This window comes from Diadema antillarum, unplaced genomic scaffold, assembly GCF_040938485.1.
Source record: "Diadema antillarum isolate AM-2024a unplaced genomic scaffold, OU_Dant_1.0 seq00001987_RagTag, whole genome shotgun sequence".
NCBI lineage: Eukaryota > Metazoa > Echinodermata > Echinoidea > Diadematoida > Diadematidae > Diadema > Diadema antillarum.
Window position 1 is genome coordinate 38,801 of NW_027272644.1, and position 144,179 is coordinate 182,979.

General features: G+C 39.4%; 3 protein-coding genes across 3 annotated transcripts; 1 reads left to right on the forward strand and 2 right to left on the reverse strand.

Annotated features, from left to right (window-relative positions):
- Positions 1-15,853: 15,853 nt before the first annotated feature.
- Positions 15,854-47,147, forward strand: LOC139713496 (uncharacterized). The gene is made up of 7 exons (XM_071625222.1): positions 15,854-15,972; positions 25,417-26,255; positions 32,817-32,940; positions 42,384-42,499; positions 45,612-45,732; positions 46,369-46,513; positions 47,049-47,147. Exons 1-6 carry the CDS (start codon positions 15,884-15,886, stop codon positions 46,454-46,456), a joined length of 1,377 nt encoding a protein of 458 aa, XP_071481323.1. The 5' UTR covers positions 15,854-15,883; the 3' UTR covers positions 46,457-46,513; positions 47,049-47,147.
- A 9,742-nt stretch (positions 47,148-56,889) lies between these two features.
- Positions 56,890-88,840, reverse strand: LOC139713494 (uncharacterized). The gene is made up of 7 exons (XM_071625221.1): positions 88,743-88,840; positions 86,608-86,764; positions 81,534-81,712; positions 67,270-67,355; positions 60,673-60,802; positions 58,037-58,142; positions 56,890-57,158 (listed from the first exon to the last, which is right to left on the reverse strand). The coding sequence occupies exons 1-7, from the start codon at positions 88,801-88,803 to the stop codon at positions 56,945-56,947; spliced, it is 933 nt and encodes a 310-aa protein (XP_071481322.1). The 5' UTR covers positions 88,804-88,840; the 3' UTR covers positions 56,890-56,944.
- A 29,351-nt stretch (positions 88,841-118,191) lies between these two features.
- On the reverse strand, positions 118,192-142,682 carry LOC139713497 (general transcription factor IIF subunit 1-like). Its single transcript, XM_071625223.1, has 4 exons — positions 142,591-142,682; positions 135,709-135,785; positions 126,070-126,142; positions 118,192-118,407 (listed from the first exon to the last, which is right to left on the reverse strand). The coding sequence occupies exons 1-4, from the start codon at positions 142,600-142,602 to the stop codon at positions 118,192-118,194; spliced, it is 378 nt and encodes a 125-aa protein (XP_071481324.1). The 5' UTR covers positions 142,603-142,682.
- Between the last annotated feature and the right edge of the window lie 1,497 nt (positions 142,683-144,179).

A 144,179-nucleotide genomic window follows, 5' to 3' on the forward strand; every position in this document is an offset into this window, starting at 1 on the left:
TCCCCTATGATACCCAAATAGATATGCTCATCTATTCCCCAGATGGGTTTGCCCAGTTCATTCCAGTATGGTACCCACATCATCTCCTACCCAAATGGGTTTGCCCAGTTTATTCCAATATTTTACCCACATAAATATGTTGATCTCCTACCCAAATGGGTTTGCCCAGTTCATTCCCATAAGGTACCCAAATAGATATGACCATCTCTAACCCAGATGGGTTTACCAAGTTCATTCCCGTATGGCACCCACATAGATATGTTCATCTCTTACCCAGATTGGTTGCCCAGTTCATTCAAATAATATGATACCCACATAGATATGTTCATCTATTACCCAGATGGGTTTGCCCAATTCTTTCCCAAATGGTAGCCAAAAAGATATGTTCAGCTCTTACTCAAGAGTTTGCCCAGTTCATTCCAACATGGTACCACATAGATATGTTTATCTCCTACCCAGATTTGTGCTCAGTTCATTCCCATATGGTATACCCAAATAGATATGTTTATCTCCTACCCAGATGGGTTTGCCAAATTTATGCTCATATGGTACCCACATAATTTTGATCATCTCTTGCCCAGATGGGTTGACCAGTTCGCTCTAATACGGTATAGATATGTTCATCTAGTACTCAGATGGGTTTGCCTAGTTTTTTTTTGTTCATAAGGTTCCCAAAAAGATATGGTCAGCTCTTACCCAGATGGGTTTGCTCACTTTATTCCCATATGGTACCCACATAGATAGGTTCATCTGTCACCCAGATGGGTTTGCCCAGTTCTTTCCCATATGTTACCAAAAAAGATATGTTCAGCTCTTACCCAGATGGGTTTACCCACTTCATATCCACATGAAACCCATATGTAAATTGACAGATCTCACACAGATCGGTTTGCCCAGTTGTATCCCATATGGTATGCATATGGGCATTTGTATATCTCATCCATATGGGTTTGCTCATTCCATGCCCATATGGAGCCCATATGGGCATATAGGCTACATGTATTACACAGGTGGGTTAACCCATTTACTTCCCATATGGAGTCCATAAAAAATGGGCATTTACATGTACTGCCCAGACGGTTTTCCCCATTCATTTCCCATGTGAAACCCGTATGGTCATTTACTTATTTTACCCAGATGGGTTTGCCCAGCTCATTCCCATATGAAACCCATATAAATATTTACATATCTCACCCAGATGGGTTTGCCCATTTATTTCACATGTGTAACCCATATAGATATTTACTTGTTTTACCCAGATGGGTTTCCCCAGCCTATTCCCATATGAAACCCATATAGATATTTACATATCTCGCCCAGATGGGTTTACCCATTTTATTCCCACACGAAACCAACATGGGCATTCAATTATTTTACCCAGATGGGTATGCCCTGCTCATTCCCATATGAAGCCCATATGAATATTTTCATTTATTACCCAGATTGGTTCACCCAGTAGATTCCCATATGGTATGCATATGGGCTTTGCATATTTTACCCAGATAGCTTTGCCCAATTTATACCCATATGAAACCCATATGGGCATTTACATACATCTCACCCAGATGGGTTTACCCATTTTGTTCACATGTGTAACCCATATGGACATTTACTTATTTTACCCAGATGGGTTTGCCCAGCTTATTCCCATATGAAACCCATGTAGATATTTACATATCTCACCCAGATAGGTTTGCCCATTTATTTCCCACACGAAACCCACATGGGCATTCACTTATTTTACCCAGATGGGTATGCCCAGCTCATTCCCATATGAAGCCCATATGGATATTTACATTTATTACCCAGATGGGTTCACCCAGTAGATTCCCATATGGTATGCATATGGGCATTGCATATTTTACCCAGGTAGCTTTGCCCATTTTATACCCATATGAGACCCATATGGGTATTTACATATCTCACCCAGATGGGTCTACCCATTTTTTTCACATGTGTAACCCACATGGGCATTTAACAATCTTGCCCAGATGGGTTTGCGCAGTTCATTTCCATTATGATACCCACATGGGCAGTCCCATTAAAAACCCATATGGGTTATCCCATATGGGTCTGATGCTAAATACATATGGGACTCACCCTAACCCAGATGGCCCACGTGGCCCGGAGTATGCCCATATGGGTCCCATATGGGCATGTTACCTGGGACGGGTGAAGGCTGAGCCGGGTTTTTGATGAGTACCACTTTAGATAATCAGTAGATAATGTTAGTTTAATAAATACTAGGATAATTTATAAATAAAATTTGTGTAATTTACAGTAGCTTTTCTCTGAGGCACCTGTGCCCCTAAATACCTTTGACATTGTCTGTCTATACTATTTTTCTTTTTTCTTTTTTTTTCTCTCTCTCCCTACTCTTTACTTCAGTTTTCCGTGATACACACGGTTCTGTTTCATTAATACTCATCGGTTTCTGAGTGATATATCTCATCGTGTTTCCTCTCCCGATACCTTTCCATTCCTTGTATCACACTTACCGGCCCTCCGCTTAGCAATTTGCTACGCTTACATACAATCATACTGTATACTTTTCAGGCCCGTAGCCAGGATTTTTCAAGGGGGGGTGCGGTCACTAAAAAAACGGACCTTCGGTACCAATACCAATGATGACACACACACACACACACACACACACACACAATTATATATATATATATATATATATATATATATTCTTTGGACGACCGAACTACAGAAGTTATATAAGAATTTGCGCGCGAAGCGCGCCGCAAATTGTGAATTTGACTGTTTTAATGACGTTTTAAAGTTTCGAGGAAATTTGTATTTTTGTCTGTTGCATGCAATCGCGTTACGGTATTTCATCTAGGAAATAGTAAAAACTCATTTTGCCAGGAAGTTGCAAAGTTTAATTGTGTTCGAGACTCTGCGCGCGTAGCGCGCCGCAAAATTGAGAATAGTGATTTTCCTGGTGTTGTTTTAACTTTTATTTTTTCTATTGTATACCCGCGTTAGCAGGCCTGAAGCCAGGATTTTTAAAGGAAGGGGGGATTGCGTTAATTAACAAAACGGTCCTTTGACACTGTCCCGGGAGGGGTAGCGACAATTAAAAGGTGGACACCATGCTCATACATGGACTTTCAAAATGGCCCCTAAACGAGTAATGATCATATGATTTTTTCGGGCCTTAAAAACAAGTATTCCTTAAATGTTTCCTGCACCCTAAAGAAGTACTTCATCATGATTGAACAATATACCATTTTCCCAAATTTCGGCCTTTTTGATACCCTTTGATTATATACGCTCGTACATCACACTTCCCATCTAATCCGTGAGAAAAAACGACCCCTATTACGCGTTTTCTTTAGCGAGTATATATGGTCACGGTGTCCACCTTTCAGTTGGAATTTTCCATCCCATTGGATGCTGTTTGGAAGATGAAACATTCACTTTACTATACAGTATATCAGCCGTTGGTATGCGAGTTTGTCAAAAACGAAAATAAATAAGAAAATTTTTAAAACAAAATGAATTGTAAATGTGAACCATTTATATTTTGCCTCCTTGTGGTAGGATATTTCCAGCATTTCCGAACTTTCAAATAATCATTTTAGATTTAATAATATTATTAAAGGTACTATATCTTTGTGAGACGTAGATATAAAATGTCTCAGGTTTTCGATTATGGTAATTTCGAGGAAATTTCTTTAATTTTTATCATATATGTAAACTTGAGGCTATTAGATTTTCATCCACTTACCTCTGTTCCTGTGAAAAATGCAAGTGTCAACCTCAATGTCATCCACGAATCGCACGTACTCGGGCGGCCAGTGGAAAAAAAAAACACCGGTCACACGCGCCAAGGGCCATGGCATGCAGTGCCAATATAATAATAGCTCGCACAAATTGATACATAACATTTGTGTTTGTGTGCATGGGGACGATCCGATGGTTCATACAACAAAAGGGTTTCGTACAATTATTTTTAACATTGTTAAACGTACTCTTCCACATTTACGTAGCATATAATGTGTCTTTATATTCATTTGGATTGTTATCTTGAGAATTGCTAAAAACCGTTATTATGAAAAAGTGGACCTTTCAGAATTTGGGGGGGGGGGGGTGCGTACGCACCCGACGCACCCCCCCTGGCTACGGGCCTGCTTTTTAAGTATACTTTGATTTTTGTTGTTTGTAATAGTACTTCTGCCTGCAGACGATTTATTCCTTATATCTTATGTTTGTATTGATTATCTGGATACTTATACACGATATATTCCTCATATCTTTATTTGTATCGATTATCTGCAAACCCGTACACCATCTATTCCTCATATCTTTGTTTGTATCGATTATCTGCATACTCATCACTGTATTATACAACAGTCTTTTAATTTCATTAATATCTTTTTCGCAGGCTGAGGTGGAGAACTTTCCATCACACCCCGCATTGCTGTTTTTTTTCTCTCTCTCTTCTCTTCTAGTTTTCCAGTTGAGCGCGGTATAACTACAACGCTCCCTATCTTTCCCACTGGTTTCCACAGTTTTCACTACAACAGTTAGGTGCACTAAGATCTGTACAGTTTCTCTATACTCCATATTTCATACACTGTCTTTCTTTCAACGAACAGTGGACATCCTAAGCACGGAGATTAGCCCAGATACTCACTGCAAGCTCATCTGAAACTTTCCGGGAATTTCTTTTCTTCCCTCAGCAATAACAATCCGTTTTCAGCACCTCTCACAAGCCGACGACCTCTATTTAGCCTCCACATTTTCTTCCTCGCACTTTCCCTAATCCTTTCATCAGTGAATTAGGACCAATCTGTGCCTGTGGTATAGGTCCTCTCCAGTGCACCTGTTCAGTCCCCTTCTTCTCACTCTCTTGTTTTGTTGTGTTTTCAGCACTCCCATACAATCACTAGAAGACATAGGTTCAGTTCAATCAAATCCATCAAATAGATGGAGGACACTGAAACGGAACCTGACCCTGACCCCAATGACACTATGTTCACTCCTGTCAAAAGAAAAAAAAAAAAAACCGATCCCGAAAAGACACTATATCACTCGAAGACAACGAAGATGAATTCCACACCCCCTCACGACCATCAATCTCACTTCTTGTTACAATAACCGGAGTTGACAAAAACATAACTCAATCCAACCCTTTTCAAGTAGCAAGAGAAATCAACCGCATAGCAGGACACGTCGTACAAGTACAACGCCACCCTAAATCGTTCGTCATTAAATGCGCCAACTCAAAACAAGTCCATTCTTTTTTAGCGACAACCAACTTCTGCAACACTTCAGTCTCTGTGACCAACACCAATACCCCCCTCAACTTAACAAAGGGAGTAATAAAGCGCGTTCTAGTTGATTTATCAGACGACTCAATTCATCAAGAATTACGGGATCAGGGAGTCACCGATGTACCCCGCATTTACAAAAAGGTCAATAACACTCGCTCTGCCACATCCGTTGTCATTGTCACTTTTAAACTCAAATCTCTTCCTTCAGCTGTATCATTAGGGTACGAACGTTTTGAGGTATCGACGTACATTCCCAACCCATCACGCGCTGCTTCAGATGCCAAAGATTTGGGCACGGCATCGACACCTGCCGGTTCAAGCTGCGATGTGTCAGGTGTGGCGAGCCCCACCAACTTGACCAGTGTCCCATAAAAGGTACTCCTCGATGCTTGAGATGTGGAGGTCCCCACAGTGCCGCTTATGCCGGATGCCCAGAATACAAACAAGCAAGGAAAATACAATCGGTTAAAGTACTAAACAAATTATCTTATGCAGATCGATGCGGTCCAGCACGTACGGAACTCAGCACAATCTGCCCATAACTCTTCTCCCGAAAACACAGCTTCTCAAGTCATCTCAGACCCCGTCACTCTCCCCACGCCGATTAACCAACCCTCTTCTTCCCATACGAACCCACCCCTTACTGCTACATCGTCTGCCACCCCTCATCCTCAACACTTTCCCGCTACAGCCAAACACTCATCTCGAGTCCTCCCAACCCCAAACCCTCCCCCCAAAAGACCTTCGACTTCAGACGCCTCAACACAGGTAGACAAGGTCAACCAGTCTTCGCAATGCTCTCCAGGTTTTCCACTTACAGTCGAAAACCTGGTCACCTTCCTCGTTTTTGTTATCAATAACCTAGAGACTGCCAAATCGAAGAGCAACAGAATAAAGCTAACAGTACAGGCCGCCAACACCTGCTTTGGCACAATAATACCACCTGAAAAAATCCATGAGCTGTTAACATCCATCTCTCAATTATGGATATACTGCTACTCTGTCTTATACTGTGTTCCCCTCCCCTGTTCACTATGCAGTTTAAACCCTCTGGCAGTGGAACGCCCGTGGAATGTCGTCCAACGGGCATGAACTAGTTCACCACATTAACACCTCTACCAATCCCCCACACATCTGACTCTCTAACTATAGTCAACGTTTTTAGCAGCCTCCTTCTGTGAGAAGTCCGCCTCTTCACCCTTCTCAACACGTGAACTACCCACTCTGGCTACACCGAATATTATTTATGATAACAACTCCCCATTAAACTCCCCCTTTACACTCAGGGAACTGAAAAGAGCCATCCGCATAGCCAAAAATTCCTCACCTGGTGCTGACGGGATCAACAAAGCTCTCATATTCCACCTGACTGTGATAGCATGATTCATTCGCTGTTACGAATGATAAATCACATATGGGACACTTCCACCCTACCACCCCAATGGAAGCACTCTATTGTCGTTTACAATATACCCATTCTGAAACCCGGCAAGGATAAGCACGACATACGTTCTTATCGTCCTATCTCTCTGACTCCTTTTCTGTGCAAGACCATGGAACGAATGATATCCAACAGATTAACTTAATATGTTATAAACAAACACCATCTGGTGTCTCACACTCAATCCGCTTTCTTACCTCATCGCAGAATAGCCAACAACCTTCATCTTCTTGAATCAGATGTCCGTAAATCCCTAATCACTAAACCGCAGCTATTTTTCTAGATTTCAGCCAAGCATTCGACACCGTCGACCACAACGCCCTCATTGCCAAACTCAAATCCATCGGACTACAAGGTAGATTCCTTGACTGGATTCGCAACTTTTTAGATTCGCGGACTCCACAAGTACGCGTTGATTCAGACACATAATTTTATCACCAAAATATCGGTCTTCCTCAAGGAAGCGTTATTAGTCCAATTCTCTTCACTCTTTTCATCAACGACATCTCTTACTGCAGCAGATCCAATAAATCTCTTTACGCAGATGATGTAGCGATTTGGCGCACTTCCACCAACCTACGATACATCAACTTCAAATTACAGATGGACGTCGACAACATCGCCTCTTGGCTGAAACAATGGGGCCTCACCTTATCAAGCAATAAATCCAAAGTAATGATTTTTTATCCACGATCAGTCGCCGCCAGTAATTTCAATATACATGTATCTGATACTCCTTTAGAAATTGTGCAAAATTACAAATACCTCGGTGTCATTTTTGACTCCTCGTTAACGTGGTCATCTCATGTAAATTACATACTGAATAAATGTGATAGACGTCTTAATCTTCTTCGGTCTATATCCGGCACGTCATGGGGTGCTGATACTAAAACTTTGCTATTGTTATATCGTTCATTAATTCGTCCCCACCTTGATTACTCATGTGAAATCTACAATTCCATTTCCCCAACGCTCGCCAAGAAGCTGGACTCAATCCAAGGCCACGCCCTCCGTATTGCCACTGGTGCTCTCCCCTCCACCCCACTACACTCTCTCCAAGTGGAATGCCATGAAGCTCCTTTAGACATACGCCGTGAGAGGGCCGCTTTCAACTACTGTGCATGTTTACTCTCTCCACCACTCACCAAGCCCGGGCCGCCATCTCGGACTGCTGGCAGTTTGCTTCAGTCAAAAATGGCCGGAACACAAAAAACCGTTTGCCCTCCGTACCTCATATTTATTTCCCACTTTCAGCAAACTCATCCCGCAATCTGACTGCCCGTGTCCGCCATGGTCAATATTATATCCAACAATTATTGATCTCTCTATTCATGACCACTGCTCAAAGACTTCCCACCCTGAAATGCAAAAACAAACTGCTCTCCAGATAATCAACACTACTTATGCTAAACATCTTCATCTCTACACGGACGGCTCCTATGACCCCACCAGCAACAGGGTTGGTATTGGGATTTATATATATTTGAAATCAAAATTCATGAAAGAATCTCCCGGATATCCATATGCCGTGCTGAACTCACTGCAATTTTAGAAGCGCTTACCTGGCTAGAAACTTCTTCTCCGCAGAAAGCTGCAGCGATATTTTCAGACTCCCTCAGCGCTCTGTCTTTATTAGAAAATTACTCTTCTAATAAACTCGACCTAATTTGCGATATTCTATTGAAATGTTCAAATTTATTATCAAATGGATTTTCTCTCTCCCTATAAGTATGGATCCCCTCACATTGTGGTCTAAAAGGTAATGACTGTGCAGACTTTCTTGCAAAGCAAAGCTTAAAAAAAGATTACATAACCATTATGATTCCTCCTACCGTTTCTGAAATTAGACAATTGATCTCGACAAAATGCTTGGACGCCTGGAACGAGGCCTGGCGCACATCCACCCATGGTCGTCATCTATACTTCATTCATAGTAATGTCAAACAGCTTTTCTCCATCGATTGCACTTGCCGCCGAGATGAAATTATCATTCATCGACTCAGGATGGGTCGTGCTCGACTCCCTGCTTTCCTACATTAATTCACAAACACCCCCACTGGCCTTTGTTATACCTGCAACTCTCCAGAAACTGTAGGGCACTACCTGCTATACTGCACACGATTCCTAAAACAACGTACAGCTTTAGCACAAAGACTACATAAATAAATCCACCCTACAGCTGTCTGATCTTTTCTCGAACCAGCAGTCCATGGACTACCTGCTTCAGTATGTAAAGGACACAAACCAGTATTTTAATATTTGATGTTTCTTTCCCTCTTTCTCTATTCCACTACCTATAGGCCTGATGCTGGTAGAGGTCTCTAATCGTCTGAATTCATTTAAATACCCACTCACTGGGAGAACTCCATACACATGTATACCATCGATATACTCAACGTCGATATACTCAACGTCGTCTCGTGACCGATGATGACAACGCTTCTTATTTGTGATTCATTTTCACATCCCATGCTTGCAACCTTGGTAACGGGTAACGGGTAATGTCAGAGAGAGGAGCTCAGCACCCTCCACCCCCTAGCTGTCTGTTTTCTCTGTTCTGTCCTCACCCTTTCCGCTATTCTTCTATCATCCCTTCTCTTCCACGATGTCTCTGCCTACTAGGCTAATAATAACATAACACCTAGGCCGATGAGATGTACATTGTAAGTTCAAACGACTTACAATGCTGACCTAGACCATGCGATGGTCCGAGTGTACATTTTTTGCCACTTTTTTTCCCTCTTATTTCTCATTAGTCAATACTGCGTTGATGGTGTTGACCCTTTTTTCTTGTTGCACATGCACTGGTCTTTTTTGCTAGTTATTGTTATTGTTCATGTTGATTATTGATGTACAATATTGTTGTACACTGTTATGACAAGTGTTCTGTTAATTCTATTAGAGCAGATGAGATGGCTACTTCTCCTTTCCATTGAATTAGAAGAAAATACCTGCGTAACTGTCAGTAGGAACGGGCTGAATGATACAACAGATTTATCAGTAAATGTATCTCGCACTACATGTTGTAATGTTCTCACTTTTGACTTACGTCAACTGGTATCTTATCCAGTTGCTACATTGTACCTGACCTCACGTGCAAATTTCTTATATCCATGCAGCATGTTCATCCCCTACAATTTTGAAGTATCCAAGTCATGGCCTCTGTAAACCTGTTTCCTTTCCATACATTAGATAATGATGAGCTCTTTTTAAATGTGCAAAGTGTTGGTGAAAGTAGAAGAAAAGACAACTCTATGAGTTCATCTTCAAATCCATTATACAGTATCTCTGATGAAACCATTCTGAGTGACCTAAATGCAGGTATGCCAAGTTTTGAAATCAGTTGCGATGACAACGATAGAAGTGTCTCTTGTACTGAGTCTATGTACTGTACAGCTCAACAGTTTGGTGATGCACTTTCAGATCTGAAGCAAAATGATTTTTCTGTATTACATCTCAATATTAGGAGCCTAAATAAACATTTTGATCCCTTAGAGCAATTGCTCAATACTCTTTCAGGTTCCCCTTCAGTAATTGCTCTGACTGAGACTTGGACTCGCAATTCTACACCATCCTCATTTTGGAGGAATATGATTTTATAGCCAATAGTCGACCCAACAGAACTGGTGGTGGAGTGGGCTTTTATGTTCTATCTAAGCTAAAATATGTCAGGAAGGACGATTTAACACATATGACTGATTTTATTGAAACACTCTTCATCGAAATCAAATCTTCTGACTGCAAAAATATTTTAGTTGGAGTGGTTTACAGGCCTCCCCAAGCTAAACAAGATGAATTTATGACGGCTCTGAATGATATATTGTCTTCCAGTGAGGTAAACAACAAACATTGTATTCTGGTTGGAGATTTTAATATTGACTTATCACTGTGCTCTCAGGTAAATCCTTACTGTCAATTATTCATCGACACCATCTTATCCTATTCCTTCTTCCCGTTAATTACCAAGCCAACTCGTATTGCTGATCAGTCACATACTCTTATCGATAATATAATTACAAACATAAATCCAACCCCCAAAACAGGGATAATTGTGTCTGATATGACAGACCATTTTCCGGTGTTTGCTATACTGCCTCAAATGGCAAGTGTAAAAAATCCCTCTTCTGTAGAAATGCATCAGTGGAAGTTAAGTAGTACCAATTTGAATCTGGTGAAGGAGGCACTGAGTATGACTGGTCACACATATTAGATATAAATGATGTAAATATTGCATACGATTACTTCCTTGAAATAATGGATTGTGTTGTTACGGGTATTTGTTCTACCCCTACTAGCAGTAAGAGTAATTCGAGTTATAAAAAGAAATCCAGATCTCCTTGGTTATCGCAGTCACTCTTGAAGTCAGTAAACCGGAAGAATAGACTTTATTACAGACAGTGGCGTATCTAGGGAAAACGGCGCCCGGGGCAAGCGCGAAAATTGCGCCCCTAATTTCTGAAAAAGTGTTCAACCCTATACCCATCCCGGTAGGGACTTTATTTGTTTGTTTGTTTGTTTGTTTTTATTTCCGTCTTCATATAAAAATACACACATTACAAGTTACATATACATCGCATATACGTACAGAAGAAACGGGGGATTGCCTGTTCAGTCATAAATTATTTTCAAAATATGTCTGTTCTTCCACATGGTCCCGATATAATACGCTTTAAACAAAGTCCATATGATATGCTTTTTCAAGCACTTAAAAGGGGTCTTTTGAGGGTGATTCAAATGTAATGAATTTTGATAAATTGTGGCGAGCGAGCGCAGCGAGCGAGCCAAAAATTTTTGCATTTCAGCTTACAAAACATGGAATTCTTGTCATTTTTTGCTAATCATATCTTACAATATTTCCGCGTCATCATCACGTTTTGTTATTATCTCTTTTTTTTTGTGGTAAATTTTGGCGAGCGCAGCGAGCGAGCCGGAAAATTTTGTGTTTCAGCTTACAAAACTTGGAATTCTTGTCATTTTTTGCTTATCAAATCTTACAATTCGATAGACATTGTCATTTTGTCCGCGTCATCGTCACGTTTTGTTCTTATCTTTCTCTTCCTTTTTTTTTTTTTTGGATACATTTTGGCGAGCGAGCGTAGCGAGCGAGCTGAAAATTTTTGTATTTCAGCTTACAAAACATGGAACTCTTGTCATTTTTTTGCGTATTAAATCTTACAATTCTAATCAAGATATAGTGACGACCTTATAGATGACAATTTATACCAACAAACTGAAGACTTGAAAAAATACTCTAAATTAGTACGAGCGAGTGAGCCGAAGTTTGTATATTTCCACGTCATCATTAAGTTTTGTTATTATCTTGTTTGATTTGTTGTTGTTTTTTGCCCCCCCCCCCCCCGTATGTTCGAAACTGTTGGCGCCTTCTTTTGATCCAATTGGCTATCGCTTCAGAACGAAAGAAATTGCAGCCGCTGCTCCGTGAAACATTTTGCCTGCTAAATATAAAATGACATGAATGAACACAATAGACATTGTCATTTTGTCCACATTATCATCACGTTTTGTTCTTACCTTCTTTTTTTATATAAATTTTGGCGAGCGAACGCAGCGAGCGAGCCGAAAATGTTTGTATTTCAGCTTACAGAACATGGAATTCTTGTGTAAACACAATAACACAATAAACATTGTCATTTTGTCCGCGTCATCATCATGTTTTGTTTTTATCTTGTTTGATTTGGTTTTCTGCTCCCCCCCCCCCCCCCCCCCCCCACCATTCTCCCTCCCTTTCCGGGCGATTTTTTTTTCTTCTTCTTCTTTTCTTTTCTTTTTTCTTTTTTTTCTTCTTCTCCATTTTTTTCTTTTTTTTTTTCTTCTTCTTCTTCGTTTTTTTTTTCGTTTTTTGCGCCCCCAAGGAGTGGCGCCCGGGGCACGTGCCCCCCTTGCCCCCCCCCCCCTAGATACGCCACTGATTACAGATACAAATCCAATCCTACTCCTAAGTTAAAGAAAAAATATACAGTTTATAAAAACATTTTGGTCACTCTCTTACGCTGTGCAAAGAAAGAGTATTACTCGCAATTGATTGAATCATGTAAGAACAACATTAAAAAGACATGGAAAGTTATTAATGATGTTTTGCGTAAAAAGAAAAATACAACCCAAATAGACACATTGAATGTAAATGGGAAAAAGATTGAAGATTCTTCTCAAATTGCCAACGGTTTGAATATTTTTTTTTTTGTGTGAATGTAGGCCCTATAATCTTGCACGTAATACTCAATCATTCAACACACATTTTAATGATTATTTAGATCATCACAACCCAAACACACTGGTTTTCTCCCCAGTTGTCATAATCGAAATAATTGAGATTGTCAATACATTGGATAGTAAGAAAAGCCCTGGTTATGATGGAGTTACTAATTTTCTTTTAAAGCATGTCATTTCTAAAATAGCTGAGCCTCTTGTGCATATATTCAATCTGTCACTCAGCTCTGGTATTGTTCCTGACAAGATGAAAATTGCAAAAGTTATACCAATATTAAAAAAGGGCTCCCCTGAAGAATTAACAAATTACAGACCAATCTCTCGTCTCCCTACCTTAAAACATTACTGGAAAAGGTGGTTTATTCTCGTGTTGATGATTTCTTGGAAAAAAACAATATCATATGTGAATCCCAGTTTGACTTTCGTAAGAAACATACAACTTCTCATGCCATTTTAAAATCACTGAACACGATAGCTCAATCCATAGAAAAATTTTCTCATACAGTCGGTGCTTTTTTAGATTTTTCAAAAGCCTTTGATACTGTTAGCCATGATATTCTATTATATAAGTTGTCTAGATATGGAATAAGAGGCAGGTCATTAGATTGGTTCAGTATTTATCTGCATAACAGGAAACATATTTGTTGTTGTTAATGGCCACAAATCTCACATAGAGTCTGTCACGTGTGGTGTACCTCAGGGGTCACTCCTTGGTCCACTGTTGTTCCTGCTGTTTGTTAATGATTTTCCAAAATCGAGTAATTTACTTTCCTTCACTCTTTTTGCTGATGACACAAGTGTATTTTATTCTCACCAGAACTGTGCTACCCTCTTGAATACTGTGAATTCCGAAATGATTAATGTTCTGAAATGGGTAAAAGCAAATAGAATGTCACTAAATGTTTCTAAGTGTAATTATATGTTTTTCAGTAAATGCAGCATCAATCTACCTTCTCCTGTATGTATCGATGGGACTGAACTAGTCATGGTTGATTCTACCAAATTTCTTGGAATAATCATTGGTAGGAATTTATCCTGGAAGACACACACAGATGCCATGGCAAAGTTATCATCAAGGAATGCTGGTATTATCCATAAACTAAAGTCTTTCATCCCATCCAATATCTTATTTATGCTGTATAATACATTGATAATGTCACATTTAAATTATGGGCTGCTTGCTTGGGGGTCAGCTCCAAGATTGTATATTGATAGGATCTTAAGAATACAAAAGAGGGCCCTACGAACTGTTTTTAATTTGGACTTCCGCTCACACACTTCAAATATATTTTTTGAGAAAAAATCACTGAAAATATATGATTTGTATCTTTTCCATCTTGGATGTTTGATGTATCAAACCTATGTGAATGAATGTCCTACTGCCCTTTCTGTTTTATATAAGAAGAACAGTCATGTTCACAATTACTCAACTCGTCAGCAAAACTTTTTCCATATACCTCGTACACGCTCCACCTTTGCACAAAACACTGTTATTTTTTCTGGCCCTAAGCTTTGGAACAATTTGCCAATTGATGTTAAATCTGCCCCCAGTTTATCTGTACCAGGTATTCAAGCAAAGATTTAAAAAACATCTCCTTGCATCTTACGTTGATTGATGATAATATGACTTTTAATTAATGACCAATGTGTGTATTTACACCTATTTGAACTGTATGTCACTACTCTCCGTCTTTTGTTTCTTTTCCTCTCTTCCTCCCTCCTCTTGTTTTTTGTTTCCCACCTCAGCCCTTCATTCATTTTGCAACACACTGTATATCACTTCCACTCATCTGCATGTAATATTTCTTTTTTGAGGGGACCTTGTTTAAAGGGATAGTACAGTATTGGTGGAGATGAAAATTGGGCTTTTAACTTTTTGCGAGATACCAAGAAAACACTTATGAAATAGTACATAACATACCATCTTAAGAGGAATTCAAAGTTTATTTGATGAAAATCGGGTTTGGAATGACAGAAACATCCAAAAAACAAAGTAAAACAAAGAGATTGTAATGAAGTGTGGGTCCCACACTTATTAGAATCACTCTGTTTTGGATATCTCAGTCATTTCAAAAACAATTTTCGTCAAATAAACTTTGAATTCCTCATGGAATTACATGCTTTTTCATATTTCATAAGAGGTTTCTCATTATCTCACCAAAAAATGTTAGAAACCTGAAATTAGGTCTCAACCAAAACTATACGATCCCTTTAACAAGCTGTGCTTTCTCAAGGTTCCCCACGCAACATTCCATGTAAATATCAACCTTGTTCATTTTTTTTTTTTTTGTAATTATACTAAGCAATGTACTTGTCCCCACAAGGGGTTTGTGACACATGAGAATGGTGTGTGAAATAAATTGAATTGAATTGAATTGAATTGAATTGAATTGAACTAGAGGCGCCTGCCCCCGGGAAAGGCCAAGCACATCACCGGCGTCGGCGGGCGGGTCCTCTACCTGCTTTGCCGACGGGAACGGCGTATCCCTGCATTTCGATGCAGGAGTGGGCAGGTGACATCATTTCCGAAACCCTGTCCCCTTTAAATTCCTTCCTATGTAAATATATCACTTGTAAGTATCAAAATAAATGTGATTAGTTTTTTCGTAAATAATTAGAAGTAGTGTAGGTTTTAATAATTGAATGTGAGGGTATATTTGAATAATTATTTTTTTTGGAGCAAATTGCCCTCCCGGCAGCAATTTTTTTTTTAGACGGCACAGATATAATGGGGCAAGCACGTATTAAACCTATGGGAAACACGCTTGGGTTAGGGTTAGGGTTTAGGGTTAGGATTTAGGGTTAGGGTTAGGGTTAGGGTTAGGCTCCCCAATCTGTGCCGTCTAAAAAAAAACACGCAGAGAGCTCCACAAATCTAAAAGAACAACAACAACGTGTATATCACTGGTCTGAACATCTGTATGCCATGAAGAGTTTATGGAGGAAATTGGCCATGAAGTGGCATAATTACAGATACAGATTTGTGCCATGGATCATTCTGAATATGGAAAATAGGTATGTCTTACTCTTATAGTCATACAATGAGGTTTAACAGCAAAATCGCATTAGAATATAGATCTAGTATGTGTCGGTAGTTATTATAGACACTACCGACTACAGTGACGTCTACATACAGTATACGTTACTCGTTAGCCAATTTACAGCCAATACAGGCCCCATGTATCGCATACACCAGGGTAGCCCCGGAGACCACGTTGGGGCTGCTGGTCGCAGTTAACACCAGGGGAGCATTTCATGAAGCAACTTGTCAGTGATTTTCACCGACAAATTTGCTATCAGCCAATATCAGACGCAAGGATTTCAGTAGCTTTTAACAGTTGTCAGTGTAAATCACTGACAAAAAGTTTCATGAAACGGTCCCCAGGGCCGGGAGGGGGCTGGGTAACTGCGCATTCCAGGGACCACCCCAACCCGTGCCGAGTCGGGCTGTATATATATACACTGGTTACAGCGCGGCGCGGGTTACTTAGGGCCAGGCTAGGGGTTCAGGGTGTAAGATTGATTAAAAGTTATAGTATGCCACTTGTTTCCCTGTTCAATTTCACTAGCTTAATTATCACGCACTTCAAATCTCGGCATAATCGTGATATAGTCCCCACCGCAGTGCGCGTGCACCCGTGCGTTAGGGTTTCGTTAGGGTCCTATAGGGCGTCAGTTAGGGTTTTATTTAGTACGGACACGCAGCGGTGGGGACTATAAAATCTCCATTTTCATTAGATAGTTGAGCAACATTGAAGACACACACAGCATAGCACTGCATACCATGATTTATTAGTCAATCTTAGAATTTAAGTTCGACTTAAATTCTTCGTGAACCCCCCCCCCCCCCCCCGAAATTTAGCCGTTTGGGTTGGGTACTACTACACCGGGCCGCCGCCGGTCCAGGTGTCGTGTCGCGTTGGTGGGTGATGTTAGGGTGTCGGGGATGGAGCCGAGGTCGGGGATCCTCGGTGTCTCGTGTATAGACACTATGTCTGTCAAAGTGTCGATCATCTTAGGACTTAGGTGCAAGAAGTAGATTCTACAGTATCGCTCTAGAGAGGGTGTTTCACGAAGTCAAACTTAATTTAAGATTGGCTTGGCATGCCACTACTGGTTCCCTGTTCAATTTCATTAGCCTTACAATTAGAATCACCACTCACTTCAAATTATCAATTAGATCTAAGAACCTATCTTTAACGTTTTATGTATGACAAAGCAGATAAGAATAAGCTGAAGGAAGAGGTGAAGAACATTAGTAGGGACATACAGAATGAAGCAGATGCCCAGAAAATATCAGGTAAATGTTTAGTTGAAGATTTGTGGAACAATCTCTTGAAGCAGATGAGATTACACAAGGGCAAGCTAAAGCAACTGTCCCATCCAGGATGATAAGAAAGAAAGTAGATCTACCAGTACTCCATGGATAAACCGGTCAATAAGAAGGTTACACAAACGAAAACAAAGGGCATACAACAAGGCAAGAATGTCAGGTAAAACAGAGGATTGGATGAATTATAGGCAGTTACGAAAACAGACCAAAAAAGCGACAAAGAAAGCACGAAGGAAATATGTACAAAGTAGATGCCTATAATGTTTAGCATCAGTTAAACAATTCTGGTCATTTGTTAAATCGATCAGGAAGGATTCGATGGGAATACCATCACTAAAAAAAAGACAAACTCACAGGTGAACTGGTTACAGACAGCAAACAAAAAGCTGAATTATTGAGCAGACAATAATTACCAAGAACTATTCACCCAGGAGAGACTGGAAAGCCTATGCTACAGTCCAGGACAACGATGTACCTCCCATGCTAACTGCAACCAGCCCCAACGCATACAGTATAACTGTGTACAAGGAGCGCCCCAGGTTACTCCCATGCCAGAAATTGAAATAAACACTGCTGGTGTTACTAACTTCTCAAAAATTTAGATGGCCACAAAGCAGGAGGGCCAGATGACATCTCACCTTGGGTCCTACAAAAAAACAGCAGAGGAGATAACTACAGCATTACCAGTAATACCACGGTAACTATTTTTCAATTATGTCTTGAAATGGGAAATCCCAGAGGACTAGTGACAAGCAAACGTAACACCTATCTTCAAGAAAAGGGACAAAGCCGACCCAGTTAACTATCGTTTAGTTAGTCTCACTTCTGTTTGCAGCAAAATAATGGAACACATCATCTATACTAACATTATGATGCGTCATTTGGACATGCACCAGTTACTGGACGAAAATCATCATGGGTTCAGGAAAAAACACTCGTGCGAAACCCAACTGATTTCTGCTATAAGGACATAGCTGAAGAAGTAGACCACAGAAAGCAAGTCGACTTGATCGTGTTAGATTTTCAAAAGGCATTTGACAACGTTCCACACCACAGACTAGTAACAAAACTGCATTCATATGGTACTGGTATAAAAGGGAAAACTCACAGGTGGATCAAGGAATTTCTAACCCAAAGGAAACAGTAGGGTAGTTGTGGAAAGAGAAAAATCAGAATGGGTCGCCGTAGACTCGGGAGTCCCGCAAGGTACGGTTACCGATCCACTTTACTTTCTGTTGTACATTAACGACTTGCCAAATGATCTAGAAACTCCACCTGTCGACTATTTGCCGACGACTGCATCATTTACAACCAGGTCTTGAGAGTAGAAGATGCACAAAACCTACAAAGAGCTTGATACTCTGACTGAGTGGCAAGGTAAGTGGCAGATGGATTTCAATGCTCAGAAAAGTCATGTCTTGCACATCACACATGCAAAAAACCCTGTCAAATACCAGTATTCAGTGAACAACAGCACAGGGGGTGGATATATCATCAGATTTGTCTTTGAATGCACATGTTGACAGAACATGTGCTAAAGCCAACAGAACCATAGGATTTCAAAGGCGAAACCTTCATGATTGTGTCAACAGAATAAAAAACATGACGTATAAGACCCTTGTTTAGTTGTAAGACCATTATTGGATTACTGTTCAGCAGTTTGGGACCACCCACTCTGAGACTTTGATAGGCTGGAAGCCGTGCAATGATAGAGCAGCGCGATTTGTTAGAGGTGACTACTCTAGATCAGTAGTGTAACAAATATGAAGCGTGAGCAGGGCTGGGAACTGCTGAAACATTGACGCAGAGTAGGACGCACTACCACAGAGACTCCAACCCTAAGCACCTTCTGATCTGGAGATTCTCCCGCCCGAAACCCCTAGCAAATGGGAGACTCCAAGTTGATGTGTGCGAGGCGCGAAATTCCTAGGGTTCTAGATGTTCTCTGGCGCTATCTAAGGCTTATTTTTTCAACATACGATAGCAATAATTAAGAAATCCCTTCCACCGGGAGACACAGAGCCAGGGCGGGAGAAATCAAATCTCAAACGGGAGAACGGGAGATTTTGCAAAAATGGGCTTTCGGCGGGAGATCTCCCGTCGAAAACGGGAGAGTTGGAGTCTCTGCTACCACATTCTGTGAAGCGCTTGCTGGTCGCCTATCCATCCCAGTTCGAAAATCCCTGCATCTGGTCCGAAGGGTTCTTCCGGAAATCATCATCTACAAGTTACATCCCAATCGCCACAAACAAAAACTGCTAAAAATACTCGTTCATCCCAAGAACTACCACTAGCGGGAACACACTCCCATCGACAGTCACCGGCATCACAAACAAAATCTCCTTCAAAGCAGCAATCCTTCATTACATCCAAGAGCAAAGCAACTAGATTCCAAACTTTTCTCTCCGCGTAATAAACACCAATGCATCCCCTGTCCGGTTGGCCCCTACTAAGGGGTGTTAAATAGTAACCAAGAAGAAGAAGAATTCCATTATGAGGTAGAGAACTAGAACTCTATTATTTATTTTATCTTGTATTCCCGGGCCGTACGTGCCGTATGTGCTGTTTATCAGTGCCCAATGGTTACATGAAAAAAATCTCTAAAGTCTTCATTTTCATTACAAAGTTGAGCAACATTGGAGACACACAGCATACCATATTTTTTAGTCAATCTTAAATTTTAAGTTCGACTTAATTTCTTCGTGAAACAACCCAGGGCTAACCCTGTTGTGGGGCGCTGTAACTAGTTTGCTGTTGCAGTTACCTCCAGGCAAGGTTTGATCCAACCCCGGGGTGCTCCTTCACACAGTTCACACAGTTCAAGCTGGTCGCAGTTAGGTTTGACCTTGATCTCGCATATTACACCCTAAAGTTTAAACAGTTGGCCGGTGTAGCAGTGGAAAGTGCCCCCCCCCCCCCCCCCCCCCCCCCCCCCCCCCAGTGTTGCACGTCCTGCCCTTACCCGTGCTGGATGCCTCCTCTTGGAGTTACTTGCCTCCCATTGGAACACTAATGAGAAGGTACACAAAATTTGAATATTCAACAGAAGGCACATTCATAGTTGTGTACAGATCAGCAGATTCTTGAGAGGGGAAGAGAGTACTCGGGTAACTGATAATTATAAAGATAATGTAGATTGCGAACGAAGTTGGTAGTACACTACACTACACTTTCTGTAGCAATTGTTATTGCTTCTGGAGTGTTCGCACATTGAGGCGATACGAAAAAGGGCAAATAAACACAGACACGAATGAGGCTGGTAAAAGATGTGAGTCACTCGCATGCATGCTGCTGCTCTGTTGTTACGTAGAGATCAGTCTTAGCGCATGAGGTGCATGAAAAACTGGTACGATGCGAAAAAGAACATCGTGGTCGCCTCACGTAGGAGTAATATAGCCTGATGCGAAATGAGCTCACTCGTATGTAAGCATGTACCGGTACCGGTTCATTTTATACGGCGAATACTAGTAGTTACCTAGGTATACATCACAGACACGGCGCAAGGTACCATACACACATAACCTTGAGACCACATACAAACACTGAACACAAAGTGAGCAGTACCCCTAAAGACGACCATTAAATTTTGATAAACATAGATGGAGGATATTGGCTGAGCGACCACTGATCTCATTTTTAAAATAAATCGCGCTTCACACTTTGGGGGAGCTGCTCAGCACGAAAAGAGGCACTCATTCCTGGCTGGCCCTAGCCTTTTGTCAAGGCCCTCTCGCTGTAATTGGCGAGCGAATCGAGCCTAGCTGAGTGCGACAGCGCGAGGACCTTTTGAGATCTGCTTCACACATTATTTTTCATGACATGTAAACCCTACTGAATATTCATATTAACAGGTTCTGGTCGCCCAATGGAATGGCGCATTCCCCACATCCTTAGCCTTGATGTTGTCATGCCTGTTTGCATGCATCACTGACCACCCGTGGAGGTCTCTGGCGTGCATTCGCTGTATTCAAATCTCGTTCGAGCGGACAGACATGCTGATTGGTTGACTTTTGCTTCCGAAATCGGGGGGCGCTCTCCACTGCTACACAGGTCGTGCGGGCGCAGCGAGCGCGGCAACGTGGCTCGCTGTTGTGTAGCTTCTGGACTCTCTTTACTCGTAGCAGTGATTCGGTGTATGTGACAAGCTGTAAGAGGGCGTGACATCCGAGGATTGCAATACGCTGAGAACTGCGATACGCGAAAAATGTTGGGCGTGCAATCTCACGATTAGATCGCAATCAGAAAATTTGCGCCCTCTCTTGGTCTGTCACAATTGGCAAAATATTGCACCAAGGAAAAAAGGACGGAGTCCAGACTAGGCTTGCTGGGGCGAAATTAGCCCCCTAAAGTGTCATATGGTGTCTTCAAGAAGACACATCGAACACAGTGTCCATTTGATATCCATTATTATATCCCTCACAAATTGCTTCTCGTCCTCTGATTGGTCGAGAGCACTGTAAACAACAAAACATAATTCTACCATACAAATGACTATACTCCCTAGGGAAATGGTAAAAACTATACTACGCTGGTGATTTTCGCGCCTTTTTTGCTTCGCGTCGCGACGCGAAATATTTCACGTGTAAATGAATGGGTATCGCAGCACCTTCGCTTCGCGAGAGATTTCATGTACAAATGAATGGGTATCGCGGCGCCTTCACTTCGCGAGAACCACAAGGCACGCATACACTCAATATGTGTAACGTTTAGAGAGACTCAGAGAGACTCTTATAAAGCCCTCATTGTACCTAAAAAGATGATCATGGCATTGTATTACGTTACAACAGAGTAGGCGATATCGTAGATCTATAATTAGACAACAACGATAAGCAAGGTAGGGCTCTTCGACGTACCGTAGGCCTAGATCTATTCAACGTTGGTTAGGCCTCATTTGGCCCTGGTTTTGAAGATGCTTATCGTGACTCGTAGAGATTATACAATAGAAGATCGTTCAAATGATTTGGTGCAATGTATGAGAAAGTATGATCCCCTAACTACGGTATGCTAGATTTGGGGTAGTGTCTATGCCTATATCCCAGTGTATACTGTAGGACTGTCTAATTTTGGGGAGTGACCCACCCAAAAGATGTTGACAAACTGCAGTAGATAGTAGGCCTAGGCCTGCTTTATGCCATTATTTCTAACGTTAGCGCAAGTTAGATCTAGTTAAGCCTAGCGTTATGGTCGTTAGTTCTACCTGTTTAACAGTAGACCCTAGTTACCGTAATCTCATCCTAATAATTATTTTATAGAGTGTCTATAAACGAGTTAGAGTCTAATGTTAGCTGTTTACCGTACGTTAGAACACGAATCACACGAATTTACAGTGGCACTCGATGCTTTTAACTGCTAGAATTTTTCCAGTGCCTAATCTAACCTTAGACTCGCTGGGGAATGCTATCCAAATTTACAATATGTATACTTGCATTTTTAACAGGAAATGGTACGGTAGTCCATATTCATGTACAGACAGCTAGAAAGACGACAGAAAACACAATCAACTGCAGCTCACAGTCACGGTCACATCGTTGATCAGCTCGAGCACGCACATCACCGGCACCAACGTACGTACTTGTTGACAGATCGGATACTAGTGGGCGTATTGCATGTATGAAGCGCGTAGTGAGTTTGCAGTTTGCGCATGTTTACCAGTACTAGTACGTTGTACAGCAATGCACCGAGTACACTTTAGCGGCTGAGCGCGCAGTTGTCTCTTCATACTAGGTGTTTCAAAAAACATTTCCCACTTTTGATCATAAATATTTCAAAAACTATTCATTCGATAAAATTGTCATTGATATGAGTAATAGCTGGATAGTGTACAATTTGGTTGAAGGTGATTTGCACGTGAAAACATAAATCTAAGATTGATTTTGAAGCAAGGTTTCACATTTTGGTCAAATTTTAACCCTCTGTACAAAAATTGAACTTCGCACAGGAACCAATGATGTGTATGTGAGTGTGTGCTGACAATGGTCCTGAACAATGAACATGCCTGAACCACCTGTTGACTAGGCGTCAGTCTGGCACTCCCTGGCACATGAATGCTTAATCAATAATTCATGTGGATTACCCTGGGCACTGCTAGTCTGAATTCATGCACGGTAAAGTGCTTGCAAACACCACATTTCATTCCAGCTGGCAATCATTTTCAAATTTTGCTTCTGACATATCACTAAATTTGGGATATAAATAAGCATAAATGATCTAAAATTCCTCATTTTAATACAACTGTCTAATAATTAAATAGTCTGACAAATTTGTCGCTTTTTCAATAAAAAGAGATCATTTTTGGTAAAGAGTTCAGCAGCATTTATCATTGGGGCGATTTGTTTCAGAGTAGATTTATTCAAAGCTCCATATACACAAGTGTATACTCTAATTTTCTTTACTTCCTGTCACCACGTTTACAATAGAACAGAAGGTATTCATTGTAATTTTGTTTTTCAGAAGTAGGGAGAGCACTGACGCGACTCAACGACAGTATCGACAGGCGTTTGACTTTACACAGATACTGCCAGAGGCTGAATAAAGACTAGCTGTGATAGTGGAATTTCTCATGAATGAATAATGAAGCATTCAAACCTTGGCCATTGTTCAGGACCATTGTCAGGGTGTTAACCACACACTCCCATACACACCCATTGACCCCTGTGCAAAGTGAAATTTTGTACAGAGGGTTGAAAATAGAGCAAAGTCTGGAACCTAACTGTGAAATTAATCATGGATTTCATGAAACTTATTTATGCTTTCATATTTAAACTACCTTCAACCAAATTGTACACTATTCAGCTATCATTCATATCAATTACAGTGTTATCTGATATATAGTTTTTGAATTATTAAGAATCAAAAGTGGGAAATGTTTTTTGAAACACCTAGTAGTACGCGTACACGCTGCCCTCCTGCTGAACTGCTTTCTTCCCGAGCGTGAATGACTTGTCAATCTTCTTGAAAAGAGTAAAGAAAGATGCCCTAAAAAGGGGGTAAATTACAGAATACCAGCAGTCGAATACTCTTAAATTCATTGGGAGGGATATAAAACAAATATACCAGGCCAATTTTTCGAGGCACCGGTTGAAACTATGTGCCTTCGGTGACTTCAGTAGCACTATTTTCTTCGGGGCTGCGCCCCTCAGAAAATAGTGCTACTGAAGTCACCTCATGCGCATAGTTTCAACCAGAGCCTCTCAGGCCTGATATATTTGTATACTGGCCGGCCAGCAATGATTTGGCGCCATGTAATATTCCTTGGGCAATTAACTTTAATCAGGAAAAAAGAAACGGAAATTTGAAAGGAATGGTGCAAAAGTAAACTCTCAAAAAATGAGTATGGTACTGAATTCACAAATGATAAATCTATTGGCATTTAGATAAAGATTGAGATCGCAAATATAATGGGGATCTTTGTTTAAACAATGCAGTAAAGATATGTGTTGTGTCACACATTAATATCCATTTCCCATTGGAGTTCATGAATGACTCATGATCTGTTATGGAGATATATAACCCTTAGGTTGACATGTCAAAATTATAATTCAAAGTGGATGAAGGGACTATTCTGATTATACACAGTTCCATCTAGAAGCGTTGATAACAATTACGAGAAGATTCCTTATACTTTACTCATTTGTGACCTTTATTTTCTGATATTCTGAACTTTTTATTTTACTTTTTTTGTGCTTTTCTAACATGTATGCTTGTACACTCGATATAGTGCCTCTGTTAATTGATCCCTTAGCATAGGTTTTGTGGCTACTCCAATATTTCTTTTGAAATTGAACTTTAGCATTAGTTTAACATTTTATGCATGCTCTCACTACGTGGAGCTACTAAACAGTAGCGCCATGATATTAAGCTGCCAAAAAGCACAACCTTTATATTGTCAGCTGAAAAACAGAAGGGCGCTCTCATGTTCTAAGATTTGAATGAAAATAAAAACAAAACAATATTCTCGAAATAGAAAGTTTATTCAACCAAAAGTACGGTAGCAACCTTGTGGTTTTGCTTTTTCACATTTTATTGAAATTAAAATGATTTAAAATGGAACCATAATGTAGAGGAGATCAATCTCAGTCAATCTCTATCAATTGTCAATCATCTCTATTTTCTTTATCTAAATTCAGGAATGTAAGATCAGTGCAGGATACCAGACATGACAAGATGGTGTCAGATGATTTTGTTGAGCAAACCTATTTGAGACTATTTACAGCCTTGGAAAAGCATCAGAAGCAAGTGTGGTGGAGCAACAAAGAGCAAGATGTAATGATGGTCAAAAATGTTGAAACTGGCTTTGAATCTGACCCTTGCTGTGCAGAGGGCAAACAACATCTAGCCACTGGTATACATACAGGAACATTAAAATCGTGTGAAAATAAAACTGTGCATAACTTTTGTCCTGAGTCTTGTGCAGTTTGCAGGAAATGGAAGCACTCTGAAACTTTGCTGACAAGAAAACAAGAAAATACCAGAGATTTCCAGAACATGTCTGTAAGTGCTCAATGTGACAGAAAGAGGGCAACATCCCGTGATAGAAATCACTTGTGTGAAACTATCATGGTGAAGAAGCCACTATCACATGGAACCTTGTCCAAAGATTCTTTACATAAGACTGAATTCAATGAAAGAGTGGAAGCTGTAGTTTCTGAAATAGTCGCTCTACCGGATGAGCCAATGAGTCCCCACAGGCCCGATGTAACTCTTGCACATGGTGATGACCCTCATACAGGACGGCCATCACAGTATGTTGACATAGGTAACAACAAAATTCTCCCAAATCAAAACATGGACTGTCATAAAGTACCAGACTTTGGAAGGCACAGTGCAGGAGACCCATCTTGTATCATGTATGATGTCCTTGGTTTCTCCATTAAACGCCGACCTAGTCAAATAAGAGATGGAGGACTTGGAGTGTACGTCACCAAAGGAGTGGTGCCCAAGGGTACAGTGGTAGCAATATATCCAGGTAATACAACACTGCTGTATGTGATCTTTATGGTCATACTGAGAACTTGTGTTTTAGTTGTTGTATTTTGACATTGTCTTTTTCACCGCGACATCATTTGTCTGTTTCTGTGGTCTGTTTCTGTCTTACCAATCTAATTGAAATCAATAGACCTTTGACTGAGAGGGACTTTGCCCCAAATTAACAGGGTATCTACACATGATTGGTGAACAATGAGCAAAGGATCAGGGAAATCCACCAGTACCCTAACAAAAAAGTCCTGTGGTACTCCCTGTGGTACTTGTCGGTACCACACAATGTACCACACACTTGTAATGTTACCACAGGAACTGTGTGGTACTGTACCACAGGCTTGTCGGGTACTCTCTGTAGTACTTGTCAGTACCACACAATGTACCACATAAATAAATGTTACCACAGGAACTGTGTGGTACTGTTTTACAGGCTCATGTGGTACTCCCTGTGGTACTGGTTGGTACCACACAATGTACCACACAAATATATGTTAACACAGGAAATGTGTGGTACTGTGTCACAGGATCGTGTGGTACTCTGGGATGTACCACAGGGCAGTACCACAGGACATTACCACAGGAAAGTACCACAGGACAGTACCACAAGACAGTATACACACAAATTGTCCTGTGGTATTTTGGGACGTATACCACACGACAGTACCACAGGACAGTACCACATGAATTGTCCTGTGGTATTTTGGGACGTACCACAGGAGAGTACAACAGGAAAGTACCACAGGACAGTACCACAAGACAGTATACACACAAATTGTCCTGTGGTATTTTGGGACGTATACCACACGACAGTACCACAGGACAGTACCACATGAATTGTCCTGTGGTATTTTGGGACGTACCACAGGAGAGTACAACAGGAAAGTACCACAGGATAGTACCACAGGACAGTACCACACGACTTGTTCTGTGGTATTTTAGGACGTACCACAGGGCAGTACCACAGGGCAGTTCCACAGGACAGTACCACAGGAAAGTATCACAGGACAGTACCACACGACTTGTCCTGTGGTATTTTGGGACGTACCACAGGACAGTACCACAGGAAAGTACCACAGGATAGTACCACAGGACAGTACCACACGACTTGTCCTGTGGTATTTTGGGACATACCACAGGACAGTACCACAGGAATTGTCCTGTGGTATTTTGGGACGTACCACAGGACAGTACCACAGGAATTGTCCTGTGGTATTTTGGGACGTACCACAGGACAGTACCACAGGACAGTACCACAGGATAGTACCACAGGACAGTACCTCACGACTTGTCCTGTGGTATTTTGGGACGTACCACAGGACAGTACCACAGGATAGTACCACAGGACAGTACCTCACGACTTGTCCTGTGGTATTTTGGGACGTACCACAGGACAGTACCACAGGGAGTACCACAGGACAGTACCACAGAGCAGTACCACAGGACAGTACCACAGGAAATTACCACAGGATAGTACCACAGGACAGTACCACACGACTTGTCCTGTGGTATTTTGGGACGTACCACAGGACAGTACCACAGGGCAGTACCACAGGAAAGTACCACAGGATAGTACCACAGGACAGTACCACACGACTTGTCCTGTGGTATTTTGGGACATACCACGGGACAGTACCACAGGAATTGTCCTGTGGTATTTTGGGACGTACCACAGGGCAGTACCACAGGATATTACCACAGGACATGCAGTACCTCACGACTTGTCCTGTGGTATTTTGGGACGTACCGCAGGTCAGTACCACAGGGCAGACCACAGGACAGTACCACAGGACAGTACCACAGGAAAGTACCACAGGATAGTACCACAGGACAGTACCACACGACTTGTCCTGTGGTATTTTGGGACGTACCACAGGACAGTACCACAGGGCAGTACCACAGGACAGTACCACAGGATAGTACCACAGGACAGTACCACACGACTTGTCCTGTGGTATTTTGGGACGTACCACAGGACAGTACCACAGAAAAGTACCACAGGATAGTACCACAGGACAGTACCACATGACTTGTCCTGTGGTAATTTTCGATGTATACCACAGGAGAGTACCACAGGAACTGTCCAAAATTCCACAGGAAAATCATAATATGGTGCTATTCCACACAGAAGTACCACACAGCAAATTAAATTCGTAAGTACCACAGGAAAATGCTACAGGATATTATTTTTTTTTTCTTAACATTTTATACCAGAGGACTATCACATCAGGAGAATATCAAACAGCAGTACCACACAGGAGTACTACACAGGAAAATTGTAAGGCAGAATCAACTGAAATTTATAACAAAAATACAAACAAAAAAGCATCATGTTAATATTCCTCAATTAATTGATAGATGAGTTATGCTGTGAATTATAGCAATTGATTTGCCATTACTTATCATGTCCTATACTCCTACAGTATTACCTATTTAGTGAAAGTGCTGATGTAAAGCATGAGAAATTTCATAAGGACTTCTGTGGTACTCCTGTGGTACTCCTGTGGTACTCCTGTGGTACAAATTTTTACATAGCTCATGAATATTCATAAAAAGCACTCTAGATTTTAGAAAATACATATATGACTTAAAAAGTCAAAGTATTAATGATGGAACTTACTTTGAACTTTATGAAAGATTGTCTAATTATGTTATGTTATTCCCAATATCATAGATATTGTTATGAAAGTGTTATTTCATATCTTGATAATAAAGCATAATCGAGTTAGTAACCATGCCTTAATGCTTTACGGATAGACGGCCATATATATATATGTACTGATACGGCCGATGGCTACCTAGGAATAGAATGTGACTATATAGATCTATTATAGTACTAGATTGGCACTTGGCCATTAGATTCTCGTTTGAGGTTATATGTTAGGAGTAGGACAGGTTATTAAGTAGGGCCATGTTTGTCCTGAAATCCATCACTCACCTATCAGGAATATTCCTTGATATGTGGCTAAAATTCTCCCAGATTTTTTTTTTCCGATCTATCCTGTGTGGTACTCTCCTGTGGTACCATGGAAATGCTGTGTGGTACTGCCCTGTGGTAATGCTGTGTGGTAATGATCGACCTGTGGTATACTGTCCTGTGGTACTATCCCAAAATACCACAGGACAGTTCCTGTGGTACTGTTCTGTGGTACTAGTCCTGTGGTACTGCCCTGTGGTACGTCTAAAAATACCACAGGAATTCCTGTGGTACTGCCCTGTGGTACGTCCCAAAATACCACAGGAATTCCTGTGGTACTGTCCTGTGGTACTGTTCTGTGGTACCGGTCCTGTGGTACTTTCCTGTGGTACTGCCCTGTGGTACGTCCCAAAATACCACAGGAATTCCTGTGGTACTGTCCTGTGGTATGTCCCAAAATACCACAGGACAATTCCTGTGGTACTGTCCTGTGGTACTTTCCTGTGGTACTGTCCTGTGGTACTGTCCTGTGGTACCGTCCTGTGGTAATTACCACAGGAGTACCACAGGACTTTTTCGTAAGGGTAATTTCCTTCAGTCCATGATGGTGGTCTAGGATGAAGGAGCAAATGGACTGACCAGGCCCCATTTCATAAAAGGTTGATATGATGGCAACTCTTGCTAGAATGGCAATCGGCATGGTGATGACAAGAATCCAGCTTCCTGGTTGGCTGTTGCTATATACTGTAAAGCGAGGAATTTTCGCGTGCATTTTAATTTCGCGAATTTCGCGAGCGCCAAGATTCGCGAAATTAAAATGCACGCGAAAGTTCTTTTCTACACTATATGCATTGAATGCCAGTGGCAGTTCGCGAAAATTTCATGCCGCAAAAAAGGCCGTCGGCTCCAATTCGTGAAAAATTCATGCCGCGAATATATCATGTTTTACAGTAGGTAGTTGCCATTCCAGCAAGAGTTGCTGTCCTTACATCTTTTATGAAATGGGGCCCTCAGATGGGACAACCAACAAACCATGCCTTCAGCACCATCTTTCAATAGGCTGGAGGCATAAAACAAGGTCATGGGTATGTACAAATGTACGCCTAACTGTTGTCCAGTTTCTAATGTGATGAGCACTGTATTTTAATTGTACTGTAGAGAGTGAATGTTATTCTTTTCTCTCTCCTTTTTGTCGAGCCCACGGGAGGTGTGGGGAGACTAAGGGATCGCCTGCGGCGTCTGTCCGTCCGTCGTCCGTCCGTCGTCTGTCCGTAACGCTACAAAAACTTCAATAACTCTATACTCTGGGCTTCAATTGCAATCAAACTTCGAGGGAAGAGGGGTCATACAAAGTTTCACATTTTATTATATATGAAGGTCACCACAAGGTCAAAGGTCACAAGCAGGGGTCAATGAACTTTTAGAGCCCAATGTTAAGTTTTTATGGCGCGTTTCTATTATGGGTCATAACTTTTGGTCCATAACTCCATTTGTGACTAAACTTGGGATGGTAGATGTCCCTTGAGGAGTGGATGATCACTACAAGGTCAAAGGTCACAAGCAGGGGTCAACGAAGTTTTAGAGCCCAATGTTAAGTTTTTATGGCGCGTTTGTATTATGGGTCATAACTTTTGATCCATAACTCCATTTGTGACTAAACTTGGATGGCAGATGTCCCTTGGGGAGTGGATGGTCACTACAAGGTCAATGGTCACAAGCATGGGTCAACAAACTTTTAGAGCCCAATGTTAAGTTTTTATGGCACGTTTCTGTTATGGGTCATAACTTTTGATCCATAGGTCCGTTTGTGATCAAACTTGGATGGTAGATGTCCCTTGGGGAGTGGATGGTCACCACAAGGTCAAAGGTCACAGGCAGGGGTCAACAAACTTTAAGGGCCCAATGTTAAATTTTTATGGCACGGTTCTTTTTTGCCATAAATTTATACCCTTTTATATCTCTTTTTATCTGTTATATCTCTTTTTTTTAATCTGTTATATCCCATGCATGTACAAGAAATTGTACGCGAATGGGCGAGACACATTATGGCACTTGCCTTGGTTTTTTTTTCATGCCTCTGCCACAAAGTGTCGCCAGAGGCATTACAGATACATGTTTTCAGGTTGTCCGTCTGTCTGTCCATCCATCTGTCCTTCCATCTGTCAACTTTGTGGACAGCATATCGACCGTTAAACTAAAAAATCATTTGGGGTGTCCTATTAAAACTTGGCATGTAAAGGCCTAATGAGTGGACAAAGTTGTACCTATCAACGTTTGGGTGCACATGCTCAAGGTCAAAGAAGGTCAAATGCTCAAAATTTCACTATTTCCCCCCCCCCCCCCCCCCCCCCCCCCCCGTATTGGGTTGTTGTTGTTTTTTGGAAACTTAGTGTATCACATACATCTACGTATTACCTGATAAAGATTCTCTATAGAAAGTTTTGGGCTATGAGGTGAAAGGTCAAAGTCAAAGATCTAGTGAATATATGCTAAAATTTCACTTTTCTCCATGTCTCGGAAATGGTTCAAGGTATCTTTGAGGATCAACTTTGTGCATATGCGTGTAAATATGACAGTGATTCTCTTGGGAATTTTGGGATCATGGGTCAAAGGTCAAGGGTCAAAGGTGAAAGTCAATTTCCTCAAAATTTCACTATTTCCTTGTGGATGCAAATACCTGAAGGCATTTTCTTGAAAGTTAGTGTATATACACACATGTATTACCGGGACCCAATTGAGATTCTCTTAAAAAAAAAAAAAAAAAAAAAAAATTGGCCCGAGGGTGTAAGGTCAAAAGGTCAAAGGTCGAGTGAAAATGCTAAATTTTATTTCTTCCTCCATTTCTCAGAAGTGGCTCACGGTGTCATGAAACTTAGTACATATTTAGGCGTATGCATGTACTGCCTGACACTGATTCTCCTGGGAATTTTAGGGTCATGGGGTCAAAGATCAAGGCCAGATTCAAATGCTAGAATTTTACTTTTTAATGCTGAAATTTTCCCCACATTTCCTCATACCTTGGCAATTACTCAATACATAAACTTATAAAAGGGTCAAAGGTCAAGTAAAAATCCTCAAATCCCCAAATTCCTGCTCTCGGAAACAATGTAGCCATTCACCCCTCTTCAACCTATTTCAAGGAAAGTGAACACTCGACACATTTATGATAGTAATAATAATAATAATAATAATAATAATGATAATAGTGGCTACTTGTATAGTGCACAGGTCCACCTTTTGGTGCTTATGGCACTTCAAAACATGAATGTACCGGGTATATATTTATAAAACATGTTCAAACTTGACGACAGAGAAGAAAATGGCAAATAACAACAATTAATACATATACCAGCCAGATAAAGAATATAATTGTTCTGAATATTACAGATTGCAGTCATAATCCTCAGTGTGAGAGGAACAGATACGTTTAAGTTTGGATTTGAATATTTGTGTAGAAACATTCATTGTGTTTCATTTAAATCACACACATCATTTTAATTTTTTGCCATTTATGTGAAACTGTCGTCACACATTGTGAAGACGTACTAGAGACCTGTTGGGAGAACCACACATTATGGCGGAGGCTTATCAGTTGCCATAGTTAAATCTAGTTAAATCTTTTACTCCGTACAGGTACCATATACATGCACTCGGAACCAATGCTGCTTCAGTCCCTTGGAAACCCATTTATATTCAGGTGCTTGGATGGCATTCACATTGATGGACATGACAAGTATCTTTCCCGAATGATTTTCAGGCAAGGATATAATACTTCTTCTTTTTCTTATTTTATTTTCTCTATCTTGTTTTTTCTTTCGTTTATTATGAAGAAAAATGCATTGGACTATTTGATTTCATCATGAAAGCAGGAGATCATTGAGATTTAATAGAAAAAAGTTTAAAACACTTTGAGTGCTACTTAAGATCTATAAAGATCACCATGTGGCATGATAAATTAACCATTGTGTGTGTCACATGTATATGTGATTGATATACAGAAATACGCATGAAATCACTTATTCAACTGACTTAGGCCTATGTACAGTGAATGGGTTTGGAGGTCTGAGGTAAAAGTACAACATTGGTCGATTTCAAGTTTGGTGCCTGTGCTGGTGCTGATGTTATTGAGCTCTGCCACCAATGGTCAAATTAGTGCAAGCAATACAGGTCATGATTATCAATCCCCAAACTCTAGTGGTATCTTCACACCACTGCATAGACTTGCAGGAATTGCACAAATGATAAAAGTGATGGTGCTTGGTTCATGTAAAATGTTAAAAGTGTAGTCATGACTGCTGAGTTTCAGACACATGATTGGGAAAACAGATCAAAATGCTTCAACGATTATCCTCTTTCCGAAATACAATCTTAATTTTGCTCCCAGGCAAAGATTTATGAGTATAGGGGCTATTTAAGGACGTTCCTCAGTTAAAGTGAAATCCATGTCATTTTCTTGAAACTTTCCATACCGTAACTTTGACCCATCCGAAGCCCAAATATGTAAATAAAACCATAGGTTCATGTGCTTGTTTTTCTTCTACGGGACTTTGAAGAATATGACTTATCTGCCGTCCTGTACCAAAATGATAGCGTTACAGGATCAAGACCACGATTGGCAACAAAATCTGCAATGACAAACTTAAATCCCCATAATTCTTTCAAAATCCACGTTATTTTCTCCAAATTTGCAAGAATTGCAGGAAAGGGTACCCAAAACGAGGAAAAGGTTTTAAAGTTGGGGTTTACACTCGCATTCTCGAGCAAGCAGCGCCCTCACGCGGCAGAAAACACCGAAATCTCTCAAATCCCTCTCATCGACGTTTTCTGTTAGGGGTGAGCAAAAGGACAAGGTTCATAAAACTTATGCTGTACATTCAAAACCCATGTCATTTTCACGAAACTTAGCCAAATTATAGAAGAAGGCTTACTTATTCCAGAAAAATAATTAAAAGTGGGGGTTCATGTGCTCGTTTTTGTGCTAGTAGCGCCCTCATGCGACATATATCATCGTAAGTCCCCAAAATCTGGTCAGGAACCTATGCAGGGATGCCCTGACAAGATGGGTTCATTAGGCTTATGCTGTTCATTCAAAACCCATGTCAATTTTACCAAACTTGACCAAACTGTAGACGAAGGCTTACTAATTCCAGAAAAATAATTGAAAGTTGGGGTTCATGTGCTCGTTTTTTGTGCTAGCAGCGCCCCCATGCGACATATATCATCGTAAGTCCCCCAAATCTGGTCAAGAACCTATGCAGGGATACCCTGACAAGGTGGGTTCATAAAACTTATGCTAGCTGTTCATTCCAAACCCATGTCATTTTCACGAAACTTTGCCAAATTATAGAAGAAGGCTTACTAATTCCAGAAAAACAATAAAAGGTGGGGGTTCATGTCCTAATTTTTGTGCTGGCAGCATCCCCAGATGATAGAAATCACCTCACCAGACCCCAAAATCTCATTATAAACCTCTCGTGGGTGTCCTGATTGTAGGTGGGGTTCGTGAATGTCATGCTGTACATTCAAAACCCATGTCATTTTTACGAAACTTTATCAAATTGTAGAAGAAGGGTTACTTAATGCAGAACAATTGTAAAAATGGGGGGTTCATGTGCTCGTTTTAGTGCTAGCGGAGCCTCCTTGCGACAGAAATCATCGTATACAGACCCCCAAATCTGGTCAGGAACCAATACAGGGATATACTAGTACCCTGCTAAGGTGCATGAATCTCATGCGGTTCACTCGAAAACCCATTTTCTTTAAAAAAAACCACACCAGTAAACAAACAAACACACAAACAAACAAAAAATGTGTCACAATTGCAGTGATATGGTGAAAAATATTCAGAAAGAAAGGTCCATGTGCGTTTTTGTTATATTTCCCTTACACAGCCATAATGACATTATGTGGATGCAAGCGTGGAAAACTCCATATTATTGACATGCACGCTTGTTTGTTTTACCCACTTGCTATAACCATGTACAGAAAGTGATAATGGAGGAAGAAGAATAAATATAAGGAAATGGGAGGTTTGGCATTAGTCTGACGGTCCTCCAAAGGAAAAACAAATCTTAATACAATGACGTTGATTGTAGATTGCATGTGTTGGTTGTTGCAGTGGTTGGTAAAGTGCGTGTTGTAAGCTATGGAGATGTACCTTGCCCCCCCCCCCCCAAAAGGAAAAAAAAAATAATTCTTTGATTCTCCTTTTGTTACACCAGATTTGGTAATAAAAAAAAATAACATATGAATGGTGAAAGTGATGAATAGTCTTGTTTGATAACACTTTCGTGACCTTGCATTTTGTAACCAAAAATAAAAAACCAATATTTTGTATTACTATATAGTAATGACAAGTTTAGATCTAATTTAGATTAATTTTTAACAGAGATACTCAGATTGTTTCAGCTGCTAGACCTAAAGATGAAATGTTTGTCATATGCTTGTTTTGTTGTTTTTTTTTTTAAAACACCTAATCAAATAGAGTAGTGAGCTTTAGACCCCGACTAGGGCCTATAGGCCCTTGGTACCTGAATAGCACTCGACTTTACCATGTTGATGACCGCATAATGAACTTCATGTCATAAAACAGATCTATGGATTGAAAATGGAAACAGCTCTGTGAACCCCGTCAGTCAGTGTTGTGCTACAATGACCATGTACAGGCCCGTAGCCAGGATTTTTCAAGGGGGGGTGCGGTCACTAAAAAAACGGACCTTCGGTACCAATACCAATGATGACACACACACACACACACACAATTATATATATATATTTATATATATATATATATATATATATATATATTCTTTGGACGACCGAACTACAAAAGTTGTATAAGAATTTGCCCGCGAAGCGCGCCGCAAATTGTGAATTTTAACTGTTTTAATGACGTTTTAAAGTCTCGAGGAAATTTGTATTTTTGTCTGTTGCATGCAATCGCGTTACGGTATTTCATCTAGGAAATAGTAAAAACTCATTTTGCCAGGAAGTTGCAAAGTTTAATTGTGTTCGAGACTCTGCGCGCGTAGCGCGCCGCAAAATTGAGAATAGTGATTTTCCTGGTGTTGTTTTAACTTTTATTTTTTCTATTGTATACCTGCGTTAGCAGGCCTGAAGCCAGGATTTTTAAAGGAAGGGGGGATTGCGTTAATTAACAAAACGGTCCTTTGATACTGTCCCGGGAGGGGTAGCGACAATTAAAAGGTGGACACCATGCTCATACATGGACTTTCAAAATGGCCCCTAAACGAGTAATGATCATATGATTTTTTCGGGCCTTAAAAACAAGTATTCCTTAAATGTTTCCTGCACCCTAAAGAAGTACTTCATCATGATTGAACAATATACCATTTTCCCAAATTTCGGCCTTTTTGATACCCTTTGATTATATGCGCTCGTACATCACACTTTCCATCTAATCCGTGAGAAAAAAACGACCCCTATTACGCGTTTTCTTTAGCGAGTATGGTCACGGTGTCCACCTTTCAGTTGGAGTTTTCCATCCCATTGGATGCTGTTTGGAAGATGAAACATTCACTTCATTATACAGTATATCAGCCGTTGGTATGCGAGTTTGTCAAAAACGAAAATAAATAAGAAAATTTTTAAAACAAAATGAATTGTAAATGTGACCCATTTATATTTTGCCTCCTTGTGGTAGGATATTTCCAGCATTTCCGAACTTTCAAATAATCATTTTAGATTTAATAATATTAAAGGTAGTAGATCCGATTCGCAAACATCTCCAATATCAGTCAAATGTCATATTAAACCATCATGCTAAGAAGGTTTTCTTCGTGAAATTTGGAGGTCAGTGAAATTCAAAAATTAAACATCCGTTAGCCATTGGAAGAAGTTGAGTGCAAATTCAGACCTCAGGCTTAGTGCTCAGATGTTTTCCTATTTGATTTGATCTGTCTTACTGTGCACACTAAGATACATACTGGAATGGTTATTTCTTATTTATTAAATTATAGTAGCATATTTGGTTACTAGCTGTCTCTAGGCATTTTCGAATTTGGGCTGCAAAGAGATCCACTACCTTTAAGTTAGAAGAGACATAAGTAAATAATGATAAAATAAACAAACAAAAAAGAATGAGTTTCTTTTGTAATACTATCTGACAAACTTTTTACTTTACCATTTTACTTCATAGCTCAGCACTTTCCATTCTCTCTCATACCCTCTTACCCATTACATTTAAATGAAATACAACTAAAATGAGTTTGCGTGCCTGCATAATACTCTTTGGAAATTATAAGTGAGAATGTTCTTAGGTTTTGGCTCACTTTAAAATGAGAACCAATAGAACTGTCACAACATGAGAAAATGTATAAGTAATAATCAACAGTACATTTCCGAATTTGGCCTGCAAAGAAATCCGCTACCTGTAAGTTAGAAAAGAGATTAGTAAATAATGATAAAATAAACAACAAAAAAGAATGAGTTTCTACCGCCGTATCCAGAACAGAGCCTGAAACGGTGCAGGCTCAAGAAATCGTTTGTACTATAATACGTCTTGAAGTACTGTGTGATACTGTTGACTCAGACTTCTACAAAGCTGTAAGTGAGAATTGTAATCCAATCCGACTCATTACCTGAGATATTTATGAAAATATATCAATAAAGAATATAAATTGAATAACGATGCGTCACAATGCAGCCTAACGCTCTCACAATGCTATCATACATAGGGTTTTTCACTGACTGTTTTTACTCCGGAGCTCTTGCAATATTCAGGCTTTTGTAATACTATCTGACAAACTTTTTACTTTACCATTTTACTTCATAGCTCAGCATTCTCTCTCATACCCTCTTACCCATTACATTTAAATGAAATACGACTGAATTGAGTTTGCGTGCCTGCATAATACTCTTTGGAAATTATAAGTGAGAATGTTCTTAGGTTTTGGCTCACTTCAAAATGAGAACCAATCGAACTGTCACAACATGAGAAAATGTATAACTAATAATCAACAATATATTGAGACAGGCAAGTAATCATCCAAAATAGAAAATGATGATTACATAACAGGAGTTAGAGGGGAGCCTTTGCCGGTCCTTTGAATGTGCACTTGTGCAGTGTGATCTTCGCTTAGTCTTTTTCTAGTCTTTAAGCATTGTTTGGAGTTCCAGTCTTCTGGGATGCTTTCTGGCGAACAATTTCACCACCCTCTCGTTATCAACGTCAAAGTTGTAATGGATATGCATGAGTGCCAAAGCAGACAGCCTGTCTTGTGTCATGCTGGCCCTCTTAATACCTGTGTACAACACGTGTATATAAGCGCCCGATTGCAGACAGCAGGTGGCAAGGTGACCGTTGCAATTACTTACATTATTACCACCTCCGAAGGAAATGCACCAGTCCGACTACAGCCATCATCGAAAAATGAGATGGAATGTGGAATGTATTTGGTCGTTTTTGCTCCCAAACTTAACAGTTATGTTGTCAATAAGGCTGCTACGTATCTAGATAATGTCTCACATACAACTGTATCTGGATATTGCGTTGAAAATGATATTTGGCGAGAAACAAAAGCTTGAAATCACAGGAATTCACACTGCTGACAACGGCAGACAGTGAAGGTCAACGGCTCAAATTTTCGTTGGTAGTCTCGTCACGTGATAGTTCTGTAAGGATTGTACACGTTCCCTATGACAGCAATTGTGAATGGGTAGTCTAGCTTTACTGCAAATTTGCGTTAGGGCTGCTCAACCAATGGACAAGATTCTTATGTCACAAAAATGGGCAGAACCTCTACTTTCTGAAACCGTGCGCCCCAAGTTTGTGCGATCTTCCGTTCTCGAGATATCTCGTCTGGAAGAATTGCAAGACGGCAAAATATGCTCAAATTCGTCAAATTTGGACTGTTCGCCATAGACAATTCTACTCATAAGGTACTTTTCTGATCTAATTTGCGTCACTGCTACAAATGTTACAATAAAGATATATACACATAAATAATCCCTAAAGTGTCCACTTTCAGAATACGGGCGCCCCAAGTTTGCTTCTTAAACAGTTTAAAAGTTATGGCAGATTTTGTGGAAAAATGCGTCGATTTTTGACCCGTTTTACGTGTTGTAGCGTTCGCGCGGAAGCGCGGCTTCGCAGATGACCGAAAGTTTTCAATATGTAATAGCTCGCACAAATTGATACATAACATTTGTGTTTGTGTGCATGGGGACGATCCGATGGTTCATACAACAAAAGGGTTTCGTACAATTATTTTTAACATTGTTAAACGTACTCTTCCACATTTACGTAGCATATAATGTGTCTTTATATTTATTTGGATTGTTATCTTGAGAATTGCTAAAAACCGTTATTATGAAAAAGTGGGCCTTTCAGAATTTTTTTTTTTTTTTTTGGGGGGGGGGGGTGCGTACGCACCCGACGCACCCCCCCCCCCCCCCCCCCCGGCTACGGGCCTGATGTATATGCGGCTCGGACCGCTGAACTTTGCGTAGTATGTACAGATTATAACGCGTACAGTCGGCACGCGAGCCGAGCGAGGTCGCCCAGCGCGGCTGCCCGGAGCGGCCGCGGTGGGGAGCTGTCGGGTATCCGTACGTGCACGAACCACACTCTAGCTCGATCTACTAGCAGCTGCTTAGCTCAGCTAGCTCAGCTCATCACTCGTGCGTGCGCTTCTACGCTCTTTGTTACGTCACTGACACCTGCGCAGCTATGATGCGCACAAACTCAACTGAGGAACGTCCTTAAAGTGTTTTACACGTTCCACAGGTGACCATTTCATTAGCATCTAGACTGCACATATGTGTCTGAATATAGGAAGAGTGTGCATCCACAGGCATGAATATGTGTCTCAGTGGCGGATCCAGAGGGGCGCGTCAGGCGTGTGCTCCCTTATTTTTGGTTTGAAAAACACAAGAAAGAAAAAGAAAGAAAATGTGTGTGTGTGTGTGTGTGGGGGGGGGGGGGAAGTATGTGCACCCCCTTTAATTTTGCAAAGGCGTCTCCCCTTTATGGAATTCCTGGACCCGCCTCTGGGTCTCACACATACAACTGTAGCAATGCGAGCATTGACACTTGAAATGACAAATTTGATAATCCCTGGGGGCTGTTATTGCTGGATAAAGCACATACAATTTACATTGCTGATAAGAAGTATAGTGGAGCTTGGTTCAGCAGACAACATTCAACACCAAGCCCAACACATAATGTACCAGAACTACATCATACTTATACTATGAGGTAAACCTGCTATTTAAACACCAACTGATTTTCAAGTTCAGGATTATTGCCAGTGCTAATGTTGAGATAACAGTAACACCATCGCTAGCACCGACTTAATATCTACCATTGTATTTCAATTACATGAGATCTGTGCTAACATGGGATTAAAGTCATTTCTAAGCAGTGATGTGATGCAAAAGTTGAGTGACAGGACAGCTCTTTCAAACACATTGAGAGAGTTACACCATTTTGTTCTTTGGTCTGGCACGAAATCATCAGTGGCAAATTGTTTCATTTAGAGTTAAGTCTGAATACTCTATGTCACCAGCCTCTTTTGAATAAAGTGTCCTGTTGGTCATGTTCTGTGCCATGTGGTATTATAAAAAAAAAAATTGTGTTTGTTTCATTTTTCCATCTGAGAAGATGGCTGGATAGCCCATATACCCCTGGTTGCACTAGCTGGTCTTTCATGGACTGCTTCATCAGGTTATGCACTCTGCTCTTTTTAATGACTGAATGAAGCGGGATCGTTTTACAAGTGTTTGTGCATTAGTTATGACTCTCAACAAACTGGACCGCCAGTTTATGTTGTATCTGAGGGACAGAGTGTTTTGCCCCTTACTAGAGGGGATGGTATGATTACACACAACACTGCTCAGCTTGACCTGGGAATTGAACCCAGGTCCTGTGGATCTGGAGGCAGAAGCACTACTGACTGAGCAAATCACCGTCCCAATCTGAAGAAAAATACTAAGTATTACTACATTATAGTAGAAAAATCATAGTGTCAATAATGGTAAGACACACAAGATATTTTGATGATATATTGTACAATGTTGAACTCACCCATTTGAGATGCCATTAAAAATAGAAAAACAAAACAAAACAAAACAAAACAAAACAAATCAAAAAAAAAACCAGACAACCCTCCTTGGCCCGAATTCACGAAGGTGGTACAAATGAAACCATGGTTTAAACCATGGGCAAAAACCATGGAGTGCCAAGTGTCGCATGGAATACAATGTATTTCGTTACGAAATCAGTCATTTCGTCGATGAAATGATTGTTTTGTAACGAAATGACAACATTTTGTAACTAAATGAACATTTCGTCCACGAAATGATAATTTCATTAACGAAACGGTCATTTTGTTGACGAAATGACCAATTTCGTAATGAAATATTCAGTTTCGTAACGAAATATTCCGTGCGACACTTGGCGCTCCATGGTTTTTGTCCATGGTTTAAACCATGGTTTCATTTGTACCACCTTCGTGAATTTGGGCCCTCGAGTCTAACTTACATGTAGCTATGATAAAATCTTTCACTGATGAAGTGCAATATATTGTGAGATTAAAGGACCTATGCAGTGCAAATACTTGACTTGTGTTTATGAATGATATCTTCAACGTTGCTAATGTGGCAAAATGAATATCTAAAGTATGTTCCATATATTTTATAATGATTTTTCTATGTTTCTTCAGATTACTTGTATACATTGACACACACACACACACACACAAAAGGAAAAACCTTTCATACAGAGAAATTCTGCTTGTGCCCTCATCTTTCAGTCATTGCTAAAGTACTAATATGATTAATATAAACGGCATTGGAATGCACCTTCTTCAAGACATAAGTGACACATGAGTGATGTTGGGGTATCATGAATCAACAACAGTCAACATGCATACTATGTGCGTTACATAGTTCCTTTAATATTTATCCTGTAATGTTTTTAGGGTCTGTTTGAATAGATATGTACTTACTATCATAAATCACAGATCTGTCACGCAAATTGACAATGTTTTTTGATGTCATAGTCACGTGTAAGAAAATCAGCACTAGATTGTCATACAAGTAAGATACCGAAACCCAGTTTATAGAAAATTTACTTGGTACCCTCAAAGTGAGGTCAATCGGATTGTAAGCATTCAAACAATGATTTGTGCCATGGCCAGGTTTCATGATGCAGAAGTACTTTGTATGGACATCACACAGATCATGTGCTCAGAGAGACAGACTTGGCCCGCATGTGTTCTGTGACATTTCCTGGTTGACCCCCTGTCTTCTGAACCCCATGGCTGTTGGACAATATGTCAACAATCAATACAAAGGTATTGTTAGTTTCTGACAGATCTTAATAATAACCTGGAGTCTGTTTCATGAAAGTTTTATGAAAGACTTTTCGCTTAATTATAAGACACACTCATAAGAGACTTCATGAAAGGGATTTTACTTGTCTTTGAAAGTTTCTCATAGCTACATATAATGAGCCACTTTGGCCATTCTGAGATTAATGTAAAGACTTTTATGTGATGACTTCATGAAACGGACCCCAGGTCTGTATACTTGTTGAGTACTATTAGATATAATTTGGAATATAGGTAAAGCTAAATGTTTGTATACTTGTTGAGTACTATTAGATATAATTTGGAGTATTAGGCAAAGATAAAGGTGACAATGGTTTGACATGAACTTGACATGGCACATGAAATGATTACAGGAAACTTAAGAATAATATGTTATCAAAAATTAGAAGGTCTTGTCAAATAAACATGTTACTTTTCTAATGAGAAAGTGCTATATATAATTATATGATTATAAGAGTATCACTTATTTGGTTACTCTACCTCTTGTTAGCTACTGATTCGGAAGTAAAATCATTCATCTGGTATAATGAAATAGGTGACACATTGCTTTAATAGCCATGTTGCACAAAGACCAACCTAGTCATGTATGTTTTGTATTAATTTTATCCTACATGTTAAAAATGTGAAAAGCATTACCCATCGAATTGTCATCTGAGTTGATAATATCAGTGTTGACTATTTGAATGTATACTTGTAGCAATACAAATATTTCAGGCGCGATGATGTTTTATACACATGCTGCCCTGTTTCTGGACCTTCTTAACAGTAAATCTGCTAAAGACTTCCGGAAGATGAAGGGATGGAGAGTTGTTGATTTATTTAAGTATATCATGAAAAAGGCTACCTGGCTAATGCATTTGGTGACAGCACCTTCATTTAATTTGTAATTAATTATATTTTGAGATATTCAAGGTTTGTGTTTGTCATTTTGGCATTCACCTTGCATAAATCAAAACCAGACAAGGATGAAGAGTTGCATCAACCAGATTCGGACTCTGCATCCTTGAAATTGGGTAAAACCATTCATTCATTTTCATTTTTTTAAAACCATTTATGAGGAAATACTTAAATTTGAATGTAAAATTTTGGCTGCCATTTGTATCTCATAAACCCTCAGGAATGCAAGATTTGCCTCATCCAGATTCAGTACCCTGGAAAGAGGTTTAAACCATCAAATCTTTTCAAGTTTTGACTTTTCATAATACCCCCATCTCACCAGATTGCGAATCCACTACGATCCTGAAATATTGACAAAGCACGGCATAGTTTTTTTTTTTTACCATTTATGAGGAAATACTTAAATTTGAATGTAAATTTTTGGCTGCCATTTGTATCCAAAAACCCTCAAAAATGCAAGATTTGCCTCATCCTGATTCAGATTCAGTACCCTTGAAAGAGGTTAAAACCATCTAATCTTTTCAAGTTTTGAACTTTCATAATACCCCCATCTCACTAGATGGCGATTTCGCTACGATCCTCAAAAATTGACAAAGCACGGCATATCGTCGCTTGATTGCTTCAAATCTTCTGTATTGTATCTTGAGCGTTTTGGAAGGGCAGAGGGTCGCCACCATCGCCATGGTCAGCACCAAGTTTTGAACTTGTCCAAAGTTTTCGTAGCGACAGTGTGGTGGTTTTAGAGTGCATTACAATTGGCTCATGAGCATATTAAACATGAAATATTTGTAGGTCTAACATGGTAGCAACGTGTAAAGCATACACGTACACTAAGCCCATTGGAAGTGGCCCCTGTCACCCATGAACATTTCTACTTTTACGGTATTACGTAACAGGAACCTATCATAAACGAAAGAAATTGATGCACCACATCATGCATCAGGGAGGTGGAAACGGAGAAAAGCGTACTAATCAATTTCTTTCTCCACATACAGCTGTACATGCATTATGAATCTTCTGTCTATTAACTTGTTTGTTTTTCATTTATTATTGCTACTCAATGCAATTACTTTAAGTTGCAATCATTGCAGATATACCGTACCTTCATAAAATTGGCTCATTGTCAGATATGATTTGTAGTTTGCTCTTAGTCTGGTTCTTTAGCAGGTCCTATACATACATTTCACCCTTGGACTTTCAATCGAATAGATGACTAACTATTCACAGCAGTTTCACACTAGGTTCAACTGGTGTTCTTGAATACAAGATATAGGGTTGAACCATAATTATGCACATCCTTTTTGGTTTGACACCGACATCTGATGAAGAAATTCAATCATTGTAACCCAATTCATATCCTGATCGCTTAAGATTGTAGCATGAGCCTGGCATTAACGTATCACAGTCGCTCTAATCGTAGCACTGTTGTAGCGAGGTCTTGATAAGTGTACAAATATCTGTTTGATCGCAGAAGCAGCACGTCTCGTCGGCCTGGGAAAGTGGCAACAACGTGGCAGAATTATACTAAAAGCGTGGAGAAACTTGCAGGCCAAAAATAGAGATGGGGGGGGGGGGGGGAGCAATTTATTGTGCCATGATTTGTGAATTCTTCACAGATTGCTATGGTCGCCATAATTGTCTTTCTAGTGAGACGGGGGTGTAAGGAAATGCACAAGAATTTCCGTCTCTGGTGGCCATTTTGAATAGCTCAAAAATCCTCAAGGATGCAAAAGTTGCATCATCCAGATTAGGATTCCTCAAAATAAGGTAGAACCTTTATTTTTTGTTTCCAATCTTTTTACCATTTGTAACATTTGAATCAAATATATAGGAATTTTAGATTTTAGTGACCATTTTGGTTGCCATCTTGAGTAAGTATCTCAAAACCCTCAAGAATGCAAGAGTTGCATCATTCAGGTTCGGATCACTATCAGAAAACATTAGGCAGATGGTAAATGAAGATTTTGCCTCTAGCACTAGGACTGTAAGGAACACGTAATGAATTAAGATGTGGCATATTCACCACCATTAGCTTTCTTTCACACAAAACAAACCTTTACCGATTATCAAAGGAATGGATGTAGTAATGCAATAGGTTGTCTTTTTTTTTAATGTAGTAAGTCTTACAGATCATCATGTCAATTTTCTATTGATGTCTCATAATTTGTTGTTAATAAAGGAGCTCCTGCAAATGTCTGCTACCAAGAATTTGATGTGCCTGTCAACTTTCCAGTTAATCTACGAAGATTCATCCCAAATAACTTTTATGGAACATTGCAAGATACAGGCAATATTGGAAGGTTTGTAACATACTAGTTTCTGTGTTGATACATGCAATTGTAGTTTTTAGATATCCATGCATTGATGCTTATGATGTCTGAATGTCTGAAAATTTCATTTTTTGTTGGGTTTCAACTCTAAAACTATTGTAAAGAATAAAATGAAGTAAATTGTACAAAGAAATCACCATAGTATATATCTGCATATGTATGCAAACTTATTTGCTTTTTTTTTCAAAGAATAACATGTGGTATTGTATGCTATTACACAAGGCAAGTGTTGAAATTCAAAAAAGCCACCGACCTGTCTACAGCGGCCACTTTTGTTGTTTCCCAAGGGTGGGTGCTATAGACAGGTTGACTACTATACATGCTGAAATTTTCGCGTACAGATATTTTCGCGAATTGCTACTTGGAGGACATTTTTGCGTGTTGTTAATTTCGCGGTTGCGAGGGTCTAACTGAACTTAGTTATTCGCGCGTTGTTATTTTCGCGGTTCAAAGGCGATTCGCGAAATTCACGAAAATAAAACCACTGCGAAAATTTCAGCTTATACAGTATACATTGTGCCTTCTGATAGAAAGTAGCATTGAAACTTGAATGGTCGCATAATTGCTGTAAGAAAGGTAGAGAGACTTCTTTCTCTTTCATTTCAGAGTATTGCGAACTGTGGCATTAGTTTCTCTGAGGGAGATCAAGTGTGGAGAGGAGCTGCTGTCATCCTATTTTACACTTGTCTACTAGGGACTAATTTTCCAAATTGCACCAGTGAAAAGCCAGGAAGGCATCAACTGTCACAAGGTACTTTCTGTTTAATCTAGCAATAAGAACATTGAATTTACTGTGTCCTGACGTGGTTATGACAATCAAAATTACTTGAAGTAATAGCAACTTCAGTGAAGATTGATATACAGTTACCACAACTAAATCTGGATGACTCCGAAGTGAGACCTCTGTTCAAGTAAATGACTGTACCAGTTGAAAGAGGTCAGATATTGGGAAACTGTAAGTCACCTGTAGGACCTACACTTCACAAAGCTCGATACCTTGGCCTGCACATGACGCTTTAACTTGCACACATTTGAACATTACTGTAATACTTATGCACCTGCTTGTAGTTAGTGATAAGGCAGCAAAGTTTGTTTTGATTAATGTGTAGAGGGGGTTGTATGCACAAAAACAAACAAACAAAAACACACAAACATAATTTATTATGTTAATATCATACACAGAAGAATAGTTGCTCCAGCCAAGACGCATCTTTGTTGTTTCTCCTTTCTGTTAGTAACAAGTAAATGTACACACTTCACATATTTTGAATGTATCATTCTGTCAGTTCTGCAATACAGCCAATGTTCTGGCTTTGGAGTGCAAGCCCTGTTGTTGTAGGCCAATGTTGAAGGTCATGGCAGGCTCATCATGCTGACAAGTAAAGGCACTATTAAAGGAGGTACGGTACCTGTAGTATACCATGTGTATATTTTAAAATATTATTCAATGTTTCATAAACACGAGACATAAACCTCAATTGTTGGACTACAAAAGCATATGTTTATGAGTAAAACACGTAGACATCTGAATATACCATAGTTTCCAGTGGGCAAAAAAAAAAAAAAAAAAAAAATGAAAAACTTACTTTGAACAAAAGTTCCAGACAGTAAAGTGATGGAGAAGTATAACCAAATAATCTTACTTGTTGTGTTCATGTGACAATCAATTGTGCTCAAATTATCCAGATAATGCATAAATTATGCAAATTCACATACATAAAAGAAAACAAATTACAAGAATTTGAAATTGTTGTATAGTGAGAAGCAATGTGTTCAAATGGGGTTTAAGTAATGATGATTTGTGTCCAAATTGCAATGTAAGAGAGGACATCGTTCATGCCTTCATTGAATGCAAACTTAACGATTTTTTTTTTTTTTTTTGGTGGTATACATAAAGGGTTTGTTTCTATGTATACCATGCATCAGTAACAAATATCAATGTCTTACTCTGGTTGAAAATACAGTGCAAGAGTCAGTATAGTTTGTTTTTGACAATAGCATTTTGGAGTATTTATAAGCTTATTTTGAAACGGAATGAAACCAGTAATGATAGAAGAAGCTGTTCTGTGAAGCATGTGTTTATGAGAGAAATTAGAACGAGAATAGAAATACAATGTTACAGTGTATATGAAACATAGAAGAACATAAAGGAAAAATGAACAATTATTACCAAATGAATGCACGATTATGTTTGTATCATTTTCATGTGACATCGTTATGATTACATTATTTTGATTGTGTATTTTGAATGGAATCCTGAATAAATCTTCTGATCGATTATAACATCACCTATATTGTTCACATGATAGTTTTTACATATTGCCTTATCACAATGTTATAATGTGCATAAACTCACATGGGTTTCCATGCCATAGCAGCTCAGACTGAGGACACTTTTTTTTTTTCAGAGACAGACTTTGTTTCTAACTGAAACTTCTAAGTTCTTAATGTGTGCAGATACTCTTGCATCCAGTTTTGCACATGTTTTGAACATGATGTAACAAGCCTCTAATTCGCTGGGTTGCCCTACAAAATATATTCACATTCACATATCAAAATCAGGGAAATTCAAGAGCTGTCATGGAGACACTTGTGTGTTGTATGGGCAAAAGCAATTCCCAAATCAGACAGATTTTTGTATATTCTTTTGCCAGGATAAAAAAGAAAAAAAAAATACAGGTTTCAGGGAGGCTTGTGCAGAATTAGAGAGACCTAGCAGCGTTGATTGTACATCTCAATAGAGAATTAAATGAACTCATTGATATTTGTACAACAGGTGCAACAAATGCAATTAAGCTTTAGCATCAGTACATTTATATGTATCTTATATGGCATCGGCATTTTAACAATGTACAGACGAACACCATTATGAAATAGTGGGGACCACAATAATTTCCTTTTATAAAAAACTAAATTTTGTTAAAACAGACACCCATACCTTGCCACATAAACACACAATGCGTCTAAAGTCATGACATGTTTAGTAACACTCGCAGGTTAGAAAGTTGGTCTATTTGGCATGTTTGCATGAAATACAAAGTTGTACAGTTAAACTCGCATAAGTCGATCTTCTCGGGACTGAGCAAAACACATCGACTTAGGCGAGTTTCGACTTGTGCGTAAGTCGAAAAAAAAATCGACTTAACAACAGTCACACCACACGTACATTATGTATAAATGTACATGTATGTTGTCTACTCTGGAGCTGAGAGCTGGAGAGGTGTGCCGCAGCACGGGTCACCCGGCAGGGCCGCGGGTAACTTTGCATGGACAGTGCATTAGCACAGGTCCGATTACTTTACACCCTTGTTAAACCTTGGGGAAGTGAATATGAACGATATTTGAGCAGTGATTGATTCCAGTTTACCATACCGTGGCTTGAAATTCATGTAGAGGTGTACTTTTGATTTACCCGTGCCCGTAACTTTCCCCCTCTTACTCTCCGCTTTGAAAACTCAGCAGCTTCATCCATCCACTGCACAGCGCAGACTGCAAACATACACAGACTATACACAGTCCAGTCGCTGTACGCACAACTATACACAGCCCAGTCGCTGTACGTACGTAGCGCTAGCGCAACAGGGCTGTACCAGAGGACCTCCAAACACGAAGAGAGTTCAACAATCGCATGCGATCGCTTTGAATTTTGATACTTTAGATCATTTTTTTGTCACCTGTCTGGTCGGGCTAGTTCTTATGTAAACAAAAACTGGCGTCTCGTGATTTTGACAGTGATTTATTGCACAATAAAATCTTATTCGACTTAGGCACAGTGAATTTAATGGTTTTTCCGTGAAAGTGTTCTTGGAATTTCATCGACTTAGGCGAGTATTCGACTTACAAAATTCGACTTGTGAGTGAATTATTACACGTAAGTCAATGGGGAAAAATCAGGACTTTTTAAAATCATCGACTTGCGCGATTATTCGACATATGCGATGTCGACTTAGGCGAGTTTAACTGTACATGTATTTTTAACAGAACATTTGTTAATACACGTACATGCATATAAATTAGTAAGCGAACAGTGAAACCATCCTTCTGTTTAGTATGAATATATGAAAACACTGTATTCAATTTGTGGGTCTACGAGTGCAAACATCATGAAGAGAGAGCGAGAGAGAGAGAGAGAGAGAGAGTGATGTGGGCGGGGGGAACATCCAACATGTTTCAAGTGACGATCTTTCTAAGGATGCCTCCCATCCATGCAGGAGAGGAAGTATCAACTGAAGAATCAGTCAAACTATTTGCTACAAATGATTTTTCTGCGTAGTACCCATTTTCTCTCCGTTTCAGTGTGAGGAGGTACGATGCATGCCACGTTTGTGTACGTATGTGTAAAATGATATGTACAAGATGTATGCCTGGTTAGGACGTTGTGAGTCATCTAAACATGTATTGAGCTGCACGTTTTTCTTGGATATTACTTGTGGCTTATTGTAGCATAACATAGGGATTATGATATTGACACCTCTCTCAATCACATCTTACTAGTTTAAAAACAAGCAAACCAAACCCAACAAATCCAGAGCAAGCAAATAAACAACAGTGGAACAAGCTGTCAGACTTTGTTCAAAGTTACATGTATTTTATTTGTATTTGCATTTAAATTGTACCTCACTGTTTCAGAGCTTTGACTTTAACATTAAAGTCTAGGTTTGACCTGACATACACAGTACATCCACACACACAACTCAATACAAGCAATGAATTTTGGTGAATGAATGGATGTTTATCAAAATGCTCACCGGAGTATCACAAGTTCACTATCCATGCATTCTTGCAGATTATAATCTAAGAAGAACACAGCAAAATTAGTGAGCTTGGGGGACCTCCAGGAGGGCATGGTGTCCATTCTTCTAGTCTATCACAATGGCAATAAAATCTGCTGAGTTTTTAGATAATTTGATCATGGCCTCCAATTTAGTCCCTGCCCCAGGGGGTGACCCCTGGATCTCATTAACGTACATTGTAAGCACTTGGAACATTTCTGGTTTAATAATAGAAGATGACTTAATAAAGATTCTCTTATTTGGAAGTGCTGGGCCTCCTGAGGTCCCAAAGTAGGGATGGTGCCCATTTGTAGAATGTGTATTCTATATTTCCCCAAGGGATTGACCCCTGAATCTCACTAAATGTACATTGTAAACACTTGGAACATTTCTGGTTTTATTGACTAGATTCTCTAATTTGGAGATTCTGGGATCCCTGGGGGCCTGAAGTGGGGATGGTGCCCATTCGTACAATACGCATTCTATCGTCCCTGTGAAAATTCCTCCTAAATCCAGTGAAACTTAGACCATACATTTTCAAGGAAATGAAAATGTAACCTGTTTAATGAAAGGACACCCCCTGAACAAAATTCAAACTAGTCATCAATGTACTAACTCATAGCACTAACTACACCTTGTACGCTCCATCCCTTCTGGTTCAAGAGAAGATTTTTAAAGATTGTTTGATTTGGGGGCCCCTAAGGGCCCTGTGGGGCATAGTGCTCATTTGAAGAAAATTAAGATCCTATCACCCAATGGGTGCTACCTGCCAAGTTTGGTGAAAATCCCAAGAAAAATCATGTGGAACCAATGATCTCTTTATAACAGGATTCTCCTGTACAAGGCTGTTTGGCAATAACCTGACTTGGGTGATCTATATATGTGTAAGGCCTATCATAAACAACTGGATTTTGATTTTTTTTTGTTTTGATGTAATGATTTCTTTTTTAAACCCAACTATACAGCGGGCAAAATCTTGCGCTGTTTCAAAACCAGAAACTACTGAGGAATAAACCATTCTCTGTGTATTTGTCTGAATCATCGTTGTGTGCAGGCAGTGACTGCCAATGCCAAACAGAACGCATACAAGAAGCATCACAAGTTCATGAAGTCTAGCTCTTTCCAAGAGGCCACGACAGAACAGCATCGGAACATCTAAATGCTACTGCCTTCGCTAAGGAATATGTTATCACAAACTCTACAATTTATAGTGTTGTGTTTTTTTTAACTTTAATAAACAAGGAAAACAAAAACAAACTAGAAATGTTGCTAAGGCGACTGGTATGCCTCCGCCATAATGCATGATTCTCCTAATAGGTCTATAGTACATGTGGACAATGTGTGATTACATTTTCACAGAATTGGCAAAATATGAAAATGACAAGTTTGTCACAAATGTGTTGAATGTTCACCTTCCTTGACCCAGGTTTAATTGGATGAATAGGAGAGCATGTATTTGGGGATTTAAGGACTTTAACTTGACTTTGACCCATTCATAAGTTTATGCATTGAGTAATTTTCAAGGTATGGAGAAAATGTGCAATTTCTGTATTGAGAAGTACATTGTTACCATTTTCATCTGGCCTTTGACCCTAAAATTCATAGGATAATCATTGTCAGGCAGAACATGCATAAATATGTAGAAAGTTTCAAGATAACTTGAGCCACTTCCGAGATATGGAGGAAAAAGTTAGTTCAGCACTTGCCCTTGATCTTTGACCTTTTCTTGACCTTTAAGGCAAAAAAGAAAAAAAGAAAAAAAAAAGTTTCCAGAGAATCTCTACTAGGTTATACATGCATACACCAAGAGTAAATAAAAAATAATCCTGCTGGCATTGCATAAATATGAGGGAAATAGTAAAATTTTGAAGTGTTGCCCTTGACCTTTGACCCCATGAACCCTAAATTCTCTAGATAATCACTGCCAGTCAGTACATGTATATATACTATGTTCCATGAAGATACCTTGGAACAATTTCCAAGTTACGGAGAAAAAAGTGAAGTTTTAATATTTTTACTTGACCTTTTGACCTTTGACCCCAAACTTTCACTAGAGAATCTTAATTGGGTAAAGTGTACATGTATACACTAAGTTTCAAGAAAATATCTTCTGGCATTGCATAGATATGGTGGAAATAGTGAAATTTTACCTATTTGACCTTGACCTTTGACCTTCAGCATGTGCACCGAAAAGTTGATAGGCACAACTTCACCCCCTAATACACATACATGCCAAGTTTCATTAGGATACCTCAAAAGGTTTTTTAGTTACGCTGTCCACAAAATTCATCACGGACGGACGGACGGACAACCTGAAAACATAATGCCTCCGGCACCACTTCGTGGCGGAGGCATAAAAAACAAAATGTATAAATGTATCCAAAAGTGTAAGAGAGTACCTCGCTGAAGGGTGAATGTTTGCGAACGTAGCAAATTGCTGGTTTCGTTGGAAATTTTGAACATGTTAAAAATTTCCTTGCAACAACAAAAACAAACAAACAAACAAGAGACCAGGGGTCTCGCACTCATCTGAATAGCGTAAGTTCACATTCCACACATTCTTGCAGACTACTGGAACATTGCACACTTGGGGGGGGGGGGGGGAAGCAGCTTTGAAGGGTTATGGGGGCTGGTGTCTATATGTATATTCCATTTTATTTATGCAGCTAAAAAAAACAGAACAAAAACCTTGATCTAGTGTAAATAACCTTGAAAGTGCTTTCAATAATGTATTTTCTCAGAGTATTTGCAGGTTTAAACAAGTTTGTTTTCAAATTCACGACATCCTTCCGTCGAGGTGATTTCATTGCAACTGATTGACAAATTGCCCTACATCGACGTAAATTAGCACTGAATTGATCAGTGTTTTAGTAGTAGCCATGATAAAAAATCATGGGCGTACATACTCGAGCGCGATTCAAACCTGCAACCTCCTGATCACCGGACATGCGTCATCTCCACAAGACTACCAAGCTTTCGCCCGACAGCAAGTGTTGGTTCTAATCCTTATAGCATGCAGCGGGTACTGCGTAATTATTCAAATTCATGAAATTCTTCTGTCACGGTTTTTTCATTGCAACTGATTGACAAATTGCCCTACATCGACGTAAATAAGCACTGAATTGATCAGTGTTTTAATAGGAGTAGCCATGATAAAAAAATCATGGGCGTACATACTCGAGCAGGATTCGAACCTGCAACCTCCTGATCATGGGACAGGCGTCATCTCCATAAGACCACCAAGCTTTCGCCCGACAGCAAGTGTTGGTTCTAATCCTAATAGCATGCAGCAGGTACTGCGTAATTATTAGAATTCATGAAATTCTTCCGTCGAGGTGTTTTTATTGCAACTGATTGACAAATTGCCCGACATCGATGTAAATGTCGATTCAAAGCATTGATTCAAATTGATTCATATTCAAAGCATTGAATTGATTAGTGTTTTAGTAGTAGCAATGATAAAAAATCATGGATCTAAAACACTGATCAATTCAGTGCTTTTTGACTGTATTTTCAAGAAAAAGAAAATATGTTGGCCCCCACTTGAACCCCCCCCTCATGATTACAATGTCAGTGTTAAAACGTTAAGTATATGTCACGTTTTGAATGCAAAAATCATTTTTTTTTTTTTAAAAATCGGTGATCTTCACTCGATTTTCACAAAAGTTACTGTTTAACAACATACATTGTACATATGTCGTTTGTAAGTAACTACAGTGCACTCACATTGTAACAAACAGTTATAATGAAATTCTCATTCCAACAAAATCAATCAGGCCCCAAAATTATCATCTATAAACATTTATACACTATGACTGTTTGGTTATAACAAAATTTCGATATAATGAAAGAAAATCGCTGGTCCAGAGGACTATGTTATAACGGGAGTATACTGTAGCACATAAAGCTTGTGGCAATCAGAATAAATACTATGTAGGTTTAACGTACCAAACATTTTCTATGTCATAACATTTGTATCATATGGGATATATATATATATATATATATATATATATATATATATATACATGTAAATGAAGAAACAAACCGGTTATACATTTTTGGCCAATAAAGCACGAGTTTATTCCACTCAAATTTTCGGCATCCTATGCCTTCTTCACGAGTCTTGACAATGATGGTGTCAAAACAAAGCAAAACAAAAATTGTACATCGTGCACTCATAGAGAGACTTAGTTTCTATGAGACACGGCTGGGTTACAAGTTATCGTGAAGAGTAAGAGTTTTAAAGGGGAAGGGCTAACCAGGGATTTATCCATTCTAAACGGTTACTCATTCTTCCGTTCGAGGAATTAGTCATGGCGCGATTCTAAGATATTTTTCAAAATATCTTTTTAACTGATAATAGTTTCACTTACACTGATGTTATGAGAAATTATTGGCTTATATTAAAGTGAAAATTATAATCTAAGGTCTCAAGTTTTTTAATCAATTTTCTCAGGTTATGTTATATTTTATATAGATGGCTTCATACTGCCATCCTATTAAAGATTGGTACTATACAATCAATTTCATACTTGCATGTTCAAATCTGATTAGATTACAGTGAGACACTGAATTGTGGCTTTTTTAATTGATAATTTTATCTATTTCTCAACAGGAATTCTTAATCCGACTTCGTCCTATTGATGATTATTATATACTACAGTCTCCATCAGTGAAAATCATGAAACAACTCAATTGTTGGAGCGCTCTTTAACCTGTTCCTGAATTTGTCCATTATTCTCTAACTTATGGTATGTTGATAAGTACATTTATTTGGTATCTCATCATAGCATGTGATAATACAAAGTGATATGATGCTTAAACTGAACGCCATTGTTACGTAATAAACCTGTCAATGCTCTCCTCCTTATGGGTGCCATGACTACATTGCTTCTACATGGCAACATCACTGTAAAGGGTGCGCACCCCCCAGCCATGTCTCATAGCAACTAAGTCTGTCTATGAGTGCACGCTGCTCTACGTGTTCAATTTTTGTTTTGCTTTGATACCGTCATTGTCAAGACTCCTGAAGAAGGCGCAGGACGCCGAAAATTTGAGTCGAATAAACTCATGCTTTATTGGCCAAAAATGCATTACCAGTGTTTCTTAATTTCTTCGTGGAGTCAAAATGTGAAATTTCAACACACACACACGCACATATATATATATATATATATATATATATATATACATATATATATATATACCAAAAAACTAAGTTCCCCCCTAGCATTTTTGGATATATCTCAAAAAGTATTTTACCGATTTTCACAATTCAAACGGGAATGGATAGGGAATTTTATTACTCATAACATGAATGGCATATCATTGCCACCAGATATTATTATTGGTGTGAAAAAATGCATTTTACATCAAAATGCATGGGAAAAAAATTTGCACTGAAGGTTATATGAAGCATATTGTGTACATTTCCTATGCAAGTTAGCAAATGACCTTTTTAAATTGTTATGCAATTCTCAGGAATTTCTTCAGGTGCAATGTGCTTCCCTATTAAACAGATGTTATGCATACTTCTTAAACAATATGCTTTTTCAATATGAAAATGTTGGTCGAAGCCATGTGCTTTTTAATTCCAATTTGGGTTGATCACATTAATGTGCTTATGGCCATTTTGCATCATGCCGCATCTGCAAATTTTTGAAAGAGGGAGAGCTACAGCTTTCCTTGAAGCTGGGGTTCCGGTTAAGGAGGTGGCCAGGAGACTAGGGGTTTCGCCCAATGCCATAAGGAAACTTAGAGCAAAGTTTCAGCAAGAAGGTGAAAGATGACACTTCACTGCAAGAATTTCAGCACATCTTGCACAGAGCATGGGACAACATTGAGCAGAGCCAAATACAAACTTTAGTTAACAGTATTAGGAAGAGATGCCAGCTGGTCATTGAAGCGGATGGTGGACATATCAATTATTAAATACTTCACTGTATGCTCATGAAAAGAAAAAGATAGAGAAATATGCAATAAACCATGCTTAAAAGTTCAGAATCATGAGTGATTGTTTGATAATTTGTGTGAAAGTCAATGCAAATCACTAAAGTGCATCTTTTTTTTCCATGCATTTTGACATAAAATGCATTGTTTTTTTTCACACCAATAATGATATGTGGTGGCAATGATATGCCATTCATGTCATCAGTAATAAAATTCCCTATCCATTCCCGTTTTGAATTATGAAAATCGGTAAAATACTTTTTGAGATATATTCAAAAATGCCAGGGGGAACTTACTTTTTTGGTTGAGTGTATATATACATGTATATATTATGATCTTTTTTTTCCCCAAAAAATTTTACAATACTTTTTTTTTTCCAAAGCTATGCAAATGTGTTCTTTGTCCATTGGTTTCCTTTGCACTATGGAAGATGGAAAGCCATTAGCTGTTGTTTCCATCTACATACGATGTTCTCTGATAAACCAATAGATCTTGCTGTCCTTTTTCCTTTTCTCTGGGTTGAGTTTGTCAAGAATTTCTGCCAGCCTTGTCTCAATGGTCTCTTTGGGTAAGCCTGTCCTCCGAGGATTGAGCTTCACAAGAAGATCCTTGGTGGTCATTGGTCTCCTCATAAGATATCGCTTGACCTCCTCCTCAGTAAGAGGCACGTGTCTGCCACAAAGTATGATACAAGAAATGACAGACACATGATACTTCCACTCATAAATTTACTAATTTGTTAGTTAGATATCTTACACTTAACCTTAATGCAAAGATCAACAGATTTGCAGACATACAAAATGTACATGGACAAAAAATGTATGTATGAACGTTCTAAAACAGAACCACTAATATAGGGGCCTACATGTAAATTTCAGTTGTTTTTGAGTAGATACAATGATAAAATCTCTATCAAGAAACAGTGAATCATGAAACAAACAGCAAAAAATCAACAACACAAAAACCCAACAACACCACCAAAATTACACTCAAAACAAAACCACTATGATTTTGTGCAAGTACTATCAAGACTAGGTCAAGTTCTGCTGAACAACAAAAAAATAATACACTGTAATAATCTCCACAGATACCTCCTAGACAACACACTATTATTACTGCTAGCATTACTTTTATCGTGGTTATCATTATCATCATAGATTTTATCATCATATGAATGTCTGATCACACTCTTTGTAAACTTACGGCACCTTGGCTTTACTTTACGGTACTTGTTTCATAGGACAAGCTATACACATATTGTCGCTGAGGTGACAAGACCTTGTATCTGCAATTTTGGTGAAAATTACTTTTTTGGATTAATGGTCAAATAATGGGTTAAGTGATATCCTGTCCAAATCCCAAACTGTCTTACCCGGTACTCCAGAAATGAAGCCACCATGGCATGTCAAAGGAAAGGCTATCCCATTCGCCACAGCGCTTTGGCCGCCATGTTTTTTGGCTCTCCTGAACATTTTACATTTTGTAGATACGAGGTCTTGTCGCCCCAGCAACGATATGTATCTGATCTCCCAGTATCTTTGACATCTTACCCTGAGGATGTCCTATTTGATGAACCTCCTTGGACAGGGCTCTCTGTGCGTATCCTCTTGTTAGCAGGTGAATCTGCTGGTATGGGGCGCTTCTTCATAGAAGAGCCTTGACACAAACACAAAGGAGAAACAAAAGCACATAAAGAGCGTAATTTGAAAATTCAGTCATTTAATAATAAATGTGTATGTTCACTACTTAAAATACAGTAAACCTCACACACGTTGACATGAACAGGACTAGAGAAAAGGCTAACTTGCAAACAAGTTGACTTACATCTGTTACCATGAAATGACAGTGAGTATGCTGATATTGTTAATTTTCTGAGTTTGATAACCTTTGAACTTCTTTCCCTAAAAGGACGAATGACACCCAAATATCACATAAATTGGGGGAATGTAATAATGTTAGCAGAAGTTCTGTTCGAAAGTTATAAATTTTAAAGTTTAGGTGCTGCCATTGCCGGATGAGTAGACTACAACACTTTGTGACATCATGTATAGAAAAGGATATAGAAAGAAAGTAAAGAGAAAATTCAACATATACTGTACATAATATTTTGCTGTGATATTTAAATAGTAGAAGACATCAGAAAAGGTGTGAGGAAAGTGGGGCAATCTATTCCACAGTTTCGAATCTTTAAAAGTTTATGTGCTACCATCACTGGATGAGAAGACTACAACACTTTGCGACGTCATGTATGAAAAAGGACATAGAAAATTCAACTTTTAACTTTTCTAGCTGAATGAAAGAGCACTTGATTTTACCTCTTACAGAAGACAGGGAATATTACCCTTCTTTCCCTAGTAAGTCGTGGGAAGGTGTACTTTTTATTAGGAAAATACAATTTTGTAGAATTATCTCTGTATTACATTATTTTCCATATGTGTCTTCACATGCTGCAGCACTTGCCTCCATTAGCGATGACTGCACCAAAACTTCATAAATTCATGTTTTCAATGGATTGTCTGATTTTCCTCAAACTTTCACTGATATGTCCTACTAATATTGCTGCATTCACTCAATTCACATGTGTATTACTGGTGCTTGATTCCTCTTTAAAGGGGAATGAAACCCAGTACACATGATGATTAAGTGAATGCAGCAATATTAGTTGAACAAAAGTTGAAGGAAAGTTCAAAGTAATCAAATAATCTGTTCAAAGCCATTGCTGGATGAGAAGTCTACTACAGTTTTTGTAATGTCATGTATGAAGACTGATATAAAGAAAACATAAAGAAATTCCACATATTTTAACTTTTCTAGCATCATGAAAAGGCCCTTGATTTACCTCTCCTAGAAAACACAGGGAATAATATTACCTTTAACATACACATACAGTTAACAACAAAATTATTCATACCCCTGGGGAATTTTTAGTTTTTAGCAGATTTTTTACAAGTAAATGATAGAGTGATGGTGATTCGGTGTTATATCTCAACATTTCTATTGTTATGCAAATGAGGTGAAACTGGAATTAGTGTCAATTTATAAATAAGAGTAAAAAGTTAACACTGAATCACCATCACTCCATCCTTCACTTGTAAGAAATCTGCTCAAAACTAATAATTTCTTAGGGGTATGAATGATTTTGTTGTTAACTGTATGTTTAGTAACAAATTGAGGGGAATGTGTACTTTCTATGAAAAATGAAATTTTGTTTATATTTTCTGTATATCGTTCTCCATTTGTGATGTTACAAATCTCTATTGCAAATATCTCATGGCTAAGGCTTTTCATCTGGAAGGTGTGGAAATGGGAATGTCTTCTAATTCACATATGTGATATTACATAGGCATTTTCACTGTTTACAATCATATTCGGTGGTGTAAATTAGTCATTGAACATTTGGGGGAAAAATTTCTTTGGTAACCCAAGATAATATGTAAATGTCTATCATTACACAAAAAATGATGCCATTCCTAGGTGGCGCAAAGGTGACACTGACCTTAAACTTTACATATTTTTCTCTTTTTTTGCCAACTTTGAGGGAGCTCTCTGTAAAAAATGGCTTGAATTTGACCTGAATTTAGATGAATATATCTTATTTGTCCCATACGTAAGGTTTGTTTTTGATACAAATTAAGGCAGTATTCTTGCATAAATTCGCAAAATTCAATATTTTCTTTGTTGGAATCATATAATTCAACTCTTTAGCTACAGCATATCAATAATTTTTCAATTAGATCAAGATGAGTTTGAGCATCTGAGGGGACATCATCTCGGACTTGCCCAGTCATAAACACATCTTTAATAATACAACTCCTCTTGCAAACATTTGTATTCTGGGGTGAGGATGTTCTGTCTACAAAGTGATGTCTTGTATAACTATATTTGACAAAGATCCATGGTGTTGAAATAGAAGTTTGTGAAGCAGCATTGTGCATTTTTGCAACATAACTGATAGTGTCATGATCTTCTTGGCAATTAACATTATATCTTGTTTGTTTGTGTGTTGTACTCCTGCCCTATAAAGGTATCACGTTCTGTTGGGATATTTCTTGAAAGATTTAGCATTAACACACACAGACAGATGAACAGTAAAACATAAGCATCTAGTGCTACTTGCTCTGCAGATGCATAATGTCAGCAATGACCTAAAATTTCTGGATGTACTAGTGGAGAATAACATTCTTACTTTCTAGCTTCTGTCCTGCATCTGGTAAAGTAGCATCTCTGCCAGCAGATGAAGCTTCTGGAATACTTGGTATCTCAGACTTACTCTGACCTCCACTGCAAGGCACAGAAGCCTTCTTGGTGTTCTTCTTCTGTAAAAAACAACAACAACAAAACAACAACTAAACAAACAAAATGGTAAAGGCATTGCGATAAAAAAAAGAAGCAGGGTGTGTAACTTTTGAAAAAAAATAAAACCCAAAGGTCTCTGCCAGATTGTGTTTCAAATTGTCAATTCAGAGAGTATTGTAAAAGTGGAAATTTTCATGCATTTCGCGCAAACCAGAAACTAGCACGAAAATAAAAGCACATGATTATATTTACTTGCCACATGTTCCAGTCGTTGATGTCTTGATTCCGCGGAATTAAAAAAACGCAAAACTCATCTTACCTGGCCGAGCGCAAAAAATTAGTCACACAAAAAATATCCACTTTTACATAAAATTTCTATTGAACAGATGAATAGACCAAAGGGTGTTATTTGTAAATGTGAAAGACTATCAGTGATTAATTATATCGTTGATAAAAAGAAGCGTAGCCTGTCATGCAAGTTTAGAGAACGAAATCACTACAATGATATGAGGGGTTGGAGAGTTTGAGGTAGTGTCATCATTTGATTAGCAACAGCAGGTATGAAGACTGACCTCACATGACCTTTTACATAGAGATGTGTCCCCTCCTGCATAATAACATGTCAGTTCACCCAATGATCCCACAAAAATACAGTAGCTTGTCTGTATTTGGTAATTATATTGAAGAGCCATGGACCAAGCAATAAGTAGATGTAAAAGTGGATACTGAACGTCTGACGAGCATTTGCACAGAGACACAGACCATTGAGATGACAAATACATTAAAGTGAATATTCAAGACAATTACCATTTGGCACAAATCAATATGCTGTGTTTATGCCAGAATCTTGGAAAGGACAAAATGTAAGACTTGCTCCTATCACAATGGGGAATGCAACAAGAGCAAAGAGAAAATTCATATGATATCTGCTGTAATGCAAGCACTTCGGATGAATTCGGGAAAAATTCAGAGAAGGTATTACAGATGTCAAAAAATGGACCAATCTAACAGCAGCAGACAGCAACACAAATCATAAGTACATTCATTGCTTCTGAAGAAGAGGTTAAATTCCGTCGAATTACACTAATCGAAAGAAAAGGTGGCACAGAGAACACTACTTTACTAGTGCCCAACTTAGAAACCATCAATGGAAAGGCATATTCTAAGGCCCTGTCACGCCTTTCCAGGCAAGCCTTGCATGTGATTCCTGGAGAGCATTTTTTGCTACCTGGACACATGACAGTACCTAGTAGCACGTATCTCACCGGTAGTTGCCTGGAGGTGCATACACAAATCCAGTCCATCCGCAGCCATGTTTAGGCTCTGTCACACCTTTCCGGGAAACCTATGCTGGCTTTTTGCGTGTGGGGATTTTCCAGCATACAGGACAATTTCTGAGAGTGGACAAGAATTTGGGTGCGTTTTGCATGCGTCTTACCTACTGGATGCATGCTACTAAAAGTTCTACTTGTGGGTTTTCTGTGTGACCTGCATGTCAGGTGCATGGGGGCTGACAATCAGTGAATGAATTCCTCTGAAGGCTATCTATTTGGCAGAGGTCCCACAGAATGTCATTTTCCTGGCCGCAGCCGACTCTCAACTAACTAGGCAGAAAGGCAGTAACTGACCCTCGCCATGCACAAAATTTGCTTGTACATCTCGCTCCACGCCTGCAAAACTGACCAGGTACACGGATGTTGGCAGTATCAACACCGTTCTTTGCCAGTAATACACTCTGCTTGTAGAATTCAGAAAAATTTACATTTTTCTGAATTCCTAAACCAAGATATCTCAGAGTTAACATTTGTTCTTTTTCATTTTGGGCATTTTTAAGACAAGTTTTATATTTAGAAAGCTGAAATATGAGATTTTTTTCATTTCTGTATACGAAATAAATAAGAAATTGTGAATGCATGACATCGTCAACTTGCTTATCTGAATATTCGTAACAACTGGTCCAGAAGTGTTTTCTGAAAAAATAGATTTACGCAGCAGGGCATTGTATAATTTGATACCTTCTTAACATTTGTTAACCAATACATGTTCTTTATGTTGGGAGAACAAGCTTAATTTTCAAGCTGATTGGGCCAGTGTATTCAGATATAATCTACAATGCATAAAAGAAAACAAATTATGATAATTCAATTTGAAAATGTTGTATAATTGTCTGTAAGAACTTATTTATTCAAAAGGGGATTAAGTTATGATGATTCTACTTTGTGCCCGAATTGCAATGTTAGAGAGAACATCACTCATGCTTTTATTGAATGCAAACTTAATGAAAATTTTCTTACATATGTAAAGGCCCTGTCACACCTTTCCGGGCAAGCCTTGCGTGCGACTTGCAAAGAACAATTTTTGCTACCCGGAGGTCCCCGTGGATGAGCCACACATGAAGGTACCTAGCACGTATCTCACCCATAGTCACCCGGAGGTGCACACGTAAATCTTTTTACCCGCAACCATGTTAAGTCGCTGTCACACCTTTCCGGGCAAGCTACGCGGGCTTGTTGCGTGAAGGGATTTTCCAGCATACCGCACAATTTCTGAGGGCGGACAAGGATTTGGGCGAGTCAGTGCATGTGTCTTACTTGCTGGACGTGTTCTACTTAAATTCTACTTGCGGGTATACTGTGTGACCTGTGTACCAGTCGCGTGGGGGCTGACAACTCAGTGAAGGAATTCCTCTGAAGGAATGGCAAAGTCCCACGGAATGTCATTATCTTGGCTGCATACGGGACTGCGAAGTACACCTGTGTGGGGGTTGCCTGCAAAGTGCTGCCGCTATTAAAGGACCTCCTACTGGCGTTCTGCGTCGACCTCTCCGGGCATCCCAGCGACTCACCCGGAAAAAGTTTTGGTCATGCTCAAAACTTGGCTGTGGTTAAATCGGACTTGCGTGCACACCTCCGTTCAACTACAGGTGAGATACGCGCTAGGTACTGTCAGGTGCGGACCAACTGCGGAGAGCTCAGGGTAGCAAATTTGTTTCTGCTTGCGGGTATACTGTGTGACCTCTGTACCAGTCGCGTGGGGGCTGACAACTCAGTGAAGGAATTCGTCTGAAGGAATGGCAAAGTCCCACGGAAAACTTCCCCAGATACAGTATGACCAGGCCTTGAGCATGCTCAAAACTTGTTTCCCTCGCAGAGGTACACGCAGAACACCAGTAGGAGACCCTTACCAGCAGCACCTCGCAGGCAACTTCTCAGTACTTCTCAGTACCCATAAGTCGCTCATAACAGAAAACGGATCGGTTTCAAAGCTCTCACGCAGGTCACACGGAATGCACGCAAGTAGAAGCTAAGTAGCACGAGTCTTGTAGGTAAGAAACAAGTGCGAAATTTGCAAACATTCTTATCCTCCCGCGGAAAATCTCCTGCGTGCTGGAAAATACCTCCTCGCCGCAAGCCCGCGTAGCTTGCCCGGAAAGGTGTGACACGGCCTTAAGGAGTTTCTTACAAGAAACTGGCACTAACAACAAATACTATTTTTAAAGCACTTTATATTTGTTGAAAATAGAGTGCAGAAGCCACCAAAGTCTGCTTTTGACAAGAGCATTTTGGAGTATTTATAAGATAATTTCAAAAAGAAGCACAACCAGTCATGATAAAAGAAGCTGCTCTTTAAAATGTGTATTTACATTTGTATGAAGAAATTAGAACAATAGAAATAAAATATCACGAAAAATATAGAACGCTAGGAACAAACATGAACAAACATTATCAACAGAACTGTTGAACCTATAGTGCTTCATTGTGTTTGTATCGCTCTCATATTATGTTACGTATATCAGTGCGAGTATATGGCTTTCATTGTGCATTTTGAATGGAATCCTGAATAAATCCTCAGATGAGACAAAAAACAAAACAAAACCAGAAAATAAAAAATAAAAAAATAAAAAAAATCAGGGCTTGGCCAAAATATCATCAACACATCTATATTTCCTAACAATCCTGTGCCAAGTCCTCTGGATTTTCTTTTTCCTTGTATCGTTATAAATAAAAAAAAGTGGATTGGACTGTGGGATAAAGGAACAAAGGATAATTCAACATGAGACCAGGAGGTCTCATGCTCACCTGACTTTCCCCAAGTTCACCTTCCATCCTTTTAGACTACATATTAACCAAGAAATCGCAGCAAACTTGGGGAGCTTTGGGGATCTCCAGGAGGGCATGATGTCCATTTACTCTATCACACTGGGATTAATATCTGCCAAGTTTGGTGACAATCTTGACATATTTTTTTGTTTTTGTTTAATTAAACAGATGTGAAAATGGCCCTCAGCTTGGTCCTGGCCTCAAGGAGGCCACCCCTGGATTTGTCAAAATAATCCTGGAAAAAAAATCCTAAAAGAAAACCCAAAACACTTTGGTATTGTGTATTGTATTAACTCGGAGTATTTCTGGTTTTAAAGAAGATAAAATTCTCTAATTTGGGGGTTAAAGTCTGAATGGGGGCACAAAAGTGGGGAATGGTGCCCATTTGTACAAATACATGTATTCTACCATCCTAGCAAGGTACCTGCCAAGCTTGGTAAAAATTTGACCATGCATTTTCAAGGAAATGAAAAATGTGAAAATTGCCCCCCCCCCCCCATCCATCCTGAACAAACTTAAAAACGCAGTCACCACTGAACAGTACTTCATCATAGCACTTATTAAGCTCTATCACTCCCAGTTCTGCTGAAGATTTTTAAAAGATTCCTTCATCCGAGGACATTTGGGCACCCAAATTAAGGACTTTTTCCAGGGGGGCATTTCATGAAGCATTTTGTCTGACAAAGTTATTGGACAAATTTGCTCTCAGCCGATCAGACGCAAGGATTTCAGTAGCTTGTAACAGTTTGTCAGAGAAATATCCGACCAAACTGCTTCTTGAAATGTCCCCCAGGAGTCAATATACAACCCAAAGGGGGAAGGGGGCATATACAGTGTAGCCCATTTGTATGAATGAATATCCTGACACCCTATGAATGCTACCTGCCAAGTTTGTGGTTATCAAAAAGAAACTGAAAATGTAAAAAAAAGTTTACGCACAACAGATGACGCAAGGTGCATGATGAACACTGAACCTTTGGGCTCAGATGAATTAAATGCATCAGGTATCCTTTGGGTAGAGGCATAGGATTTCAGGATCAGACAAAGAGACACAATATTATGAAGTGATGCTTATCAATGTTGTGATCACTTGTCAGTGCTCAACAGAATTGAGGGTATAGAAATATTGTGTGAAACGCACTATGGACTTTGCTTGGATATCATTATAACCTTCACAATTCCACATAATTACTGGTTTGCTGATAATTGTTGGTACCAAGCAATCCAGTCATCTTTTATACTACTGCTCTGTATAATGGGATAAACTCACAATAAATGAAATTTCATTCATTTCATCATACTGGTCAAGCTTTTAGGTTAAAAAAAAAGAAATGGGAATATCTCCCTTGAGACAGCTATATAGCAGTTTAACCCTATAAAGCCCAAGGGGGGGGGGGGGCACATTGTGCCCCCCCTACCAGATTTTCCTTTGCCACTCCTTCGTCCTTAATCCAATTTCAACCAAATTTGGTGACTTTTCCTAATATCTTATTGCGAACATTTTGATATATAATTTAGCTATATTTGATGTTGCTGGTTGCCATGGCAACCATAAACTGACAACCATGTCAGTCAGATTTTGCATCTTTTTTCTGTTCCCATTTCATTTAACAGCATTACAGTGTATGAAATGGGTGTTTCTTGGCTGAAATTTGTTGAAGAAGCAAAATTTGAAGTAATTATGGTCCTGGAAAGTTTTTCTTATTATTTCCTTTGTTTTTATGTGACAAAGGCATAAAACAATAGATATATTAGAGATAATTGAAAACAATAATATTTTCTACAGATTGCCCTTATATCTTGAGTTATTTTGATTCCTTCACCCAAGTTATGCCCCTAATATCATTAGTTTATCATATTATCAATTTGCAATCTCAAAATTCCACTATTATGCAAATATGAAATTTCATAACTATACATGTACCCATCCCAAACATTTCATCTCAGGTCTCATAATGTATCACTATGTTGATATGAATAGCGCCCCCATGTGGTGACCTTGAGAAATTTCAAACATAACAAATAATAAAATTCCACTTGCTTATCATTTGTGGCAAATATGAATATGATTGGTCTATGAGAAGACATATATAATGGGGATAAGGAAATTATACCGAAAAATCATGTTTTTAGCAGATTTCCTATGTATTTCTTTATATTTTTGTAAATAGCGCCCTCCATGGGTGACCTTGTGAAAATTCAAATGTACGGTCATGTAGAGTATGAGTTACTCTACCCACGTGCCAAATATGACGATGATACATCAAATGATAAAAAAGTTATATAGGGGGGGGGGGCACAATGTGCCCCCCCTTGGGCCTGCGAGGGGTCAAAATAGCTTGGGCTTAATAGGGTTAATACTGGTCCAGAGTTGTGTAAACACTTACTGATCGCACCTGGAGAAGCATTGCAGACTGGATGTTCTTCTCATCAATGTCACTTTCAGAGCCAGAGCTGTCTGAGTTGCTGTCTGCTGGAATAAACAGTAGCAAAAAAAAAAAAAAAAAAAAATCTCATTTGTTAATCACATGCAGGTTTGGGAGGAGCATCAACAAAAGGCATCAATACCCAGGTACTGAAAAGCAAAAGATTACTTTATATATAGATAGAAACATGAAGTCACCTGATATATGGAGTGTTGTAGTTCTACAAAATGGACCCAGAGTGCAGTGAAACGAATAAACTAGAAATGTCGCTATGGTGACTGGTATGCCTCCGCCTTAACATGGTTCTCGTAACTATTTTAAGTCTATACTACAATGTCTTGACAATGTGTCATGAGTTTCACATAATTGGCAAAATATCAAAATGACAGGTTTGTCACAAATGTGTTGAATGTTCACTTTCCTTGAACTAGATTTAATTGGATGTATGGCTATACTGCCTAAGAAGAGCCAAGGTATTTGGGGATTGGAGAATTTTTACTTAAAGGACAAATTCACCTTCATAGACATGTGGGTTGAGTGAATGCAGCAATATTAGTAGAACACATCAGTGAGAGTTTGAGCAAAATCGGACAATCCGTTAAAAAGTTATGAATTTTTGAAGTTTCTGCTCAGTCACGGCTGGATGAAAAGACTACTATAGCTTGTGATGTCACGTGAGTACATGTGTCAATTGTGACATTATTATTGCTATTTCTAGTACTGCCAATACGTGGAGCAAACAATATATATTATATATATATATATATATATATATATATACATATATATATATATATATATATATATATTCTTTTTGACTGCAACTTTAACAGATAATATTTAGTTCTGCACGAGTTAAATTTCAATTTATGGTATCGGGATCTTTACGTAAGTCAACACGAACTATGACGCTACAACCTGAAAGCAGTTCAGTTTGAAAGCACACTCATGATATGAATTCAGTAGGATAGAAATCAACCTTGACTTTAAAGGACAAGTTCACCTTCATAGACATGTGGGTTGAGTGAATGCAGCAACATTAGTAGAACACATCAGTGAGAGTTTGAGCAGAATCGGACAATCCGTTAAAAAGTTATGAATTTGTGAAGTTTCTGCTCAGTCACGGCTGGATGAAAAGACTACTATAGCTTGTGATGTCACATGAGTACAACGATATAAAGAAAGAATAAAGAAAATTCAACATATTTCCATTTTTCTCGCATAACAAAAGAACACTTGACTTCTCTCTTTCAGAAGGCAGGGGGAATAATATTACCCTTAATCATAGTCAGTAGCAAGTCGAAGAAATGTGCACTTCATTCAAAAAGTAAAGTTTTGTCAAATTCTCTTTTTATTTTCCTTATATAGTTGTACGCATGTGACATCATACACTGTAGTAGTCTTCTCTTCCAGCAGTGACTGTGCAGATACTTAAAATATTCGTAACTTTTGAACGGATTGTCCAATTTTCCTCAAACTTTCACTGATGTGTTCTACTAATATTGCTGCATTCTCTCAATCCTTATGTATATGAAGGTGGACTTGTCCTTTAAAGTATGGTGAACGAGACATTAAAATCAAGAAAATCATATAAAAGAAGGTATCAAAGCAGAGGGAAATGTCTCCTAAAACAGATTTTTGATGTGACTTATTAAAAGATAATAGCGCCACTGAGAAATCGCGAGTTAAAACTGACTGATTTACTTCACCGATTTTCGCTCCGGAACAGCCGTCTTTTTCAAGCCCTAAAATATGACGTCACGAAATGAACAAAACCCTTTACGAGTGCAGCGGGACATCAAGGCCGCCATTCATAAAGCACGTATTTCTTGGTGAGCGGATGCAATATCTGGCCTGTCTTTAGTCGCCTCTGCTTTCTCGGCTGAGACATTAAAACGTCCAATTCTTACCTTATATTGTACGGAAAGACTTTGAGTTTGACATCGAGAGTGAATTGAGTGATGACAGTGACAATGACACTGATAGTGACAGTGGCAAAGTCGGGGTGGTAGAAGAAGCGAGGGAGAGGCGACGGATATGGAAGGCCGCTGCGGACACAACTCGTTTGGGGCATACATGGAAATGGGCACACTGCCTCTCCATACGTATGCCCCTAACGAACCACGTCCGCAACGGCCCTCCATAGACGGAGCCCACTGCGTGGATGGAGTGGTAGCACAGCGCACATTTCGTGATGTCATAATTTTGGTCACCAAAATTTCGCCGTCAGATCGGGTTCAGGTGGTCTAAAAATGGTCTCAAAACACCATCTCTCCATCGTTCTGGAGACGTTTTTACCTTCTGAAAGTTAATTGTTTGTATTCCTAGAGACTCAAGCTTTCCAGAAATGCATAAATCACCTTTTTTATGAATATCGTCCTTTTTTTCTCATTCACCATACTTTAACTTTTGACTTTTTTTTTAATAAGTCTATGCATTTATTAACTTTCAAGGTATGGAGAACAAGTGTCATTTTACTATCAAATGGTAAAATTTTTGCATTTTAACTTGTCCTTTGACCCTGGACCTTTGACCCTATGACCCTAAAATTCCCAACAGAATCACTGTCAGGTAGAACATGCATCTGTATAGATATATGTACTAAGTTTCATGATAATACCTCGAGTAACTTTTGAGATATGAACAAAGAAATGAAATTAAAAGCTTTCACTTGACCTTTGGGATAGAAACTTCCCAGAGAATCTCTATTGGGTTATACAGGTATATATCAAGTTTCAAGAAAAATACGGCAAGTATTGCATTTGAATATGAGGAAAAAAGTGAAATTATGAGTTGACCCTGACCTTTGACCCATGACCCTCACATTCCCTAGACAATAACTGCTAGTCAGTGAATGCATATGGACTAAGTTCCATGAAGATAGCTTGAACCATTTTCAAGATATCGAGAAAAAAGTGAAATTTTAACATTTTCACTTGACCTGACCTTCGACCTTTGACCTCATGACTCGAAACTCTCTCAGGAGAATCTTTATTTGGTATTACATGTATACACCAAGTTTCAAGAAAAAACCTCCAGGCATTGCATAGATATGGGGGAAATAGTGAAATTTTGAGTATTTGACCTTGACCTTTTGACCTTTGACCTTAAGCATGTGCGCCCAAAAGTTGATAGGCACAACTTCGCCCACTCATGCATATACATACCAAGTCTCATTAGGATACCTTAAACGGTTTTTTAGTTATGCTGTCCACAAAATTCATTACGGACGGATGGAAGGACGGACGGAAGGACGGACGGAAGGACGGACAACCCGAAAACATAATGCCTCCGGCATCACTTCGTGGCGGAGGCATTAAAACCACGAAAAAAAGGTATTACTGAAACAATAACAACAAATCAAACCCCCAAATGATCAAAGAAAAAGTCACGAACACAATTGAGTAGAAAGTTTTCAGATTGAGGATGATCACATGTGACCATGCATCACAACACCAACAAGAAGTTGCATGCTCCAATTTAACATGACAACTCAAAATAGTTGATATCGGTCAACCCAATAAATCTTTACTTTTTTTTTCTAATACAGTAAACCTTGCCTACGTCAAATCTATTGGGACTGATGAAAACACTTTGACTTAGGCAAAAATTGACATCCACAGAAATTGATTTGTTTTTTCTGATTTCCTGATGAATTTTCATTATGCAATGTCTTTTTTATGTTTGGATTGACCATTAAATTACATCCTACAGTAGCAATATCTTTTATGTAGTGTTTTTGTTTTGTTTCAGTTTGTACAGAAGAGTTGTGATGCTAAATCATTGGACTGCACTAATTGATATATGTTCCATGTAATATTTTTCTCACGGTCACAACCATCATGACAAGTAAGAGTGTGAGGGAATTCACGTAGGGCCTATTTATCTTAATTCTTCACTCGGATACTTGTGATCATCATCAATCACATCATTCATCAGCAATAATACTTGTTTAATAACTAACAAGAGACCTGGAGGTCTAGCGCTCATCTGAGTATCGCAAGTTCACCTTCCATGCATTCTTGCAGACTCTTACCTGAGAACATTGGACTCTTGAGGCAGAGGCAGCTTTGAAAGCTGGGGGCATGGCGTCCATTTGCATATTCCATCACATCATCAATGTACACACTCAGGGCTCCCAAGGGGAGTATGGTGCCCAGTTGAACAAATTGAGATGTTAACCCCCTGGAATGCTACCTGCCAAGTTTGGTGGCACATTCATCGAGGGGTCCCATTTGGACCCATCCCACCCCACTTCCCTGGGTGCCAAGGGGGGCTGAGTTTGCCATGAACAAACTTGAAACAACAGTCATCAATATACTGACTCATTGTATTAACTTTAATAGCTCAATCACTTCTGGTTCTGATTCGGGGGGGGGGGGGGGGGGGGCTAGGTTGGGCCCCTCTAGGAGGGGCATGATACCCATTTCAAGAAATTACAAGCCTATCACCTTAGGGAAGCTAGCTGCTAAGTTTGGTGAAAATTCATCATGGTGTTTTCAAGAAGATGAAAATGTACAATTTAGGCCCCATTAGGACCCCTCCCTACCCCCTCCCCTGGGTCCCAAGGGGGGCACACCTGATTCCACCATGAACAAACTTGAAACTACAGTCATCAATATACTACCTCATGGTATTAACTTACCTCTATCACTTCTGGTTCGAGAGAAAAAGATTTTTAAAGATTCCTTCATTTGGGGGGGCTTTGGCCCCCTGGTGGCCCCACAGGTGGGGCCATAATGCCCATTTCAACAAATTGAGATCCTATCCCCCAAGGGAAATGGAAAATCAGCCATGGGGTTCTTTGGAAGAAGATGAAAATGTAATATAAAGTTTTATAAAATGGGTTCAAGAATGTAGCCAATAGGAAGCGCTGAAATGAGTTACGTGTGCTTCCTTTATTCTAGTCCCATTGCACTGCGTGTTAAATCCTATTGCCGATCGTCTGTGCGCGCGGCGGCTCCTTTGAATTGCATGCATACGCGCTGTCAATCCTGTAAACAACTTCTAGTTTGGGCGGGCTGCCGGCCGGCCGGCCGGCCTTTCTTCCCTTGTGCATGCATAACATGTGTGGCGTACCTATACTCTACTTACGTACACTTTGTACAGTACAGTAGACCAAGCGTTGTGGGACCGGACGCGTAGCCTACATGGAGTCACTTTGAAGGGCAAATCCAACGATTTAGCAGGTTAATTCTCACGCCGTTTTCAGAGTATGTTGTCTAGTAGGCCTGTATGAGGAGTCTATATCAAGTCTTTAAGGTAAAGGGTGCATATTCTATGTAAAATAAGTAAGTTTTCATGCGGGAACTTAAGTGTCCGGAAACCCAACCCCCATCATACTTATACTGTATGTGCGGGATTTTCGAGTGCGACGTGCGTAAATGTTTGGGACGAACATCTTCGGATGTCTTGACCCACAAAGGTACGTGAAAAACGCTGAAAAATGCTGCTATATATAGTTTTCGAATTTTCGACCCATTTTATAAAACAAATGATGAACAGGATTATTTCGTGGCGTTAGTGGAGGCGTAGCTCACTCTCGGGTATTTACAATGTAGTGCAACATGCACTCGGCTTCGCCTCGTGCATGTTTCACAATTGTAAATACCCTCGAGTGCACTATACGCCTACACTAACGCACTCTATCCTGTGCATCATTTGTATAAACGCTCGCCGGACGACAAGTGATTGCAATAGCTCACTTGAGTCTTAGGCTCAGGTGAACTAAAAAGTGCAGAGGACAGAATTAAGTCATAGCATACGAGTGAACATGAACCTTTGTACTGGTTTTGAGTTGGTTTTATACTCATTAACGCACATCGAAAGGATCAAGATCTTGTGTTCAATTCATGCAGCTTCAGCCTGAATTGCTGTAGCTACTGTCTGAATTGGCACATATGAAAAAGTTGCACGCATTTGCTCCATACGCCCCATTGAATCATGTTTAATATATGAAATGAACATCGAAAATACTGGTAGTGCTTTTTGATGAAATGACTGTAATTATTTAAGGCCCTGTCACACTTTTCTGTTGTGTGTAGGGATTTCCAGCATGCAGGATAATTTTCTGCGGGCAGACAAGGCTTTGGGCAAGTTTCATGTGCATCTTACCTGCTAGAAACATGCTACTTATGTTCTACTTACGTTCTAGTAATGGGTGACATGCGGGCACTGTGAAGTACCTGCCTTACAACTGCGTGTTACCTGCATGGGAGTTGCCTGTGAGGTGCTGCCACTACAAACTTCCTACTGTTGTTCTGCATGGACCTCTGCAGGAAATCCCCATGTCTCACACGGCAGAGATTTTGAGCATGCTCAAGGGCCTGTCACACCTTTCTGGGCAAGCCTGGCTTGTGACTTGTGGGGGACAATTTTTGCTACCTGGAGGTCCTCGCAGATGGCCCGCACATGACAGTTCCTAGGACGTATTTTGCCTGTAGTTGCCTGGAGGTGCGCACGCAAATCCTAGTTATAGCCAAGGCGCAGGGACCCAGAAAAAATGACTTCGTTCAACCCACCCCGCAGAAAAGGTTTGACTGCATGGGGTGTTTGGTTGGACCCTCTGGAACACCCCTAGGTAGTATGTGGTTCCAAATTGTGGTATTAATAAAATTTTACAGGCCATTTTAGTTGCGACAAGACCTTCTTGCTCGTAAAAGAGTCTGCGCGGGCCAAGACTACTACACGCACCACTGGCACTGCTGCAGGCATCTGTGCCAGTGGTGCATGTAGTAGTCTTGGTGCAAGCTGACTTTTTCTTCGACAAACAAGGGATTTTGCCTGCAAACTAACTTTTCATGCCATGGGGTCGGTGACGCTTGTGGCTATTGTTTTAAGGGGGCACTGAAAATGACAAAACAATCACAGTTTTTGCATTCATTTCATGAAGAATTTATCAAAACTCCATAAAACTATATATGTACATGTTGCTAGAGATGTCAGCAATACAATGGGATACATTGTAAGGTATAATATTGTGCATGATTACCATGGTAACCAGATGCCTTCCAATTGATTGGTAACCCCCAAAATGCCTCCTACTGCTGCAAACTTTGGTATTTTTTTCATTTTTTTTGGTAGATAGATGCAATAAAAAAAATATTGATTATTTTTCAAAAATGTTTTCTGCTGCCATGGAAACCAGTATTATCCAATCAGGATTCAGCTGTCAATAACTTAAAAACTAAAGCCCATAATGTCAAAAAGCTCAATAAGCATGTCCTTCTGCATAAGTGTACCACATTTGGGAAGAAAATATTGAAGCATTCTCAAGTTACAGCAAAATTTGTAAACGAAGGTATATTAAAAAACATTTTGAGACAAGGAAAAGTAGAAATTACGCGGTGCGTAAAATATGTCCCCGCCGGAAGTAGCATTTAGTAGCAAAATGTACAATATCGGTAAAAAATCAAGGTCAAAGGTCAAAGAAGTCAAAGGTCAAAATTCTGTGTAGAAGTTTTGAAGCCCTCACCTAGTGCCATCACAAAAAGCACACGGAATCCAAATCGGGTTAGAAATGGCGAAGGAGTAGCATTTTGTAGCCAATGTACAATATAGGTCAAAAATCAAGGTCAAAGGTCAAAATTCTGTGTAGAAGTTTTGAAGCCCTCACCTAGTGCCATCACAAAAAGCACACGGAATCCAAATCGGGTTAGAAATGGCGAAGGAGTAGCATTTTGTAGCCAATGTACAATATAGGTCAAAAATCAAGGTCAAAGGACAAAGAAGTCAAAGGTCAAAATTCTGTGTAGAAGTTTTGAAGCCCTCACCTAGTGCCATCACATAAAGAAAACAGGATCGAAATCGGGTTAGAAATGGCAAAGGAGGAGCATTTTGTAGCCAATGTACAATATAGGTCAAAAATCAAGGTCAAAGGTCAAAAAGTCAAGGGTCAAAATTCTGTGTAGAAGTTTTGAAGCCCTCACCTACAGACTGTAGTGCCATCACATAAAGCAAACGGAAATGAAATTGGGTTAGAAATGGCAAAGGAGTAGCATTTTGTAGCAAAATGTACAATGCAGGTCAAAAATCAAGGTCAAAGGTCAAAGAAGTAAAAGGTCAAAATTCTGTGTAGAAGTTTTGAAGCCCTCACCTAGTACCATCACATAAAGCAAACGGAATTGAAATCGGGTTAGAAATGGCGAAGGAGTAGCATTTTGTAGACAATGTACAATATAGGTCAAAAATCAAGGTCAAAGGTCAAAGAAGTCAAAGGTCAAAATTCTGTGTAGAAGTTTTGAAGCCCTCACCTAGTGCCATCACATAAAGCAAACGGAATCGAAATCGGGTTAGAAATGGCGAAGTTGTAGCATTTTGAAGCAAAATGTACAATATAGGTCAAAGGTCAAGGTCAAAGGTCACAACTGAAATTCTGTGTAGAAGTTTCAAAGCTCCCATGTAGTGCTATCATATAGAGCAAACAGAATCAAAATTGGCTCATAAATGACAGAGAAGTAGCAAATTGAACACACGGACGCACAGACAGACAGACAGACGAACGGACGGACAGACAGACGGACGGACACACGGACACACACACGTATGGAGCCCGTTTCATAGTCCCCTGCTCGAACTCGTTCGGCGGGGACAAAAATGGCCATTGAAAGGAAGATATCATTTTCGAATAGTAAAATGCATGAAAAAGTTGCATCCGTCGTACGTTCAACAAATATTTAACTTCAAAGTACAGGCAAATGTAGTACAGTAAACCTCGCATGAGTCGAAGCTCTCGGGACTGACAAAAATGCGTCGACTTAAGTGAACTTCGACTCTCGCGAGAGTCGATTTTTTTTTCGACTCACAGTTATGTACATGTATTATAGTACATTTGCATGCATGTGTGTGTGTGTGTGTGTGTGTGTGTGCGTGCGTGTGTGTGTTTGCATTCAAATTTGTCTATTCTTGAAGATAATGTTCTTATTTTGTTCTTAATTGAACATGGAATTTGTATCAATACTAGTAGTTAAACGTAGTTTTGAGAATGTCTGCGCTAATGTGGCAATGTGCATGTGTTATGTCTATGGTGCAATATAGGTAGCCATCTCTGTCAACCTACCCTTGAGACAAACACTCTCCCAGGCCCATCCCACCTCCATTGAACAAAACTATACAGCCAGCCGGGCACGCACAAACAAGCTCCGCCCACTTGGCCTGTCACTAAAATATTAAAGCAGCGATTGGTTGACCAAGAAGTTCTGGCTTGACATATGGATAAAGTATGGATGTGCTGTGTGTATGGATAAATGGATCGATGTGCTGTGTGTATACTATACATGTGTATGTATTCGACATGCGTGCGGCGGAGCGGTACGATGAGTGTGCATGCTTACCTGCAGCAGGTCAGGGACGGGGTTCTGCGACATGCCGATTTTTTTTGTTCTCCTCTAAATGTCATGAGAATGCCAGACAAATCTTCTTCGGCTCAAGTGATGTATACTACGTGTATTTTGTACAAAAGGGACTGAATGTTTTACTTCGACACAGCCGAAATTCGACTCTCGTACTTCGGCTTATCCAAATATTTCTTAGGGAAAATACATAGGGGAAAATCGGGACTTTTTATTTTGCTTCGAGTTAAGTGATTTTCGACTCACTCGACGTCGACTTATCCGAGGTTTACTGTATTTGTGTTCGTAAGCTATTGTAAAAAAATAAAAAAATAAATAAATGAATAAAATGAAAAATCATAGACATGTAAATTTGTATTAAAACGTTCAGTAATGAATTAATGCTAAGGAGAGAATGAGGGAAAATCTTGGGCGTTCTTTCCCTTTTATCCAGGCTAATTTTGTAGTGCTGAGGTAGGTAGTCTAAGACCCGATCTACAATGGGTGATGTGCACGAAAGGTAAAAGAAACAAACATGTCTGGATTCCAGATATCTTTTTTTTTTCACTTTATCCTAAAATGTGTACTTTGTTGCGGCAAAATTATAAATGACTACGATAAAATAGAAAGTTATCTGACCCCGAAATTATTGGATATGTAACATCATCATTTATGCTTATACACCAATAGAGTAACATACAAGAAAAAAAGGGGGAAGGGACCCTCAACATGGTTTTCACTAGTATAATATTGTTAGAATGCGTATGAACACAAATGAATAGACAGCAAAATCATCTTTTTAAAATGGCAATTTTATCAAATTATAGGTTGAGAATTAACTTTTACGTAACACATTAACGACAACCTTGATAAATGGCTGCTATCTTGATTTTTTTTGTGTGGATGTTATTTTTGTCTTAAAATATGACACATTGAAAAAATTGATGCCAAATTTCAAGCTTTTATCTCTTGTTGAAAGATACTTTCTGTTCAATCTTATATGCTTCTTAACAATCTACTTGAAAAATATTGAACAGCGTCACCTACCACTTGGCATGAAAAGTAAAGGCCATACTGTCACACATTTCCGGGCAAGCCTTGCGTGCGACTTGCGAAGAACAATTTTTGCTACATGGAGGTCCCCGCAGATAACCCGCACATGACAGTACCTAGTATGTATCTCGCCCGTAGTTACCCGGAGTTGCGCGCGCAAGTCCTATTTACCCGCAGTCAAGTTTAGGCCCTGTCACACCTTTCCGGGCAAGCTACGTGGGCTTGTTACGTGTGGGGATTTTCCAGCACGCAGGACAATTTTTGCGGGCGGACAAGGCTTCGGGCGAGTTTCACGTGCGTCCTACATGCTGGACCCGTCCTACTTACGTTCGTCTTAAGTGCATTCCATGTGACCTGCGTGTCAGGCGCATGGGTGGCGAGTGAGGGCTGACTACTTGGTGAAGGAATCCTTCTGAAGGAAGTTGATTTGCATAGATCCACGGGCTACTTACGTACTTCAAGTGGGTCAACTGCTTGTGACTTGCGGCAGCTACGGGCCTCCTACTGGTGTTCTGTGTGGACCTCTGCAGGCGATCCCCGCGACTCACTCGGAAAAAGTTTTGGTCACGCTCAAAACTTGGCTGTGGGTAAATCGGACTAGCGTGTGCACCCCCGGGCAACTACGGGTGACATACGTGGTAAGTACTGCCAGGTGCTGGCCAACTGCGGGGAGCTCCGGGTAGCTATTTTTTCTTTCCTCAAGTCAACCCGCAAGACTTCCCCAGGCACGGTTTGACAAGGCCTTGAATATGCTCAAAACTTGTTCCGGGTAAGTCGCGGGGGTTTGCCCGCAGAGGTACACGCAGAACACAAGTAGGAGGCCCTTAATGGCAGCACCTCGCAGGCAACTCACACGCAGATACTTTGCATTCCCTGTATGTCGCTCGTAACTGAAAACGGGTCGGTTTCGAAGCTTTCACACAGGACACACGGAATACACGCAAGTACCAGGTAAGTAGCACGCGTCTAGCAGGTAAGACACAAGTACGGAACTCGTCAACATCCTTGTCCGCCCGCAGAAAATTCTCCTGCATGCTGGCAAGTCCCTACTCGTTACAAGCCAGCATAGCTTACCCGGAAAGGTGTGACAGGGCCTTTAGTTTCCAGGCACAAACCCTTTCTTGGTTGAAAAAAAAGTCTGCGCCAAGACTACTACACGCGAAACTGGCACTGTACATCCCCATTAGAGCTTCCTGCAAGTGCCAGTGGTGCGTGTAGTAGTCTTGGCGTGCGCAGACTCTTTTACATTTGTGCCAACTAATAATAATGAAAAGTGGCCTGTAAAATTTTATTGATACCACAATTTGAAACCACATACTACCTGGGGTTGTTCCTGGAGGTCCCATCTACCACCCTGTGTGGTCAAACCTTTTCTGCGGGGTGGGTTGAACGAACTCCTTAATTAAGCCCCTTACAGGAATTAGCGCCTTGACTATTATGCGTACAATCATACTTCATTTGATATCATTCTATGAGAAGAAAGAGGTGCAAAACTGGCATTACAATGTTCATTTTTTCATCTTTGCTATATTTCCTGATTTTTTTAGGCTTGGTGTACGATCGAAAGCATGCCAAATTTTAGTGGAGTGTGGGGTCAATTTTCTTTGGGTTGTTTCAGAAACGAAGTTTTTAGCTTGAGGCTTGTGTTACAATGGTTCCTGTTTGTTGAAAGGAAAGGGTTGCACATTTTAGGATCAAATTATGTATAGCTTTCTGAAAAGTTCTGGTTTGATAAGATATTTCAGCACTGTGTCTGAACGTCCTCCGACAGAGTACACATTCGTCTTGGTGCCATTACGTGATTGTGAGGATTTTTTTCTTCCCCAAACCCCCGCTGCGTTGCCCACACATAGCTTGCCTCTATCCTGGTACAAGTAATTTATGTTCTGCTCAGCAAGACATCAAGGATAGAGGGGAAATTAGAGATAACATGGACTGAACCTTTGGGAGTGTTCATTACAAAAATAATGTATTTTCCTGTGTCTACTTATGAAAGAATATAAGAATGCTTTATTTCCATGTTTGAACGATGTACGGGGGAAAAAAAACTTTGACATGTGCAATGGGATAAACAAGTACTCATACAAATCTGGACATGAAATTATCTTCGACATAGTCAAAGGACAAGGACAAGGATGTTGGCGAGTTCTGTACCTGTGTCTTACTGCTAGAGGCGTGCTATTTACCTATTACTTGCGTGTATTCCGTGTGACCTGCATGAGAGCTTTGAAACCGATCCATTTTCAGCTACGAGCGACATCACATACGAGGACTGCGAAGTACCTGCGTGGGAGTTGCCTGCGAGGTGCTGCCGCTAAGGGCCTCCTACTGGTGTACTGCATGTACCTCTGCAGGCATACCCCCGCGACTCACCTGGAATGAGTTTTGAGCATGATCAAGGCCTTGTCACACCATGTTTGTGGAAGCCTTGCAGGTTGACCTGTGGGGAAAAATGTTTGCTACCTGGACCGCCCAGCAGTTGGTCTGCATCTGACAGTACCTGGCGCGTATCTCGCCCGTAGTTGCCCAGAGGTGCGCACGCATGACCAATACTTTTTGTGGGTGAGTCGCAGGGATTGCCTGCAGAGGTCCACGCAGACTGCCAGGAGAGGCCCTTAGTGGCAGCACCTTGCAGGCAACTCCCACGCAGGTATTTCGCAGTCCCCGTATGCAGCCAAGATAATGACATTCTGTGGGAGTTCTGCCATTCCTTCAGAGGGATTCCTTCACCGAGTTGTCAGCCCTCACTCACCACCCATGCGCCTGACATGCAGGTCACAAGGAAGTAGAACATAAGTAGCACGGGTTTAGCAGATAAGACGCATTTGAAACTCGCCCAAATCCTTGTCCGCCTGCAAAAATTGTCCTGCGTGCCGGAAAATCCCCACACGCAACAAGCCCGCCTAGCTTGCCCGGAAAGGTGTGACAGGGCCTTTAGGAGTGCACATTCTTCCTCTACATTATTCTAAGCCTTGGGATCAGTAAAAGAATGGAATATTGTGTGTGTAGATGTGCGTGTGTGTTTACAGTTTTTCTGAAATACTTTATAATCATGATTAGAATTTGCTCAAAGAAAATTTAAATTTAAGTTGATAGTGCCTTCAATGTGTTTGCCATGGAGTTTTACATCTTGTCTTTTTTTTTTCTTTGGTCCCATTCATTGCACAGAGCACAGTTCATAGAGATGTATTATACTTGACTAAGTTATGTGAGCTTTCACATATTCCCTCATTAAATAAACTGAAATAAAAAGACCTCTATGGTTTCTGAACATACATGGTATTAGGTGTTACCTAAATCAAAGATGAGTGGAAAAATGAGCAAAGAAAATGGGATTCCACCGGGATTCAAACCCAGACCTCTGGATTCCTAGCCCGGTGCTCTACCAACTAAGCTATAGAAAGCCCTTGTTCAGAGTTTGTTCCAGAAACCTTTACTTCTCAATGCTCGAATGGTCAGAAGCTGTAGCGGTGTGATTGTGTGTGACACACTTGCACACAATGAAACCTGGCATAAACTTGAAGGATGATTAAACTTTGGGATAAATGTGAGGGATCACCGAAGTGATGCAGCTTTTTGAGTATGTAACAAATGCAAACAGAAGAAAACTAACCAGAAATGAATATAATTCATTCTTGGAAAAATGAGTAAAGAAAATGGGACTCCATCGGGATTCAAACCCGAGACCTCTGGATTGCTAGCCCGGTGCTCTACCGACAAAAAAGGGTGGAATTGAGGACGAAACAGGGGATTCTTAAACTGTGCAACGTAACTGAAGTTTTTTTGCCCCTTAAGAGTGAATGTTTGGGTAATAAACAACACAACGTATGGGAAGACATTTACCATCATTTTTCTTTTCCTTTTCATCTTTAGAGTCATCAAGTTTTTCTCTGTCTTTGGTCTCATCATCATCATCTCGTGAAAGGTCTTCTGTCTCCTCTGTTTCCTCTTCTTCCAACTGTTGAAGTTCCTGATCCAGTCCTTTGATGTCTGTCTTGGCCAACTCGACCTCATCGTCATCACTGTGGGGGAAACACTGCTCGTCAAAGCTCAGGGCACATTAAAGCCATAAGACACTAATTATGTCAATCATATGGTGTGACTCATGACAATAAGAACCTTTGATCACTCTCACAGCTTGCGAGCCACTGACTCATTTTATATTCCATTCAATCCTTGGTGATAAAATACCAGGACTACTACTTTTAAAATCAAACAATTACCAAGAAGTCTATTGATATCTTATCAACTGAGTCATTGAGAATTTTAACTGAATTGTATTCAATGCAACTATTTTAGTACATGACACCACCACTCTCCTCTGACAACCCTATAATGGTGTGCACCTACTGAGCACAGTATGAATGAAATACTCTCCTGCAAAGTCAACTAATAGGAACTGCCACTTACTACTGTAAAACATGATATATTCGCAGCATGAAATTTTCATGGATTGGAGCTGACTGCCTTTTTTTGCAGCATGAAATTTTTGTGGATTGCCTCTAGCATTCAACGCATATAGTTTTACAAGAATTTTCTCATGTATATTAATTTCGCAAATCTTGGCGCTCACGAAATTCGCGAAATTAAAATGCATGTGACGCGAACATTCCTCATTTCACAGTATTTCACAAAAATCATGCCATCATATAAAAGCTGTTTCAGTATCTTGTAACATTCACAAAGACATATAGTATGTTCCATTTAATGTTAACACCACATCTGCATGTTATCAAGGCTGCATAAGACCTGCACGACGTTTGAATAATAACACTGCTGTACGTGATGCATGGCATGCGAGACTGAGCATATCAAATAATCATTCTCAATGGTTTGAAAGGCTGTTGAGGAAGGTTGCAAAGCTACAAATACAATCTCCCCAAAGATCGTGAGGTTAGAACACTGTAATATTTCTGACAACAAAAATCATAATTGCTGGTTGGTCAAAGTACTGTAAAACGAGGAATATTCGCGTGCATTTTAATTTCGCGAATTTCGCGAGCACAAAGATTTGCGAAATTAAAATGCACGCGAAAGTTCTTTTGTACACTATATGCATTGAATGCCAGTGGCAGTCCGCGAAAATGTCATGCCGCAAAAAAGGCCATCGGCTCCAATTCGCGAAAAATTCATGCCGCGAATATATCATGTTTTACAGTAATTTGAGAGCAACGCATACCTTTAACTTTAATTTTCAATGGTAGCCATTTTTTTTTTGAGCATCAGTAACAAGCACAGAGCAAGGTTTCCACAAGGAATTAACACTTCACATCAGTGTTTTTGCACCTCAGGCACAGTGTATACCCATATTTATGTACTTAATATTCACTGCTTTCCTATATCCAGGGCTCCACACTAACTTTTATTTTTGGTGGCCCAAAGGCAAATATCCGACCTTTTTTGGTGGCCCGATCGAGTCACCACATTGATTCTTAATTTCTGAAATTTTGGTGGCCCGACATGCATTTTTGGTGGCCCCGGGCCACCGTTAGTGTCGAGCCCTGCTATATCACATATTCCTACACATTAATACCTGTTCACCACTTTGCAACTTTACATGTTCTAACAGTGAGTATTGTTTGCCCTTTGTTTACATGAAAAAAATTTACTTAAAGAAGAAATTTATAGGAAATAATATCAAATAGATTGACTGTTTTCCATCATTTAATGTTATTTTGATTAATTTCTGACATAAATCATGCAATAAAGTTGTCTCTGCTTTGAATATAAGAATCTTTATTTTTACCAAATTTGAGCACTGGAAAAAGTTCGATGCGGCTACGAAAAGTGCCAAATCTGCGACGTCACCAAATGTGTATGCAACCCAGTGAGATTTACGTATCTATAGGCAAACTGTGTGCACTTTTCAGGAAATTGGTGTGTAATTTGTTGTCAATCTAGGATAAATCGTCCGCCAAAACTATATATTCACGTCGTGAAATTGTTTGTTTGTTTGTGTTCATTGGAATCACTTTTTACACCCATAAATTTACGGAAAAACAAAGTTTTAAAAGCACAAAACCTATCGTCAGCTCAAGATTCACGATTGCCGTGATCAGCTGTTCCTTCGTACGGCCACAATTTGCTGTTATTATTGACACAACAAATCGATCATTGTGGGGGAATTGCGTATAGCTGAGGTAATCTTACAGACTCATGAAGGATGATAACTAAGTCAAAGAGCTGTAATTGATTGGAAATCATTTTTACACTCATAAATTTACGGAAATACGACGTTTGAAAAGCACAAAACCTACTGTAATCAGCTCAAGATTCGCGATTGCCGTGATCAGGTGTACGCACAACAGTACCAGCAGAATCGGCAGTGAAGAGGTATTCCTTGATGCCGTGATTTCAGCTTGATTCTTCTTCGAAATGGCATGATGAAGGTTTGTTAGATAAATGTGACCTTCTTTTTCTCTTGTGTGTTGGTTTAAATTCTAATTTCTACCTCAACTTGCTAAAAAAACAGTCTAACAAAGCGGGAAACTGCAACATTTCCGTGCTGAGCAGCAGTCACGATACACGTGTTGCATGCAAGCATGCACCGCTGCTGCAGCGATCCCCATTGTATAACACGTAGGTTGCTTGTAAACAAGGGGGTCCTCGGCGCAGTTGACCAATCGTGAACACGTATTTCGATCACGTGTCTTGGTAAGCAACAAGGCTGTTTACGCGTCTGGGAGACGATTTGCATAAACTTACGCATGTTTCAAACGGATTTATGAATGAAAGTGAGTAGCATGACATCATGCCATGACCATATTTGGAATAAGCAGAGGTAGAGCTTTCTGGAGGTACCATATGTGTCAGGATTCATCGCAAAATATCTAAGACACAATCGCCAAAAGAACGGTCATTTTCGCCGTAAGCGAAGGCAATTTGGTCTTTAGACGTAAGATTTTGGCCAACTTTTGAGATTGACATCCCACTTTTCTCTTCAAAATTCCACATTTTGTAGATTGTATTTCAAAATGTTGTTGATATCAATCAGAAACTAGAAAATTTCCCCTACAACGTGATACCAAAATGTCAATTTGGTCCCTGAGGTAGGTCATTTTTTTACCTTTTTCGGCTGTAGCGCGAAATCACACTTGCCGAGAAGTTTCGGGTTTTGCCAGAGCCGGTCTCATATAGCCGTATGGCAAATCAGCTCATACACATTAGGTGACGTCGCTCAAATCCGATGTTTCTTGTAGCGAACGGAGCTACGTGGTCATGGAAATAGGGTGTTTTTTCAATCTCAAAAACAGTTTGGGGGTAAAGTTACATCGTCTAAAAGATATCCAGTTTTGTTAACTAGCTTGTTAGCTTTCCATAGATATCAAACTTGTCATATTTCTAGATTCTCTATAAATTTCTGCTTTAAAAAGGAGAACATCCCAAGGATGTCCTGCACATAGGAGAACATGATCTTCTACAGCTGTATCATGTGATTATGTCCTGCACATAGGAGAACATGATCTTCTACAGCTGTATCATGTGATTATGTTTATTCAATTACAATGCAACATTTGAATAACCCATAAAATATTGAATAATGCTTTTCAGACACATATATAATAGTGGATTGCTTTTACCATTATCTATGGCAAAAACTGTTACACTGGTATGTTTGGTGAAGCAGGGTTCTCTTCAATCTTAAAAATCCCTTTATGGCAAGTCTATGGTTGAAGAGAACTGAATTCTTCACCCTATTCCAATTGGGGGGGGGGGGGGGGTCAAATTGACCCCCCTCAACATTTCGCGCCACGATTCCGCAATGCGCAAAGATTTTGCCGCGTCGTTTCATGACTTTTTTCATTGAAGTCTCCCACATATTTTGAGACCAAATTTGCGACGTCCGAGTACACTGTTCTGAAGTTACGTAATGTTTTGCATATGCATGTCAACCCAAAAACGGCTCAAATTCATGATATCTTGTGCAAATCCAATGCAAATTGTGTTTTTTTGTTAAATTGATATAAATTAGATTATTTCAACTTTAAACCATTGAAATTAATCAATTCTAATGTAGATAAGCTTGAAAAAGTGCCTGCAAACAAATTTTGGCACAAAAACAATAGAGAAAAAAAAGGTCGAAAAAACAATAAAATACATAAGAAATTAACAAAACAATAAAAATCAAAAGAAATTGATTTTGATTTCGCTATTTTTTTACAAGAAAATTGTTTGATGTGTCTTGAGGAACGCTGACACAAACATTTAGGGATCCTTCAGTCATTTTAATGGAATTATAGATGAAAATATGATTTCATGCGTAAATTTGCATACTTAATTTACTAAAAATAGAAAGCCAATATTTTTCTTTTGTATGACCATGTAATCTTTTAGTTGACATCCAGCTCTATCTTCAGGCAAAATTTTGTGGCGATCGTGTGATCGGCGGCCGAGATCTGAAGGGGGGGGGGGGTCAAATTGACACCCCCCAGTAAAAACTTGGTCTCAAATAGCCCAGTTAGAATAGGGTTAATGAAGTTCATCTTTGCTGCTCATGACTAAAAGCATAATGGAAATAAAATCACTCTGCAGAAGGTGTGCAACCATGCATAATCTTGGGCCCTTGTGAGTAAAGGTGAAAAGCCACCCTGCTCAGACACACTTGGTTCCCGTTATCAGAAAGGTTTACCTCAATACCATATTTGCACATGTGAATTATCTCAATCTGGTCAGATATCTACTACATATATGTACACAGTGAGAGATGCATGATACAATTGGAAGTTAACAGTGTTGATCCAAAACAATTCTTTCCAGGCCACAATTGACTTGAATATGCAACTCAAATGTCAGCTGACATATAACAATGTCACTGAGAATTGTAGTATTACAGGACATTTTGATCATATGACATACAGTGTACACAGCACCAATGAACACATAATACCTACATGTTGGCATTCCTTCCTTCACATACCTGGACTGCTCAGAGATGTAATCAAACTCTCGACCATCAAAGTCTCCTTCATCACTCTCCTCCTCTGCCTCACTGTCAGAGGCTTTCTTCTTTGGCCGTCTCACCTTCTCATTCTGCTTAGTACCATGACCTTTCCCCTTCTTTGATTTAGCCTTGCCTGTGATATTGGAAAGAAACAAGATGTGTTCATGCACTTGACTCACAGGATGTGGCTGTTATGTACCAGGGGCCCCATTTCATAAAACTTGTCATCAGTGACAACTGCCATATTTCTATGACAAATTTGCTCTCAGTCAATCAGATGCAAGGATTTCAGTAGCTTGTCACATCTATGACAACTTGTCACTGATGACAAGTTTTATGAAACGGGCCCCTGATCTGACTGCAAGTGTGGTAGAATAAATGAAATTACAAGCAATATATAGCGACCTTCAAAAATCAACTCAGAATCTAAACAAAACTCAGCTTTGATATTAACAAGAAGTGCCCTACATTTCATACTGGTAGGAGGGTCTCATACATCTACATTACAGGCCACTAAGTGTAACATTTTTTTCATGCAATTGACTGAAAGACCAACTGAACTCACTTTTGGGGTATACAGTGCAATCACACTTCACATGACCTTAGCCAAAGTCATGGAAATGTTTGGGCACAGTTAGTGAACCTTTATATTATTTCGACAAAATATATTACTTCTTGCAGTTTTACTTAAAGTGTCTTCTGAGAATTTGATGTCCATTTTTCATTCCTTGGCAATTATCAATTTGAAAATTATCAACATTCCAGCATACACAGGTATCAAGTGTTCAGACATGACACAATGAAAAGGAGCAGCAGCTAGTCAACTTTAACATCCTATGCATTGACTTTTTACCAGGCCAATTTTGTTGAGACTTGACTATACCAAGAAGCAGTTATACCGAATACAAATTTTGGTATTTTTCAGTCTAACATTCAAATAACTTATTTTTGAAAGGTTGCAAAATGTGTTGATTTTCCCTCATTCCTGGCCTTGGAATTCATCTAGAATTCAGCTACTCAACTGATGGCATCAATTTCTTAATTCCAGTGACGTAAAATTACGCATGTTACACTTGTCGTTGCATATGAATTTACGTGCATTTTCATTCACAGCTAATTAAGTTGTACAAGCAATCTGATACAGGGGAAACTCGATATAACGGGAAGGTCAGGACTGAGTCTTTTTCCTCGTTGTAGCATAGTTATCTTGTTATATCAGTTGGCATGAAAAAAGCATAACATAAAGACATTCATTTGTACATGTAGGACTACATATCACATTTCAATTAGTACTGATAACCTGGAAATGTGTGTGAGGGAATTACCTTTATGTGTAAAAAGATGTTTTTTGCCAATGAAATAGGATATCAAGAATGTGCTTCTTAGTGAATGTTCGAATTTGTAAATGAATAGTTTGCATGCGATCGTGTCAAGATCGTCTGTGGATTGGCTCCATCAGTCAAATTCCACAAGTAGTGTATTTCCAACATCTATACATGTACATGGAGTGCAAGTGAAATCCATAATTTCTTAGGGGCTGCAGTTGGCAGATCACGCAATGGGATCGGAAACTCACCTGTCAAATGCGGCAAAATGACATAATAGTAAATAAAACAACAGGTTGCATCAAAGGACAACAGAGAAGAGGAAAGGAGCAGTTATAAATGACGCGATATTCAAATACAACATATACCGGTACTAAAACGTCAAGATTGCACCAAACTATAGCCGTGTTTGTTTATTTGTGTGTGTTTTTTTTTTATATGATAAACAACTTCGCACAAAGCAACACATGCTTGAAAAAAAACAACAACAACAGGAAATGTAATCCTTACGCTGAGTTCCGAGGAAATGTACAATTTCATAATCATATAATTTAAGCTTGCTGGATGAAGGCCCCCCGAGTACATGTTACATCACATGCAGTATTTTCGGTCTCACCAATGTGCACAAAAGATGCTCCCTCCCTATACTCTGTAGGACAGATAAATATCTAAAGATAATTGAATTTGATCCCACCACAGTATATCTTGACAAATTTTTTGCAGGTCTCACAAGTTTGGTAAATGGCACCCCTCCCCCCACACACATTCAGTTGATTTTGTCTTTACCTTGATTACTGTCATCACTTTCCATCTCTTCATCTGACATCAAGTAAAGATCATCCTCCATAAGCCTCTGCAACAGAAAAAAGACACATTCAATGTTAAGCAATATTACAGTCAAAAGAAACACATTCTGGATTATCACTCTAATGGTAATATATTATAGGTTTTCCCATTCATTTTCAAACTTTTTTCATTCAATTTCACAAATTTTTACTTCAATTTCGTCGCGGAATGTCGAGAGTAGGCCAATCTTACTTTCAAATTCGTCTTTCGTCGTTCATTTTCAAATAAAGTCCATTCAATTTAGTCATTTGGTATACATTTTCGTCATTTACAGTTCAAATTCGTCAGTCTCACTCGCAGCACTCAAAACAGCAGGATCGATTTAGTCTTTTGTCAATCATTTTCGTTAATTTTTCATTCTTATTCGTCTCATATCTCTACCCGGTGCGATTTTCCAGTCATTCTTTTTTTTTTTTTCCTGTAACCGTTCACATTTTACATTCAGGAGTTAACATACACCTAAGTGCCCCCCCCCCCCCACACACACACAGAACCACAGATACAGACACACACACAAGCAATCCGAGTACACACTGAAACAAACATACATGTACCATGTGTACGTATACCGTCTCGTAAACGAAAACACTGACAAACAATTTCTAGGCAAACATGATTAAAGACAAAATTTAAGTGTGAATTGTCGCCTGTTTAATGTCAAAGAATGGATAACAATTATGTTTGCTGCTTTCCAGGGTATAAAATTTAAACTTTGCTTCATGCATTAGGCCTATGATGCGAAAACCTGAACATTACGAGTTAAAGCTCAAAATGTGACACTGACATACTGTCCTGGGTTATGACTTTTGACTGTCGTTTATCCTTCAATCATTTCCATTGGTTGTCTTGTTTTTTGTGTATTGTTAAAGGGGAATACTAAAGAAATAGAATTATATATGAAGTGAAAGAGTGGGACACATAGAACAGTTTGTCGTTTACATCATTTAAAATGGCCTTTTTGAAGTGGAGTTAGAGGATTTTGAAAATTTACACCTGTCACCCCCCTGAAATCTAGGTCACAGCGTAAATTTCGAGGCTTTGCCGATGACGTCATGGGATGAAAGGAATCGCGCAAGGTCTTGAGCGCCGCAGGCCCCCGCGCGCATAATGCATGCATTGTATCATACAAGTTGTTGTAGATAGTATTTGCATACAAAGTTTAAAAGTTTGTTTTTCGATAATGCACGACATCGTACGGTAAGGCCATGCAGTGATGATCAGGATGATTTCTTGGTGGAATTTGAATGTGGGAGCGATGATGAACTGAGTGATACAGTACACACTAGTGATGATGGCCCTGGTGAAGTTGGAGAGATAGATGTTGCTGACGAGCCGCACGGCGGGGCGCAGGAGGGAGACGCTACGGGCGAGCTAGTGGGGAAGGCCCAGGGCGGTCCGGTTAAAGAGGACGGACTTTAATAGTGGAGATTGGCAGTACGAGCCCTTGCCACACGACAGGCCAGGGGACAATGTTGGTGACGCAGGACCAATGCCAGGTAGACTTCAAAATTTAGATGGGTAAGAGTTTTTTTTTATTCTGAACTGAAAATGAACCGAGCTTAGTGCTGACTTGATCTCGTACTTCAGAGCAGCAGTAGGCCTAACTGAACACAGCCCAGTCGCTGTAAGTAGCGCAGCGTCTGGTCGGGCTACATATTATCAATCACGTCACACTCATTGCACTCCTAACTATACACAGCCCAGTCGCTGTACGTAGGTACGTCGCGACAGGTATTCGCACAGCGTACTTACAGCGTCTGGTCGGGCTAACTTACTCCGTACTCCCGTTCACAGCTCATCAGCATTCTATCTAGCAAGAGCTAGGTACTGCACGATCCATTCATTACTTCACCGAGTCCATCAAAGTTTTATCACTATCGATGAAAATCGCAGTGCTCTGTATCGTTTATTTTATCACCAGATAGGCCGGCCGGCCTAGTCAAGACTTCGACTTAGCCGATGCCTGCGCATTGATTGTGTGGTATCTAGCGATTGCGTGGTATCTAGCATAAGCATTAGCGATCCACGTACGCCAAATGTTTCGCGAGTTTTTTTTTTTTAAATTATTATTTTCGCCAATTTCGCGAACCTGGTGCTTTTTGCGAATTTAAAAACACGAGAAAATATTAACTCTCTTTCCGTATATATTTCCCCCTTCCGTGGTGTACTCCACAACCATGAATTTAAGCACTCGCAAAATTATTGGCAAGTCCCGATTCGCGAAAAAATAGACTCGCTAAATACATGTATATGGTGTACACAGCTGTAGTACTACCGAGGAACTGCCGATATAATACATTGTACGTATCAAAGAGGTACGAAGCTCAGGCTTCTCGCCCGCTCTTTGATACACGGAGGCTACTGCACTGTGACATACGCGGCCGGTGATGGGTGCATGCATGTGACTGATCGACTACGAAGCACCATCGTACAGGCACTAGGCCTGACAGCTTCTGTATTTGTGGCCTAAATAACACGTAACAGACTCTATTTAAACGAGGAAATGTGTGATTTTACAGGAGACTTGAAGTAGAAAACAATCTTATTTCATTTTTTGTGACATTCTGATAAAAAATGTCTTGGGATTTCGGGGTATGAGCCTCGACATCACGCTCTCATCGAGAGCATACATAGGTAAGCTTAGGCTGTTGTGTGATACTTCCGGGTTTGCCTTTCATCCCATGACGTCATGGACACGCCCCCAAAATAACCACAGATTTTCCGATTGAGCATGATTCAGGATACAATTTTTCTAAGCAGCCGTTCTCCAAAACGCAATTTTCTAAATGGATGAATTAAAGGCCAGTGTGTTTAACATGCTCTATGCTTGAAATGGGGGAATAATCCAACAAAATATGCGTTTCCTTTAGTATTCTGCTTTAAAGCAAATGGTTAGGGAATAATGTGTAACGATACAGTTTACGAGAGAAACTAAAAATATGTTGGCTTAAAGTTGGTTCACCATCAAAATAAAAAATCGACAACATCTGACTTATTTGAATGAAAAATTCATGAAATTGTGTGAACAAAGACGAATTTGATCTTCACATTCTGCGATCCGTCAGCAGGAGGGACGAATCTGAATGACAACTGACGATTTTGAATGCTATGTCTTCGAAAATGTTTGACGAAAAACGAATTACAATGACAATTGACGAAATTGAAGTTTGGATTTGCGTTCCACCTGCTTCTCAAGACGAAATTGAATAATAAATCTTTGAAATTGAATGACAAAAGTGCGAAAATGGATGGGAAAACCTATAATATTACCGTTTCATCACACAAATGACCTTGTGTTGCAGTCGCACTATCATTAACAAGAGAATAGGGGGTCTCAGTATATCTGAGTATCACAAGTTCACTATTGATGCATTCTTGCAGACTATTATCTAAGAAGAAAATAGCAAACTTGGGAAGGTTTGGGGCACCTCAAGTCCCAGCCTCAACCTAAGGACTTCACCTAGAGACAGCTGTCAACAAGCATGTTGAATGCCCAATCCCTATGGAGTAAAACTGATGAATTCCAAGATTATGTGTTAGAGCACAGTTTTAACATTGTGTGCATCTGTGAGACATGGATAATGTCATCTGAAGATGCAGTTATTGTCAACCTTCCTCTCCAAGGCTACACTTTCAGGTACAAATGCAAAGCAGACAAAAGAGATGGTAGGCTTGCCATTCTTAGCCACGATGGATGGGCAGTACCTGTCAAGAATTTGTCTGAAATAAAGAGCTTTGGGTTCATGTCTGCCACTTAACCATCTAGTAACAACATGACCATTGACATTATCACAGTTTATACAACACCTTAAAATAAAGTAGCTATCTGACTAGTTGATTGCCCATCACGTACATGTAACAGTCAGTTAAAAGTACCATCACAAGCTGTCTCTGTCAGCTGTGCAATTTTTTTTTTTTTGCCAGCAAAAATGGATATTGCATGGCTGACTTCACCAATTTCCATTGACTCCCATGATAAACTTTTTTAACATAACTACAGGCAGCAAACCTGCGGAACATAAGTACAGAAACATGGCTGTGTTCAACATATTAATTTCATATATGTTCAATAATTGTAATTCACAGAAAATTGGCAATGTATGGGCATTAAAAGGGGCATTTGAAATTAATAGGTCTGCTTTTTTTTCTGTAATAAACCTTTTCATAAAACAATCTGAACAATTAGACCACGCTGCATTACAGTAATTAATATGAGAAAATATCAAAGTATAATATATCATAATACGCGTTTTGGAAAATGTCTAGGACGATAGAGCACATCAACACATTTCGCTACGTGGTTGCAGACGGCACCGACATGTTCAAGCCATGTTAATTTACTATCAATATTATATACACCTAAAAACTTTGTAGACGTAGCATGTGAAATATCATAATAATTGAAATTGATAGTTATGCTATCAATGCTTACCTTTTTATTATTGAATAACATATATTTCATTTTTTTGTTTACTATTGAAAACTAATCTTTTATTAACCAACCATCTATTCAATTTTCTCAGTTCCTCATTAAATGAATCAATCAAAATTGTTATACCACTATTTGACTTGAACACGCTGGTGTCGTCAGCAAAAAGTATAAAACTTATAAACTGAGATGAATCACAAATATCATTGATGTATATCAAAAATAAAAATGGTCCCAATACTTAACCTTGAGGCATCAGCAACGAATAGGTTTGTATAAAGAACAGTGATTATCAACAGTTACAAACTGATATCAATTAGGATAATTCTCAAACAAATGTCATAAATTTCCACATATTCCATAATCATATAATTTACACAACAAAATTGAATGATCTAACATATCAAAAGCTTTACTTAAATCAAGTAATAATCCAATGAAATATTCTTTATCATCTAAAGCTAAAGAAACTTCATGAATGGAATCAAGAAGGGCCACTGAAGCGGAGTGCCCTTCCTGAAACCATACTGGTTATCTGACAGAATATTGCACGAAGACAAAAAAAATTGTATAATTTATTAGAAAGACATTTCTCATAAGGAAACAATGACAACACAGAAATCAGGCGATAGTTTGCTAAATCATCAACTTTCCCACCCTTATGCACAGGACAACCTTCGCAATTTTTAGCCTATAAGGAAAAACACCATTAGACACACAAACATTAAAAATAGATGAAAGCGGCGAGGTAAGATGAATGATGACCCATATGTGTTGGATGGTGAATGAGCGGATATATAGTGAATGACATGAACATATCTAAAAATTCATTCGCATATTGACAGGAAGAAATGGATGATACGTTGATATCAAAATCTCCAAAAGCATATAATTTTATTCTCATTATTTACAATCTGAAGAATTGAATGAAGAGATGCATAAAATATTACACTGGTTGGTCAGGTGGCCTATATATAACACCTACAATAACATTCTTCCCATGGTCATTTCTGATTTCAATAATAATGCTTTCAATAAAATCATTATGTATATCCAAATCCTTTCTCCACGTATGAAAATAATTCTCCTGTGAATACTCCTACTCCTCCACCCCTTCCATCCTTTCGTTTACTTTTAAGAAATGAATATATCCACTTATATTGCACCTAGTCATATCATCTTTCAGCCAGGTTTCAGTAACCTCAATCATAGAGAACTGCAATGATAAATACCTTAAAATGACACAATATTATCATAATATTTTGAAATACTTCAACAATTCATACCGGTATGCACCATTGAGGGTAAAGTTTTAGAATCTATTAATTTGTTTCAAATATCATTGTTAAAGGGACTGTACAGTACTGGTTGAGGTAGATATTCATGTTTTGAACATTCCTAAGTGAGATAATGAAAAGCCTCTTATGATACATGAAAGAGCATGTAATTTTAAGGATTCAACGTTTATTTGATGAAAATTGGTTTTCAAATGGCTGAGATATCCAAAAAAGTGCTAATAATAAAAGGCGACATGCCCCAACTTTATTAGGATATCTTTGTTTCACCTTGTTTTTGGATATCTCAGCTATTTTCATCGAATAAACTTTTGATACCCCTTAGAACTGCATGCTCTTTGACATCTCATAGAGTAGTTCCTGAATATCTCGCAAAACATTAAAAGCTAAATCTTCACCTCGACCAGAACTGTACACACCCTTTAAATTCATCAGGGGAATAATATGACTCATTAATGCCATCATTAGGGGTTTCATTCAAGGGAGATAAACTGTGAGAGATTGAATTCAAATCAAGATCATCAACTGCACATTGATACAAATGACAAAGAGACATATCTACATTCATACAACTACCAAGGTATCAAAAGAGTACTAGAAAATCACATAAACATAGACACACAAAAATGAGATATACTATGAATTCAAAATATAACTGGAGGCTGTTCTTAACAAACATTTAATTAATGAGAATTCCCAGCATTAAACTGTACACCATTTTCAGGTGTTCAAGTCAGACGTAGAGGAAATCAATTTTTTTAAATTTCTTTCCCATTTGAGGCCTTGATCATTGCAAATATCCTACCATCGAGAGACCATGCCACAGATACCTTGTCTTTTCATTTCAGTACATCTGACAAAAATTGGGCACTACGTTAAGTGAGGTCCTCGACAATCACTCGATGAGATTCCTTCAGTTTCCGTTTGTTCTTCATCGAAGCTCGTTTGCGCCTGTAAGACGACAGTTTCACAATTATTGGGCGTGGATGGGTATCACTGGATCATGCGGCTCCTGCATAAGACTGGCTTCCCTGCAACTGGTCTCTCATTCAAGCAGACCTGCCAGAGACGCGATGCGATTGGTCGATGTCATGCGGAGCAAGATTTACACCGATGCTGGCAGCAACTTCACGGATGTTGTCTTCAGTGCTTTCATTCGGTGTTTCTTTGATGCCAAGAATGCGAACGTTGTTCGTACGAGAGTATCGTTCGATGTGATCAACCTCACACTTAATCATCTTGACCTCATCCTTTACCCTCTCAACAGACTCCTTCACTGATTCAAACTCTCGTAACTTGGCATCATGGAGATTTCTAGATCATGAAGACAAGAAAGCTTTTCTTTTATCATGTTCGATAATTTGGTCTCACATATATCCATATCGCGAACATATTTTGTCATCTGTACCATGGATTGAATCACGTGATCGATGTGCTGGAGAAAAGCTGAACTTTGCAAGAGGTCATCGATCGCTTGAGATGGGGGCGAGGGAGCAGAGTCGCCTGTTATGACAGCGGCTGCTGCATCGCGTGAGCTTGCTCTGTCCACTGTTTGTTTCGATCTTAAACCCGGCTTTGGCATTGTAGTTGGCATGTCCCTACGTAACAGGAACCAAATGACATAATTCGTTGGAATGTAGAACCAGCGAGAAGGGCAGGCTAGAGACAAGTGCAGATGCAATGACTTGAGTACTCACATGGTAATCAATAATTGGGACTGGTCAGTAGACATCCCTCAAATAGACAGACCCAGCAACAGAAAACACAGAGATAACTCACATCATTTTGCTGAATATTGCACAAAACAGACCTCCAGCGAAGGAAGGCAGATTAAAGACAGATTAAAGACAGTCACATACATGTAGTGTTGCTAAAAACCAAGCTGTCAGTAGGTAAACATGTAATTTTGAGTGAAATTTGAGTGGAATTTGGGAACACATTAGGAACTCTATATCAAGCCACCTTGATGGAAAATTGACACCGTCCCCTTTCAAGGAAATTGTTTGCAATTTCTGTGCTCAATTCAAGGATTTGTATGGACATTTGTTGATGTCCAAGGTGTCGTATCAAACAAAAAGTGTATGGTCTTTTGAGCTTACTCATGCCATGGAACAAGATTCCGCACTTGGTGAAAGATGAGACACACTATTTAACTTGGCTTCGCCTCGTTGAATAAAGTGCCTCTATCTTTCACCGTGTGTGAAATCTTGTACCATCGCACTTGTGACCATTCACTATTTGTATAATATTGACCCCCTGGGACTCATGTTGCCTTCTCAAGTTTCACTGAAGAATTCACAATAATCCTAGAGGAGAATACTGTAAGACAAGTTCCCCTTGCTATAACGGGAGAGTAGACCAAAACATAGACACATTTTAACAATCCGACATTTCCCAACACAATAAAGTTCAACGACTTGCTGGCCAGTTGTTGTCTTGATCAGTTGGTAACATCACCCACCTACAAATGTGTCCACACACCAATGTTTGTAGAACAGAATCATCTGACGGCCAAATATGGCAGATTTCAAAGTAATCCCTGGCCTTTTCAACCATTCTCCTACAAAGTCTTCTCTCAACTTGGACAAACCTCCACCTGATAGAAAGAATATGTATTGTGCATGACATCAAGGTAATTGATAGAGCATCTTTTGCAAGGGATGTAAAGTTGAGCAACATCTCTGATGACTGTTTGGAGAGTAATTTTTGGGAGGTGCCAGAAGAAGGACGTGCTGGAGTGGAGCTCTGTCCTTACAGTGTGCTTTCAGCACCTATGCATTTCACCCTAGTGCTGCATTTACACCATGCTCCCGACGGCCATAACAGTCACTTGTCAGGCCCCCCTTGGATAAAACAGAATGGATGTGAGACAACGCACGGGGACAGGATGGGCAAATGTCATAGGTTGTAATTGCCGTGGAGACCATGTCAGATTTTTAAACTGTCAAATTTTACATTAAAAAAATTGTGTACACTTCCAATTGTTGAATGCTGCGTTCATAGTACTTCTTCAACAAAAACACAAACTAGTGAAAATGCAGAAAAAAAAATCAGAAAAACTCAAGAAACATACTACATACTTATCAATGATTGTGTCAATAACTCTAGAAAGCTAATCAACTTCTCAATCAGAAACTATCGTCTCCACCTCCATCCATCACCTGTAACAAGTCACCTGCAAATACACTGATTTGTTTGTTGACAAGGTTAACACAATCCAACACAGCCTATCTCCAGATGTCTCTAAATGATCTCTGCTAGCATATCAACTTTTTTAGTCTTTGAGCCAACGACGTTTAACAACATTACATCACTTTAATACATTAATACTTAAAGCAACGTCATGCGAACTCTACCCCGTGCCGATGATGCTGCTCAAGGAGTGTGCTCCTGTAGTTGCACCTGTGATTGCCAGGATCGTCAACATGAGTCTAGCCAGTGGAGAGGTTTCTAAACAGGGCACGTGCCGAAATGTGTCTAGCCCACAAATGTATCACAACACATTTGTAAAAACCTTTTAACTTTGATTGCTATAAAGTGGAATCAAGGCAAAGTGCTAGTACAGCAAGAGCTTTGTAAAACAAGAATTATTTGCAAAGAAAATGGCTCCAAAAAGAACATGGAACAGTATATTTCAATAATTGTGAAAATGTCATATGGATGACAAAAAATGGTGTACATACAATTTGATTGTAAGAGAGAACACGATAGAATAAAAAGAGAGAAAAAATACTTTATTAGGTATTTATAACACAGTCAAACTGAACATTGGCCCCTGAAAGTTTGTTGACCCCTGTCTGTGATCTTTGACCTTGTGGTGATTTTCAACTCCCCAAGAGACATCTACCACCAAAGTTTGGTTGCGAACAGTCCTACCGAGCAAAAGTTATAAGCCATAATCGAAAAGCGCCATAAAAACTTAACATTAGCCCCTGAAAGTTCGCTGACCCCTGTATGTGACCTTTGACCTTGTAGTGATCTTCAACTCCCCAAGAGACATCTACCACCAAAGTTTGGTTAGGCGTGACAGATTTTATCTCACGAGCGTTCGCCCGCGTCCGGCATGCCTTCTTATCTGTTAAGTAGCCAGCTTGGCACGAGCTTGGCATGCGCCCATGCCGTCCGCGTTCCGGGAACGCCAGCTTAAAAGTCTTTTGTTTAGTGCCTTTGTTTCGAACACAATAGCGTCAACTTCACTGCACCCAATCGACCACGAAGCCATCGCTCCATGTAGCCAGCGTTCGGGAACGCCCGGATTAAGTCTTCCCTTTGTCTTGTGCTTAACACTTACACAGTTGATTTCATGGAAGCTTAAAAAAACGGACAAACTAGCAAACAAATGAAACACGAAAGGCATTGCACTATTACGCGTTAGTAACGCTGTGATTACCTTAATTTGCGTCGATGAGAGGCGTAATCAAGAAGTATCTGAAATAGTATCCGAAATATAGTATTTGTTCCCCTTACATGAGCGTGAGACCACTCTTGTAAGCAGCTTCTCAGGTGAAGCAAAATGTGTGTAATGAAGTGACAAGTGTATAAGAAAAACATTCACAATAGCTAGGTAGATTAACGGAAACTTGACACCCATGGCCGTGCCAGCCAGGCAACAAGCTGGTGGAAATTTCCAGGAACTTCAAAGCAGGTTTGCCGCCAGGCAAAAACCGCAGGGTAAAGGAATTTGCGTACGCGCTGAATGGGTCGTAAACATCGTGTCAATTGCATGGGGCCTGGGAGGGAAGAGGGTCTATGTATATAGTACATGTATTAGTAACCCTGTGCTGTGTGATACGTGCATGCTGTTGGAGACACGTGCTGTAGTTGGCGAGAGCTAGCTGATGAGAGCTCCATGCACCTGAAACCAAGGAGGTACCAGGCGAGCTCGCCTAGTACCTCCTTCCTGAAACCAGGGAGGTACATACACATCTGGCTCTGCTGAAACTATGGAGCTTTAGTACAGTAAACCTCGACATTGCTTAAGTCGACACGATAAAAAAGTCCCGATTTTTGTCTTGTTATTCCTTGAAAATTTCTTCGTCTTAGTCGACATTTATAAGTCCACAACTCGCGTAAGTCGACCTGATTTTTTAGTGCCAACTGAGCTGAAATACGTGTTTATTCCCTCGTCTAAGTCGACATAATTTTTCGCTCAAAATCTTATCGCCATTCTCTTAAAAAAGAATAAATTGTTTTCCCGCTCTGATTCGCTGCATTTCTAATCGGTAATTCCCTAGTGTATGGCGTGGTAGCGTTCGCGCCATGCGTCATATTGTCTTGTACGCCAGAAATGAAAGGGCATACATTCATTTACATTGGAGAATTACATGTAGTTGGCTACCCAAAGCAGTTCACTTTCCCCCTTTTCTGCTCGTTATTCTCAAAACGCAAAAACTTTGTACACATAAAGGTCCTAGCAGAAAATCATTATCAGAACATGAAATACACGTGTAGGTGTTTCTGTTTATCCGAATATTCTAACGTTAATTATTCCGAAGCGTTAATACAGTGTAGAAACCTGGGCCCGTTTTTAGAAAATTAATCAAATGCAACTACATGTAATTAAATGCAGCTGAAAATTAAATGCAGGTGTATCAAATCACGAGCAACTTTGCACATAAACGCAAGTGCGTTGCTGCCAAAAGGCTTGCGTTTGATATAGTATGAAACTAGAAAATAGTTGTATGAACCTGAAACTCAATTGCGTTGAAACGCAACTCTAAAAATCAAATGAAGTCCATCAATCACGCGCAACGCTGTATTCAAACGCAAGAGCGTTGCAGGGAAGACTTGAGGTTTTCGTAAGAAACTATAGAGAAACTGCGTTTAAAAGCATCTCTTAACATCTACGGAGGTGCGTTATTGTTGAAAAGTCTTGCATTATTTTGTTTGTTTTTTCGTATGCAAAATTAAAAATTAAACGCAACTCTGAAAATCAAATGCAATTGTAAGTCCATGTCATCACGCGGAACGCTGAATAGACTTGCGTTTGATATACGAAACTTGAAAATTGTAGGGAACTTCTTTAAAACTCAGTTGCGTTTCAACGCGATTCTAAAAATCCAATGCAAGTCCATCAAATCACACGCGACGCTGTATTTAAACGCAAGAGCATTGCAGAAAAGACATACTTTTTGTACGAAATTATAAGAAACTGCGTTTAAACGCATCTCTAAACATCTACGGAAGTGAGTTATTGTTGAAAAGACCTGCATTATTTTTTACTTCTTACGCAAAATTAAGAATTAAACGCAACCCCCAAAATCAAATGCAAGTCCATCAAACACGGAACGCTGAAAAGACTTGCATTTCATAATCATCCGACACTAGAAAATTGTAAGAAACTTAAACTCAATTGCGTTTAAACACTAATTCTAATAGTCAAATGAAAGTCCATCAAATCACAAGCAACGCTGTATCTAAAGTTGCGGTTTTTGTACGAAACTAAAAACTGCGTTTAAACGCATAAAAACTATAAACCGAAGCGTGTTATTGTTGAAAAGACTTGAATCATTTTTTATTTCGTAACGGAACTTTCGCCATGATTGAACTTAGTCTGCACTAGCAGGGGAAAGACATCGCAACATTAACACGTTTCAAACTACCGAAACGCATCGTGCTTCACGAAATGTCGATGAAAAAAATAGTAGCAAATTATTGTTACTGTAGTTCGCTATTCCGAAGGTTTAAATCTCAGTCCAAAGTTAAATAAGTTCGACGATGGAAAGATGTTTATCTTTACGAAGGTTATAGTAATCCCAAAGATGTCGTTTCCGGATTAACAATTTTTCTTGTTTTTATTTCAGACTGGCCCGCGCCGTACATCACAGAGCGGTAATGTTGCGAATCGGAGCGCGAGAACAATTCATTTTCAGAGTATGGCAATAGAAATGTAAGCAAAACAAATAAAAATATGGCGACTTAGGGAAGGAAAATCACACATCCTCTTTCAACTCAGTCGGCACTGAAAAATTATCTCGACAGAATCATACGAATTCACACGCATATCTTCACAGCAACGCACTTCAATTTAAACCGCAAATTTGCATGCACTTTGGGTAATATGCGTTTGTTTTTTTCATATCAAATTTAAAACGTACAGTGTCTAGAAACGGGTCCATGTTTCGGATCCCGCTCTTTCAAAAGCTCTCAAGATTTTTGTGTTTTGTGCATTGCCGTTACTAACTTCGCGTATATGTGCTTCTTTCGCAATAAAACTCGAATTAAGATGTACACAGCGATAGAGGCTCAGCTCAGTAGATACTTGCCTCCAGTGACAATATTCTTGTGTACAACAAAAGAGTTTGTGAGCCCATTAGCGCAATGTCTATTCATACCTATACCTGGTGCCCGATCGATACTTTCATTGTTTGATGGCACATGGTATTGTAGTTGACCATGGAAAGGGGATACTGTCATAATAGGCCTACAGCTTGACTGTTTCCGCACAGGAGGAATACCAACCTGTCCATTCTCAAGTCGACCTGCAAAGAGAATCTCGCTTTTGAGCATTTCAGGCTCTTGGAGAATTATGGGAGGAACGGGTTAAGAAAACTCATTTAAACTATGAATGTAATTATCCCTCTTCCCTGGTTATGTAATGGGCTGTTTAGAGCTCATCAGTGAAGATTGAAAGTAAGCCTACTTTTTGCAAAGCGTATTATAATGACAACTTGTGCAACAATAATTAACCTGGCTATTTGTTAACTGGCAAAATGTAATGTTTGGGCTTATCTTCTTATAGGTCAGCAAGACGATATGCGGATTCCGTAAAGTTCTGGGTAAAACCTAATGTCCTGAGAGAAGACTTACTAATTTACCCGCGCTTGGAACGGATAAGTCTACCGACTCTCACCAGGAAAAATTTCTTCAGTACTACATACAGTGCTAGCCGTATATAGTGTATGATAGGTTATCTTTATAACAGGCGGGAAGGACGGTGCATCTTCTACAAATGATTTGTCTCTCGTGGAAGAAAACCCGTCTCCTTGCGTGAATTTTAGCTCCTTTTTCAAGCTTGCGGGAAACGCGATGGATGGACCAAACGTAATCACAAAGCGAGGAACATCGTTGTGAACATAAAAACTGAGAAATATGCAAGAAACAGTAACGGTCATTTTCATCTCTGTCTGCAATTAATTATTCCAAAATTTCGTTAATCACATAGAATGCAATTAAGTTCGTTTTGATGAATATTCAAGAACACACACACACACAAAATAAAAAAGTTATTCCGAAAGTTCGTGAACTAGAAAACGAAATGCCTTAATCTTATTATAATTTGTTAGGATATAATTATATTCCACTGCTTGAAACGCAGTGAAGGGGGGGGGGGGGGGGTCATAAAGCTGTTCGTAAAGATACGAACGACTTACGAGTGACTGATGATAAGTTCTTGTGCTGAATTATGGAAATTCTGATAAGTATAGCACATCAGAACTGATCACCAGTCGCTCGTAAGTTGTTCGTAACTGTACAAACAGATTTATTAAACGACCCCCCCCCCCCCCCCCCCGTAACACAATAATGTGATACACTGTACTAGAAAGCTTTAATGTCATGCTGAGTTAAGTAACCAAGTCAGTGGTACTTCATATTTTATGCAGTGTTTCAAAGTGACAGATTATGAGAAAGATATGTATCAATGTTACATTCGTGTGTATAATACATTAATTTTGATAGTTTATAGTACTGTTGTACATGCAATTACCATGATCTCGGCAGACGACTGACCAGCACCAATTCGTCTCAATTGGCTTTCCTATGCTTTTTACGTCGCCTACTGAATGGGTATCCTCTGGTCCTTTCAATATTCAGGTATTCATAATTGCTTATAAAGCACCCTCTTTAGTTTTTACAATCGGAAGGGAATAGCAGCAAGAAACATCCTCGTTTAAAAGAGGCTTTTCTTAATAGCAGGTATGCCCTTTTTCTTCTGCTTCCCTTGTTTTGGGGCAGCAATAACAGCCATGGAGCTACAAGCAACATAACTTGTAGCTCCTTGCTAAAGATGCACCCGACACACAAAAGCGCACCGACGTATTCATTTTGCGGCACGGACACAAACACACCGAAGTTCACATCAGGCTGCCGTATTGGTCGATGATAGATACCGTCTTATAATTAGATGATTTTCTTTGACTCCTCATATAGAATGCTTTCGCCTTATGAAGTGACAGAGGAGTAGCGTAAACGCCGTCGTGCGTCGCTATAAAGAACGACTGCTGTATTGTTTCGTTTAGGGAAAGAATCAGGTTGTGAGCTTGAACGGACACAGAACCTGAATTTTAAGAGATTGTCATGGTTTTGTTTGTTTACTTGTTCGTTCGTTTGTTTGGTTGTTCGTTTGTTTTTGCTTTTTAGAAAGTGAACTACTGACAATAGCGTACAAATATTCGTATTTAAGGTTTAAAGGGATGTGGAATTGGATTATGTAAAGCTAAAAGCCGCGTTTACACATGTTCACGGCAACCACGGCAGTCACATTTCAGGCCATCACGGACAAAATGGGACGGACGTGAAACAACGCTGTGAGACGAGATAGGCAAATGTGACAGGCCGTGATTGCCGTGGATGCCGTGTCACATTCTTAAACTGTTAAAAAAAATTGCCACGGCAGTCCCGGTGCTAATGAGGAATTTTGTATGCCTTGATAAAATGGGATGAATGCAATGAAACACGACGGCACCTAATAGACCCTAACAAAACTTGGAGGCGGTCCGCAGCGGGACGCGTTTTTTTTAAAGACGGCACAGATTGGGGCATGGCGCGTGTTAAACCTATGGGAAAAACGTTGGGTTAGGGTTTTTGGTTATGGTTAGGGTTAGGGTTAGGGTTGGAGTTAGGGTTAGGGTTAGGGTTAGGGTTAGGGTTAGGGTTTGATGGTTAGGGTTAGGATTAGGATTAGGGTTAGGTTTAGGGATAGGGTCCCCGATAAATTTTTAGTTTCCCCAATCTGTGCCGTCTCACGCCAGCGGGACGGGACGGAAAATATTGATAGTCTATAGCCTGATCAGACGCCGTGAGAACAGCGTGTGATAGCTATAGAAGTTCGCCGGGGCGAGGACTGGAACGATCCGAACAAGACTTAGAATGCGAAGGTGGGGGGGGGGGGGGGGGGGGGGGAGGGGGGACAGGAGAATGTCTCAACTGCATATAGTATACCCACAGCGCACTGCATCTCAGGCAAATACAACGTGGCCGCCAGGAACATGGTGTAAACGTAGCTTTAGAGTCTGTAGAATCCACATTTATATCTATAGGCATAACTAAAACTTGATTTCTCGTGACTCTGACACACTTTGACAGACTTTGACAGATTTCTGTGCACAACATGTTCATGTAATATTCAATTCCACACACATACACACACACACACAAAAGATCTTCGACCTCCTAGACCATTCTCCCGCCCATCATTCTCTCTCTGCATCTTTTTCTCTTGTTATTTTGTTCCACCTATGGGGATGTATATATGTTCGGCAATAATAGTGCGTTTCATCGTGTTTTGTTTTGTTTTGTTTTATTTCATTTTTAGATTTAGATCGGAAAAGCAATATAGACGGGAGGTAAAATTCTTGAAGCAACTATACAGTTTCAATTTTTAGTTTGACATCGTTCTTATATTTTGATGTTCGTTGCACCTGTAAGGTTCTTGTAATGCGAAAGTTAAATAAGATTCGCTATAATATTCTCGAAAATTCCCTCTGCCGTATTGATATTCGTTAATGTGAAAAATAAATACGATTCATTAATCCGAAACCGCACGAATTTTGTGATTCTAAGGGTGCATTTATCGGGATATTAAATTAATTACGTTACTCTGAAAACGAATAACACAACTTGTTCCTTTTAATTTCTGGGATTAACAAAACATCAGAAAGCAGAGCTTATTTAATTTTCGGATTTTTAGTCTGGCATTGGGGGTTAGTAGTTCGGAAAATAAGTATGGAAAATCTTTGAGGCAAGAAAATAATTTGAATTCCTATTATGGCATCGTTATTTCCTTTGCCTTATGTTCATTATTCCGAAAGAAGAATAAGGTTCGTAAATCCGATGGTTCTTTTTGCTGAACCCGCAAAACACGCAAATTTGATATGCCTTATGTAATGTGTTAATCCAAAATTGTATTAGGGCTCGTTAATACCATTTGTGGCATTATTCCGAAGGTTCGTAAATGTGAGAATGAATTACGTGCATGGTACGAAACTTATGTCATTTTTGGCTAAAAGAAAATTAAAAACGCCGAATCTTTTCCTGTGACGGGAATATATGGGTTCATTTCTGAACGTGACATCGTTTACTTCTTTGCACGATATTCATCATTCCGGGAAAAAAAAATATTCAGATGGTTCATTCATCCGAAAATGGAAAAAAAGGTGGGTCGTTTATCTGTAAAGAAATTAGAAACTTCGTTTTCGTATCAGCTATATAACGTCCGAAATTTCGAAACTTATATAAAAAAGAAAAGCGAACCTTCAGCATAATAACAAACTTTAGCGAATCGTAACAGTTTTTTTTTATCAATCGAGCAGTGTGGAATAACAAATCCGACATTTGTTTTAGCATGGTATTGAGCAGAATGTTACTGCTATTCACTTCCAAAAGTAAAAGCAATTATCTGACATTTATTCTGGCATCTTCTGGAGCCGAATGTGATTGCTATTTACTTTCGAAAGTAAAGCAAATATCCGACATTTATTTAATCACCATACGGAATTGAATATTACTCTGATTCATTTCCGAACGTCAAAGGAAACATTCGACATTTATTTTAGCATCTTCCGGAGCTGAATGTTATTGCTATTTACTTTCGAACATAAAAGCAAACATCAGAAATTTATTTTATCATCATACAGAGTTGAATATCATTATTATTCATTTCTGAACGTCAAAGCAAACATTCGACAATTATTTCACCATCTTCCGGAGCCGAATGTTATCCTTATTCATTTCCGAAGGCAAAATCAATTATCTGACATTAATTTAAGCACCGTACGGAGCTGACTCTTACCGTTATTAATTTCCCAAAGTATAAGCAAACATCCGACATTTATTTTAGTATCATACGGAGTCGAATATTACCGTTATTCATTTCCAAAATTAAGAGTAAACATCTGACATCTATTTTAGCATCTTACGGAGCCGATTGTTACCGCTGTTCATTTTCGAAAGTAAAGGCAAACATCCGACTTTTTTGGTGGCCCGATCGTACCAAAATCTCCATTTCTGAAATTTCGGTGGCCCGACGCGCATTTTTGGTGGCCCTGTAAGTGTCGAGCCTTGACTAATGTCATCGAAAAGTAAACCAGAATGCAACTTCTCGCTTGTGAATTATTGCTTGTGAATAATCGCAAAACTTTGGCAAAACTTTTGGAATACCAATCCTGTTCATGACGCTTGGAAACTGCGAGTCGTGAGAATTTTGCGAACTCGTGCAATGTTACTCCGTAGCGTAACTATGCGAGCATGTGGAGTCGCAATCGTTTGACTGTCTGAAGTGCGCGATTTCTCTCACTCGTTTTTGCCACGCGATTTATTTTAACTTGCAAGAACGATGTGGAATTCTGGCGTCCACCGTGAATTGTGCACTTGCCGGCGCAAATTGTTCTTTTCAAAGGTGAAGCCGTGCGCGGAAAGCACGTGGTTGGGATAATCCTTGCGTTCCTAAAGCGGAGAGGAACGCCATGAATGCGACTTGTGAGCAAGCCCGTTCTGTTGCGTCCAAGGAACGCCCTCATTAGGCTGATGAATAGAGGGATTAAACCCCCCATTCTGCACGCAGGAGGAATAGGGGCGTCCCCTAACAAAAGGAGGAACGCGAGCATTCCCCACGCGGCCGAACGCTCGCTATATTAAATCTGTCACGCCTTACAAACAGTCCTACCCAGCAAAAGTTATAAGCCATAATCGAAACGTGCCGTAAATCTTAACATCGGCCCCTAAAAGTTTGTTGACCCCTGTCTGTGACCTTTGACCTTATGGTGATCTTCAACTCCCCAGGAGACATCTACCACCAAAGTTTGGTCCCACACAGTCCTACCCAGCAAAAGTTATAAGCCATAATTGAAACGTGCCGTAAAAAATTACCAATGGACCCTAAAAGTTTGTTGACCCAACACTGTGACCTTTGACCTTGTGGTGACCTTCAACTCCTCAAGGGACACCTACCATTTAAGTTTAGTCACAAATGGACACACCAATCAAAAGTTATGAGCCATAATTGGAATGTGCCGTAAAAACTGAACATTGTCTCCTTAAAGTTCGTTGACCCTGCCTATGACCTTTGACATTAAGGTGACCTTCCTGCTGGTAACATTTATAACTTTGCATAAACACTCTTCACTCCAAGTTTGATTGACATTGAAGCACTCAGTACAAAGTAATTAAGTTTTTGTAGCGTTATGGACGGACGACGGACAGATGACGGACAGACCATGGATGGACGACAGATGGACGACAGACGGACAGACGATCCCTTAGTCTCCCCTCACCTCTGGGGGGCTTAAAAAAATATGTAGTTGGCCTATCACCCGGCCTTTCATCCTTGTAAATACAATTATAAGGAAAAAGCTCACTCCTTTTTATTTATTTTTGCTTACCTTTCTTGATATTCATACTAAAAAGACAATAAAAGTAATGGACATACCACATTTGTTAAAAACCGCAATGGCTATCACTCTTATCCATACCAAATCTGAGGTCCTTGATTTTGATGTTTCCTCCTCCTTCTCCTCTTCATCTTTTAGATCTCGAAGCTTCTTCTGGACCATCAGCGAAAAGTAATTCACTGTCTTGTCTCTCCTGAAAAGAAGGACAAAAGTTAATAATTGATGTAAATTTTCTTGTGACTTCAGACACTCTTTGCAGCTACACAATGATTCCACTAAAGACTTCTTAGTTTGAACAATTAAGCAATCACAAACAAGACACACAAAGAGTATAATATATTCTCAATGTGGATGCAGTTTCATTCAAGACCACTTCACCTGCTTTTACCTTGAAGGGGTCTATGGACAATTTTGGCCACATTCTGGTAATAAAGTAGATTTAAGACCTCAAAGTCACCTCTTGGATTAGCACGAAGTTTGGTGCCAAGTTACCGGTTACATGTAGTTGTAATCACTTTAAGAAGAATGATACCCAAAAATACATGTTGATTGAGTGAATGTATTGATAGCAATATTAGTAGAATACATCAGTGAAAGTTTGAGGAAAATCGGACAATCCGTTCAAAGGTTACGAATTTTTGAAATTTGGTGATGAGACCACTGGGATCAGAAGATCACTACGGATCATGGCACTTTGCTGCAGAGACATAAAAAAGGGCCATTTTAATTTTGTTCTCATATGCCTTTACCAAATTGTATCTATTTCTACGTGATGATTCATACATTGGGCGTGTAGGATGTTCCGTATAATCTGTATTTATGGGCAATAATTAGCCAAAATTGATGTGGGAACGTCAAATGAATGTTCTTTCAATCACCATGACTAATATGTATCGGTAACTAGCAAAAGCTCAGCCCTGTTGGATCATGAAAAGCTACCATCAAATACAGGTCAAAGAGAAATAAACATATTTACAATAAAATCTGGTAAGCTTTTGATTTTCCAGATTGCATTTGATCATAATTTTCATAATGCTACTGGGCGCTAGCAGACTAGCGCTTGTGTGTATGCTCGACCATATAGTATGTTGTCAATGTTTGATTGAAGGTTCATCGAATTAGCTTGCAACAGGCACACAGTGAAGCTGGATGGAGGTTGCGAAACTCACTAGTTTGAAACTTGCTTTCATAAGTGCTAAGCACATATTGATGAATAAACAGAAACTGATAAGGAATCTTTGTAAAGTTGTGTTGTTGTTTTAATCTTTTTTGTGTAGAATATGTAAAAAAATAAATATTGCTTGAAAAAATAGTGTCCTGTTTATCTGAGGTCTGCATCTGATTATACAGTGAATATAGTGTGCACTGGAAATATTTCTGGGAGACATACATCATTCAGCCAGTGCTCCCAATTATCAGGTGCCTGATTATGTGGTGGATACTGTACACAAAATATCTCAGATTACATGATGTGTATTTTAAAGGAAAAAGATTGTGAAAAGCCCATCTGATGAAGTATACTACATTCATCATAATGAAATTTTCTAAACTTCTTGCCTCCGCACTTCTGGTGTTATAATTTTATTCACAAAAATATTGAATCATTTAATTTCTATGCTTTTTAGACAAACTGATCTCTGTGGCCCCAAGTTAAGCACAAGATTACCTTCCATACTCTTCTTCAGCTTCCTCAGCATTGAGAGTCCTGTAGGTCTGCATGGTTGTAAAATTGTACCACGAGTCGACAGGGTATGCCTCAAAGGTCCCATCAGCCAGTTGAACAAGTATGAAGTAGCTTGAGTTCTCATTCACTCTGCCTTCCTTTCTGCCCTTGAATCTTTAATGGAGAAATGTTGATGACAACTATTCAGTTAGCACATTTATTCTCACTTTAGCACATGTTGGTTGCTCAAAACGCTTGCTACAAAGTTTGATTTCAACTGACAATATCCAAAAATGAAGATATTTTGGACTTTTAATCACCACATAGCACTGCAATAAAAAATTTACATTACTAGCAACAGCAAAACCGATGGTATGTAATCAGCAAGTGTTTACTAGGATTTAACGACCAGGATTTACAGGTAGGTACTACATGGATGTACAAGTAGTTATACTGATTCTAACATGTGTTCAGATTGTGATGTTATGAAGGGTGTCCACACATCCACATTTAACTTTGATTACTGCATTTGCAGGCAATAATGATGTACCATTTTTTAAAAGAAATAGTCAGTCAATGTGGTTGTGGCCTCATTATGCTACCACAACCTAGTACAATCTTTCTAACCAAGTGAAATACCCGCTCAACAAAGTCAACAACAAGCATTTAAAAAAAAAATCACACAAAATGTGTATATTGGACTACCGGCATGCAATGCACCAATGAGCAATCTATAATATCCAATGACTGAATGACCTATCTTAATGGTTGAGGTTTTGTTCTGTTTTGTTTTGTTTTCTTAGTAATCTGATAATACAAAGTGTTCATTCCTGAGAAATGTTTATTTTGTGAGAACTTCTTGGCTTGTTGGAATTATGCACTATTTTGATAATTATCTAAAGGTAATTTCCATGATTTAAGAAAGAGTCTACTATTTTAACTACCTGTGGTGCACTTTCAGCCATAATTTGTGATGACGTACATGTATAGACATGGAGTTGACCTCATGCTCAGCATCAGCTAGCAATTCAGTCGAAGTAAGAGAGCGCATATGCAGCACAAGAAGCAGTGCATGGGGCCCTGTCGCCTCTCTCCCCGCCCCCACCACAACCTACCTTAAATGTGGTAACATATGGGACCAAGAAAACTGCACTTTAGGCAGCAACCTCATAATCACAGTCGCACTAAAATGTTTCTAAAAAATCATCTTCAAACCATCAAAATCTCACTCCCCATCACCCCATCTTACCCTTTTCTATCCACCCAGCAATCGTTTTCTCACACCTTCCAGAAAGTAAAAAGGAAATGAAGCAGGTATATGGATCAATAATGAACATTGGATGAGAAGTCAACTTTCAGCTGAACTAAGTTTTCTTACGCTGTACATTACTTTTTCCTTATTCTTTATGTTGGCTAGAGGATATCTACAGGTGTACATGGCTTTATCTTATCCAGCGTTGCTATTTTCCTTTTTAAATATACAAGCCAAAGAGGTTTCTAAAAGATGCTGCCACCTATTACATTGTAAGCCATTACAGTAATACATGTACATACATTCTAGACTCAATAACCCTTGACCAAAATTTGGGCAAGATCTGTTCGGAATGTCGTCTTGCAGGATCATCTTCCATTAAAGGACAAGTTCAACTTCATAGACATGTGGGTTGAGTGAATGCAGCAATATTAGTAGAACACATCAGTGAGAGTTTGAGCAAAATCGGACAATCCATTAAAAAGTTATGAATTTTTGAAGTTTCTGCTCAGTCACGGCTGGATGAAAAGACTACTATAGCTTGTGATGTCACATGAGTACAACGATGTAAAGTTCAAAGAATAAAGAAAATTCAACATATTTCCATTTTTCTCGCATAACAAAAGAACACTCGACTTCTCTCTTTCAGAAGGCAGGGGGAATAATATTACCCGTAACATATGTCAGTAGCAAGTCGAAGAAATGTGCACTTTATTCAAAAAGTAAAGTTTTGTGAAATTCTCTTTTTATTTTCTTTATATAGTTGTATGCATGTGACATCATACACCGTAGTAGTCTTCTCTTCCAGCAGTGACTGCGCAGATACTTAAAATATTCGTAACTTTTGAACGGATTGTCCAATTTTCCTCAAACTTTCACTGATGTGTTCTACTAATATTGCTGCATTCTCTCAATCCTTATGTATATGAAGGTGGACTTGTCCTTTAAGAATAGGTGAGAATTACGCAAGCATAAAGATGAAAAAGCTCAAAATGGAGGGGGGGGGGGGGACATCCGTTCCACTCATCCCCCTCCCTTTGGTTGCACCTATAATAACTACCACGGTATATCACAGTTGACAAACTTAACAATCCTGCGTCTTTGAAGTCAATAAACCTACAAATTAGACCAACCTGGGAGGCTCAGGGTATTCTCCCAGGAGAAATGAATGTTTGATTGCCTTAATATGTGACCGGCGACAACGGTTTCAAGCAAAAGTCAGAAATTTTGTAAATTCATTTTTTCATTGAATCATATTGCCCATTTCCAAAGCTTTGCATTGATATGAAACACTTGTATTTTCCGGCACAGTAAGTGGTCACATAAAGCGAAATATAATGCCCTTTTTGATTTGTTAGCCTGACAAAATTGCGAGAAAACGGGCTTTGAAGATTCACCTCTTGCTCGAAGACAATGCCGAGCGGCGATTCGAGGTGAGAATCACCCATCCGTACGATGGTGGCAATTGAGATTAAGCTCCGCCTCTAGCAACCACAGCGGCTTCTGATTGGCTCACTGAGAGAGTCAAATTTCCCGGGCACCTTCCTCGGAACTCAGCGTATGGAGCCGAGTACACAATGCGTTTCGCTCGGGTTTGTTTACCAGTACATCTTTCAAGATGGCAGATACGATAAGCTTGCTGGTTACATTGTATGTATACATGAGTGTGTATGTGCACATATTAAAGGACAAGTTCACCTTCATAAACATAAGGATTGAGAAAATGCAACAATATTAGTAGAACACATCAGTGAAAGTTTGAGGAAAATTGGACAATCGATGCAAAAGTTATGAATTTTTTAAATTTTTGTGTTGGAACCGCTGGATGAGGAGACTACTACAGCTTGTGAGTCATATGCGTACAACAGTATAAAGAAAATATAAAAGAAAATTCAACATATTTTCACTTTTTTCGCATAATAAAAGAGCAATTGACTTGCCTCTTTCTAAAGGCAGGGGGAATAATATTACCCATAACATTTATCGGTAACGAGTCAGGGGAATGTGTACTTTTTTCAAAAGATGGAATTTTGTGAAATTCTCTTTATATTTTCCTTATATTGTTGTACGCATGTGACATCTAAGTTATTCATACACTGCAGTAGTCTTCTCATCCAGCGTGTACTGCACAAAAACTTCAAAAATTCATAACTTTTGAACGGATTGTCTGATTTTCCTCAAACTTTCAATGATGTGTTCTACTAATATTGCTACATTCTCTCAATCCTTATGTTTATGAAGGTGAACTTGTCCTTTAAACGATGCATCCACACGCTATGTCTGTGTGTACACGTCACAGGAGCGGATGGCGCACTCATATCCACATCTTTACAAATAACGTTTTCATTGTGGTCGATGTGTCTTGTAAATCTAATCGTTTGGGACCCTTTCGAAGGCAGAAAGATTGCAAGGGTCTCGCTACCTGTTATTTTGTTTATTTTTCAAGACGTGCATGTGCTGCATTGTGCGATAAACAAAAAAACAAACAAACAAACACGACTATACTTAGTTTGGTGCAATTTTGACGTTTAGTATTTGAATATTGGTCATTTATGACCGCTCCTTTCCTCTCTTCTGCTGTCTTTGAGTCTGCCTGCTGTCATATTTACTACAAGCACAATTGAAAAGTGAGTTTCTGATCGCACGTTGCACGATTTGTGTGGCGATTTGCGACTCTGATACATTCAAACCATGTTCCCTATCGTATCTGTTTTCACATTGGATGTTGCTGCCTAGAGTTACTGTTCACTTTTTGCTTCACTTCCGTTGTCGAACATTGCGCGGTAGAAAAGCTCGGATAGAAAGCCAAATGAAGAGCATACACTACAGAGTGAGCATACCCACTGGTATGTATTGTTGCAACAACAATGGAGCATACACACGTGGACAAGACATTTCGGAAACGCGAATCTCCGAAAGCCGAACTATGTAAATGTGTGCGATGCACTAGCCAATCGCACACAAGATCGTAGCAACACTTGGCATATTAGCTCTGTGTTTGAAAGAAGATCGAAACTGACGAGTGCGATCTACGGAAGCCCATTCGTGCCACGCAGGATAAAACTTTCAGTGGAGCTAACTGGCGGCCGCCACATAATTATTGATATCGACATTTCTCATAATTATCGATATCGCTAAACGATAATCGAGTGGCGGCTGCCAGAAAATTAAGTGGCGGCCGCCACATAATTATCGATATCGATATCGCTAAACGATAATTAAGTGGCGGCCGCCACATAATTATCGATATCGATATCGCTAAACGATGATTGAGTGGCGGCCGCCAGAAAATTAAGTGGCGGCTGCCACATAATCATCTGGCGGCCGCCACTTAATAATTGTTTAGCGATATCGATATCGATAATTATGTGGCGGCCGCCACTTAATTATCGTTTAGCGATATCGATAATTATGTGGCAGCCGCCAGATTATTAAGTGGCGGCCGCCAGTTAGCTCCATCGATCCACTGAAAGTTTTATCCTTGCGTGACACGAATGGGCTTCTGTAGCAATCCAACATAGGGTGTTTAAAATTCCCTTTTCAATGGGAAAAACTTAGCCTTATGCTATGAAATTTAGTGTATATCAAAGATTCTATTTCTGCAAAAACCCAAATTCGACAAAAATAACGGTCAAAATCTTTGTACTCCGCCTTGGAGGGAATTTGCTCTTGCGACTTTATTGTCGCGGGTCACATATGATAAATTCTGATGAAAAAGATAGGCACAAAGTGACCTTCCAGTTTTTCAGCATTCTATTTATTGCAGTTTGCCTGCCATATTACTGCAACAAACAACAGTGTACCACAGTGCCAGTACAGATACATGCTGCATATCCCACTATATACATTGTACATGCAGACAATTGAAAGCAGCACCACTAGTGCTATTATTAGTAAGAACACAATGCCTTTTACATGCATACAAACTGTAAAATGAGGAATGTTCGTGTGCATTTTAATTTCATGAATTTCGCGAGAGTCAAGATTCATGAAATTATGCAAAAGTTCATGTTTACAACACTATTAGTTAATATGCATTGAATGTTAAGGGCAACTTGTGAAAATGTCATGCCGCGCTCGGCTCCAATTCGTGAAAATTTCATACCGCGAAAATATCATGTTTTACAGTCATCTGCACCGGCACTACAAGACAACGGGTGGGACTGGATGAGATCCAGGATGGAGAAGCTGTTAAAGTATCTGTATAATTAAGTTTTATATCAATTGCAATATTACTGGATTTAGTCAACATCCAAGCAACATTAAGTATTACACAGGGCACCTGACTTGTTGGTAGCTGGTTTTACACATCAAAGGCAAATCCAGTTATATGTATTCATATACATCATATGTGACCGTGAATCACAAAATGAACAAAAAGTCGCACACACTGATTTTGTGTGAGGACTGAAAATAGGTGAAATGGGTCAACCTAGCCGATCTTGACTTTTTAATATTTTCTGGAAGAGCAAGTCTTCTTCTACATTATACTAAAATTTGGGATCATAAAACGGGCAGGAAAGTGTATTTTTAGCAGTTTATTTTGAACATTTTTTGGTAGAATAGTGTGATTAGGTGTGTCTTTAGAGTCCCCTTTTCCTTTCTTAAAAACCTTGCACACAATCTTCACTTACAACTCTAAAAACTTTTGAAAGGATGATGCTACTGCTTTGAAAGTTGGCATGCTCAATTTGAGTTTAATCTGATAATCCCTTCATTGTTGTTACTCCTGTGGTTTACATCCTGTTTTTTGGCAACCCAGCTTAATTTTAATACTTCAATACCCTATCTAGAATCTGAATCAACAAAAGGACCCTCGAGCTTCAACTTAACAACTTTTCCAAGTCATATACATAGTATACCCCATCTTCTCTCTTGACTATTGTACATACTCAAATTAGCTCATTTCGGTATGTTAAATCTGCATGATTTAATATCCGTATTTTTCAAAATGAAAACTGTTACTACAAATGAATTCCTCATAGAAAACCCTTGTAATGTTGCACTATCCTTGTTTTCTGGCTTCCTGGTTTAAAATGAGCAATTTATTACATATTGTACATATATGCTAATCATAATTGAGATTACGCTAATAAAAAAAGTTTTAAAAAAAAGTAACTTTTGAAAGGATGATGCTACTGCTTTGAAAGTTGGCATGCTCAATTTGAGTTTAATCTGATAATCCCTTCATTGTTGTTACTCCTGTGGTTTACATCCTGTTTTTTGTCCCATTCATCACACAGCCTGCACAGCTTGGTGAAGATTAAGTGCTTGAATAGACACTGTCCTTCAGAGCCTCTTTTCTCAGTTCACACTTTTTCTGAGTGTGTGCTCTCTTTCCAATATTTAGATAGGTTAGGAGAGTCCATTTGATTTGAATTATACATCATTTGAAAGCTTAGAGTCTGCTCTTTCAGAATATGCTCTTAACTAAAATGTCCTGTCTGGCAACTTTCTGTTTGTTTTGTGATGCAGGGTCACATATGTTTATGTATATCTCTCCACTTTACACACAACATGTAACTGTGCATCACAAAATCAACAAAAAGTCACACTCACTGATTTTGTGTGAGGACTCAAAATAGGGGAAAAGGGTCAAATTAGCCAATCCTGAGTTTTTCATATTCTCTGAAAGAGCAATTCTTCTACATTATTCTACAGTTTGGGATCATACAAAATGGGTAATTGTGATTTCAGCAGTTTTTCTGAACACTTTTTGGTAGAATAGTGTGATTCGCTGTGTCCCAGAGGCTCCTTTTCAATTCTTAACTAAAAATGCCGCTATGGCAACTGGTATGCCTCTGTCATTATGTATGGTTTTCCCGATAGGTGTAGAGTACGTCTTGACAATGTAAGATGACAATTTCACATACACACGTGTGCAACTGGCAAAGATTTTAAATGATGTAGTCGTCACAAATGTGTTGAGTGTTTACTTTCCTTGAAATGGGTTTCATTTGGAAGGATGGCTAGATTGTTTAAGAGAGCAGGTCAAAATATGGGATATATTTGACATTGAACATCTTCCCTTGACGTTTGACCCCACGGAATCATTGTGCAGCAATGTGTGCATGTATATAGTTTTATAAAGTGTAGACCCCTATGCACTGAGTTATCATCAAGGTATGGAGAAATAGTTTCATTTCAGCATTACATAGTAGAGCTTTAGCATTTCAACCGGACCTTTGACCCAAAAAGTCCCAAAAGATCACTGCCAAGCAGTACATGCATCATGTACTTTAAATGGGATGAAGGATGGTCCTTGAACTTGGTAGCTGAGAAAAAAACAACAAAAACCCCCCAAACTTCAGGATGCTTTGCATGAGAATATATGATGCAATTGTGAAAATGTTTGGTACGTCTGAGAAGCAGGTAGAAATCCATGAGTGCCCACAAAATCTGGTCCTGAGCATTTTTAAACAGGGTCATTGTTAGTGAACTCAAAAACTCACCACTGTAAGTGTAGGAAACTCATGAAAGTACACAGTAAAAGTTGCACAGCATTTGTACCAACTTCAACCACTATGCTCACAAATTTGCTAGTCAGAGTGCAAAGTTAACAGTTCTTCCTGAAACTCTGTGATTTTTTTAGTTGGAGCTAACATCACAAGTTTTTTGAGAAGTGAGTACATGAAGTGTAACACATCACAAGTGTTCATGTTGCAATAATAACAAGAATGGCGTCACTGAAGCTAGGGGGCCTAAAAATATGCCCCTTCCCCTAAAAAAAAAAAAAAAAAAAAAAAAAAAAAATCAAATTCACACAAAATGTGATTTCAGCAGGGGCAGATCCAGGAATTCTATAAAGGGGGGGGGGGGGGGGGGGGGGGGGGGCGTAACTAATATTTCTGGTGCCACTTCCGGGTTTCATTTCATTTTTTTCTTTTTATTTCTTTTGTTTTTAACGATAAATAAAGGGGGGCCCCCCTTGCGCCCCCCTCTGGATCCGCCACTGTTCAGTGACCACATGTGTGTAAATATAAGGTCAACACAAAATGTTCTTCTTGCAGAGACATAAAATTGTCAAGTTCTTTAAACATCCACTGAATAGGTATGGTACTCTACCTCATGAGTCAAGACTTAAGGAAAGAATTCAAAATGCCCAACTGCCCAGGTGTGCATTGCCTGTCTCACCTTACATGATTAGCACCAATTCTTTGCTGATTGGTTGTCCCCTCCACCTTGTTTCAGTATCCACGGCTGGTCCTCTTCTTTGTACTTCTGGGCTGTGATACCATACTTTTTCTGTCTTGCTTCTTCCCTACGCTCTCTGCCGAACTCACTGCCTGCCCCAAACTTTGGAAGGTCATCCAGGTCTGTCTTGTATTGCATTTTATTGTTCTCTCTTTCCATCCGAGCCTGATGATGTGAATGTTACAGGTAATGACCCGGTATCAATCCTTGTAAAGGTACAACTATAATCTTTAATTCAAAAGTGTTTGTCTGGCTATTGTTGGAATTGAAATTCAATTGAAATTCCATCTTAAAGCTTACATCTTCAGCACAATATACTTCAGTAACCATCTTAAACTCAAATTAGCAGAAACTTACAAGTGCGAAACAACTTTTGCAGGTCATGACTATTTCATATGCTATCATCTATGAGACCATTGTGTGTACATGTATGCAAATTAGCTCATTATGCCAATGATGACATATAGGACATTTGCATCACTTCAAAATGGAACGTCTGCGTATAAAACCCTTGAAAATTTGTATCATCCATGTTTTTAGGCTTCCTGGAGCAAATGATCAACTTATAATGTACAGTGTATTACTAGTAGGTTAATTAGCTGAATTCATGCTTATTAGACCAATATAGTTAATATCCCAAGGCTGCCAAGGTGGCAACCCAGCTTAATTTTAATACTTCAATACCCTATCTAGAATCTGAATCAACAAAAGGACCCTCGAGCTTCAACTTAACAACTTTTCAAAGTCATATACATAGTATACCCCATCTTCTCTCTTGACTATTGTACATACAGTTGAACCTCTCGTATCCGGACAAGTAGGGACCGGGGCTTATCCGGACAAGGGATTTAGCCGGATACGAGAGACTCAATGCTTTATACCGTGTACATATACATACACATGTACTGATGTAGCCCATTGTAGTACCACATGTAGTAATGTGTATACTGCAACCTTTTCATTGTTACACTCAGTAACAGACCCCAAAATAGAGGTTCGTGTTTGCAAGAATGAAATCATTTTCTTTTATGAATTTTTGGGATGATTTACCTAAATAATTATTAAGAAATGTATCAAGTATATGCAATTCATGTGTGTTTGTATAGGAGTTCTCAAGGAGTTGGGAATCCCCCTTTCCTCCTGTAATTATTTTTAAAAAAAATCACGGCGAGATTGCGTCCGTATAATAGAGAGATCCCGATAAAGGGAGGCCTGATAAGAGAGGTTCAACTGTACTCAAATTAGCTCATTACGGTACGTTAAATCTGCATAATTTAATATCCGTATTTTTCAAAATGAAAACTGTTACTACAAATGGATTCCTCATAGAAAACCCTTGTAATGTTGCACTATCCTTGTTTTCTGGCTTCCTGGTTTAAAATGAGCAATTTATTACATATTGTACATTTAATGCTAATCATAATTGAGATTACGCTAATAAAAAAAGTTGCCCATAGTTGCCCAGGTGGCAACCAAGCTAAATTTACATCAAGACATAAATCAACCACCCCTCCCCCCCAAAAAAAACCCTTATACTAACAATTTTTTGGGCCATGTACATGGCAAATGAAAATGTCTACTGGACTCCTGGAAGAGGTTCATCTGATTGGTAATTCTCTGATTAAGGCGAAATTTCTTTTGTACACAACCAAAGAAAACTATTTACCTTTCGTGAGCTTTCGCCTACTGTCTGTAGGCGAAAGCTCACGAAAGGTTAATAGTTTCCTTTGGTTGTGTACAAAAGAAATTTCGCCTTAATCAGAGAATTACCAATCAGATGAACCTCTTCCAGGATCTAAGGAATAGTTTTAGACAGAACATCGTTCGCAAAGTGAGAGAATGGGAATGTACGGAGAAGAAATTGTCGCGACATCGCAATCATCTTGTGTTCAGTCTACGATGCAAACAAGAGGAGGTAATTCCGGTCAGCTTGAAAGTGAGGAATTCCATACAATCAACACGCGCCAAGGAAATCATTGTGAAAGCAAGGAAAGCCCTTCTCCGTGAGTGGATTCGGATCACCACCAATAAGATCAAAGATTTTTCCAGCTCTTCCAAACATTTGAGAGAGAATCTGGAAAAAAATCTACCGGAAGATTTGTTCCACAAGACACTTGCGTTGGTGGAGAAGTCACGGGAGAAGGAATTCCCTCGGTCAAAAGCGAGACAACAGTCCAAGTTACAGCGCCTGATTGACAACCATCAGCGCCAGTCAAAACAGGAGATCGACTTATCTGGCTCTCAACTGAAAAGGTGGGTCATTAACATTTCAAAACACAAGCTTTCCTCGAGTGAAACATCCCTGTTGGGGAAGGGGTTGAATTTTGTCGTTGCTCCAAGCAAACTCCCTGTTGAAGAGTTTGTTGTTCCTTCAGAGTTAGCAACAAAAGGTTTGAATCAGACCCAAGCCAGCCTCCTTCGTAATGATGTGGTTGGGATCCTCAAAAATGCCAACCCTCCAAAGTCCAACAACACCAATCAAGAAAGACAAGCTTTGAAGGACTTGTCCAGCAACAAAGATATTGTTATCTTGCCGGTGGACAAGGGGAAGGCAACAGTTGTACTGAATATACAGGATTACAAGGAGAAGGTCAGTCATATGTTAGAAGACCAGAAAACATACAAGAAACTTCCGTCAGACCCAACACCTAAGTACAAAAGGAAACTTGTCTCCATCCTGAAATCATTAAGGGAAGAAGAGAGGATCTCACCAAGACAGTATGAACATCTCTACCCCACGGAAGAAAACATCCCATGCCTGTATTGCACACCCAAGACCCACAAGGAAGGCTACCCTCTCCGCCCCATTGTTGACTACATAGGCTCAATTGGCTACAACACATCAAGGTCGTTGGCCGACATTTTTGCTCCTTTGGTGGGAAAGACAGACCATCATGTCCAGAATTCCAAAGAATTCGCTGAGGAAATCAGTGAATTGACCTTTGAACAAGGAGAGGCACTGGTGTCTTTTGATGTGGTCAGCCTTTTCACCAATACTCCCATCGACCAATCCTTGGACATTGTCAAAGATCGTCTTCATAAGGATACTAGTCTGAAGGAAAGAACCAACCTGACTCCAGACAACATCATCGAGCTGTTGAGTTTCATCCTTACTACCACCTATTTCCAATTCAATGACCAGGGCCCCGTTGCTAGAAACTTTGCGTTTAAACGCAACTTGCAACTGATTGTCACTAGCCAATCAAAATCATTGTTACATGCATGTCTGCTTAATAGGGCAGACCCTCAGCCAATCAGAATGGTTGTTTCAAAATTAGCAATTATTTGCAATTGATTGCAACTTTCTTGCAACGGGGCCCAGGTCTACCGCCAGAAGTTTGGTGCAGCGATGGGCAGCCCGGTCTCCCCTATTGTGGCGAACCTGTTTATGGAAGATCTAGAACAGACAGTCCTTTCCACAGCACCCACTGCCATCAAACCCAGACTCTGGAAACGATATGTCGATGACATACTTGCGGTCGTGAAGGAGGAATGTGTAGACCAACTCAAAGACCATCTTAACCAAGCAGATGTTACAGGGAGTATCAAGTTCACACATGAGATGGAAGAATAAAACTCAATCCCCTTTTTGGACACAAGAATCATCAAACATCCAGACGGCAAGGCCTAGTTAGTTGTCTACAGGAAGAAAGCACACACAGGACAATACCTCAACTTTTCTTCACACCATCCGCTTCATCAGAAGCTTGGAGTTTACAGAACACTCATGGACAGGGCCCATGGTATCACCACAGACCCAGAGGATGTACAGACTGAAGAAGAACATATCAAGTCCTCCCTCAGATTATGTGGATACCCTGACTGGTCGTTTCGACAGGTCAACCAACAGATGACCCAAAAGCCCAAGGATAAACCCAAGTCTACCCAGACCACCAAGAAGAAATGCATGGTCACAATCCCATACGTAAAGGGCACGTCTGAAGCACTCCAAAGGATCTTCACCAAATACAACGTTGCTACCACCATGCGCCCCCTTACTAAACTACGAGGGCTGTTGGTTCACCCCAAGGACAAAAGATCACCTGAGGACTCGACAGGAGTAGTGTACAAAATACCTTGTAAGGATTGTGACAAGGTCTACATAGGGGAGACGGGCAGGAAATTCGGAGTCAGGAAGTCAGAACACCAAAAAGAGGCAGAGTCAATCGGGAAGACATACTTCACAAGGGCCAAAAAGAACTAGAAATGTCGCTCTGGCGACTGGTATGCCTCCGCCATAATGCATGATTTTCCCAATAGGTCTAGATAGTACATGTGGACAATGTGTGATTACATTTTCACAAAATTGGCAAAATATTGAAATGACAAGTTTGTCACAAATGTGTTGAATGTTCACCTTCCATGACCTAGGTTTAATTGGATGAATAGGAGAGCATGTATCTAGGGATTTAAGGACTTTAACTTGACTTTGACCCATTCATACATTTAGGCATTGAGTAATTTTCAAGGTACAGGTGTGGAGAGAAAGTGCAATTTCTGAATTGAATAGTAAATTGTTACCATTTTCATCTGGCCCTTGACCCTAATATAAGATAATCACTTTCAGGTAGAACATACATAATATGTACTAAGTTTCAAGATAACTTGAGCCACTTCCAAGATATGGAGGAAAAAGTTAGTTCAGCACTTTCACTTGATCTTTGACCTTTTGACCTTTGAGGCAAAAAAAGAAGAAAAAAAAAACTTCAAGAGAATTTCTATTAGGTTACACATGCATACACCAAGTGTAAAAAAAAAAATAACCCTGCTGGCATTGCATAAATATGAAGGAAATAGTAAAATTTTGAAGTGTTGCACTTGACCTTTGACCCCTGACCTTTGACCCCATGAACTCTACATTCTCTAGATAATCACTTCCAGTCAGTACATGTATATACTATATTCCATAAAGATACCTTGAACAATTTTCCAAGGTACGGAGAAAAAAAAGAAGTTTTAATATTCTTACTTGACCTTTTGACCTTTGACCTTTGACCTCATGACCCAAACTTTCACCAGAGAATCTTAATTGGGTAATACATGTATACACTAAGTTTCAAGAAAATATCTTCAGGCATTCAATAGATATGGTGGAAATAGTGAAATTTGATGTATTTGACCCTGACCTTTTGACCTTTGACATCATGACCCAAACTTTCACCAGAGAATCTTAATCGGGTAATACATGTATACACTAAGTTTCAAGAAAATATCTTCAGGCATTCAATAGATATGGTGGAAATAGTGAAATTTTATGTATTTGACCTTGACCTTTTGACCTTTGACCTTGAGCATGTGCACCCAAAAGTTGATAGGCACAACTTCACCCCCTAATACACATACATGCCAAGTTTCATTAGGATACCTCAACAGGTTTTGATAGTTACCTTGTCCACAAAATTCATTACGGACGGACGGAAGGACGGACGGACGGACGGACGGACAACCCGAAAACATAATGCTTCCGGCACCACTTCGTGGCGGAGGCATAAAAAGGCAGATCTCACTCCTAAAAAGTCAGCCATAAGTGATCACGTGGCGCAGGAAAACCACATCATTGACTGGAAACAGAGCAAGATCGTGTCCAAAGACAGCAACAAATTCACACGTTGGATAAGAGAGGCGATCCACATACAACGGGGGCGGGAACACATGATGAATCGTGACGAGGGACAATACAAATTATCTTCGGAGTACATTCCCACCCACACCCATCTACGGTGAGTCAACGTCAGTCTGATGAAGCCTACAGACAGTAGGCGAAAGCTCACTCAACGTAAATAGTTTTCTTTGGTTGTGTACAAACGAAATTTCGCCTTAATTGTCTACTGGACTACCTGGCGAAGTGTACAAAGCTATCCATGTTTATAGGAGAATATATTGCAAAATCCCCTGGGATAGCGTTTACATTTAATACAGTTGATTCATATTTTGCCATACAACCTCATCATATTTCACTTTTGACATATATTTCAGTTCTTTCCATCATTTGATATGTAAGCTTCTGAAAGCTTAACTTAGTATTCTAGATATATAAATAGACCATTTTTTCCTTAAGCCCCCTCCACCCTTCCAAAAAATCACACAACAAATCAAACTGTAGCATGTGTGATCATGATAATATTCTTTACAGAAGGCTTTAACGTTTAGATATTCTGATGCTGTTCCCATCACAGCCTATGGAAAGAGAATTTATGAAGTTGAGGCACTTCTTGCTTGTTTGCGGTCTGTTTGGCACTAACAGTATGGTCGCTGCAAGCATGCATTGATAATGCAGACAAGTACAAGTATGGGGAAAGGTAATACATTCCACAGTTTTCTGGTTTTGCCACAATGCATGCCTTTGCCCACTGTTTGGTTCAGTTAAAAAAAAAAAAAATGTTACATCTGCACAAATTCTTTTTTGCCTTTTTAGGGTGGAAATTTATCTTGCAATAAAATCAACTTTAAACTCCCACAGGTAATACCGTGAACGGTTAGTTGGACCCGAACAATTATCTTGTCACATAATGCAAAATATCATTGAATCCGATCTCGCTATAATGGAATTCCACTGTAAAACTTAAAACATGAATGTACTATGTGGTTAGCTCCATTACACTGCATCAATCCATTTGTTTTGGGTCACACACTGGAATGATTTTACACTGTCATTAAAAGGACTGCTCTGGGATATTTGCAATGGGACACTCATACAGTCCATCATCTCCTATCTGGCCTCCCTCTACCTGGATCTCTCTATTCTCTGGATGCAATCTCGGTGTTATTTTTTTTTTCCTTCAATCTAATAATTATGGGAAAAGGGGGATTCCAAACTCAAATAAAATTCACACACAAACACACTTGTATATATATTTCATATTCTTCCCAACATAATTAGCATTATACATTCACATAAAAAACCCATACCAGCTGGTGATCGGATGAGGATGTGCCACGTTCACAACAAAATTGATACACTGTACAGTGTATGTGCTCCTCTCATTCTCATTGCCACATGCCCATCTCAGATATGACTGGACTTGCATTAGTTCGAGTTCGTTGGCTGGGCGATGAATAACATTTATTCACTATTTGTACACACACTTATAATCATACACAAGTTTCACCAAATTTCATATGCCCCAAACACCAAGCCCAGGACAGTATAGGTATTAATCATGTTTGAGCATCAGTCCAACAATGGTCAACTTCGCTGAGCAGTGATGATTGAATTTGAAATTTAGTTTTGTTGACTCAGTCTGTTTCTTTCCAAGACCTGCTTGACACATTCCTCCATATTTTGACAGATAAATTTGACAACAAATTGATTTCATTTTGGTAAAACAAAAAGCTTTTAATAGTTTTGTGCTGACATCAAAGAAAGAGTTTCAGTGTATGCTACCTGCAATATGTTACTGCATATTTACAGTGTACACGTGTAGATTACCAATCTTGGGTAAGCAGCTACATGTATTGAACATTGAGTCTCCCATATCCAGCCAAATCCCTTTTAAAATCCGGATGCGCACTGGTCCCAACATGTCCGGATAGGAGAGGCCAGACTGTAATTGGTAATCAGTTCTTGGCTCCCCTTCCTCAAAGAAAAAAACAACAACAACAACGGAATGAGAGTGTATTTTTATTTTACAACCTTAATGCTGCTGTTGTTGTTGTTGCTGTTGTTGTATCATAATATGTACATAATGCTGTATTTTATTTTTACGTTATATATATTTTTTTCCCGGATTGATGCGCTTAGAAACGTCAGTATTAAGCGCTATACAAATGTTATTCATTATCATTATTAAGTGTCCAAGGGGGAAAAAACAAAGAAAAGCAGGATACCTGTTTCCATTTGGTCATATCCACATTGTCAGATCTCTTGAACTGCATGACACTGTATTTTTTCCTTTGATTCCTGCAGAAACAGATTATAGAATATGTCATAGAATGTAGAAGACACCATTAGCCAATTAACTAGCTGATGTACTGCATGTTACACAGGTATACATGGGCAGCGATCTCTGAGGGAACGGGAGACATGTCCCTCCTGGAAGTTTTTATGCAAAGCAAAGCAAAGAAACAAAGAAAGAAAGAAAGAAACAACAACAAAAATCTCAGCCTGAATAGAATTTGTGATAGTTTGATTTGCAAACCTCAATAAGCAAACAAATTTTGATTGGAAATGTTCCAAATAATTCCACCAGAGGTGTACACCAGAATGCTGAATTACAATTCCAAAAAAACAAGAGCTCATTCATGTTGGAGGGGGAACCCCCCCGGTCCACTTCCACAAACTTGGTACACAGTGAAGATGCACATATGGATCAAGAGGTGAACGGAACCATATGAGTCAAATACATTCACAATGTCCATTAATACTAATTTGTCTTACTTTTTTATTAAAAAAAACAACAACACACAAAAACATTTTACAATTTGTACACCAGATTGTTTGATTCTAATTTTGTGAATGCAACAGCTACCTAATCTGCAGGGAGATATCCCACCTTACCCCATTCCCCCTTGCCAGGTTGCTTTGCTCCCTCCCTCGCCCCCTCCCCCTTGGTTCGGTGTAAAAATGGCAGAGGTAAATATGGCAGGGGTAAAAATGGCAGAGGTAATAATGGCAGAGGTAAAAATGGCAGAGGTAAAAATGGCAGAGGTAAAAATGGCAGAGGTAAAAATGGCAGAGGCAAAAAAGGCAGAGGTAAAAATGGCAGAGGTAAAAATTGCTAGAGGTAAAAATGTCAGAGGTAAATTTGTCAGAGGTTAAAATGGCAGAGGTAAAAATGTCAGAGGTAAATAAATATGCAGGGCTCGACACTAACGATGGCCCGGGGCCACTAAATATGAAAGTCGGGCCACCAAATTTCAAAAAAGGGCAAAATTTTTTGAAAAGTATGTCAATAAATTCGTTAATTTTTGCGCCGGAAATTAGCAGTTAAATTTCTTTAAAGGATTGATGGAAAGGACTGAATGAATTCCTGAGAGTGAGTGTTGCGAGTTTGTTGAGGTTTATTTTATGAGAAGATTATGTCCAACTTCCAATTCTTACTATGATAAAACTTTAATATTTAAAGCATTACAAAAACAGGGCTTTTAACGTTTTTCATAGTTATTTTTTTCGGGCCACCAAATTTTTCTCTCGGGCCACCAAAAATTTAAAATTGACGATTTTGGTGGCCCAATCGGGCCACCAAACAAAACAGTTGGTGTGGAGCCCTGAATTATGTCAGTGGTAAAAATGTCAGAGGTCGTAATGTCAGTGGTCAAAATGCCAGAGATAAATATGTCATTGATAAAAATTTAGTAGTAGAAATGCAAAAGGACGAGGTGAAAGTGACAGAGATTTTTTTCTTCATGTTTCTGACACTTCTCGCAATACGCAATTTTCGTGCCTTCTCCTGAAATAAAGCACGGTAGAGACCGGGGAGAAATATGGGACACTCATGTAACTTGAAAAATGCTCGGCCAGTCAACAATCCAATTATATCAGTGAAAAGATGAGCCTCGGTACACCTGAAAATAGACATATTAACCACTATACAGCTCTACAGGTATCTTGTCAGTAAAATATCAAACTTACTATAGATCTGGTAGGTCCTATACTATGTTAATAGGTATTTTAATAAGTGTGCAAACTTCTGAAAATAAAATTGCTTGATAACAGACATGCAGGTATGAAACATTTGCAGGGATCTATTACTGTTTCTGTTACCACTGGGAGTAATTTAATAGGGCAGTGTTACATTTCTCCCGGCGGCACATGTAAATCCTACTTTGGTCATGATGGTTATCCAATTTCTCTCCAGGTTGTTTCATTTCTCTCCGCTTGATGTCCCATTTACCCCCAAATTAGGGGTTAAACAAATCATTAATTAAACGAAAATGTTTTTCTATATATAGGGGTATCACTAAGTACTCTACTATAAATTTCAGAACCTATACTACATAATAATGATTATGACCTAGTTTGACAAATTATTTTAAAAGTTACAAGGAATCTTTCATGATGATGCAAAAATGTCCCATTTCTTCCCTTTCCTGCATTTTTTTTTTCTCACGGATACCCTCTGCGTTTCAATGGAAAGAACCATACCTCCCACCCAGCCCCCAACGTCTCTAAACTATTGCAAATGGAGCATGTACAAAAATTGTCCAGAATGGAAACTGTATTCCTTCACGACCAGTAGGGCCTACGTACATGTACAAAATATTTCCCTCGTTTTCCTCACTTACAGGTAGAATGCATATCGCCTCACCTGGCCTCTTTCTGGTTTATCTGAAATATTTTCATTGGGTTATGAAATAAGAGTGCGTAAACCGTGACGTAAATGATGTACGTTATCATAAACATCAAACGGAAAAAAAAAGTATACATGCGCGAGAAAACACACGTAAAGGTTTTATTGCACGTGTCATGTAAAGGGTGGCAAAATTGCACGAGTCACCCCTGTTCTCAAAAAAGCTGACCCTCATGAAATCGACATATTTCTATCTTACCTAGCATTTCAAAATACTGTACAAATAATTTGTTTCATTTTCCATGATTACTTCTCATGCAGCAGAAGTGTTGTAATCGATCTCATATATCAATGGAGGACAGAGCTCTGAATTTGCTACACGAGCAAACCCCGGAAATGACTATTCAAACTGAACTGCTAATAAAACTAGAACTATCACTCATTGTGATTAATATACCCCCACCCACAACTGAGGAAATTAGCTCAACCAGGATTTTTTTTTTTACTTTTTAATGAAAAAAAAATACCATGGCAATGCACTGTCCAACAGTAAATAAATGTATTGCTTACTGTTAGTCAAATGTCCCACATCTCAAGTCAAGTGCTCAAAAACAGAGTGAGCAAGATAAATTGATGATTTCTATGGTTTTTATTAAAAATTGTGTAACCATAGCAACACAATGTTGGATATTAAGAAAAAAATGAAGTTTGCACAACTATATATCATAGCCGTCACATGTGCCAAATTTCAAGCCAACTGCTACAAGTAATAGGATGAGGGACTTAGTTGAATTCACAATATTAGTGTATCATTATCATTTAAAATGCACTGTTACCATGGCAACACATTGTTCAACAATGATGAAATACAAAGTTTGCATATCTCTGTACTACAATGGTTGCATGTGCCAAATTTCAAGCCAAATGCTCAAAGACTGAGGGAGTTACCTGAATCCGCAATATTTTTATACGATTTTCATTCAAACTATGCTGTTACCATGGCAACACAATGATCAACCATGATGAAAGGTTAAGTTTGCACATCTACGCACCGTAGTGGTCAGGTGTGCCAAATTTCAAGCTAAATGCTCAAAGACTGAGGGAGTTGGCGGAATCCACATGCTTTTTGGTGAAAAAATGTTGTTACCATGGCAACGCATTGTTCAACAATAACGACAGATTAAGTTTGAACATCTATATGCTATAGTGGTCACATGTGCCAAATTTCAAGCCAAATGCTCAAAGACTGGGGGAGTTAACTGAATCCACAATATTTTTGCATGATATTCATTCAAAATATACGGTCACCATGGCAACACATTGATCAACAATGACCAAAGACTATGTATGCTCATCTACATACTATAGTGGTCAGATGTGCCAAATTTCAAGCTAAATGCTCAAAGACTGAGGTAGTTACCTGAATCCACAATATTTTTGTATGCATTTTAGTGAAAAGCTGCTGTTACCATGGCAACCCATTGTTCACCACTGACGAAAGATTAAGTTTGCACATCTATATGCTATAGTGGTTGCATATCTGCCAAATTCCAAGCCAGATGCTCAAAGACTGAGGGAGCTAACTGAATCCACAATATTTTTGTATGATTTTCATTCAAAATATGCCGTTACCATGGCAACGCATTGATCACCACTGACGAAAGATTACCTTTGCACATCTACGTACCACAGTGGTCATGTGTGCCAAATTTCTAGCTAAATGCTCGAAGACTAAAGGAAGTTAGCAGAATCCACAATATTTTTGTATGTTTTTTTGGTAAACAAAAGCTGTTACCATGGCAACGCATTGCTCACCACTCACGAAAGATTAAGTTTGCATATCTATACACTATAGTGGTCATGTGTGCCAAATTTCAAGTCAAATGCTCTAAGACTGAGGGAGTTAACTGAATCCACAATATTTTCGTATGATTTTCATTCAAACTATGCTGTTACCATGGCAACACATTGATCAACAATGACGAAAGAGTAAGTATGCACATACCTGATCTACATACAATAGTGGTCATATGTGCCAATTTTTAAGCCAAATGCTTGAAAACTGAAGGAGTTAGGCTAATCAACACATTTTTGTATGATTGGTTAAAAAAATACTGTTGCCATGGCAACAGATTCATTACCACACACATCAAATGTGTTTTGTACAAATATACATTACATTGATCACATAACCCAAATTAAAACTGAATTGCTACAAAACTAAGAGAGTAGAGCAATCCACATTTTGCACGATTTTTATGAAAAATCTTCTGTTGCCATGGCAATGCATTATGAAATACTCATGAAAAGGGTCTCTTGCACATCTGCCTGTGATAGCAGTCACACATGCCAAATTTGAAGTTAATTGCTCATAAAATGACAAAGTTGTTCGATCCACAAGTTTTTATGAAAATATGCCGTTGCCATGGCAACGCATTATGCGATACTAATGAAAAAGGTGTCTTGCACATCTACCTTTGATAGCAGTCACACACGCCAAATTTGGGGTCAATTGCTCAAAAAATGAGAGAGGAGTTCGATCCACAACATTTTGTTAGATTTTTTAAAAATTTGTTGTTGCCATGGCAACTCATTATGCAATACTAACAAAAAGGTGTCTTGCACATCTCCCTTTGATAGCAGTCACACATGCTAAATTTGGGGATAATTGCTCAAAAAATGAGAGAGTAGTTCGATCCACAAGCTTTTACGAAAATATGCCATTGCCATGGCAACGCATTATGCAATACTAACGAAAAAGGTGTCTTGCACATCTACCTTTGATAGCGGTCACACATGCCAAATTTGGGGTCAATTGCTCAAAAATTGAGAGAGGAGTCCGACCCACAAGATCTTGCAACGGACCACCCGCCCGACCGACCAACCGACCGGCCAACCGACCGGCCACCCGACCTCAGGGTGATTCCTATATACCCCCCCCCCCCCTACACACTATGTGTGGGTGGGGGTATAATAAAGAGTTCTCCACCAAATTGATTCTGATGTTATTTCAATGAAGAATGGATGTTTCACCCAACAAGCTAAAATACTATTGCATTTTATCCCAGCAAAGTCCTAAAAAATTTTTTGGGCCACCTGTATAAGCTCACCGTAATATTGTCGTTTATCTATTTGCATCTAATCATCAAAGTGCCACAGTTTTCGTAGCATTGTGGTCTTTCCAAGCAAGTGTAAATGGCCCTATAGTACAAACTCAGCCAAATTTAGTGACATCTTATGAAAACGAGTAGCATTAGTTCTCACCTTTAAAGTGACATGGTGCAATCTGTATAGTCACGTAGATTATCAAAATTTGTGAACAGTTTTTGAATGCATACATTATAAATCAAAATCTGGAAGTCAATCACGAGCCCAAAATGTTCCTACACTCCTGTGCTATATACTACTTAACTACCCCCCCCCCCCTCCCGAAAAAAAAAAAAATGTTTGTGAATCTAATGAAATTTTTTAACGATCAGACTGGTAAAGTCTTGGTTTGACACCTGGGTATATCCATATTTTTGCTAACAAATATTAACGAATTTTGAGCCTGTATATTTTTGTTACTCCCCTTTTGTAATTTCAACTGAAAGATTCGTATTACTGTTTTAGTGAAGTTTTCTTCTGTTGTTGTATAACGAGGGAACAACGTTATTTTCGGAGGCTGAATCTACCAATCTTTAGCAACACACCATGTAGATAAATTTACTACGTTAAACATAATGGAATTTGACTTTGGAGCAACAGCTAAGTTTGAAAGGCATCAAACATTTACATTTTTTTTTTTCGCCTGCGGATTCGTTCAACAATAATTGAAAGAAATGCCATGGCAAACTGTCAGTTTTTACTCTCACTAGAACAGTCTACTGCTAAAGTTCGTCTCCAGTTTTAAAAGGCATAGGTTTGTAAAGTGACCACAAAGTGTTCATCAAACTTCGAGATATTTGTTTTTTTGCGCCATGTGATACAGGAACAATGTAATAAAATATCTTGCAAGAGCTTACCTATGTCTGCCGATACATCTGCTTTTTTTTTTTGCGTTTTGTATTTTTACTTCTACATTATGTCGTGATCAGACCTTGTGAAATATATAGGCTCCTACGAAACCTGAATGTGAGCAAATAACATAGAACAGGTGAAAAATTAGCGGTTTGCTTCGACTATGTCTCCTTCACTTCTTTACACTAAACAGTTCAAAAAATGAAAAATAGTGACAATATACTAACCTGGACGTGAGCCGAATTCGTTTGTGAAGAGTGTGTATGTGAGAGTATGTATCCTATCTGCGTATAGAATATATGTTTATACCATAAGTGGGTTCGTGCGTGTGTGTGTGTGTGGGGGGGGGGGTGATAACTTCATTGGGCGAAACAACTTAGGATTATACTCGCTGAAAAACTTAGGATTATACTGTTTAAGGGCTTTGCAGCATTGTTGGAACCCCCTTATAATGATAAATAATAGTAGTAATAATAATATAATAAGAAGAATTTCCCATAGGCCTACTAGGCTCTTAGCTGGTTTAATATTCCTCTGAACAGACAGATTACTCCACTGCAATTGAATCAAACTCATAATGAGAGTGCTCTAATTTTTTTTTCAAAACATGATTATTCCATAAATATTCTTCAAATCTGCAGTTTGGATTTGATGATTCGATAGATACAGTTTGCTCTGGCTAGGTTATTATTCAAAACCTCTTCATACATTCACCTCCGACAAAATCGCTCTCATTACCTCTGCCAATTTTACCTCTGCCATTATTACCTTTGCCATTTTACCTCTGCCATTTTTACCTCTGCCATTTTTACCTCTGCCATCATTACCTCTGCCATTTTTACCTCTGCCATTATTACCTCTGCCATTTTTACCTCTGCCATTATTACTTCTGCCATTTTTACCTCTGCCATTTTTACCTCTGCCATTATTACCTCTGCCATTTTTACCTCTGCCATTTTTACCTGGCACCTCTCCCTTGCCCCCCCCCCCCCCCATGAATGTATTCAAGTTGTACATATTTGAAACTACAGTGACCAACATGCTTTCACATAGCACTACTATCCCTTCTGATTAACAAAGATCATTATTTAAAGCCTTCAAGATCCATCATACACAAACTTGCAAAGTTGCAGCCACCAATGGATGTACACTGTACATACTACAAGTTTGTACTAACTATAAAAGGGATGGTATTGGTGGAGATGAGGATTGTGCTTTTAACTTTTTGCCAGGATACCAAGAAACCACTTATGAAGTAGTGGAGCATAACATTCTAAGAGGAATTCCAAGTTTATTTGATGAAAATCGGTTTTGGAATGGCTGAGACATCTAAAAACAAAGTAAAACAATGCGATCGTAATAAAAGGTGGTTCCCACCTTTTATTAGGATTGCTCTGTTTTGGATATCTCAGCCATTTCAAAACCAATTTTCATCAAATAAATGGTGAATTCCCCTTGAAATCACATGCTCTTTCATATCTCATGAGAGGTTTCTAGTTATCTCACCAAAAAAAAAAGTTACAAATGTGAAGTTCCTAACCGAAACTATACGATCCCTCTACCTTCTCTGTTTCTCGAAAATAAGATTTTTCAAGATTCCTTAAAAATTCGGGGGGCTTTGGGCCCCCTGGGGAGTCCCATGCATTTGAACAAACTAATGGTTTTATCACTATCTCTCTTCTACAGTTAATGTGTACATCACTGTGCCAACTTTCAAGCAGCACAAAATTTGATCTTATTACCAAAGGGATGCTACGTACCTGGTTTGGTGAAAAATCTGTCATGGGGTCTTATGCATGACACACATTGCAAGACACATGACCTATGCTGGATGATGAATGATCACAATGGTTCACCTGAAGCCTTTGGCTCAAGTGAGCTTAAAACTGATATTTCTTATGTATGAATAGACCTAAATGTAATGATTGAAATTTTCAGTGTGTCAGCCCTCTGAAGCCCTGTTTTATGGCTCTCACATGCATTTTATTCACTCTGCATTCCCAACATTTCTACAAACCCGATGGATTTTGAAGATGAGTCCTAGGGGACTTGATTTTTACCCGAGTTCTTAATAGACAAATTCAACCTTAATCATTGATCAACTTGCATGTGCTGCCTGTTGTGGGTATGTCAATTACATGGCATTGTGACTTAATTTTCATGGGACCTCATGAATACATACAATGTACATGTACCACTTTTGTCTACGGTGAGTATCTTCAGGTGTATACGCGATACAAATATGGAATGCTGAAAAAGAAAAAAGGTATTAATGTCAAAGAATTCTTTGATGCCATGCTTGTCACTATTTGAGATTTTACTGAGGGACTGTAATGCAGTCGTCGCTGGGGTGACAAGACCTTGTATCTGCAATTTTGGCGAAAATGACTTTTTCAGATTAATGGCCAAATAATGGGTTAAGTGATGTCCTGTCCAAATCCCAACTGTCTTACTACAAAAATGAAGCCACCACAGCAGGTCAAAGGAAAGGCTATCCCATTCGCCACAGTGCTTTGGCCGCCATGTTTTTTGGCTCTCCTGAACATTTGACATTTATACGAGGTCTTGTCGCCCTAGCGACGATATGTATATTACAGAAGGTGCCAAATTTTGAGCTATCACTGTAATTGATGAATGACTTTTGTAACATAATTATAACAATATATCAATTTATAAAGCACAAAACCTATAGACATATATTCTTCTGTGCTGCAAAAGCTTCTCATGTGCTTGATAATAATGAACAGTTAAATGAAAAGATGTGTTTTGAGTCATGATTTAAAGACTGCTACAGTTGGAGATTTCTGGACTTCTAATGGTAGATCATTCCAGAGTTTGGGAGCTGCACATGCAAATGCAAACATAAAATATGTACTTGAGAGAAAATCTTTGAAATGTATGTTTGTTTGTGTATTTATTTTTAGCCTAATTTAGTTTCAGGAGTAGGACTCCCATACAATCAACTTTGTATCCTCTATCCCTGAGTGATTCCTGCCACACTTGCTTTAAAAAAAAAATAGTTTCCAAGAAGATTGACAAACAAAAAAGTTTATTACATAGAGAATAGGTAACAAACAAATAACACAAATTGCAACAACCTGCCTCAGCCGAGGCTAAGCAAAGTTAAAAAACAACAACAAAACAAATCAGATATGGAATGAACTGCTGATTGATAAATACAATTAGGGTTAATACTAGTCTTGCTATCTTAGAAAGAAGACATCAAAGTAGAACTCACTGAGGCAGTCTGAAAGGGTACTCCTTGACCTCCATCAGGCTCTGTCTTGATGTACCTGGAGCAGGTGATGCTGTGTTCTAGAAAACAAACAATTATCAATTAATTCTATTTGGGAAAAGAAGATCTTTACCTTTGTGGAAGATGACTTGATTTTGTTCAGAAAATTCAAGAAATGAACTTGAGCATCATTCTGATCTCAGCCCTTATTGGGACAGAACTACAACTGTATGCTACTGTGGGGTATACATTGTAATTTAATACATTCCTGCTGTTGTTGGTCTCATCTCCATAGAGAGACAAATGAAACTATGCATATTGAAATCATATGCATGGCAAGCAAAGGTTGAATTGTACAGGCTGTATTCCCCCATATACCTAAGTAACTCTGTTCAAAAATACAATCCAACACAAAGTCTATGTTCATCATCAGATGCATTGTTACTCCAAACACCCAGAGTAAAACATGCATGGGGTGATCGTGCTTTCTCCGTTAATGGACTAAAATTGTGGAATCATAACTCTTCAATTGCCTGAAAAACAGTCAAAACTAGAAAAGGTCCGAGGTCGATTTGTGCTGGGGTGAAACTTCATTTGTCGAGACTGCACCTACTATGCAAAACAGCACAAGGCAGACGACTGGGAAGAAAGTCTGTAAATTTGTTTTCTTATTATGTTGTTGTGGTACTAGATCTTTGTACATAGCAGCCATCAGTATCACACAACTTTGAATGACTGTGTTATTTTAATGTATTTCTTTGTTTTGGCTACCACTGAAACAGCTCAAAATACATAAAGCTAGTCTGTTTGACAAAAGTTTTTTAAAGTACTTTGTAGGCAATAAGGTGATGATGACACCCCCATAATCAAGGATAACTGCCTGCATCTATGTATTCATCTTATGAAGAACTGATCAACACTGCAAGATTTATTTTAGAAAAAAACCCCAAAGGGCATGATTTTCAAGTGTCCCTTTGAGAAGCTTTATAACCCCTGAATGTGTAATTTCCCATAAGATGTAGGGGCAAATATCACCAAAAACACATTTATGATGTTAAAAAGTCAAATGAGAAATATCACCTCCACTATAGGGCTCACACCCGTAAATACAATGGAATGTCCCAGACCCCTTCACAAATTCGTACCAAAGATACCAAAATAAATGAAGAAAACAATTAATTAAAAATCAATGATGTAGTTTGGCAAAAAACTGAATAGCTGCAGATATTGAGTATGAATTCCTCTACAAACTGCATTTTAGTTGGAAGATGAAAGCTTTTCTAATGGAATTTGAGGGGACTATATTTCATTGGGTACGTGTACGGAAAATAGGTGATTTTTTGAGTGACATGAACTCGTAGTCTGGCTTTGCGGACCCCTGGACAGAATTTGAGCCAAAGATTCCACCTTGAAAATTTGATGGATGAAAGGGAATATCTCACTTATCCAGGTTAGTGACCTCATTTCTCCCAGCTATTTTACAGAATTTTTTGAAATTTGATTTTTAACACATATCCCTATGGGAAAATATTTATGGGTGTGAGCCCTGTATATAATTTTTGAATTACACTATTTTGCAACTCCTCGTGCAGCATGATTGTGAGCACATAAACTCATAATAGTGAGTTCGAGACCTGGACCGGGCAAGTTTGTTGCATCAAAAAGTTTCATTTATCGATTAGATCTATGTCATGTTTATCTCTACAGGTTCACTGCAGTAAAGTCCACTGGAGGTGGAGATCATCGAAGGAGAGACACAAAGATGGAGAAAGGGAAAGAGAGGGAGAGAAAATTTTTGAGCATATTTTTTTTCTTTTAGAAATAACCCCCCCCCCCCCCTCAATGCCACGCCCATTTTTTACTCAACTCCCATCAAAATTATAGCCCTCTTTTGGAATGTCAACCTATATAGCTGTTTTCACGCAATTTTAGTGGGGGGTACATATGGAAGTCTTTCCGTAAGCCTTTTGCTGGTGAAATACGCAATTTATAGAGGGGCGAAAATTTGGGTTTCTCTTCCATCGTTCCATGCCAGGCCTCTTTTGATAGTAAGATTTTGTATAAAGATACAAACAAGGGATGATGGTGGTTGCCTAGCAACAGAACAAAATCTTAACGTTTTGTTAAGAAAGTCATACTTTTTTATTATTACAGCGTGACACAGACGGTTTAAATTAGAATTATGAAGGCCATCATCCGAGTTATTTCATGATTCTGGTATCAAAAGAAAGCTCTTCAGTTGCTCTTCAAATAAAACAATTTAGAAAAAACTAGAAATGTCGCTATGGCGACTGATGCCTCCGCCATAATGCATGATTCTCCCAATAGGGGTATAGTACAATGTCTTTACAATGTGTGATCCATGACAGTTTCACATAACTGGCAAAAAATAAAAATATGACAGGTTTGTCAGAAATGACTTGAATGTTCACTTTCCTTGAACTGGGTTTGCTATAACTGTCAAAGAGTGCAGGTACACATATTTTATAAGTTTATGCATTGAGTAATTTCCAAGGTATGAAGAAAGAGTGTAATTACAGTACAAAATATATATATATATATATATATATATATATATATATATATTTTTATGTTTTTTTTTTTGGTTTTTTTTTTTTTGGGGGGGGGGACATTGAAACCTGGCCTTTGACCCTTAACCTTTGACCTTTGACATTCTGGCTGGAAATTTCCTGGAGAATCTCCATTAGGTAATGCATGCATATATCAACTTTGAAAACTAATAATGCAAGCATTTCATATACTAGTGTATGAGGGAAATAGTAAAATATTGAGGAGTTGACCTTGACCTTTGACCCCATGACTATTGACCTATGACCCCTAAATTTCCTAGATAATCTCTGCCAGTCAGTACATGCGTATGTACCAAGTTCCATGAAGATATATTGAACCATTTGTAAGAAAAGTGATATCACAACATTTTCACCTAACCTTTGACCTTTTGACCTTTGACCGTATGACATGAAACTCTCTGGAGAATCTTTATGCAGTAGTACATGTCTACACCAAGTTTCAAGAAAACACCTTAGGGCATTGCATACATGTAGATATTGGGGAAATAGCAACATTTTTAGCATTTGACCTTGACCTTTTGACCTTTGACCTCTTGCCAATGTCAAAAAAAATCTACTCAACTAATTGTCCCATCATACATCATCCTTGGACCAAGTTTGGTGAAAGCTGCTTCATCCAGTTTTGAGTTATCACGTAAACAGATAAATTTCAGGATTTGACCTTGATCTTTGACCTCCGTCCGATTTCACTAAAAAACTAATCGAGTAATTGTCCCATCATACATCATCCTCCGACAAAGTTTGGTGAAATTTGCTCGATCCAGTCTTGAGTTATCACGTAAACGGATACATTTTCACAATTTGACCTTGACCTTTGACCTTTGACCTTTGGCGGATTTCACCCAAAATCTAATCAACTAATTGCCCCATCATACTTTATACTGGGACCAAGTTTGGTAGAATTCAAGTCAATATTACTCAAGTTATCGCGTAAACGAAAGCGGACGGACGTACGGACGTACAGACGTACAGACGTACGTACGGACGTACGTACGGACGGACGGACAACCCGAAAACATAATGCCTCCGGCACCACTTCGTGGCGGAGGCATAAAAATTCCCTTCTACTTTTGAAGATATGGTTAGATATTCCTAGGGGTGCCGCAAACTGGACCCCTGCAGCAAACTGGTGCCCCAACTCTAGGTTAGGGTTGTATTAATGATTAAATTGGCCATTAAATTCAGTCGAGGGACATAAGGGAGTCCTTCCGAGACTAAAAAGTTGAAGACCAAAGAAAAAAAACGTGAGAATGGGAAGACAAAAGATGCTATGCTGTGGAAATCAGCCCCGCCGCTGTATCAATCTCGGGTAAACGCCATTTGGTGGGGCCGCATAATAGCGACCCCAACCCGTTCATTACTGATTACAGCGCTCCTGACTAGCTGGCCCTAGATTCTATACACATTTGTAGACCATGTCTAACGTTAAAGGGATGGTACAGTTATTGGTGGAGATGAAAATTGGGCTTTTAACTTTTTACGAGATACCAAGAAAACACTTATGATATAGTACAGAGCATACCATTTTAAGAGGAATTCAAAGTTTATTTGATGAAAATCGGGTTTGGAATGAATGAAACATCCAAAAACAAAGTAAGACAAAGCGATCGTAAGAAAGTGTGGGTCCCAAACTTTATTAGAATCGCTCTTTTTTGATATCTCAGCCATTTCAAAACCAATTTTCATCAAATAAACGTTGAATTCCTCATAGAATTGCATGCTCTTTCATATTTCATAAGAGGTTTCTCATTATCTCACCAAAAAATATTCGAAACCTGAAATTAGGTCTCAACCAAAACTGGGCAAAATCATGAAATAGGCCCCACCACAGTGTGCGTGCACCCGTGCGTTAGCAAGCAAGGGTAGGTCCTAAGGTTAGGTAGGGTTGTATTTACGGTTAAATTGGCCGTTAAATTAGTCGAGGGACATTAGGGAATCCTTCCGAGAATAAAAAACGGGAGAAAGGGAGGACGAAAGATGCTATGCTGTGGAAATTGGCCCCACTGCTGTATCAATCTCATGTAAATGCCGTTTGGTGGGGCCGCATTCACGAGTATTATACTGTGGAAGGAAGCCCCGCTGCCGTGCTTACCTACCGATGAACGCCACACGGTGGGGCTGAATTCACGAGTACAAACAGGCGAACCGCAGCGCCGTAGTATTAGTACGGACACGCAGTGGTGGGGCATATTTCACGAGTATGCCAAACTGTACGATCCTGTTGCTTTAACGTTTAGATATGAATGTATTTCATGATAAAATCATGAAATATATTTTCTTCCTACCCCCCCCCCCCCATTTTTCAAACTTTTTTTAAAGGGGGTACATATCAGTCCGGGAAACCCGCTCATGAGGACTGCTCCCCCGTACGAGGACTGCCCCGCCTCATGAGGACTCCCCGTACGCCTCATGAGGCCCCGGGGGAGGGCCTCAAGAGGCCCCCTATTCACTTCTTATTCATCTCACATCTGACGTATAAATTGTCGCAACTTTGCACGGTGATTTTTTGTTACACACACATGTCCACTATCCATGATGAAAAGAAGAAAAAATCCTGTCTGTTTTTTTCTTCAAAAATCGAGTTTTAATCAACCGATGCAGAGCGCCCATCAAAACACGGGCACCAGCGTGTTCGCACAATGCAAGACTGCCGTACCTAGTGGCCTGATCCGACTAAATATTTTCGGTGCTTTTTTCTGCGGCTCTCACCTCTCCGCGCGCGAATCAGCCTCGTGAAGCTGAAGTCTGACATCTTTTCACACAAATTCGTAACGAGAAAAGTAAAATCAGTACTAACCTGATCTTGTGCATATATTCCAAATTACTATTCCACACTGATAGAGTAGGTGGGTACTCCAGTTTGTTAGCAAACTAATCACTTTGTAGGTATCAGAAGTGGATCTAGAGGGGGGGGGGGGGGGGTTGGGGGGGTTGCAACCCTCCCCCCCCAAAAAAAAAAAAAAAAAAAATCCGGGGACCATTTTTTAAAATCTTATCTTTTTTTTTAAACGCACAAGCTGTGAGATTTTCAGAGCGAGCATGCGCACGCACCGAAGGATACAGCATCCCCCGGTGCGCGCGCAAGCTCGCTCTGAAAATCTCTCAGCTTGCGCGCTGTCTGTAAGTGCTAATGGGTATGGGGATGCGTGATGTGATGTGACGTCTCGTCGCGGGATTCCAGAAAAAGCGCCCAAAGTTTAGCGGACGGCGGAATTGACAAAGAAAGTGAACCCATCATACCTACAAAGTGATTAGTTTGCTAACAAACTGGAGTACCCACCTACTCAATCAGTGTGGAATAGTATATTTGGAATATATGCACAAGATCAGGTTAGTACTGATTTTATTTTTCTCGTTACAAATTTGTGTAAAAAGATGTCAGACTTCAGCTTCACGAGGCTGATTCACGCGCGGAGAGGTGAGAGCCGCAGAAAAAAGCACCGAAAATATTTAGTCGGATCAGGCCGCTAGGTGCAGCAGTCTTGCATTGTGCGAACACGCTGGCGCCCGTGTTTTGATGGGCGCTCTGCATCGGTTGATTAAAACTCGATTTTTGAAGAAAAAAACAGACAGGATTTTTTCTTCTTTTCATCATGGATAGTGGACATATGTGTGTAACTGAAAATCACCGTGCAAAGTTGCGACAATTTATACGTCAGATGTGAGATGAATAAGAAGTGAATAGGGGGCCTCTTGAGGCCCTCCCCCGGGGGCCTCATGAGGCGTACCTACATGTACTACGGGGGGTCCTCATGAGGCGTACACGTTTTTTTTTTAGACGGCACAGATTGGGGCATGCCGCGTATTAAACCTATGGGAAACAGGTTGGGTTAGGTTTAGGGTTAGGGTTAGGGTTTCATGGTTAGGGTTAGAGCTAGGGTTAGGGTCCCCAATCCAACTGCCAATCTGTGCTGTCTAGTCCTCATGAGCGGGTTTCCCGGACTGATATGGAACTCTAGCCAAAATTTTACTCAACTACCTTGAACTAGAAATTTTAGACTAACAGTTAGTACTAACGTTCTCACTTTCATAGAATCTAGAAATCACTCGGGCTACTAGTCCGGAACAGAACAAAAGAAGAAGAGTTGCTCACTGGTACATTGCGTAGTCCCATACATTATTATGTGTGTTGGTTAAGCAGGTTATTCTTTTGGTTTGTGGTCTCTCGAACGTTAGTCTAGCCTCTACTAGTCTAGGTATATACACGGCCCAGTCGCTGTAAAGAGGCGTCTTGTCTCTAGATGTCTAGTGTAGATCAAAAGGGTGAGAAACAGGTGAAATGATAATTATTTACCGGCTGGGCCATGATTTGCTTCCAGGTTCATCGGTCCTGTGCTGTGAAATCTAACAGTCGTCGTGGTGTCGACCATGTACAGTTGTCCGATGTGCCGGTGCGTACCGCGGTGCGAATAAATTAGCTGTGGATCAAAGATATAGAAGCGCACGCACACAGTGCGCTAAGAACACTCTTCCGATTTTACACGTAAACGGGCGTAGTACTACGCACACAGTGCGCTAAGAACACTCTTCCGATTTTACACGTAAACGGGCGTAGTACTACGCAACGGAGCCGAACGGCGGCCATTTTAGGATGCAAGCCGCTGCTGGATCGTCTCGTGGCCGTCTCGTGATATCACGTGGTCGTATACCGACATTATATCATACAGAGTATATTCTGCCTCCCTTTAAATTTCTTAATTCTTTTTACGGGGCATAAAAGGCTTCAGATGTATTTAGGACCTTGTTATATCATACAAGGGCCTCATTTCTGCTGCAGTATATATGATATAAAGATTTCTAATTGCAAAACTGAGCATAAACCTTTTTCATTTCTTGAAAAATCCACAACGGATATTTACCGAAACTTGACAGATAGCTAGCGCCCCTACGGTGATAGGATCTCAATTTAAAATGATCACCTATTAGCCGTAGAGCCTCAAAGTCCCGACATTTCGCATTTGTAAATCTTCTTTAAAAACATAAATCCAATAAGATAGAGCAAAGTAAGCGCTACAAAGATAAGTTTGCTTGGGGGCGGGGGGGGGGGGGGGGGGGACTGGGACGAACTTTCACATTCAGCACTTTAATTGAAACTAACTCTAAGACAGCTTCTTAATCTTCAAAGGCCCACAACGGATTCTCATTAAGCTTGGTAGATAGGGTGATATGATATCCATTGTCAAAATGAGTCCACGTTATAAGGATATCAAAGTCCTCATTCTTTTTTTTTTTTGACAAATCTTCTTCTTTAGAACCAAAAGGAACAAGCTACTATTAAGCTATAGTGCTATATACCTACCCCAAACAATACATCACAGGTCTCATAATGTATTTCTTTATGTTGTTATGAATAGCGCCCCCATGTAATGACCTTGACATATTTCAATTAAAGTATAACAAACGATTAGATTTGACTTACATATCATTTGTGGCAAATATATAGACATGTATACTGGGGATGAAGACAGTATACAGAAAAATCATGTTAACTGAATTTTTAGAGGGAGACATTGAAGAAACTCACAGCTGAAAAATCATGTTTTAAAAGCATATTTCCTATGTATTTCCTTATATTTTGGTCAATAGCACCCTCCGTGGGTGACATTAAGAAAATTCAAATGTGAGGACATGTAGTGAGTCGCTCTATGTGCCAAATATGACGCTGATACATCAAAGTAACAAAGTTATATAGGGTGGCACAATGTACTATATACCCCCACCCCCTTTGGCCTGGGAAGGGTCAAAATAGCGGGTGCACGTCACGAGACCGACACCCACGAGTCATACAGCCCACAAGTCATACAGCTCACAAGTCATATACAGCCCACGAGTCATACAGCTCACAAGTCATACAGCCCACTAGTTATACAGCCCACGAGTTCG

What these genes read in the sequence shown, in the direction of transcription:
- LOC139713496 (XM_071625222.1), top strand. Translation starts at nt 15,884, where the DNA reads ATGAAGAGTTTATGGAGGAAATTGGCCATGAAGTGGCATAATTACAGA. An exon ending in ATTCTGAATATGGAAAATAG is followed by an intron (nt 15,973 to 25,416) that starts GTATGTCTTACT and finishes ATCTAAATTCAG; the next exon opens with GAATGTAAGATCAGTGCAGG. An exon ending in TGTCAACAATCAATACAAAG is followed by an intron (nt 42,500 to 45,611) that starts GTATTGTTAGTT and finishes TTGTTAATAAAG; the next exon opens with GAGCTCCTGCAAATGTCTGC.
- LOC139713494 (XM_071625221.1), bottom strand. Translation starts at nt 88,803, where the DNA reads ATGGAGGATGATCTTTACTTGATGTCAGATGAAGAGATGGAAAGTGAT. An exon ending in AAAGGAAAAGAAAAATGATG is followed by an intron (nt 67,356 to 81,533) that starts GTAAATGTCTTC and finishes TGTTTATTCCAG; the next exon opens with CAGACAGCAACTCAGACAGC. An exon ending in TGCTTCTCCAGGTGCGATCA is followed by an intron (nt 60,803 to 67,269) that starts GTAAGTGTTTAC and finishes TGTTTTTTACAG; the next exon opens with AAGAAGAACACCAAGAAGGC.
- LOC139713497 (XM_071625223.1), bottom strand. An exon ending in TACCCTTTCAGACTGCCTCA is followed by an intron (nt 126,143 to 135,708) that starts GTGAGTTCTACT and finishes CTGTTTCTGCAG; the next exon opens with GAATCAAAGGAAAAAATACA. An exon ending in ATATGACCAAATGGAAACAG is followed by an intron (nt 118,408 to 126,069) that starts GTATCCTGCTTT and finishes TCACATCATCAG; the next exon opens with GCTCGGATGGAAAGAGAGAA.